The 121,277-nt window shown below is 45.3% G+C and overlaps 3 protein-coding genes across 3 annotated transcripts; 2 read left to right on the plus strand and 1 right to left on the minus strand.

Annotated features, from left to right (window-relative positions):
• The first annotated feature begins 13,388 nt into the window (after positions 1-13,388).
• Positions 13,389-22,675, plus strand: AKAP14 (A-kinase anchoring protein 14). The gene is made up of 6 exons (XM_044268716.1): positions 13,389-13,452; positions 15,031-15,166; positions 15,259-15,350; positions 17,259-17,438; positions 19,096-19,148; positions 21,123-22,675. Exons 2-6 carry the CDS (start codon positions 15,037-15,039, stop codon positions 21,205-21,207), a joined length of 540 nt encoding a protein of 179 aa, XP_044124651.1. The 5' UTR covers positions 13,389-13,452; positions 15,031-15,036; the 3' UTR covers positions 21,208-22,675.
• Positions 22,676-29,039: 6,364 nt separating this feature from the next.
• On the minus strand, positions 29,040-43,880 carry LOC122946512 (NFKB activating protein). The gene is made up of 9 exons (XM_044306199.1): positions 43,559-43,880; positions 41,676-41,756; positions 40,925-40,998; positions 40,709-40,822; positions 39,713-39,758; positions 34,497-34,609; positions 33,658-33,736; positions 31,523-31,672; positions 29,040-29,489 (listed from the first exon to the last, which is right to left on the minus strand). Exons 1-9 carry the CDS (start codon positions 43,819-43,821, stop codon positions 29,315-29,317), a joined length of 1,095 nt encoding a protein of 364 aa, XP_044162134.1. The 5' UTR covers positions 43,822-43,880; the 3' UTR covers positions 29,040-29,314.
• A 19,122-nt stretch (positions 43,881-63,002) lies between these two features.
• LOC122946699 (phosphoglycerate kinase 1) lies at positions 63,003-97,713 on the plus strand. The gene is made up of 11 exons (XM_044306476.1): positions 63,003-63,150; positions 68,632-68,682; positions 70,203-70,358; positions 71,526-71,670; positions 73,221-73,324; positions 75,504-75,623; positions 90,897-91,011; positions 93,593-93,772; positions 93,931-94,108; positions 96,903-97,001; positions 97,243-97,713. Exons 1-11 carry the CDS (start codon positions 63,086-63,088, stop codon positions 97,281-97,283), a joined length of 1,254 nt encoding a protein of 417 aa, XP_044162411.1. The 5' UTR covers positions 63,003-63,085; the 3' UTR covers positions 97,284-97,713.
• Positions 97,714-121,277: the final 23,564 nt, after the last annotated feature.

Genomic DNA, 121,277 nt, shown 5'->3' on the forward strand with positions numbered 1-121,277 from the left:
TGGGGGCCCCCAGTCGCTGGGTTGATTCACCCACTTTCTGGGGCCCCTACACTTAATTGTATCTGCATCCACAGGCAGATACTGTTGAGCACCTGGCAGTGTCGGTGGGCATTGGTTCCCTGCCATGCCATTCCAACGCTTTTCTGTGATGTCACACTGCCTGCGATGTTCCACAGAAGCAGACCCAACCAGAAGAGGCCAGACCTGCATTGAGGAACCGTAGGCAGGTGAATTCAACTTTTCGGAAAGTCAAAGAGGGACAATTTTGGTTCAGTGTGTGAAAGATCCATTATCCCTTCATATTTATACACTTCAATAGTTTTCTTTTACACAATGGTGCAAAAATTTTCTGAATATAGAAATTTGAGTTGCCTATCGAGCCTGACCTAACAAGTAAGGTTACATGGAAAATAACAATACCGACAAAAACATGTAATGCCCTAAATAAAAAAAGAATACAAACAACTAAATAAATTTCATAATCTTTTTTTTATTCAAAAATGGCATTAAAAAGCATAAAGCAATGAAAAGGAATCTACACAACAATGAAAAGCAGAAGGGAAACCAGGGTGGGGAAAAAAATTGCGGCACCGTATACGGGTAAATAACATGCCATAAGGTCACAGGTATATAACATGTATCTTACAACGAGCAATGACTAATGCCAATAAAGTAAGTGGTAGAATAAGGTCCTATAGGGCCGTATCTTCTTAAAGAAGGCAGTGCCAAAAAACACTCTTTGGGGCCAGCGGCATCCTGGTGGTGGGGGGCATGGTGGGTAAGATCTCATGTTGACGTGTTATGATTTTGGAGCTACGGCAGTAATTGGAAACAATGTGGTTTATTTAATTGATACTGAGAGCACGGTATCTATCATATAGACGGTGTATATCAGGGATGGCCAACCTGAGGCTCTCCAGCTGTTGCTAAACTACAACTCCCATCATGCCCGGACAGTCTACAGCTATCACCCTACAGCAGGGCATGGTGGGAGTTGTAGTTTTACAACAGCTGGAGAGCCGCAGGTTGGCCATCCCTGGTGTATATGGTGCATTGATGGTGATTCCTTATATAAATTGCACCTTGTGTATCAGCAATTTCATATAATCATGGATGTTTTGATTATTTTTATAGATGGATCTTTTCTCACTCGCCCCTCCCATTGATGTGGCTTCCATCTTTGCATATTTTGTTTTTTATGCGATTTTTATTTTAGCTTTTTGTTAAGGCTAGTTTCTCATTTGCGTTAGACATCCCTGGCAGGCTGTTCCGACAGGGAGCAGCCTGCCGGAGATGTCTGGATCTGGCATTGCCGGACACTACCTGATACACGCCGTTCCCATTAACTATAATGAGAACCAGTGAAGATCTGGCCGCAACCCAGCAGCCATGCTGAGAATCGGCCAGATGAACATCGCTGCCCGCAGCTATATTTGTCCGGTCGAGTCTTGACATATTTGCCGGGCTGCAGGTGGATCTCCGCCGGTCGCCATGATAATTAATGGGGCCAGGCAGCATTCCGGCAGCATCCGACTGTTCCCGGCCAGAACAGCCTTCCAGATCTGTCAAACGCAAATGTGAAACTAGCCTAACGATAAAGATTTAGGGGGACATTTACTAAGACCAGCGATTTAGATGCTGGTTTTAGTCCATGTGCGCTGCTGCTTGATGCCCCACTTTACTGACAGCTGTGCGACTTGCTTAAATCTATGCCAGCTCCCTTGCTGGCATAGATTTAAAGTATAACTGTTGTATATATTTTTTTGGAGTATTGGATTGTGGTGATTAATATCACCTTGGTGGCCCTATTTGAACTTTTCACTGTGTATTCAATTACCCCTTAATTCCACAGTTTTGTTCCCTGTACTGCCTACTTTTACCTGTGCTTAAAATCAGGTTGCTATGCATGGTCCGTCTATGTGTTGAAGGACGGAGGACGCAGAAGCAGGCAGCCTGCAGGGTCAGATTACAGACAGCCAGGGACTGTAAGTAAATGATTAAAGCCAGGTCCTCCCCAGCAGCTGATAACAGTGCCTGGGCTGTGTGCACTTCTCCCTGTCCCTGCACTTGGCAGACGCTCCCTCACTCAGCAGAGCTGGACAATGCAGAGTGGAAGCAGCGCAGACCAGGGAAGGGAGATCTGCCATCTGCTCAGTGTATAAATGAAAGCAACATGTGGTAAGAGGACCCCTTTGTGCTGCAGGAGATTAACCCTTTAGGGGGGAGGGCTCTGGTTACTGACACTTTTGGGGGGCTATTGTTACTGACTAGTGAGGGCAGGCGGGATTAGCCTCAGGGTGAGGGCAGTGGCGGCCATCTTAACTGAATAGTGAAATTGCAGTTTTATGCAGACTGGTTGCTAAGGGCTGAATCTTATTAAATATGGGGTAAGTCAGTCTAATAGTAACTGATTCTGGAATATCATGTTATTAGTAACTACATATATGAAAATTGAAATTAGGGTCTAAGTGTGACAGTTATCTTTTAAGTCATTTTCTATGGCAAAAAAAAATGTAGAAAATCATGAATCAGATAGGCCTGCTGGCCCGCCACCTTTTCCACACCTCGCCCCCCTTTTCTTGTGAAAAAGTGAGTAGGGTACTTTCACACTAGGGTTTAAGTTTTCCGGTATTGAGTTCCGTCATAGGGGCTCAATACCGGAAAAAAAACGCTTCACTTTTGTCCCTATTCATTGTCAATGGGGACAAAACTGAACAGAACGGAATGCTCCAAAATGCATTCTGTTCCGTTTAGTTGCGTTCTCATACCGGAAAGCAAACTGCAGCATGTTGTATTTTACTTTCCATCCTGGGATGCAGAGCAAGACGTATCAGGCATGACCCCCAATGCAAGTCAATGGGGACGGATCCGTTTTCTCTGCCACAATCGAAAACTGATCCATCCTCCATTGACTTTGAATGGCGTTAATGACGGATCTGTCTTAGCAATGTTAAAGATAATACAACCGGATCCGTTCATAAGGGATTCAGATGGTTGTATTATAAGTAACGGAAGCATTTTTGCTGAACCCTGCCGGATCCAGCAAAAATTCTAGTGTGAAGGTAGCCTAAGTGACGTAAACAGGAAAAAGGCACAGATTTTGCCGCAAATCTAAAAATACTCCGAAAAGTGGCATATATTTTTTAATAAATGACCCCTTACATTTTAATATAATTTCTGACTGTCTTCTGGTGCAGTTTGTTTGCAGATTTGTATGTATATATATATATGATGCTCCAGAGTAAATATGGTGTAATACATTGACTATGTCCCAATTAACATGTTTTACTATATAGTGAGTTTGCCTCACTATTGGTTTGGCGATTATATACAGTATCAGAAGCCATAATTTTGATGTTTGTTTTTTCTTTCCGAAATAACAATTCTCCTTTGAAAATATACAGTAATTTTTTATACCCTGTCTGTGACTAAAGAAGACCCAGTCGTGGACACAGACAGCTTTCAGTCACAAGCTCATCACACTCTTCTATATTTGTGCTTTGAAGTAGTCACACATTACTTGAACGTGAAATTGGAAAACATGAAAAATGTGGGCAAAATGCAGAAAGCAAAAAACAAAACAAAACAGGTTTGTATCTGCGCTGCTTGGAGACATAAAGGAAATCCTGGCCAAGAGAAGACTGAGGAATGTTGATTTGCTGGTAAATTAGGACAGCTTGGTGCTGATGAAATTCTCAGCTGACCCAAGATCACGAAAACAGTATTCGTGTATAGATAATGTTATCCTAGTGATCCCAGAGAATCAATGACATGCACCACACAGCAATAGAACAGCCAATGTCTACAGTACGTTGGCTAAGAGCTTTTGAAATGAAATGCCAGATGCCTGGAGATACGTGTGGGGTTAATATCGGTATGTTATCCATTGTAGTGTAAGACCGTGAACCGGGGAGGGCTCCCCAGAATACAGCAAAGTCACAGATGAGAAAAGCGACACCGACACCAGCATTTGTGCAAAAACAGACATTTTCCTAACAGTAGTAATAAACACAGCAATAACAGTAGTAACAAACACAGCAATATAGAAGTACACAAGATACCCTATACTCCAGGCTCAGAGTCACTGTTCCTATCTAACTGAACAACCCTAACACGGCGGCGCATACAGCAGAGTCTGCAAGTTGATATTGTGCCGCAGGGGAACAGACCTGACCAATGGCGCACACGGAAGAGCCTACAAGTCAATACCGTGCCACTGAGTCACTGACCTGAGTGACTGTATCCACTGGTTTCTCCAAACCAAACAGCAAGTCCCTGCCACAACATGTGATCCTGCAGGACCTGTAATTTTGACCCTCTGTTCTGATCAGCTTCCTGACGCCGATGCTCATCCCTAGGAACAGAATCTGGATCCACACGGTCCTCTCAGACAGCTCACAAAATGGCGGACTACTTCTTCTCCAGGCTGAGTAGCTTAACCTCTCATGGCAGCCCCGACCGTTCCATGGCTCTTCCAGCCTTCTGGGAACCGATCCTCTCTCTCCTGGACGCCATCTGGACCGCTGACAGCCGTCAGTCACTTCCAACAGTGACCCTGGCCACTCCAAGTCCCACTGACGCGAGGAGGGCACACAATGCTGTCTTCCAGTCTCTGCCCAGACATGTCTGCTCAGCTCACCATTTCCTGCTTCTTCACAGCAGCAGCAGCATCATCATCTCAACCTCTTATGCATATTCAAATACTTAGCAAAACTTAAAGAGGACCTTTCAACGATCCTGACATTGTGAACTAAGTATACAGGCATGGAGAGCGGCGCCCGGGGATCTCACTGCACTTACTATTATCCCTGGGCGCCGCTCCGTTCTCCCGCTATGCCCTCCGGTATCTTCAGTCACTAGGTTATGGTAGGCGGAGATTTCAGTCACTAAGTTATGGTAGGCGGAGTCTGCCCTTGTTCTGCTGTAGCGCTAGCCAATCGCAGCGCAGAGCTCACAGCCTGGGAGGTTATTTTCTCCCAGGCTGTGAGATCTGCAATGCGATTGGCCAGCGCTACAGAAGAACAAGGTCAGACTCCGCCTACCATAACTTAGTGGCCGGAGATACCGGAGGGCATAGCAGGAGAACGGAGCGGCGCCCAGGGATAATAGTAAGTGCAGTGAGATCCCCGGGCGCCGCTCTCCATGTCTGTTCACAGTGTCAGGGTCGGTGAAAGGTCCTCTTTAACTGTGTGGAGGAGCAGCGGCCTCTATTGGTAAAACTGCACAATGACAACTCTAACAAGTAAAAATTAACATCAACAGTATTAGAAACCGTATTTAAGCAATGGTGGCTGTTTCACCCTCTTACAGTAGGGGCTATGCATAATATATGCTGAGCATGCTTTTTATGTCAAAATTATACTTAAAGGGGTCATGCCACCATAAAATGTTATTTTAATATCATTCAGCATGAAATAAATGTACTTTGTACTGCACTGCATTATAATGGTGCCCCCTGGTGTTTAATGTGTATGCTAATGTGCACCACCACCTACTGAGGTGGTCACACATGCGCAGTTCCATCCTTCAACTGCCATCAGTCATATCTTCAATTAAAAGCTGTGACTGTTACAAGGAGAGAGCAGAAGCAGAAAGAACACCCCCCCCCCCCCCCTGCGAATGTACGCACACCCTAAGTTGTTACCCTGAGAAAAATCTAGCAGAGCTATTGGAGCAATGAATGCGGGGGCTCTGTATCCATGTGAGGTACAGGGTTGGTTTTAGCTTCGTTAGAAAGAGATTCAGCGTCTTGCACCCTGATACTTGCTGTTTTTCCTCAGCGTCACACCCTGCTCTGCTGTATACCTGGTCCTGGATGTACGTTCTAATGTCTGCCAGCAGCAGGACACTAGAATGCACCCCTGCATACAATGTGTAAGTGCTCATGCACACAAACTTATTTTCTCTCCGTGTCCATTTCGTTTAGTTTTTTTGTGGAACCATTCACTTCAATGGGTCCGCAAAAAAATGGAAGTTCCTCTGAGTGCATTCTGTTTCCGTATTTCCGTTCTGCAAAAAAATAGAACATGTCCTATTATTGTCCGCATTACGGACAAAGATAGTGAAAATTGGTGCCTGGAATTTTGCTTTCTTTGAGTCCGAAGGCAGCACATGAAGGGTTAAGTCCGTCCCATTCTCGCCCTAGGACCGCCCACCTAGATAATACAAACAAGGTATCTCCCAACCTCCGATGTGTTTTAAAAAAAATAGATTCAGACCAAATTGCAGTACAAAGAATTTTATTAGGGAGTGTAAGCATGTGCTGCCTTCGGACTCATGGAAAGCAAAATTCCAGGTACCAATTTTCACTTTCCCTTGACGTCTTCGGCAGCACATGAAGGGATTTGCATAGATAATAAAGGGAGGGAACTAATGTAAGACTGCACTCAAAACCCCAGTGCCGAAGGCTGAGCTCTTAGCATCCATGTCCAGCCGGTAATGTTTCACGAAGGTTGATGGAGTGGACCAAGATGCTGCTCTACAAATGTCTTCCAGGGACACATGTGCTTGTTCCGCCCAGGATGCCGCTGTAGCCCTAGTAGAATGGGCTCTAATAGGAAACGGAGGAGACACGCCCTCCTTGATGTAAGCTTCCATAATGACAGATTTTATCCATCTTGCCAATGAAATCTTAGACGCTTTGTGACCTTTATTCGGCCCAGAGTATAAAAGGAACAAATTTTCATCCATCCTGAATTCTTCAGTTCTCTGCAGATAGATCTCTACTGCTCTTTTAACGTCCAAAGTGTGTAGACGAGACTGTTCCTCATCCGAAGGATCTGGGAAAAATATAGGAAGGAACGCTTCTCTGTTGACATTAACGGAGGAAGGTACTTTGGGCAAAAAGGCAGGTAGTGTGCGTAGAAGCAGGGCTGGCCTTAGGTGTTCAGGCGCCCTGTGCGAGCTAATCTTGTGGCGCCCCCCTTCCCCGATTCACCTAAACATACACAAAGAAGAAAACAATCTTTGTAACAAATAGTTTTTCACACAATCTCGGGCCGGCCTGCTGTAAGAGACCGTCTGCGAGCTTTGTCCAGTGGTGGATCCAGAGCCTGGTCTCGGGAGGGGCACTTACAGATTATTTTCTGTCCGCCGCCACAAAACAATGGTGCTTATAGAACAGAGTACACAGTGTAGAGGTATACTGTACATTGTGGGGCACAGTGTAGAGGTATTCTGTATATTGTGTGGCACAGTGTAGGCTATATGTGTATAACATAAACATACTCCACATGAAAACTTACAGTTACTTGGCTTGGCCCTTGGGGATCTCGGAGGCCACTTCCACACTTTGGCCGGGGGCTCGGCTGAGCTGATGTTGTGTTTTATCCTAATGAGAAAGATTTCATAATAAGGATTTGGAGAAGGGGCAGAAGGATAGCAGAGCATGGAGAGGCTGGTGCTGCTACTAGGGGGTCATACTATGGGGGAGTAATAAAGCCCACCATAATGCCCCCCCAGTAGAAAAAATTCTCCTTATAATGTGACAGTGCAAAACATACCCCCTTGTAATGCCCCCAGTTGAGCTAATGTCCCCATAGTGCCCCCATAATGTGCCAGTATAAAATACCCCTATACAGTGCCCCCATAGTGCTCCTCTCCCCCCTTCCTTCTAGTGCCCCCATAATGTACCAGTATAAAATGCCCCAGTACATGCCCTCAGTGTCCCTCTTAATTCGAGAATATAAAATACCTTTTCTTAGTGCCCCCCGTAGATGACCCCATAGTACTCCTCTCCCCCCTTCCCCATAGTGCCCACCATAATGTGCCCCAGTATAAAATTCTACTGTACAGAGCCCCCATATAAAATACCCCTTCTTTGTGGCCTCAGTAGATGCCCCTATAGTGCCCCCAATAATGTGCCAGTAACAAGAGCAGCCCCCCTTTATGTGCCAGTAATAAAAGACCCCCATCATGTGCCAGTAATAACAGCCCCCATAATGTGCCAGTAATAACAGCCCCCCCATAATGTGCCAGTAATAACAGCCCCCCCAATGTGCCAGTAATAACAGCCCCCAATGTGCCAGTAATAACAGCCCCCCCAATGTGCCAGTAATAACAGCCCCCCCCCAATGTGCCAGTAATAACAGCCCCCCCAATGTGCCAGTAATAATATCCCCCCAATGTGCCAGTAAAAGTATTGCATATATAAAAAAAAAAAAACACTTATACTTACCTCAGTGTCAGCGATGCGATGCAGGCCTCTTCCGGCCTGTGTCCTGCGCTGTACGGCTCAGGCGGCGCGATGACGTAATCGCGCCGGCCTCTGATATGCTGCCAGCCTAGTGCCTGCAGCCTATCAGAGGAAGGTAAAGGGACACGCCTCTCCCTCCCCTGCTTCAGCACAGTCATCTGTATCACTGTCCTGAGGACGGCGATACAGATGACTATGGAGATGAGCGTAGAAGAACCCCGTCCGGAAGAATCCTTAAGTAAGGTGATCTAGCAGATAAAGCCTGCAATTCTCCAAGTCTTTTAGCCCTAGGGATGGCAATGAGGAAGAGGACCTTGCAGGAGAGCCATTTCCGTTACACATCCAATAAAGGTTCAAAGGGAGGTTCAGTCAATCTTCTTAGGACTAGTGATAAATCCCAAGCAGGCATAGGATGTCTGAGAACCGGTCTTAGTTTTTTTTTACGGCTTTAAAAAAGAGATTTATTAAAGGATGATTTCCATACTTGCTTGGCATTTATAGCTGTCATATGTACTTTTAATGTATTCGGGGTCAAACCCTTCTGAAATCCATCCTGAAGGAACTGAAGAATAGCGGGAACCGTAATATTCGGACAATTATTTTCCAACATCCAAGATGTAAACTTCCTCCATATTTTCTCATATTTGATATTGGTAGAAAATTTACGGGAGGAAAGCAAAGTATTGATGACCGGGCCGGAGAGACCCTTGCCCTCTAATCTGGACCTCTCAGTCTCCAAGCTGTGAGATGAAGTCTCTTTAGATTCTGATGATAAAGGCCGTTCTGTAAGAGTAGATCGGGGTGAGGAGGAAGTTTCCAGTAGACTCCTCTCGACAATTGGAGTAGAAGTGAGAACCAAGGCCTTCGCGGCCAGAAGGGAGTGATCAATATCGCTTGAGGCCTCTCCAATAGAATTTTCTGTAGGACCTTCAGAATGAGAGGGACAGGAGGAAAGATGTAAACGTACTGGTCCTTCCAGCTTATTGAGAAAGCATCTATCGCTGTTGGTTTGTCGAGTTTGTTCAGTGAACAGAACATGGGTAGTTTTCTGTTCTGTCTGGAAGCCATCAGAACCAATGTTGGTGTCCCCTACCTGGCTGTAATCTGTAGAAAGTAATTCGGATTTAGTTCCCACTCTGATTGCCTGATTCTCTTCCGGCTCAGAAGATCTGCTTATATATTCAAAGAGCCTTTGATATGCACTGCTCTAAAATTTTGTAGGTACAGTTCTGCCCATGCAAATATCTTCTTACATAATGAGAGAAGGGGAAGGCTCCTTGTGCCTCCCTGCTTGTTTAAAACACCGCAGGGAGATTGTCTGATTGTACCAGGACCGACTGGCCTTTTAGATCCGTCTGGAAATGTTGCAATGCCAGCTTGATCGCCTTCAATTCCCTGAAATTCGAGGATAGTTGCAGTTCTGCATAGGACCATGCACCTTGAACCTATTTGTTTTGAAGATGGGCTCCCCAGCCCAGGGCAGATGCATCTGTGGTAACAATTACTGGAGGTGTAAGCAGGAAGGATTTCCCTTTGGATAAATTCCTTTCTTTCAACCACCATTTTAGATCCGCAATTGTGGATGGTCTCAACTTGATTCGAGCTGCAAGACTGCGACCGTGTTTCCAGACCTGTAACAGGTCCTGTTGTCTGCACCCATGGCACTGCATCTATTACTGAAGTCATATGATTCAGTGTTTTCATTACTCTGCAGACTGTAGGCCTTTTGCAAGAAATTAACGTCCTTACTTCTGATGTTACTGTAGTTATCTTGGAGGGGGGGAGATCAAGGGTCATAGTGTACGTGTTTATCCGGAACCCCAAAAATATCTTCGACGTTGATGGTAGAATGTCGGATTTCTCCCAATTGATCAGGAAGCCTAAAGTATGAAGAAGATTGATGACTCTCTGGAGATGTGAATTCAGCACGTCTCTAGTAGGTGCCACTATCAGCCAGTCGTCTAGATAAGGGAACACTTGCAAGGCTTGAAGCCGCAGGCTTGCTACAGCAATAATCGCTAACTTCGTAAAGACCCTGGGTGCAGAGGAGAGGCCGAAGGGCAGAGCTCTGAATTGTAGATGTTTTATTTTTCCCCCTGTGACAATAGCTATTCTCAGGAACCATCTTGATGATCTTTTTATCGGGATGTGGAGATACGCATCTCTCAATTCTAAGGACGCCATGAAGTGCCCTTCCTGAAGCAGGACCATGATTGACCTTATGTTCTCCATCTTAAAATGTATCTTCCTGATGTAATGATTCACATAATGGAGGTCTATAATCAATCGCCACTTTCCTTCTGATTTGGGAACTGAAAACACCCGGGAATATACTCCTGTTCCTTCTTGATGTTTTGGCACAGGCTCCAATGCACCTTTTTCAAGAAATTCCTCTACCAGACTTATGACACGAGGATCTTCTCTTTGATTTAGAAGGAAACGGTCTCTTGGATGGTGAACAAATTCCAGCGAGTATCCTTCTCTCACAATCTCCAGAGCCCAACTGTCTGAGGTAATCTCCTGCCAGGCTGCGTAAAACTGAGTAAGGCGAGCCCCTACTCTTTGGATTCTGGCGTCAGAAATCTCTTTCTGCCTTTATCGGATGAACTGCCAAAGAATCTACGGTCAGATCTTCCTCTGCCCGAGCGTCTACGAAAGTCCGATCTTTGAAAACGCTGTCTTCTATAAGGCCGAAATCCCCTTGACTGGACTCTACGCTTTGATAGAGGAAAATCCAGAGCCTTATTAGCTTTGAGAAGACTGTCCAGCTCAAAGTCAAATAATCTGCCAGGTTCAAACAGAAGAGAACATAGATTATTCTTGGAGGAGATGTCACCAGACCATAACTTCAACCAGATCGACCTTCTAATGGAGTTTGAGAGTGCCATATTCTTTGCTAGGCCTCTTAAAGTATCCACTGGGAAGCCGCAGAGAAACTCGGCCGCCAGCTTTAAGGTTCACAGACACGGACATGTGAATGAGGCTTAAGCATGTGTGCCCTGTGCCTGTGCTGTGCACAGAAAAAATCGTGGCCCGCAATGCATGGGTATCGACTGAGTGGACGCCGTTTGCGGATGCGGACCTATTCACTTGAATGGGTCTGCGATCTGCAAGATGCGTTCCGCACAGCAAACAAATTGAACATTTTTTTGCGGTGCAGATGCACGTACCAAAATCCCACAGAAGCTCTTCGTAGTGTTTCCGTGGGCTTCCGCTCCGTATCTTGCGGATTGTGGACCCATTTAAGAGAATGGGTCCCCATCCGTGATACAGAGTGCACACGGCCGGTGCCCATATATTGAGGACCCGCTGTTTGAGGAACACACTATCATGTGCATGAGGCATCCCATGTATAAATTAATTAATTGTAATTTGAAAATGCTTAGTTATGTACTGAAAATCGTGTATATATGTACATAACTGCAGTGACAGCTCTCCAGAATACCACTTATTAGGCTGGATTAGCACAATCTTCTTTTCTGCGTTTTTGCTGTTTTTTGAGCAGCGCTCACCTGCTGTAATCACCTAGGAAGCATCTGTTTATAGCAAATTAAGCAATCCACTACTGACAAAGTACTTTTTTCAAGGTGTCACCTTCCCCCCTTTAGGCATTTCTATAAGGCCTCTTGCACATGAACGTTCTTTTTCCCGTTTACGTTCCGTTTTTTTGCGTTACGTATACGGAACCATTCATTTCAACGGATCCGCAAAAAATAAACGGAAGGTACTCCGTATGCCTTCCATTTCTGTATTTCTGTTCCGTTCAAACATAGAACATGTCCTATGAGGCGTCTTGCACACGAACGTTTTTCTTTTCCGTTTCCATTCCGTTTTTTGCGTTCCATATACGGACCGTATTCATTTAAATGGATCTGCAAGTTACTCCGTATGCCTTCTGTTTCCGTATTTCCGTTCCGCATAACGGACAAGGATAGTACTGTTCTATTAGGGGCCAGCTGTTCCGTTCCGCAAAAAATGGAATGCACACGGATGTCATCCGAATTTTCTCAAAATACAGAAAAAGACATTCGGTCGTGTGCAAGAGGCCTACGAGTTGAAAAACAGCTAAAAAAAACACCTGTTTAGGCCTCTGTGCACCTCGTTGCTGTATTGCGGACCGCATTTGCGGATCCGCAATACACGGGTGTCGTTCCGTGGGCATTCCGCATCACGGAGGCGGACCCATTTACTTCAATGGGTCTGCAAATCCGGAGATGCAGAATGGTGCGGAACGGAAGCACGAAACCGAACCCTATGGAAGCACTACGGAGTGCTTCCGTGGGGGGTTCGTCCCGTACTTCCGTTTCCGCAAAAAGATAGCACATGTCCTATCTTTTTGCGGAACGGCCAGATCGCGGACCCATTATAGTGAATCGGTCCGCGATCCGCTGCGGCTGCCCCACGGACAGTGTTCGTGCATTGCGGCCCGCATTTTTCCTGCCGCAGCGCGACCACGAGGCGCACACGTTCGTGTGCAGGAGGCCTTAAAGTAAACAAGCTTAAAAAAAGGTAAACATATATAGCATTTTTACAAAAAACTAAAAAAACAACAGTGTGAAGGAAGCCTAAAGAAGACCACCCATTTGAAAAGTAACCAGATTCCGATGTATGGGGGAGGGGCAGAGGTTGCAGCCAAACCCGGACCTTAGAAACACTGCAATATTAGAGGACAACTACAGTCCTATGATTGACATGTAATAGTTTTGGGGTCTGTGATAGATAATGCATCATGGTCCAAATACTGTATATTTCTTGTTGTAATGATATTATTATTATTATTATTTATTATTATTATTATTTATTATTATTATTTGTATTGATACGTGAATGGCCAGATAATAATAATAATAATAATAATATCTGGCCATTCACGTATTAATACAAATAATAATAATAATATTTGTATTGATACGTGAATGGCCAGCTTTTAACTGTGTATTCCAGACATTTTTTTATGTTGCTTTCCTTATATTTTAGCAATCTGATCGGTGTAATGCAATGTTGTAAAAGGTAAGTCCTCACAAATGCTACAGTGGTTAGTAGGAGACGATCCTGCGATCTGCTACATGTATCCCAATGTGTGAAGAGGATGCAGGATGATGTCAGCCTGCAGCAGACCGTCCCCTTGGCTGACCGCTCAGGTGATTGGAGACTGCAGCCGCCTGTCATTGGTGCACAGATCTCCATAGCTACATCTGTGTTCAAACACTGCGCACTGCTACTCCATACGACTCCCATCCAGCTAGGAGGAAAATCTGGTAGGTGTTCATTTTATTGCAGGTTCTGCTCCGGTATTGCATGAATCTCATAAAAAGAATAATTTCTTTGCTTGTATTTTAACTAGGCGACACACTACAGAATGTAGCAGAGCTGAGATAGCTCTTTTTCATGCCAGTGCCAGTGTGTCATCTGCGACTTTATCATTTCTGTCTCAATGAGTGTTACAATGTGCGTGATGCAGTTGCGTAGAGTAAGATGACAAATTCATCTCTGCTGCTTGTGCATTGCACCCAGAAGCCAAGGCTAAATCACGGCATTGCCTTCAGACACAAAAGGAAATATCGCTTTGTGGACCTCCAGGTCTATACGGTGCAAGGCTAGCAACCAGTCTGGGGTAAAGCAAATGGCACATGTTAGTGAGAAGGGTGATATGGGCGTAAGATTATATTACAGTTTATATATATATATATATATGCATTTGCATGTTAAGGGAATCTGTCACCAACGCAGCTGACATGAGAGATGTGCATGCTTTTCAGCAGAATCTAATGGTCTTGGTCCCATCTCGGTACATGCCCCCAATGTGCATAAAAATAAGCCTTTTCATTTTATACAAATGTGCCCCTAGGTGCAACGAGGGCTTTGCTGTTGCACTTAGGCTCTGCTCATTTTCTTTCCTGACTGTGCCTCACCACTTTGTCTGTCTGACAGAGCAGGCAGTGTAGCCGCGAAGCAGCGCATTCAGCATACATAGCTGGAGATTGCCGGGCAGATAGAATTTGTCTGCACATGTGCTCATCAATCTCCAGTCATGTACTGCGCATGTGCTGAACGCGCTGCTGAGAGACTTCAGGCCCAGGGGTGAGTACGTTTGCACTGCCTGGCCCTGTCAGTCAAAGCGGTGGGGGAGTGGCCAGAAAAGATGAGCCTCGGTGCAATGGCAACACCCTAGTTGCACCTAGGGGCTCATTTCCATAAAATTAAAAGGCTTATTTTTTGGGGGGAAATTGAGGGCATGTATCAAGATATGACTAAGACCATTAAATTCTGCTCCCAAGTGCACATTTTATTGCAAGGTATGGGGTAACAGATTCCCTCGGAACCAAGAGAAGGGGCAGATTGAGGGGAGAAGTTAATTCATAACTAATAAAATAACAAACTATCACACGAGAATCAAGTGAGGAAAAGGTCAAATAAAATTGGCTTTCTAACGGTAGGAACAAAAAAATAAATAAAAATAAAATCTCAATTTCATTGTGGAAGCTGAAGGTAGAAGGTGTTCAAGATAACTTCACAACATGTCCCTCCACCCAAAGTGAACCCCCTAGAACTGTGACGTCCCGGCCTTACTTGATTTCAAAGAGATAGGCTTGAGGGCATAAGTGAGTGTTGGGGGGGGCACCTCTTGATTTCACCATGGAGACCCTTCTTGCACCTACACCCCTTCTGCCTATATACCCTTGTAGAAATGAGTTTGGGTTTTATACGTATTAGATATATAAGCTACTATCTGGTGAAATCAGGTAAACCGAGGAATGACGAACACATTTCTGTATTTTGGGTGGTTACCCTTTACAGTAGACATATAAAAATCCAAACTTCTTGTCTTATAACAGCGCAACATGGATTCCGAGGAAATGTACATTGCGGCACTTAAAGAAAAAGCCTGTGAACTGGTAGAAACTGCCATGAGAAATGCCCAGGACAGCCTGAGAAGCCTACACACGGGGCTAGGAGAGGAAAGGGTTAAAGGTAACGTGAAAATGCACATTTCACCTGCACATAAGACTTCGGTATGTCAGGGCAGTAACACCTTATAACGTACACAAAATGTCTTGTTTTAGAGCAGGAACATGACGTGAAGAACATCCCATGGCTCTCGTGTCAGGACTTCACTGTGGAGCTGGGCAAGAAGCAAATAGAAGAATATGTCTTGGTAAGATTAGACAATGCAGGATGTACCGTATGAAGACACGTTAAGGATAAGCAAGGTTTCTGTACGCTAGGAGTAGATTTTTTTTTTATGCAAAAGGAATGGGAAATATAATGATGGGATCTACATTTTGTGAGGTTAGGAGATCTACAGGAGGACCAGGGACAGGTACACATGTGGTGTGCTTTACAAAACCCCTTTGGAGGTCGTCCAAAACAGCAATTCATGTCCAGTAGTGTGAAAGCGTAAAATAAAGCAAATCACCAATATTCTCTCATTTCAAAACTGCACGGATTGCCCGACTGCCGCAGTAGTCACTTAAACGTGGCAGTTCTGAGTTTTTCCTATAAGATGTAATGTGTCATCACAGCCTCTCGTGGCCGGGAGCTCTTCCCTGAGGGTCGGCGTGGTGGGGCCGGCTGTCTGGGACAGTTCATTTCCTACACCAGACCCTTTCTCCATCACAACTATCTTTTGGAAAACTCCATTAAAGGGGGTTTCTAGGGTAACCATGTCAGGATAAGGCCTCATGCACACGACCGTTGTTTTGGTCCGCATCCGAGCCGCAGTTTTGGCAGCTCAGATACGGACCCATTCACTTCAATGGGGACGCAAAAGATGCGGACAGCACTCCATGTACTGTCCACATCTGTTGCTCCGTTCCGTGGCCCCGCAAAAAAAATATAACCTGTCCTATTCTTGGCCGCGCTTTGCGGACAAGAATAGGCAGTTATATTTAAGGGTGTCCGTGCCGTTCCGCAAATTGCGGAATGCACACGGACGCCGTCCGTGTTTTGCGGAACGCAAAAACAGAATGGCCGTGTGCATGAGGCCTAAGGCGACTACTATTACACACAAACAGGTAATAGTGCAACCCTAAAACTTCCCAAAGTCACTATCCTTACCTACTTGCACGGTCACCCTAGGCAGTGACCCCACAACTGGGCAGCAGTCCTTATGCTGAAATACATGCACAGGCAAAGCGCAAATAGGGAACAACAAACAGACAAACAATCAAAGAGCAGTCGTACAGTAAAGGAAGCGAATGAGAAAAGCAACATGCCAAAAAGTCTAAACCAAGAGATCAAAACACTACCAAATTGCCAAAAGCCAAAACGTAGTCACTATACCAGTCCAGAAATCCATAAACCGGCGGAGCCTTCAAATACCACAAGAGAACAGCGGGGGAGCCAGAGGACAAGAAATTTAGGCAGCGCCGGCCGTGGGAATCATGATAAACTATGTTTTTTAATAATTCATGTAGTTGTACCTCATGTACATCATTTTCATACTTTTTGTTTCAGTTTGGACTCCCCAACCCGTTTTTACCATGTAATAAATCATTCTGGTTTGCTTCCATCCTGTATGTGCAGTGCCCAAAAGCCCTGCGTCTGGGGTATCCCTTGCCCCTTAGGAGGTTTCTACAAAATATGTCCCTCTTATAGAGCAAGTAGTCGTGACACCAGTTGCAGTTAAGCAACAAGGACATGGAGTCCCCTTTAAGTATGGTAGTGTTGATACCCAGGGTAGGAATGCCAGAGTGATGTAGGTGGGTCTACAATGTCCCTGAAGGTGTTGTATGCACGTGTCACGGTGCTCCTACCTGGATATCCTTGGATCCCAGACGTGGTCGGGCGAAGCGGTGCACAAAGGGATGAATAACTGGGATGATGAAGGAAGTAGAATAAATGGAGTCCAGACTTGTAGTAACGTTGATAACAGCTTTACTTTGCATAAACAGTAATCCTGATCCGTCTGACAAATGCCATCAGTTTGCATGCGTTTTGACGGATCCGGCAGGCAGTTCTGGCGACGGAACTGCCTCCCGGAATCCTCTGCCGCAAGTGTGAAAGTACCCTTAAGAAATCTGTATGCCTTGAAAGTAATACTTAAGTCATGTGTTGTGGACAGACATGGGAATTCCACGAGAGCTGGTTGTACTGCACAGATTTCCTGAGAGAAGAAGAGACAGAGTTCAGTAAGCTGTTCCATTATAGGATGAGATGGAGCATCCCAACCTGTAGGAAGCCAATTCCCAGGGCGACGGCCTGCATCTACTTTACTGTAAAGATCTCCAAAATTAAACCTCCCGTAAGTATCAGTCTGCTGCTAAACCATTTGTGATCATAGAAGTAAAAGCTGCATATACTGATCTATGGCTAGTCCTCCTGTCCTCCTCACACATGCATGCTCGGCTCAGGGAAGCATGCACCTGTTCTCAATCAGGAATGGGGGGTAAGCTAATGCCAGATCGTTTTCGTGGTCGCTTATCTCCCATAAGCATCAGACATGTTCAAATTCATCATTTTTCCCGACACCGACCAACGTTTTTTGGCCTGATATAGAATACACAATATAGGGTCAAGCAGTCCCGCCAACCTTAAAGGGGCTGTCTCCCTTCAGCAAATGGCATTTATCATGTAGAGGAAGATAACACAAGACACTTACTAATGTAATGTGATTGTCCATATTGCTTCCTTGGCTGGCTGGATTCATTTTCCCATCTCATTATACACTGCTTGTATTCATGGTTACGACCACCCTGCAATCCAGCAGTGGCCCTGCTTGCACGCGATAGAAAAAAGCGCTATACTATCTGCACTCCCACAATATCGGCCACCAGCGAGGCTGCCGCTTTTTTCCTATAGTGTACAAGCACGACCACTGCTGCTGGATTACAGGATGGAAGTATCTTATGTTGAGCAAAGCGAGCTTCGGATCATAGCGACCCATCTCCGTACAGCATTCAAATGTATGGGTTTTGGAGAGGAGAAAACCGCTAAGTTTGAAGTCTCATGAGACCTCAGTGACTTCGGATTGCAGTTTTAAAATGCCTTTCAAGTTATAAAATTCAATACCAAATGTCCGCATCCGTTGTTCCGTTCGGCAGCCCCCAAGAAATATAAAGCATGTCCTAATCTTGTCCGCAATCGTGGACAAGAATAGGCTACTTTCACACTGCCGCTTCTGGGTCCGCCTGTGAGATCCGTTTGAATGCCCCAAACTGATCCGTACAGCCCCAATGCTATCTGAATGGATAAGGATCCGTTCAGAATGCATCAGTTTGGCTCCGTTCCTCCTCCATTCCGCTCTAGAGGCGGACACCAAAACGCTGCTTGCAGCGTTTTGGTGTCCGCCTGGCGGTGCGGAGACAAACGGATCCGTCCTGACTTACAATGTAAGTCAATGGGGACGGATCCGTTTACATTGACACAATATTGGTGCAATTGTAAACGGACCCGTCCACCATTGACTTTCAATGTAAAGTCAGGACGGATCCGTTTGACTTACACTTAGACTTCTTTTTACTAAGTGTATGCAGACGGATCCGTACTGAAGGGCTACCATAGTTTGCATTTATAGGTGCGGATCCGTCTGTGCAGATACCAGACGGATCCGCACCTATTGCAGGTGTGAAAGTAGCCATAGGTGTGACACTCATACAACATACCGCCACCATTACAAAAGGGGCCCTGGCCGTTGCCGCTGCATTGTATAGGCATTTCTATAATGGGCCCCCGTTCTGCTCCGCAAATTGCGGAACACACACGGGCAACATCTGTAGTTTTGCTGATCCGCTATTTGTGGGCCGCAAAATACAATGCGGTCTTGTGAATGCGCCCTAAGTCTAAGGTGTATGGCCACCGTCACTCCAGTTCCTGAAGCAGAACAATAGGCGCTGTCTACTTTCTAAGATGGCTCGCAATTTATTTTGTCTTTGACTATTCACGTTTCCTTTGTTTTTCAGACTTTACCAGTTGAAGTTTTCTTTGTCTTCGAATCCAACAGACTTGTTCACAGGTATAAAACAAAGAATTGTCCCTTGTTGCGGAATCTGCTCATGAATCACATTAGTTATAAAGCTAGGAGCATGGTTTGATCATCCATCAAAATGACCAACCGCAGTACATTTCTGATACCCTGCCACGCTCAATCAATCAGCTTGTTTCTTCTAGAGCCGAGGTGCATTTCTATTGTGCACTTTTTGCATCAACCACTTGGTTGTCATGTACTAGAGGAAGCAGGTAAGATGTTAGGAGAACAGGGCAACAATAAAACATCACTGAGCTTTCGACAAACTTTGCATTAAAGGGGTTGCCCGAGTTATATCTATATGTTATGGTGGCTTATAACATTATTAAAAATACATTTGTTTCAAAATATTTTATTAATTTTTTTTTAAATACAGACCAATATAAAAAAAAACAGTAATCAAAAACATTATTTTATCGCTGGACGCAAAGTTAGGATGTGCAGAGCAGGGGGCGGGGAAGGTCAGATTATTCACCCCCCCAAATATTCATGAGGGAGAGCTTGGTCATTGTTGTTACATGCCCCCACAGCTTTTCTGCAGCATGTAAACAAAGCAATAATAACAGAACCATGCAAAGGTGTAAGTATGGGTTTTTCTCTTAAGCTTAACTAATGTATATGTATGTCCTGATGAGTTTTATAAGTCCCCCCCCCCCCATAACTCTGATAACCCCTTTAATCAGTAGTACAGTGTGTGCATATGAGGAATACCTTTGGCCATTATATCACTTGTAACTGAGATTTTTAGCAGTTTTCCTCTGTGCTTGCTGAATATCTAATTTGTAGTATGGATGGAGACTAGCTGCCATCCACTGTACACAGAAAGTAGAGGAGAATCTCCTTCCTAACTGTCTCAAAGTCACTCAAAAGCAGCCTTTATGGAGAAGAACTGACCTGTATGGTTGTGAATGAAGCACTTCTGCTGAGCTATAACCTTCCTATATAGCTGTGCGGTCTCTCTTTGTCAGTGTCTGTCTCTGAATGTCTGCTCACTCCTCCCCTCTCTCCTCTCCATGGACTTGCATTGACATGTGTCATATGATCTTCCTGCAGAGATGATCAGTAGTGGACAGGACATTGCAGACAAGAATAGGTTTTTCTATTATAGGGCCGGCCGATATCCATGTTTTGAGAATCTGCAATTTGCAGACCGCCAAACACAAATGGCCGTGTGAATGCACCCTAAGGCCTCATGCACACGACCGCTGTGTGCATCCGCGGCCGTTGTTCTGTTTTCCGTTTTTTTCCGCGGACCCATTGACTTTCAATGGGTCCGTGGAAAAATTGGAAAATGCACCGTTTGGCAGCCGCATCCGTGATCCGTGTTTCCTGGCCGTGAAAAAAATATGACCTGATCTATTTTTTTCACGGCCAACGGTTCACGGAGCCATTCAAGACAATGGGTGCGTGAAAAATCACGGATGCACACAAGATTGTCATCCGCGTCCGTGACTCGTGTCCGTGATCCGTGTCCGTTTTTTCCTATCATTTCAATGGCAAACTTGACTTAGATTTTTTTTAGCATTTTTCATGTCCATGGATCCTCCAAAAATCACGGAAGACCCACGGAGGAAAAAACGGGCACGGATCACCGTACAACGGAACCACGTTTTGCGGGACGTTAAAAAATACTGTCGTGTGCAGGAGGCCTAAACCTGAGTTTTTGCCTGATGTTACATTTTTGTTTAAAGAGCTGGAATACTTTTTTACTCCACTTCCACATATCAGTCTATTGTATGACACAACTCTTCAGAATGACTGGTGTACTCTGACAGTATGTTGGGTTATGTGGTGCATCCAGGCAGAGCTGTGTGCACAGTGGTTGTCCTATCATTCTCTGTTGGGTGCTGTATGTATGGAGCAATTCTTTCCTCCGTATATATGGTATCTGCCAGTCTGCTTTTATGTTTATTGCTTTTTCTCATTTTTTTTTTTTTTTACCTTTTGCTATCACTTTTACAGACCTGGAGAGACAAGATTCAGAGAAAAATGGTTGAAGGACATCATCGAAAGCAAGTTGATAATGATAAACAGTATTACATTTTAATGTATTGCCCAACTCTCGGTAAACACTTTCATGCCAAACTATACAATTGTATAAATAGCCACAGTGAGGCTGGTGTCACACACTGGTTTTCCTGGCAATGTTGAGGTGTTTTGCATTATTTGCAGGCCGAGAAATACCATCTCCAGCTGTTCTAGGGAAGTCTATGGGAAAGATTAAATGAAGGAGTAGTGGAGTTTTTTGACACTTGCAGTGTATTTTTTTTTATCGCAGCATGCTCTGGCCATGGCATTTTTTTATGGTGTTTTTGTGTGCCTTTTTTGTACCAGTGTATTCTTCCCTGGCTGCTTTACACAGGAAGCGACATTATAGGGGGATACGTATTTTCATACATATAACATAAGCCATACTAAAAAACGCCATGTGCTCAAACACACTTTTTTGGCTAAAAACACAAAAATGCCTCAAAAATGCTTCCAGGAAAGTTGACAAATCATCTTTTTTTTTTCTGAGATTTTAATACTGACGACTATCCTCTGGATAGGTCGTCAGTATCTGATCGGTGGGAGTCCTGGGACCCCCCGTCGATCAGCTGTTTGAGAAGGCAGTGGCGCTTTTCCTAGGCTGGTGACGACACGTCCATCGGTCACGCGGCCTAGGCGCAGCTCAGCTCCATTCAAGTGAATGGGGCTGAGCTGCGATACCAAGCCCAGCCGCTATACAATGTACGCTGTGAGACGGCTGCGTCTATCACTGTTCTCAGACAGCTGATCGCGGGGGTCCCAATCAGATACTGGCGACCTATCCTCAGGATAGGTCATCAGTGTTAAAGCCTGGGAAAACTCTTATAAGCAATTCTATGTTATTTGTAAAATCAGTGTTGTCTGCTGTATGTGGCAATATTACTGTATTTTAGATTTCATCCGATTATTCATCCTCTGATTAGTAGAACATATCGTAATTAGTTAAGTCAAAAGTATATGCCGTCTGCTGGCAGATTTGTGGCACACCCTGCATATTGCCATGAGAGCGCTATAGCAGGTTATAACATTATATTGTGGAATGTATATTTAAGCACTTGCCTAATATATTATATAAAGTGACTCTAATTTGATATGGAGGAAAAAGTATGTATGAACTGTAAAAGGTGTAATGTTTCCAATGTCATTTTAAACCTCAGGAAAAATTAAGCAACTGTAATGAGTTAATTGCAGTCATAGAATTAAAGGGCACGTCCGACTTTAGAAAAAAAAAAACATTACTACTTTCTTCCAAAACAGCACCTCACCTTTCCACAGGTTGTGGGTGGTATTGCAGCTCAGATGCATTCACTTCAGTGGACACAAGCCATGGAGAAGTATTGGGAAAGTAGTAGTGACTTTCTTCTTCCTTATTCCTCAAGTATGGGGGGAGCGGGGGCTGGTTACCAGCTGACCCGAGAACAATTGTCTCCTGTAATCAATGTCTGTAATGGGGAGTATGTGGCAGGAAGGACTGATAAGCAGGCGGTGACACGCTCATTGTATTATGTTTATTATTGTAATACATTACCCTTTATAAATGATCTCTCTATATATCTAATCTATGTATTATTAAAAGATTAAAGTGCAAGTGAAAATTATTTTATTGTATTATAATGTGTAATCTTTGGGCACAGTATGGAACTGAAGGCACAAAAAATGGGGTGGCTCTACCAATCAGTAGCATGGAGTGGTGCTCAATATCTATGTGTTAGCTCCAAAACACCAAAGGGTTAATTTAAAATAGTAGTAGAAGATATGGCACTCGTATACCTGGAGGACTGCTTAAACATTCGACTTTATTTGAATTCAACCAATTCATATATCATAATATTTAAAATGAAATAATTAAAAGATCATACAAGATACGTAAATTGTACAGAAATTAAGAAACAAATGGATAAAACATCATAAAAATGACGATAAAGATAAAAAATCACTTGAGGTATGGAATAACTAATTAGCACATAAGTCAGACAGCATATACAGTAGGATGCGAAAGTTTGGGCAACCTTGTTAATTGTCATGATTTTCCTGTATAAATCGGTGGTTGTTACGATAAAAAATGTCAGTTAAATATATCATATAGGAGACACACACAGTGATATTTGAGAAGTGAAATGAAGTTTATTGGATTTACAGAAAGTGTGCTATAATTGTTAAAACAAAATTAGGCAGGTGCATAAATTTGGGCACCACAAAAAAGAAATTAAATCAATATTTAGTAGATCCTCCTTTTGCAGAAATTACAGCCTCTAAACGCTTCCTGTAGGTTCCAATGAGAGTCTGGATTCTGGTTGAAGGTATTTTGGACCATTCCTCTTTACAAAACATCTTTAGTTCATTCAGGTTTGATGGCTTCCGAGCATGGACAGCTCTCTTTAAGTCACACCACAGATTTTCCATGATATTCAGGTCTGGGGGCTGAGATGGCCATTCCAGAACGTTGTACTTGTTCCTCTGCATAAATGCCTTAGTGGATTTTGAGCAGTGTTTAGGGTCGTTGTCTTTTTGAAAGATCCAGCCCGGGGCAGCTTCAGCTTTGTCACTGATTCCTGGACATTGGTCTCCAGAATCTGCTGATACTGAGTGGAATCCATGCGTCCCTCAACTTTGACAAGATTCCCAGTCCCTGCACTGGCCACACAGCCCCACAGCATGATGGAACCACTACCATATTTTACTGTAGGTGGCAGGTGTTTTTCTTGGAATGCTGTGTTCTTTTTCCTCCATGCATAACGCCCCTTCTTATGGCCAAATAACTCAATTTTAGTTTCATCAGTCCACAGCACCTTATTCCAAAATGAAGCTGGCTTGTCCAAATGTGCTTTAGCCCACCCCAAGCGGCACTTTTTGTGCTGTGGGCGGAGAAAAGGCTTCCTCTGCATCACTCTCGCATACAGCATCTCCTTGTGTATAGTGCGCCGAATGGTTGAACGATGCACAGTGACTCCATCTGCAGCAAGATGATGTTGTAGGTCTTTGATGCTGGTCTGTGGGTTGACTCTGACTGTTCTCACCATTCTTCGCTTCTGTCTATCCAAGATTTTTCTTGGTCTGCCACTTCGAGCCTTAACTTGAACTGAGCCTGTGGTCTTCCATTTCCTCAATATGTTCCTAACTGTGGAAACAGACAGCTGAAATCTCTGAGACAGCTTTCTGTATCCTTCCGCAAACCATGATGGTGAACAATCTTTGTCTTCAGGTCATTTGAGAGTTGTTTTGAGACCCCCATGTCGCTACTCTTCAGAGAAAATTAAAAGAGGAGGGAAACTTACAATTGACCCCCTTAAATACTATTTCTCATAATTGGATTCACCTGTGTATGTAGGTCAGGGGTCACTGAGCTTACCAAGCCAATTTGAGTTCCAATAATTAGTTCTAAAGGTTTTGGAATCAATAAAATGACAACAGTGCCCAAATTTATGCACCTGCCTTATTTTGTTTAAACCATTATAGCACACTTTCTGTAAATCCAATAAACTTCATTTCACTTCTCAAATATCACTGTGTGTGTCACCTATATGATAGATTTAACTGACATTTTTTATCGTAACAACCAACGATTTATACAGAAAAATCATGACGATTAACAAGGTTGCCCAAACTTTCGCATCCCACTGTAGATGCTTGGCATGTCCACCACGTTTTAATCTGGTTATCGATTATTCACTCCAAAAGTTCTCAATTGGATAATCTCCAAATATTCGGTTAATATAATGGCCAATGCTGGTAGTATAGTATACTTGTGTAATTTTCAGTTCGATTATTAATTCGAGCGGCTGGAAGAGTCAATATTTCATACTAGGAATTCTATGCAACAGTTCGCAGATTAATCGAAAGTTTGACTTATTCGGGAATTTAGCTCTAGGTGGCGTCCCACCTGTTTTCGAGCTATACTAATCCCTTACCTCCAACATCGAAGTGCGGCTTGTTCGTTTTTGTCTCCGCTCCTTCGGCGTCCCTCGTGCTCTAGTCCTGGCTTGCTCCAGTCAAGATGGAAATGGAACTGTATCGCTCCAGGAAGTTTAACTAGCACTGGTTTCTGTATGGGACGGATCTGTCTCTCAGATGATTGTGCATAAGGAGGTACAGGTAGAGATGTTCTGCGTACGCAAAAATGGTGGTATTGTGGGGTCCAGATTCCTCCCCCTGATGTTTTATCCATTTGTTTCTTAATTTCTGTATAATTTACGTATCTTGTATGATCTTTTAATTATTTTGTTTTAAATATTATGATATATAAATTGGTTGAATTCAAATAAAGTCGAATGTTTAAGCAGTCCTCCAGGTATACAAGTGCCATATCTTCTACTACTATTTTAAATGAACCTCAATGAGACTACCTAAAAATGGAAAATGTTACCACAAGGGGAAACATGGAGTACGTACCCACCTGCCTAATATTATGTAGGTTCATCCTTGTGCCATCAAAACAGCTTGTTTAAGGCATGGACTCCGCAACACCTCTGAAAGTGTTCTGTGGATCTGGCACCAAGACATTAGCAGAAGATCCTGTAAGTTGTCAGGTGAGGCCTCCATGGACATTTCTTTGCAGCATATCTCACATATGTTTAAGGCTACTTTCACACTAGCGTTCGGGTGTCCGCTTGTGAGCTCCGTTTGAAGGGGAATGCATCAGTCTGGCAGCGTTCAGCCTCCGCTCAGCAGGCGGACACCTGAACGCTGCTTGCAGCGTTCGGGTGTCCGCCTGGCCGTGCGGATCCGTCCAGACTTACAATGTAAGTCAATGGGGACGGATCCGTTTGATGATGACACACTATGGCTCAATCTTCAAACGGATCCGTCCCCCATTGACTTTCAATGTAAAAGTCTGGACGGATCCGTTCAGGCTACTTTCACACTTAGAAATTTTTTTACAATATAATGCAGACGGATCCGTTCTGAACGCAAGTGTGAAAGTAGCCTAAATCTGGAGGTCAAGTCAACACCTTGAACTGTTTGTCATGCTCCTCAAACCATTCCTGAACAATGTTTGCAGTGTGGCAGGTTGCACTATTCTGCTGAAAGAGTCCTCATTAGGGAATACCATTACCATGAAGGTGGGTACAGGGTATGCAACCATATTTAGGTAGGTTCTACCTGTCAAAAGAACATCCACATGAACTGGATTCAAGGTTTCCTAGCAGAACATTGCTCAGAGCATAACACTGCCTTGGCTGGTTTGCTTTCGTCCTATAGCGCTTCTGATGCCATCTTTTCCCCAGGTAAATGACACATATGTACTTAGCCGTCCACATGACGTATAGGCCAACACAATTCATCAGACCACAACACCTTCTATTATTTCACAGTACAACTCTTATGCTTGTGAGTCTATTGTATGTGCGTTAGGCAGTGACCAGCGTTTAGAATGAACAATCTGACTAGTCTGCGACTATGCAGCAAGCCGTGATGCACTTGTGTTGCGACACTTTTCTATCACTGCCAGCAATTAAAAGGATTGTGCCAAGTTTTCAAGTTTCCCCTACCCACCGCATAGGAGATAACTAACTGATCAGTGGAAGTTCGACCTCTGGCATCCCCACCAATTCAAAGAATAGTTCCGTTGGTCTGATGATGTGGCAGGGCGTATAATGATCTGCCATAAATAGCTAGGTGCTGTACTCTGCCAGCCTCACAGAAAATGAATGCAGCGGCAGGGCACATGTTCGCATGGGGAAATGGAACCCCTGTTCTGGGGATTGGTGGAGGTCCGAGTTAGTTATCCCACATCCACAGAACTTGAAAATGTTAGCTAGCCCCTTTAACTTGGTGCACCAATAGCTCTTCTGTGGAATCAGATCATGACCCTGTTGCCAGTTCACCAGTGTCCTTTCTTTGAATCACCTTTAGTAGGCACTAACCGCTGCATACCTGGCAAGACCTGCTGTTTTGGAGATGTTCTTGGCCAGTTGTCTAAGTCACAATTTGGGCCTTATCAGTGTCACAGATCCTTACACTTGCCAATTTTTCTGCTTCAGACATATCAACTTCCAGAAGTGACTGTTCACTCACTGCCTAATATATCCCACCTATTTACCAGTGCCATTGTCACAAGATAATCAATGAGCGAGACTCAAGTGAAGCATAATACTGGGCTTGGTTTTGAAGTGGTCTATTCACATAGCAGGGAAGTTATTACTTTAAATAAAGACTTATGGAAGCCTACCGCTACAGATACTTGCACAAATTGTGGCAAATTTTGAGGATTTTTCCCAAAGTCACAGTAGTAGTGCATAACAAATATTTCTAGGAAAATGTTCTGCATCTCAGTGTTGCATACAAATACTAGTGTTGCTGTTTTTATGTATAGTTTTAACGCTGGTCCTTTTCTCCATATTAGACCTTATACACCATTCCGTGTTGAAATCTTTGATAAGAGGTCAGTGATTCATCCGTGAAGAATCAGTGTTCGGTTCATGTGTCCGTTTTTTGCTCTGTCATGTATCATCTGTGTTCCACAGACACTGTCGAGCTGAAAAATTAATTTTCAGAGCATCTCCTATAAATGGTCCATGAAACAAGGATGGTGTTTGTGTTTTTCACGGACCCTTAGACTATAATTAGTGTTGAGAGAAGCGAACTTTGGAGGCTTCATCTGAAGTCGCATTGTTCAAAACTTTGGAATAATACTGTACTCTGCTTCGGTTCCGAGGTACTCGTCGGGACCGAAGCAGAGGAGTTCTTTTCAAGTTTTAAAGTAGTTTTCCCACTTTAAAAATCAACTACTGAAGTTATTAAACCAAGTCACGTGCGACTTTATGAATAACTTCGGCTCATCGGAGCCCATACATTCTAATACTGTACGGAGACGAATCTCCGCACAGTAATATTCTGAAGTTATAAACGAAGCGACTTCGGATGAAGCATCTGAAGCTCGCTTTGCTTTACGCTGGGTTCAGACCTGAGCGTACTTGAACGTACGCTCTGTATGCGCAATTGTACGGGCGTTTGCAATCGCGCAGAGACAAGCGAACGCCCATTGAAGTCTATGTATGGGAACGCGCGACAAGACGCCCCAAAGAAGCTCATGTACTTCTTGGGGCGTCGGGCGTTTTACAGCGCGATCGTACGCGCTGTAAAACGCTCTGGTGAGAACCATTCTCATAGGGAATCATTGGTTCTTGCCTGTCTGAACCCAGCCTAACACTAACTATAATGGGTGCGATGGATCACTAAACATGGATAAAAATAGGATTTCCTTCCGTGCTTAAACCATGGATGTGTGAATACACATATTACAATGAATGGGTACTTGTGCGGTCTATCGAGAACACGGAAAGCACACGTTCCTGAATCACCGACATGTGAATAAGGCCTTAGTCAGTAACGAAAGGTTAAGATATAAGTGCGCCGAATATAGGTTATGCTGCAGTTTAAAAAAATAAATAAAAATTATATATATATATTTAAAAAAAAATGCCACAAGTGCAACATCAGACTTCTGTCGTCATAAATTACCACAGGGCAAACCTACAATCTTCAACATGGCAACTTATCTGTGCACATTTTTTGGGCAGGACATAAATGAGGTTTGTAAACCCTATGCACATGTACTATACTTTCTTGCAAGATCTGTATGGAAAACCCACAAGAAATAATTCACCTATGAACCTGGCCAATCCAGGCTGCAATGCTGTGGGGTAAAACGTGCAGTTGCTTTACTCCTCTACTGAACTTGGTGGAGCTGCAGTCAACAGCTTGTAGATGAGAAACTGTAAGGCTTGATCCAAAAGGAGGACAACCAGCAGTAAAATGTTCCAGGCAGGGATTTTAGCTTCTGAAATATAGCAGTGATAGAAGTAACCAAACTATCACCAGTGCCAAACAAACACAATAAGAAACAGTGTCTTTGGTTCTTGAAACATTTTTCAGTTTTTTAATAAGTTATTTAAAATTGAACTAAACACAGGCTGTACGTGCCCATATAAATCTGAACAGAAACCCTATTAAAAGGAGTCAGAAGCTAATTTGTGTGATTATATATGTGTACAGCAAGTCTAGGTATATACAAGGGTCTATGAAGTTCACATTTGCAAAAAGCCCTCCACCGTGTTTCCTTGACAAGCTTAGAAGTTAACTCCAGGTACAACCAAATGCTGTAAAAGTTGTGTAGACACTGGTTCTTATTTGTCGTCCTTTCCCTTGGTTTTCCGGTAAACCATCTCCCTGAAGCTTGACAAGATCTTGTTTTCCCTCTTTCGCCGCTCTTCTTGGTTAAAGGAAGCCAGTGCCCTCTTCTCATCTGCACTATAAATCTGGTTCTCCTTACGCAGACGGACAGCCTCCATACGCCGGTGCCTGAAAAACAATGACATGTTAGCTTAGGCCCATTCAGATTAAAATGTTATTATATACTGATGGCATACATCAAAAGTTATGTACAAAATAAGCATATGTCAATCTATTTAACTGTAAAGCAACACAAGTATACTGTGAGGAGGTCAGCATTCCTAGTGCTGGGACAGCTTGTTCATTTTTGAATGTCATGTCTCATAAAAGACAATTATCACCCATCCAAAAGGTAGGTGATCAATGTATGATGGCTGGAGGGTGCACTGCTGTGACCCCCAATATCTAGAATGGGGAGTCCCATGTCCCAGTTCTGGAAGTTGTTGAATGGAGAGGTGTGCCCTGCCACTTCATGAACTATCTATTGGATTGACGTAGATAGCTGAGCGCTGCCCATTTAAGTAACCATCAAAAAGTTGCACTAACACACTAGAGTTGTTGCGATACCAAATTTTTGATTCGGTTTCGATACCATGAAAAAGTTTTGCGATACTCTATACCATGGATGTCAAACTCATGGGCCTCCAGATGTTGCAAAACTACAACTCCCATCATTCCCTGATAGCCGTAGTATGCCCAGGCATGATGGGAGTTGTAGTTTTGCAACAGCTGGAGGGCCACGAGTTTGACATCCCTGCTCTATACCATGCGGAAAAAAATAAAGCAAAAAAGCCACGTGCATTCCGCATTTAAAAAAATGTTTTTATTTATTTTTTCTGTTCCGGCGTTCACCACAGATTTTTTTTTATATTTTGATAGTTTGGACTTTTCTGACGTGGCGATGTTTATTATTTATACATTTTATATGTGAAATGGGGCGATTTATACTTCATATTTTGGTGTTTTTTTTTTTTTTTTTTTTTTTTTTTTTACACTTATTTAATAACTATTTCCCCCCTAAGGGGCTAGAACCTGGGATTTTTTTTCATCCCTTGTCCTATTCACCCTGATAGAGATCTATCAGGGTGAATAAGACCTCACACTGTCCCTGCTGCCCTGTGCGCACAGCATCAGGGATGTTACCATGGCAACCAGGGCTTCAGTAGCGTCCCAGCTGCCATGGTAACCGATCGGAGCCCCAAACTTACACCGCTGGGGCTCCGATCAGAAGCTGCCACTGCACCACCAACGAGTGGGAGGGGAGGGGAGACCCTGTGGCCTCTGCCACCAATAATTTTAATGGGATGGGGGGGGTTGAGCACACTGCACCACCAATGATAATCACCCCTTAATACAGGAGGCGGGTACTGGCAGATCAGCGGCAGTTAACAGCGATTCTGCTGCCGGCACCCGCCTCCTGTATTATGTGTTAAAGACTGACTACTTTTCCTGGGTCCAGACTAAGTATTAGGCTAGTGGCGCCCAGCGATGTCCCAGCACTTATTAGTCCTGGGCGCTGCTCTGTTCGCCCGCTGTGCCCAATTACTGTCTCCTCTCCTGCTCCATATGCTAATTACTATCTGAGCGATGGGGAGGAGACATCAGCTTCTCTAGTGGGCGTTCCTTCTCCCTGGCTGTAGCGCTGTCCAATCGCAGCGCAGGGAGAAGGCACGCCCACTAGTGAAGCTGATGTCTCCTCCCCATCGCTCCGATGGTAATCAGCATGTGGAGCAGGAGAGGAGACAGTTATTGGGCACAGCGGGCGAACAGAGTGGCGCCCAGGAATAATGGTGAGTGCTGGGACATCTCTGGGCGCCGCTTTGTGTGGGAATAGTCCTATCATTGGTGGCGCAGTGCGCCCGCCCCTCTCTCCTCATTGGTGGCAGCGGAAGCAGCAGCACAGGGGGAGGGAGAGACTGCTCCCTTCTCCCCGTGCTGCTGAGAGAACATGAGCGAGCTGACAGCAGTGCGCTCATGTTTAGAGATACTAGACTGCGCAGAAACGCAGCCCAGTATCGAAAAAAATGGAAACCCCGCAACAACCCTATAACACACAAGAGTGTAGTGCAACAGATCTGACCTAGATGCAAGTCAATGATGTGGGACTTCCATGACAGATTATGTCTATATGCAGCTCTCCTAAGAACAGTGTATATACATACCTGCTTCCACTCATCACATAGCCAGACACCTCAAAAGAGGCAATTTCATCACTTGTTAGGCCAATTTCACCTCTTCTCGGGATACGTTTACCAGCCTTTACATATTCTGCCATAGCTGCACCCTCACCAGGTAGCAAAGCATGGCCATAGCTGTTTATAAAGAGAAATATAATGCAAAAGATTAAGTATGACAAATTCAGAGCTCCCATACAGAAAAATCCTCCAAAACCCCCGTGTAAGGCTTCTGTCCTCTTGATGACTTTGAATACACTACAGGTTGAAGTGGTGTTTCCCACAATGTATTAGAGCAGTGATGGGCAAACTGCGGCTCTACAGCTGTTGTAAAACTACAAATCCCATCATGCCCTGCTGTAGGCAGACTGGGCATAATGGGAGTTGTAGTTTTACAACAGTTTGCCCATCCCTGTATTAGAGCTACTGGATGTCAAGAAATCCAGCTCAGCTCTAGTGGTGACTAAAGGCACAATACAGGGCCGTTTTTCACTGCACCAGGGGCTACCAAGTCACTTAGTTCCAGAAAGTAGGTGTTAAACAAATATCTATACATGACAAGGAGTGGAAATGTGGAAAATTATGATGATATTTTTACTATTTTGTTACGTTACAAAAATTAAGACCATTTGTTGAAGAATGCTGCAAAAATATTATAGCCATAGGTTCACATTTGCAGCATATTTTCCGGTTATCTGTTCTGGTCTACGGAAAAAAAAAAAAAAAAAAAAAAAAAAAAAGCGGCACCGGGCCCATTATATGACAGACATCAACAGCACCCGGCAGACTATTTGGGATCTTTAAAGGGGTTATCCCATGACTAATGTAAAAAATTAAAAATCAGTCTTCATATAGTACATGAATCTCTTTCTAGAACCAGCCCTGTACCTCCCATGGATCTAGAGATCTCCCCATTCATTGCTCTGCTAGATTTATATCAAGCTAACAGCTCAAGGGGAGGGTCTTTTCTGCTGCAGCTCAGGAAGCGTGTCCATGCTCTACCTATCACAGCTCAGGGGGCGTGTCCATGCTCTACCCATCACAACTCAGGAGGCAGTTGAAGGTTAAAGGGAACCTGACACCAGGATTTTGGGTATAGAGCCGAGGACATGGGCTGCTAGATGGCCGCTAGCACATCCGCAATACCCAGTCCTCATAGCTCTGTGTGCTTTTATTATGTAAAAAAAAACGATTTTATACATATGCAAATTAACCCGAGATGAGTCCTGTCCCTGACTCATCTCACATACAGGACTCATCTCAGGTTAATTTGCATATGTATCAAATCGTTTTTTTTTACACAATAAAAGCACACAGAGCTATGGGGACTGGGTATTGCGGATGTGCTAGCAGCCATCTAGCAGCCCATGTCCTCAGCTCTATACCCAAAATCCAGGTGACAGGTTCCCTTTAAAACTGAGCATGTGCGGCCTTCTCGGTCAGCAGGTCAAAGTAGTAAGGGAGAGAAAAAAAAAAAACAAAAAAAAAACCACACAGCAGGTGGCGCTATACAGATACATTTTATTGTATAACTCAGCGGCTAGTCTCATTTTTTCATTAAATGCAATGACAAAAGTATTTAGATCCAGGTGCTGGTTTGAAAAGTACAGAATATTTTTCGTGGGACAAACCCTTTAAGGGTTCCATTATGGTGTCAGTAATTCTGCCAAACAAGTGCTTCATGCTTCAGTATGGTGTGCCGCATTTCTGCCACAGTTATTAATGTAAATCTTTCTTTGACACCAAAATCACCACAATTAAAAGGGGTTGTCGATACCTTTTATATCGATGGCCTATCCTTTAGATAGGTTGTCAATATCTGGCTGGTAGAGGTCCAATACCCCGCCAATCAGCTGTTCCAGAGTAGCTCTGACGCCAGAACTAGACAGCTTCGACCACTTTCTAGAACTGGTTACTGTAATGGAAGCAGCACTGCAGAAACTGGCCTTCATCCACTACACAATGGACAGAGCTGTGTAGTTCCAGCACTGGAGATACACTAGAACAGCGAAGGTGCTGGGTATCGGAGCCCCACCAGTCAGATATTGATGCTGAGGATAGGTCATCAATATAAAAAGGAGGGGCAAAACCTTTAAACACGAATAAGTAGCATGTAGGCTTACTTTAATGGTTTATCATCCTGTGATAAATGTGTCATTGGAGCTTCAGGCCCAACAAAATCCACATCTTCAAGATTAGCCTCTGTGGAGAAATAAATTCCAATATTGTACTTTTAGTTGACTTACATCCTTTAATATGCAGCATAAACCATATGCATTTATGAACATGCTCTCATACACAAGTGCACACTGTCTTATTCTAGTCAAATGTCTCAATGAAAGCCTAGGTCTATTTAGGGTATGGCAACATGCAATGTACTTTGGTGCTGAATATCTGCCATAGGTTTTGCTGGGGATCCATGGAAAAAATCCAAATTACATGACGATTTTGCTGAAGATTTGTTGATTTCAACCTCTGCTTTAGGGCTCATTCAGACGGCCGTATGATTTTTGGTAATTCGTTTTTTTTGCGGACAGTTAAGCATGCCCGCAAAAAAACTGATTGCATTCTGTATTTTTACGGACCCATAGACGTCCTGATTTTCACTGCCAAGTATAGAAAATGTTTTATTTGTCTTGCGGCGCCGTGAAACGGAAGAAAAGATGCGGACAGCACACAGTGAATGGGTCCACATCTAATCTGCAAAATTGCATATCAGATGCGAAAAGCAACATACGGCCATCTGAATGAGCCCTAAAACTGACCTGCTGTGGATGTAAAATGCATAATGCAATTTCCAATTTTCAGCAGTGTGGATAGGATTTGTGAAAATTTCATCCACTTTGCCGGTACTGTAAAACGTTGTCAATTTAAGTGCCATTTAGTTTTTTTTCTGTGCTCACTTTGCAAAGTTTTAGGGTGCAATATTCTGCCTAAAAAAAAATAAAAAATAAATACCTACTTGTTCTCTCTACCCATGTAGTTTCTTCTTGCATCTGGTCGTCGGAGTCTTCACTACTGGAATCAGTGGACTCCTTTTTGGTTTTCTTGCTTCTCTTTTTCTTTGATTTCTTTCTGTAAAAATAGTGAAATATGTAAAGTGAAGTCACATTTATGTCAACCACTCTTCTTGTAGTACGTAGAGAAAAAAACAAAAAAAAAAAAAAAACACAGATTGCTAGTGTTGATCGAGCTGAATACCGCGTGTGCTCGAGCACGATGCTGTAGTCTCCTTCCTGCACGTTTGTTGGCTGCTATGCAGCCAATAAACATGCAGGTAAGTACTGCCACTCACTGTAATGCCGTAGACATGTAGGTTACTGGCAATACAGCGATTGGCTGGCCGGAACGCGTCATCGGGTGCTATAAAGCACCCGATGACAAGTCGTTCGGCCAGTCTTAGTCAGGAAGAGCTAAGCTGTAGAAGGGACAGATAGTGTAGGGAATAAAAATTATTTTTTTTGGTTAGGCAGGGTTGGTGTTAGAGATGCAAAAGTCCTTTTAAGGACTATTGTTGTATCTGGCAGCAATATATATTTTTAGCGCAACCTGTGCTAAATAGCTTGCAATTGTTTGGCCGCTGCAGACAGCGACATTATCTGCGCTACATCTCCTGTGTAACGTGTGCGCAGCCAAAAATATCTGATATCCAGTGTACTTTTTCTATAGACTGTGTCTACTGCGGACAGTGATATTACCTGCGCTACATGTCCTGTATAACGTTTGTGCATCATAAATATCAGTGACATTCAGTTTAATTTATTTGCGCATACACTTACAAAACCTGCGCTACTGTACGTGTGACATACTTGCAAGCATATATACCATTTAATATGCAAAAGGCGAGCATTAAGGGACGGGGAAGTGGCTGTGCTGCTGATGGTGCACGCAGAGGCCGTGGCCCTGGGTGCGGTGAAACTGCGCCTGCTGCCAGAGCACAAGAAACACACTCATCCACGATACCTAGATTCATGTCCCAGTTTGCAGGGCGCCGCAGGACACCACTATCGAAGTCAGACCAGTGCGACCAGGTGGTTGGTTGGATTGCAGCAGATAATGCTTCCAGTCGGTTAAACACCACCCTGTCTTCCTCAAAGTCCAGTCTCAGTAGCCAAGAGTCTGGTCAACAGAATTCTCACCCTGATCCTCCTTCCTCCCACCATAGAGAGTCTTGCCAAACAAGTGACCCCACACTTGGATATATCGAGGAGCTCTTTTCATCGCCATTTATTGATTTGGCCTCTCGCCAACCGCTTATAGAGGGACATGAGGAGATCGTGTGCACCGATGCCCAAACTCTTGTGCATCCACAGTCACAAGAAGATGACGGTGGAGAACGGAAATTAGTGTTTCACGAGATGGATGAGGATGATGATGAGACACAGTTGCCAATAAAGAGGATGACCAGAGTGAGGAAGTGGAAGAGGAGGTGGTGGACGATGAAATCACTGACCCAACCTGGGAAGCTGGCAAGCTGAGCGACGACAGCAGTACAGAGGGGGAGGGATCTGCAGCACCGTAACAGGCTGGAAGAGGCAGTGGGGTGGCAAAAGGGAGAAGGTGGGTCACACCAAACAGGCCCGCAACTGTTCCCTGGAGCACCCCCTTGCGGCAATCTCCCTTGCCAAGGGGTAAGTGTTCCGCAGTCTGGCGCTTTTTTGAGGAAAGTGCGGACAACAAAAGAATTGTAATTTGCAAACTGTGTCATACAAAAATGAGCAGAGGCGTGACCACTAGCAACCTCACCACCACCAGCATGATCCCCCACATGGCATCAAAGCACCCTAATAGGTGGGCTGAAAGCCTGGGTCCACAATCAGTGTCTGCGGGTCACACTACTGCCTCCTCTTCCCCTGTGTTACATAATGGCCAATCCCCTGTCCAAGACGCAGGCCCGGAAGCCTCCTGCCATGCACCTGGACCTTCGCAAGCACCATCAGCTAGCACATCCATTTCTGTGTCCCAGTGCAGCGTACAGATGTTTATACCCCAGGCTTTAGAATGAAAGCACAAATACCCAGCCACCCACCCACAGGCCATAGCATTAAATGCGCACCTTTCCAAATTGCTGGCCCTGGAAATGTTGCCATTTAGGCTAGTGGACACTGAGGCTTTCCACAGCCTGATGGCGGCGGTGGTCCCTCGCTACTCAGTCCCCAGCCTCCACTTTTTTTCCCCGCCTTACACCAGCATGTGTCCCATCAATACTACAGATCACTATTCCAAAGTGAAACAATGAGTAAGGCTACTTTTCACACATCACATTTGCGTTCGGGGCTCCGCTTGCGAGTTCCGTTTAAAAGGCTCTCACAAGCGGCCCCGAACGCATCCGTCCAGCCCCAATGCATTCTGAGTGGATGCGGATCCGCTCAGAATGCATCAGTCTGGCAGCGTTTGGGTGTCCGCCTGGCCGTGCGGAGGCAAACGGATCCGTCCAGACTTACAATGGAAGTCAATGGGGGCGGATCCGTTTGAAGGTGACACAATATGGCTCAATTTTCAAACGGATCCGTCCCCCATTGACTTTCAATGTAAAGTCTGGACGGATCCATCGTCTGCATTATATGAGCGGATCAGTCTCAGACGGATCCGCTATGAACGCAAGTGTGAAAGTAGCCTGACCCTAAGTTCACACCTGAGCGTTTTACAGCGCGTTCAAACGCGCTGTAAAACGCTCAACACATGAAAACCAATGCTTCCCTATGGGAATGGTTCTCACATGGGCGTTTTACAGCGCGTACGATCGCGCTGTAAAACGCCCGACGCATAATCAAGTTCTTGAGCTCATTTGGGGCGTTTTGACGCGCGTTTGTGGCCATAGGACACTGCAGTCAATCACTCAAACGAGTGTTTACTATTACAAAAAACGCGCATAAAAACACGCGTTTGAGAAACGCTCAGGTGTGAAAGCAGGGTAAATCATGAAAAAGACAAGTAAAATCATCGAAAAACAAGGTGTAGGGACAGAAATAGGGAACTTTTTTTTAATATACTTTATTCAGAGAAATCATACATTTATACTAGAAAACTTGCCCAGAAATGTCCCTTAGCAGAGTGAGTTTTGTTAAGGCACATCCATCTTCCTAATACAGTAGAGTGCAGTAATGATTGGGAAGAAGGACTGGGCTAGGAGCTCACAGTGGACAATTAAAGGGGTTGTCCAGCCATTAATACTGATGACCTATCTTTAGGAGAGGTAATCAATATCTGATCGGCAGGGGTCCGACATCCGGCAATCAGCTAAAGAGGAGGTGGCCGCTTCCTAGTCATTATACGATGTCTTGTCTCCTGTGTAGCTGCGGCATAGTCTAATTACAAGCACTTGCTTCATCCACTTGAATGGAGCAGGCACTTGTATTACGCTGACCTTCCAAGTGCAGAGTAATAAATAGGAGGCGGCATGGAGCGAGGCCTACTCTTCAAACAGCCGATCGACGGAGGTGCTGGGTGTTGGACCCCCGCCGTTCAGATACTGATGACCTATCCTAATGACAGGTCATCAATATTACCGGCTGAACAACCCCTTTGATATCTGTACCCTAAATATTTTCATCTTCTTAGCCATTTCTCACTGATCAGAGTGGCCAGGGCTGGCAGCAATTGCTTTTGCTTTATCCCCGTTGCACTGAGTAACTAACCAGCTGCCAGGAGGTACATGATGGCGAGCAGTAAGGGCTTGCCATCACTATAATTGTCCCTATATACAGTATTACACCTTCCAGCTAATTCTAAGTGTCAGGATATCTGTACGTCATGCAGCAAGGCAACGACCCCAAACACACAAGTCTTTATCATAGATTAGTTAAAGAAGAATAAAGATAAAGTTTTGGAATGGGCAAGTCAAAGTCCAGACCTTGATCGGATAGAAATGTTGTGGAAGGACATAAGCAAGCAGTTCATGGGAGGAAACCCACCAACATAACAGAATTGAAGCCATTTTGTACAGAGGAATGGGTTAAAATCCCTCCAAGCCGATGTGCAGCAATTAGAAAAAAACGTCTAAAAAGCAAAGGTTCACATACTTTTGCTGCTTAGAGTAGGGATCGACCGATATTGATTTTTTAGAGCCGATACCGATAATCTGTGAACTTTCAGGCCAATAGCCGATATTTTATATCTCATAATATATTATTATATTAGTTCCAAGTCACTGAGGTGGTGGAAATTTGCATTTGGCACTAGTATATTATAAATTAATAAAGTCCTTAGTTGGTAGTCAATTTACACACACACACACTATCTATCTATCCACACAGGAAAAATGGCGGCACTGGAACACAATCAAAGAAAAAGAGGGTGCACGTCTCCAGGGGAATAGGCTTCTTACCCCAATGTATAATCCAGAAAAGTAGGCGGCACTCCGATAAAGATGACAAGTGAACTTTATTCACCCAGGTGGTGGCAGATATAATATACTAGTGCCAAATGCCAATTTCCACACCATCCCTCCTCACTGACTTTCTTAACCCCTATCAGACCTCAGATCAGCCCTTTATTAACCCCTATCAGACCACAGATGAATAAAATAAACTCCTCACCTCTCCTGCACCACGGCTCCTCTTCATCTCCGGGTCCAGCGTCTCGCTCCCGTGTTCTCCGGCCCGCGCTGCACGGTTACCTGACAGCGTGCAGCGTCAGGTCATAGTGCGCGCACTACGTCCTGATGCTGTACGGGGTCAGGACAGTGCAGCACGGGCCCCATCAAAAAAGACCAGGAAGCGCTTACTAGTATTCGCTTTATACGCATTATCGGTATATCGGCAAGGTTAGATGCCGATAATGTACAAAATCCCGAATATTCGCCGATAATATCGGTAATTCCGATAATCGGTCGATCCCTAGCTCACACTCATGATATTGGATAATTTCTCAATAAATAAATGACCCAGTCTAATATTTTTGACTCATTTGTTTGACGTGGTTATCTTTAGCTACTTTTAGGCAGAAGTATAGAAAATTCTGAACAGGTTGCAAACTTTTTAAGCACCACTGTAAATCCCATATAGTATAACAGAGAGGTACAGAGCATGCGCAGCCACTTCCCTGCTGGGACGAGGAAGCCCCACTGGGGTCTTAACAGTCAGAAAACCCCTTTAACATAAGACAAGCCCAATCATGATAGATACGCAAATAAACCAATCATCTCATATCTGTCCTGTAATTATGGCATCAACTTACTTTTTGTGTTTCTTCTTTTTCTTTGATTTCTTTTTCTCATCTTCATCTATTAAAGAAAAAAATATTTTTGAAAACTTTATACAGCTAATTTATGCACTGCTTGAAATGGTTTTTAACCTCTAAAAAGGGGTTTTCTGGGACTTATATATCGATGGCCTATTTTCAGACCAAGGGGGAGGGGGAGGATGTCTGACACTACCGCCAATCAGTTGTTCTGCAGTAGCTTCAGCAATAGGCACCATAACTACAAACAAAGCTACGTCCATTGTGTAGTGGCCACTGGTTACTGCAGTTCGGCTCCCATTAACCTGAACAGGAGCAGCACCGCAGTACCCAGCTCTGGCCACACCTACTGTAGAAACGATGATCGGTGAGGTGCCGTGTGTTGGCTAGACCACCAATATAAAAGTCCCCGAAAACCAAAGCTTGCTGCTATAAAGGGGCCTTAGGGACGTATCGATTTGGGTTCTTTCCTGAATCACAGTGTTCTGAGAAGTCACAACCTACAGTGTAAATGACACATTACCTTTATTCTGCAGGTCAGCATTATTTTTTTGACATGTTAAAATTCTTTTACACAAAAAAAAAAAAAAAAATCATAGTGCCGCAATACCTATGTGAGTTGCACGAGTTAAAGAGTAAAAATGGCCTGAGGCTAATGACAGCGACCGACAATATAGCTTTCAAAAAAAGCTGCACTGTGACTGCGATGACTGAACAGCGTCATAGCTAGGAAGACGATTCTACCCCAGGAGCCAAGATGTGGACGTCGCCTTGGAATACCGCTCTCTATTAGCATATAGTGTGCGCTGTATACTAGGGACCGTATATCAGGATACCCTCCAACCAGAAAGGGCAAAACTCAGAGGGGCGGCAGGAAAACGATAATGTGTACAGCTTTCACTTTCTAAGCAAGTGCTACCATGGCATGTAGCCTAAATTCTCCCTGCCAGTATGGGAACCCTAGCTGAGGAAAAAGTGATTGCTACGAGTTACCACTGCTTTCTGACTGTTCGGAGCCGCTTTCGCTGTCTTCTGAGTGTTTTCTATGCTTTTTTCTTGATGACTTTTTCTTTTTTTTCTTTTTCTTTTTTTTCTTCTTCTTCTCTTCTAAAAAATAACATTCAAACGTGTAAGGGAAAAAAAAAAAGGAGAGACAGAAATCCTAATCTTATCCAAACGTATCCAGAGAGCTTGAGAAGGCTTACCCACCTTCTGAGGAAGAGTCTGAACTGTTAGATTTTTTAGATTTTTCCTCCTCTTCTACGGGAGTGTGTTCATCAGAGCTGCAACAGACAAACAAAGCAGAATTACTGTAAAACTGCTTTTCATCCCCTCAAAATGAGGACTTGCAGCTTAAAGAGGCCTGAAACGTGGAGAGCGACCTGTTCATTCACCACTATGGGGAAAAAGGGTCAGTATGAACCAGTGAACAGGACCACCATTCTCTAAAGTGTCCGATGGCTTTGCCATCAATGAGAAGAATGGAAATGTCTCCTAAAGCAGTATTCCTTAACGCCGGTCATGTTTTTAGGATTTCTTTAGTATTGAGCAGGTGATATAATTAGTGTCAATGCCTTAGGACTTACCACAGGTGTTTATGGTGTGGGATATTCTCAAATCCTAACTGGTAGGTGGGCCCTGAGGACTGGAGTTGGGGAACTCTGTCCTAAAGGGGTTTTCCTCCCTCATTTCAGTGTAAGTGCTCAGCTGTTTAGGTACCTGCCATAGAGTTGCACTGAGCGACAGTGGCCATGTTGAATAAATGCTCCACACAGCTCCTCACCATGGACATGCTGATGCAGAGGACCTGGGAAGTCCAATATCCCATACTAGTGACTGATTGGGATCCCAGAGGTCCAATATCCTATACTGCAGATATGTGATATATTAGATATACCTTCGTTTTCATTAGTCATGTTTGTGGGAAAATCCTTTGACCGATGAGTGGGTGATAACTTACTCTGGTTCTGGAACTTTCGGTGAAAGACCCCAGACTTCTGGAGCTCCCAATTCTCCAATCCTCTCTCTTTCATTCAGACGTCTGCACAAAGGAAAAACACAGTAATGTGAAAAATCTTATAAGACAGGAAGGCCAGGCATGCGCGTACACTGCTCATCTACTTGACAAGAGACCTGTTCCTGGGACCCCCACCTATTGGACATTGACGGCCTATCCTATCAGGGTAAATGCACAGGATCAGGATTGTGTGCAGATTTACATGTGGAATATCCGCACCGCAGGTCATGTACATTGTATTCTAGGAGGATTTTAAATTCTCATGCACACAATGCAGATTTTTTCCATGAGGATTTTGACCTGCGGTGCGGATTTTAAAGTCTGCAGAATGTCAATTTATTTAATTTTTCCTGTCCGGATTTTCTCCATTCACATCAGTGGGGACAGTAAAATCCACATGTGGAAAATCCGGACCAATTGAGAGGATTGACCGCACGTATTTCTCTGCGAACACCTGCAGATTTCAGTGCGGCATGTCTGCACATAAATTCTGAACGTGTGCATTTACCCTTTGTAGCCAGATAAGAGTGCCTCTTTTGTGGCAATCAAAGGCTGTGGACGCCTTTACTCTTTTGTTGCTATTGCTCATCTGCTTTCTATATAGTATAGTAATCCACTTGTTCGCGCAGCCCGGCTTCTCTTCTTTCTTCAGGACCTGGGTAAAGGACCTTTGATGACACCACTGCGCTCTTCACATGATCCATCAGCATGGTGATGGATCGTGTGATGGACCATGTGATGAGCGCAGTGGCGTCACCACAGGTCCTTTTCCTCACAGATCAGCAAAGAAGAAGAGAAGCCGGGCTGCGCGAACAAGTGGATTAAAGTGAGTTAAATTAATTTTATTTTTTTAATCCCCTCCAGCCCTATTTTACTAAGCATTCTGTATTAAGAATGCCAATTTCCCTTATAACCATGCTATAAAAAGGAAAATAATATAATGACCGGGTCCCCATCCCAATCATCTCCTAGCAACCATGCGTGAAAATCACACCACATCTGCACTTGCTTGCGATTTTCACACAGCCCCATTCACTTCTATGGGGCCTGCATTGCGTGAAAAACGAACAAAATAGAGCTTGCTGCGAGGGGGGGGGGGGGGGAGTGGAGGGGCGCACTGCGCCACCAATGATAATTAACATTTAATATACAAATACAGCCGGCGGCAGAAACACATTGTTATCAACACGTTAGTTATCATTGGTGGCGCATTGGCCACAGCCCCTCTCCCCCCTTCCCTCATTGGTGGCAGCGGCAGAACAGGGGGAGGGAGAGACTGCTTCCTTCTCCCTGTGCTGCTGAGGGAACATGGAGAGCGCTGAGAGCAGCACAATCCATGTTCTCTGATACCGGGCTGTGCAGTAGCACAGCCTAATATTGGTTATAGACAAATCCCGGTATCGTATCGATACCGGGACAAAATAATCGATTGGGTATCGAAAGTTCGATACCCAAAACAACCCTAGTGTTGGTCCCATTTTCATATGTGCCGCATTGCTGAGAAAAATTATGTTTTATTATACGTATGTTTTAATGTATGTATGAGCCTCTGTGAGCAGCAATTTGAGAGAGATCAGAGCCTCTAGGAGTAATGGTAACGTCCCCGTTGCTCCGAGAGGCTCATTTACTTCTGGGGAGATTTAGGAAAACTAGTGCAAAAAAGTGGTACTTTGTCAAAAACAACTAGACTTTAACCGTCATTTCCCATAGGGCCTTGGACAGTAATAACCTGACGGTTGCTATAGGAGACGGCTGCACTAGCTCTCCCAGATATAGACACTGGCCGGGTCGTACCATTGTACAGGGGGCACATGTCTCCTCCTCACCTGGCTATAAACGCTTCCTGCCTCTGTCTCATAATCTCCTCCTTTCCTTTCTCGTAGTAGTCCCCCCACTGCTTGCCGTGGTACGTCCGGCTGGAAGGGGCTCGCTCTCTGGAGCGGCTGCGGCGGTGGCCATTGCTGACACTTCGTTCTCGGGACTTGGATCTCCTGCTCTTCTTCTCCGGGGACCTGTCGCTACTGCTGCTGTGGTGCCGTTTCCGTGGAGAGCCCGGACTGCGGCTCCGGGAGCGGTGTATGGGCGGCATGCCTAACACTCACTTTCTACCTTGTTTACAAGGAACCGGAAGTAGTTTCTACGGAAGCCGAGGCGTGACCAAGACGGAAACGCGTTCTTCTGACGTCACTCAAGATAACGTTATTGGGGGAGATTTCTCAAAACTGGTATAAAGGAAAACTGATAGCAACCAATCAGATTCCACCTTTCACTTTTTAGAGCGCCTTTGGAAAATGAAAAGTGGAATCTGATTGGTTGCTATGGGTAACTAAGCCAGTTCTATTTCACACCAGTTTTTATAAATCTCTCTCATTCTGTTTATATCAGAAATACTACATAAGGATATAATAAGGACAGTTTAACCAAATTCACCCCTATAGAGGACTTTTGCTTTATTTTAACCCCCCCTCCCCCATAATAAAATATATCATATAATATACACCCTTTATGTGCCAATGAGGCTGGGAGGTGAGGTCAATCTGTGGCAGGTGCAGTGACATAACCATAGTGCTTCTGAAAGCAACATATATGACCTATATACGTGGTTTCCTGTGTGTTGTATACGTGGTTTTCTTACAACATTTTTTGTAACCCCAATTTTTTAACATAAGAGATGCCCCCCACATCTGCCAAGAGGTCCATGTCATGGAGAAGTAGATGATCCAAATGCCCAAATATCTATTCCTTCTAAGATGTATTAGGGCATTTTTCTTTGGTCACAGATTCTGTATACTGAGGTACGGTATGGGCCCATAGATTGGTGCACATTATATATCTGTAATGCAGTGTTGATGTGCTGCTTTCAGTGCCCGCTCTTTATTTTAAAATGAACAAAAGCCATAATTTGTTTTTTTTTTTCTTTATACTAATATGCACGTGCCCTCTCACCCTTTAAGCCGGTCAGAAGCATAAAGAGGCTCTCGTGATTTCCTTAGACTTTTTTAAAAGTGGAGCGCAGTAGTAACCATCTCTGTCCCACTATACACAATGAATGGGACTGTAGATCCCATACCACCCATTAGTTTAAAAGCCTAAGGAGGGTCCACCACAGCAGCACACGGAGCGCACCATGGCAGATTTTTTTTTAAAACTAAGCCACGCATCTAACTCCACCCAATGCTTATCCATACACACCCAATCCCACCCAGTCCCCTTAGGCCCCTTTCACACGGGCGAGTATTCCGCACGGATGCGATGCGTGAGTTGAACGCATTGCACCCGCACTGAATACCGACCCATTCATTTCTATGGGGCTGTTCACATGAGCGGTGATTTTCATGCATCACTTATGCGTTGCGTGAAAATCGCAGCATGCTCTATTTTGTGCGTTTTTCACTTAACGCAGGCCCCATAGAAATGAATGGGGTTACGTGAAAATCGCAAGCATCCGCAAGCAAGTGCGGATGCGGTGCGATTTTCACGCACGGTTGCTAGGAGACGATCGGGATGGAGACCCGATCATTATTATTTTCCCTTATAACATGGTTATAAGGGAAAATAATAGCATTCTGAATACAGAATGCACAGTCAAATACAGCTGGAGGGGTTAAAAAATAATTAAAAATGATTTAACTCACCTTAGTCCACTTGTTCGCGTAGCCCGGCATCTCCTTCTGTCTCCTTTGCTAAACAGGACCTGGGGTGAGAATTAATTACATGAACAGGACCTGTGGTGACGTCACTCCGGTCATCACATGTTCCAGCACCATGGTAAAATATCATGTGACGGACCATGTGATGACCGGAGTGACGTCATCACAGGTCCTGTTCATGTAATTAATGTTCACCCCAGGTCCTGTTCAGCAAAGGAGACAGAAGGAGATGCCGGGCTACGCGAACAAGTGGACTAAGGTGAGTTAAATAATTTTTTATTTTTTTTTAACCCCTCCAGCACTATTTTACTATGCATTCTGTATTCAGAATGCTATTATTTTCCCTTATAACCATGTTATAAGGGAAAATAATACAATCTACAAAACACCGATCCCAAGGCCGAACTTCTGTGAAGAAGTTCTGGTACCAAACATGCGTGATTTTTTTCACGCGAGTGCAAAACGCATTACAATGTTTTGCACTCGCGCAGAAAAATCGCGGGTGTTCCCGTAACACACCCGCACATTTTCCCGCAACGCCCGTGTGAAAGGGGCCTTAGTGTCCCCACACATTAGTTATGTCCCCTTAGAACCCTCAAAGTTCCAATAAATGTAGTGAAGTTCCACAAGGTATTTCCGCATAAAGCAGTTTATTCTACTTACAAAAAGGACATAAAAATTCAGCCTTCTAAAATCAATGTATTCTCATCACAAAAAGTCCACCCGACCCGGGTTTCGCCAGTCCAGCTTCGTCAGGGGCGATGATGAAGCTGGACTGGCGAAACCCGGGTCGGGTGGACTTTTTGTGATGAGAATACATTGATTTTAGAAGGCTGAATTTTTATGTCCTTTTTGTAAGTAGAATAAACTGCTTTATGCGGAACTACCTGGTGGAACTTCACTATTGTGTTATAACTTCTCTCTAGGGTGCAGGTGTACGTGAGTGCGCCAGCCTCTGGAAACCGATTGTTTGGCTACAAGGTGAAACAACTGCGCATTTGGGATAAGGATCTGGGATTGGAATTCTACACTCATAGGCAGCACGATCAACATTTATTGGAACTTTGACTGTGAAGCGAACTTTACCCACGTCGCTTGGTGGATCTGCAGCGCCGATAAGTAACCACAAAGATCAGAGACTGTTTGAATTTTACCCCTAGCACCCTCACTCAGTAGTTAAGCCCCCTTACTGCCTCCACTCAGTAGTTTAACCCCCTAAGTACCCCAATGCAGTAATTATGCCCCACTTACAGTAGTGCTGCCCCCTTGCAAAAATGTGTTGCCCCCTTAGGCAAGTTTCACCCTAGCGTTTGAAGATTCTGTGCTGGATCTCTCTGGATCCTAGCATTGCTGCAAGCTACCATATCGCCGTCCGGCCTCATTCACTATTATAGGAATTGGCAGAGGTCGCAACATGGCAAATATGCAGAGAATCGGCCAGACGAAAACTGCTGGATGCAATAGTTTTCGTCTGGCCTCTTCTCAGTATGTTTGCCAGGTTGTGGCAAGATCTCCGCCGGTCCCAATTATAGTGAATGGGGCCGGCGGGTATTGGGTAGGGTCTGACAGTGCCGGATCCAGACATGCCTAACACTAGTGTGAAACTAGCCTTACAGTAGTGTCCACAAAATAATTAGCCCTGTTCGCCCAATGAATGGAGCACATAATGCTCTGTCCAGCAGCAGGTGCAGTGCCATCATCGTGCCTGCTGAGCTGAGCAGAAGAGCTGATTCTCCATCCAGGGAATAACCTTTGGCCTATGCACTCTCCTCCACAGCTCAGCAGGCTCGATGACGTCACCTCATCACCCCTGCTGATGGGCAGAGCGCAGCCCAGTGACTGGTGGAGCACAGAGCTGAAGGCTGTCTGCTTCACATTGCATTCTGCATCCTCAGAATACAGATACAGTTAAAATCGGGATATACCTCCGCCATCCCAGGACCACTGTCCCGGGACTGTCCTGTAGGATCGGGGGTGGCTGGGAGGTATGAGTTCCAGCACTGACTTCTGGAATAGCTGATTGGCGGGGCATCAAACTCCCATTTATCAGATAGTAATGATCTATCCTGAGGATAGGCCATCAATATAAAAGTACTGGGAAACCCCTTTAATGACCTATCTTGAGGATAGACCATCAGTATGAGATCAGTGGTCTTCTGACTGGTTCCATCTGTCATGCGTAATGCATCCCATTCCTACATGGCAGAATTTTTCTAATGCAGATCTCCCCACAACTCAGGCTCTGCAGCAAGATCTGAATGTGTTACGTGTAGAATTTGCTGTGGGTTCACTGCAGATTTAACCCTAAATGTTGAAAGGGTGGAATCCAAAAAGATAAACCACTAGGCAAGGTAGGCAGCGCCAGATACAACAGGAGAGGGAATGAATGGAGAATTGGCCAATGATGTGTGCAGCTTCAAGGCTAAGACAGCTACAGTAACTTCTCAGCAAGCCCTACGTATAATACAGTCGTGGTGAATTCTGTTGAGACGGTGTTCACATGGGTTGGATTTGCCATAGATATATACTGAAGTGGTGAAGAATAGGTGCAAAAAAATTGGAGACTGATTCTGGTCACAAATCTGCCAGTGGATAGACCCCATGCTAATTTTGTATGCAAATGGAAAAAATTATAATATGGACACTGTATAATGAAGGACTAACACAACAAATTAAAAAGTAGAATAGTTTATGAAGGATTACAGTCTGGGGGCCCTGTCCCATCACTTTTTATGGCCCAGGAGAACCATCACTCTCTGGACACAGTAGTCAGTTCCAATTGAGGTAACAGAACCTAGGGTCTTTATACTAATTTTCTGGTGTTACCCTGGTAGGGGTAGCAAGCCGAATGGCTACAAATAGAAGTGAGGAAGGCCTTCCTAATTAGCAAACTGGACAGAAAATAGAAAAAGCAATGTGGCTGGGAAATAGGGGGGTCTTCCAGGAGTAGTAGCCAAGTGTCCAAACATACAAAATAACAGTAAAAGTGACTTATGGTACCAGCCAGCTGGACATGTCCATGAATAAAAGGATGGTGGGGGCTTGCAGGACAGCCACATCACTAGAAATAGACAGGCACATTAAATATATACACATACACCAAAATCACATAGATAAAGGGGCTCAGAAAAAGAGTAGATATTAAGGGTAGGGCTTTCAATGAAGTTAGCGTACACATCAGGTGCACATGTTCTGTATAGTAATAGCTAAACATGACATAGTCTTAGAAGAAATTGGCAAGTGTGAGCAAATCTAACAGTTGTTAAATTAGTTGTTCTGGGCAATGGACTCATCATGCAGTTTTCAGAAATTGATCATTCTAGGGCTCCTTTAAACGGTCTTCATCTCTCATCAATGTTTTCACAGAACTCATAGGCATCAGTAGCATCAACATCAGGGTGATCTCAGTCTAGGATCGGGATCAATCTGTAAAAAGAAAGATAAACAAGAGAATCAGCCCCTTCATATAATACAAGATATGTCCCTGTAAATGCACTTTTAGTGCTTCCTTGACAGATGTAGTAGTTGGCTTCTGTGCCCAGCACTAGTTCTGGTATGACCTTCTGTGGTCCTGTCCATATCACACCACAAAATTTGGCTTGTTGTGCAGGTCCCTGCACTTTATTAGGATTTGTTGCCCATTCTTTTTGTTGCATATGTTCTGTTACAATTTTTAAGTCTTTAGCATCATTTTCCTTTGTTGAATCTGAAAGCATGATGTCATCAATATAATGGTATATGATGCAAGTCAACGTAGGCAGTTGCTGTAAATGCCTAGCTACCAGTCCATGACAGATGTTTGTATCCTTGTGGCACCACTGTCAATGTGTATTGTATTGTGCCCCCCTTCACAGTAGTTATGTCTTCCTTGTGCTACCTCACAGTAGTTATGTCCTCCTTGTGGCCCCTTCACAGTACTAATGCCCACCTTTGTGACCCATCACAGTAGTTATATCCTACTTGTGGTCCCTTCACAGTAGTTATGACCACCTTTGTGCACCCTCACAGTAGTTATGTCCTCCTTGTGCCCCCTGACAGTAGTTATTTCCTCCTTGTGGCCCCTTCACAGTAGTTATCTACTCCTTGTTGCCCCTTCACAGTAGTTATGTCCTCCTTGTGGCCGCTTTACCATAGCCATGTCCACCTTTCTGCCACTTCACAGTAGTTATGCCCACATTTGTGCCCCCTCAGAGTTATGCCCACGTTTGTGTCCCTATACAGTAGTTATGTCCTCCTTGTGGCCCCTTCACAATAGTAATGCCTACCTTTGTGCCCCCTCACAATAGTTATTCCCACATTTGTGCCCCCTTAGAGTTATGCCCACGTTTGTGTCCCTTTACAGTAATTATGTCCTCCTTGTGGCCCCTTCACAATAGTTATGCCTACATTTGTGCCCCCTCACAGTAGTTATGTCGTCCTTGTGGCCCCTTCACAGTAGTTATGTTCTCCTTGTGGCCCCTTCACAGTAGTTACATTCTCATTGTGGCCCCTTCACACTAGTTATGTCCTCCTTGTGGCCCCTTCACACTAGTCATGCTCTCCTTGTGGCCCCTTCACACTAGTCATGCTCTCCTTGTGGCCCCTTCACAGTAGTTATGCCCACATTTGTGCCCCCTTACAGTTATAACAACGTTTGTGCCCCTTTCAGTAATTATGTGTCACGCTTCGGTGTGGGAGGGAAACACCACACCGAGCATAAGAGGGAAGGGGGAAACAGGGAATCAGGCCTGAGAACTAGGGAAGGAAGATGGACACTTCCTAGTGAAAACCCTAACCAAAATCCTTACTGACTAGCAGTATGAACAGACCCCAAAGGTAGGTGAGTTCATACACAGGAATACCTAGCCCTATAGGACCCTGGTACTAATGGCAGAGACAAGACTACCTGTTCCTCTAAAAGGAAGGACTAACAAGAGTCTACTTTAGGCCTAATACAAACAATAGGGAAATGCAACACACAGAACCCAAACAAAATACAAAAAGGGAAAGGAAAGACAACTTCAAAGAGGCTATGGAAGCACCAGGAACTCAGCCGAAATCCAACCACAAACAATCCACAGGCACAGAAGCTATAAACTGCACAGCATAGGCCACTTTCACACTTGTGTTTGGGGTTCCGCTTGTGAGATCCGTTTGAGGGCTCTCACAAGCGGCCCCGAGCGGATCCGTTCATCCCCAATGCATTCTGAATGTATAAGGATCCATTCAGAATGCATCAGTTTGGCTCTGTTCCGCCTCCATTCCACTCTGGAGGTGGACACCAAAACGCAGCTTGCAGCGTTTTGTTGTCCGCCTGGCCGTGCGGAGCCAAACGGATCCGTCCTGACTTACAATGCAAGTCAATGGGGACGGATTCGCTTGACGTTGACACAATATGGTGCAATTGCAAACGGATCCGTCCCCCATTGACTTTCAATGTAAAGTCAGGAGTCCCTATTAATATACTATCGGATCTGAGTTTTCTCCAATCCGATAGTATATTTTAACTTGAAGTGTCCCCATCACCATGGGAACGCCTCTATGTTAAAATATACCATCGGATTTTAGATCGTGAAAACTCAGATCCGACAGTATATTCTAACACAGAGGCGTTCCCATAGTGGGGAACGCTTCAAGTTAGAATATACTATAGAACTGTGTACATAACTGCCCCCCGCTGCCTGGCACCACCCGATCTCTTACAGGGGGCTGTGATCCGCACAATGAGGGGTTAATTGTGCGTATCATAGCCCCCTGTAAGAGATCAGGTGCTGCCAGGCAGCAGTGGGCCAGATCCCCCTCCCTCCCCAGTTTTAAATTCATTGGTGGCCAGTGCGGCCCCCCCTCCCTCCCCAGTATTAAATTCATTGGTGGCCAGTGCGGCCCCCCCCCCTCCGTCATTGGTGGCAGCGGAGAGTTCCGATCGGAGTCCCAGTTTAATCGCTGGGGCTCCGATCGGTTACCATGGCAGCCAGGATGCTACTGCAGTCCTGACTGCCATGGTTACTTAGCAATTTTTAGAAGCATTATACTTACCTGCGCTGTCTGTGGCCGGCCGGGCGCTCCTCCTACTGGTAAGTGACAGGTCTGTGCTATAAGCAATGCGCCGCACAGACCTTTCACTTACCAGTAAGAGGAGCGACCGGCTGGCCACAGACAGCGCACTGAATCCAGACCCATTAATTTCTATGGGGCTGTGCACATGAGCTGTGATTTTCACGCATCACTTGTGCGTTGCGTGAAAATCGCAGCATGCTCTATATTCTGCGTTTTTCAACGCAGGCCCTATAAAAGTGAATGGGGCCGTGTGAAAATCGCAAGCATCCGCAAGCAAGTGCGGATGCGGTGTGATTTTCACACATGGTTGCTAGGAGATGATCAGGATGGGGACCCGATCTGTATTATTTTCCCTTATAGCATGGTTATAAGGGAAAATAATAGCATTCTGAATACAGAATGCAAAGTAAAATAGTGATGGAGGGGTTAAAAATAAAAAAAAATTAACTCACCAAGTCCACTTGAGCGCGTAGTTGCGGATCTCTGTCTTCTTCTGAAATGTTGAGCTCCCGGCTAAGGACCTGTGGTGACGTCACATCACATGGTCCCTTACCATGTGATTGGACCATAGTGACGTCACCACAGGTCTTTTGCCAGGTCCTGAAGATAGAACAGAGACCGGCAGCTATGGAGCAGGTAAGTTAACTTTTTTTTTTTTTAACCCCTCCATCCCTAATTTACTTTGTATTCTGTATTAAGAATGCTATTATTTTCCCTTATAACCATTTTATAAGGGACAATAATAAAATCTACACAACACCTAACCCAAACCTGAACTTCAGTGATGAAGTCTGGGTTTGGGTCTGGGTACCAAACATGGCGATTTTTCTCATGCGCGTGCAAAACGCATTAAAACGCTTTGCACTCGCGCAGAAAAATTGTGCATTTTACCGCAACGCACCCGCATCTAATCGGGCCCTCACACGCCACGCTCGTGTGTAAGAGGCCATACAGTTTCTTTTCTGGCATCAGTAGCACTTAGCATAGTGACCAGGCTTCTTTTAAATGAGAAAAAAATTTAATGAGTGAAGCATTTCTTGCTGCAGTGCTTCCCAGCACAGGGCGAGGGCTGTTTTGTTTTGCACTATTAATTCTGGGGGGCACTAATGGGGGCATTATTAATTCCGGGGAGCACTAATTGAGGCATTACTATTACTGGGGCACTAATGGAGGCAATGCTATTACTGTGGGGCACTAATGGGGGCATTATTAATACTGGGAGCCACAGTATGACATAGCGACTTAACACTTATTGTTAAGCCACGGCCACAACCACACTCCCTTTGGGGTGTGGCTTAACTAGATGTAGCACAGGGCAAGGGGGAGTATCATGCTGAATGAGTGGAGAAGGGGTTATGTCCGTGTTCAGCTGTGTCTCTAGCAAAAAGAGGGGGGCACCGTCGGCATCTGTTTACAGGCTGGCAGCCACTGGTGGATCCAGGGGGGCAATGGGTCAATGACCCCCCCCCCCCCCCCCGAGAATATAGTGAGAGTCAGGGCAGAGAGTGGATCGGGGGAGATGAGGGAGAGGCGTCTCTCTTCCTTGTTCCTCAGATAGGTATGAACCGTACAGTGCGTCCCGCCTGAACCGTACAGTGCGGGACACAGGCTGGAAGAGGCCTGCGTCGCATCGCTGCCATGGAGGTAAGTATAATTGTTTTTTATTTTTATACGGGACAATACTTGTGTCACATGATTGGGGGGGCATGGAGAGGCACTTGTTACTGGCACATGATTGGGGGGGCATGGAGAGGCACTTGTTACTGGCACATGATTGGGGGCATGGAGAGGCACTTGTTACTGGCACATGATGGGGGGTCATGGAGAGGCACTTGTTACTGGCACATGATTGGGGGGCATCTATGGGGGGCACTTCTGACTGGCATATTATTGGTGGGCACTATGGGGGCATCTACTGAGGCCACAAAGAAGGGGTATTTTATATGGGGGGCTCTGTGTGGTACTAGTATTATCAGGGGGTTTATCGGTTTCTACAGTATAATATTGTGGAGCAAAGCGGCACAGAATTGGGGGTGGTAGGATGATTTGTCCAGAAGATGGGAGCAGTGGCGTGCCTGGGGGGGGGGGGGCGCTCTGCCCCGGGTGCCGGCTCTCAGGGGGTGCCAGAGCCTAGAAGCAATGAGCGCTTCCATCAATATAGATTGAAGCGTTTATTGCTGGAGCACAGGGAGCTGCTGTCCTGTCACTCAGCTCCCTGCGCTCTGTCTCTCCCGCACTGAATGGTGAATCAGGAAGACTTCTCCCCGCTCCACCATTCAGTCTGCAGACACAGATCGCCCTACCGGCCTATGTGGGTGGGGCCTGCAGCCCGAAAATCTGCATAAGCTCCACCCACACAGTGCTGCAGACCGATCTGTGTCTGTAGGGGAGAGAGGACTGTGAGCTTCAGGAACGGGACAAGGTGAGTAGGTAACGTGTATTTTTCATTTTTATTAACAGAGGGCATTTCTATCATGGTGGGGGCACAGAGGGTATTACTACCATGGAGGGGGCACAGAGGGCAAAATTACTACAAAGCAAAGGAGACACAATGGGCATTACTACTATAAATGGGATACAATGGGCATTATAACTATGAAGTGGGCACAATGGGCATTACTACTGTGAAGGAGGCACAGTTAACATTATTACTATGAAGGGGGCACAATGGGCATTACTACTGATAAGGGGACACAATGGGCATTACTACTATGAAGGGGGCACAATGGGCATTACTACTATGAAGGGGGCACAATGGGCATTACTACTATGAAGGGGGCACATGGGCATTACTCTTGTAAAGTGGGTGGGCATAATTGTTATGGGGCACTGAGTGGGCATTATTACTGGTATGGGGCAGTGAGGGCATAACTACTCTGAAGGGACACAGAGGGCATTACAACTGTGAAGGAGACACAGATAGGGCATTACTACTTTGAAATGGGCACAGAGAGGGCATAACTACTGAGGGAGGCACAAAGAGGTCATTACAACTGTGAAGGGGGCACAATGGAGGGATAAGTACTTTAAAGGGGCACAATGTGGGCATAACAACTGTAAAGGTTGTCCAGTGAAGGCATAACTACCTTGAAGGGGCACAATATGGGCATAAATACCATGAGAGGGCACATATCTGGATAAAACTACTGTGAAGGTTGTACAATGAGGGCAATACTACTGTAAGGGGGTACAATCTTTTTAAAGTATTGGTGGGGGTGCCAGAGAAAGGACCCGCCCCGGGTGCCAAACACCCTAGGCACACCACTGGATGGGAGGATAATGGAAAAGTAGTAAACTAAGATTTTTTTTTTGTCAAACTGCAGACGAAAAATGCCTGAAAAATGATGGTCTGGTCTGAAAGGAGAAGATGAGGAAAGAGAACATCTACATCAAAGGAGACGCACTGGATGTAAGAGGTATGGGGCGCTGTATAGCAAGTACAGCAAAATGCGGTGTGGACTTAGAGAATTGGGCCATATTCATTGGGGCTTGGGCCACGGATCTTTTTCGACCCTAGCAACGCCCCTGACCTCTACCCATTCTACTACACCCCGACCACAGACCCTGTGACTGGCATCTCATCAGCAGCAGCATGGCCGTATCTGTATTGTGGCCCGCAATAACAGCCGGTCCGCAATATACAGACACCGGACATGTGCCCACTGTATGATGGATGAGCCCTTAAAGGGGTTGTCTCACTTCAGTAAGTGCCATTTATCATGTAGATAAAGTTAATACAAGCCAATTACTAATGTATTATTATTATCGATATTGCCTCCTTTGCTGGCTGGATTCATTTTTCCATCACATTATACACTGCTAATTTCCATGGTTACGACCACCCTGCAATCCATCATTGGTGGTCGTGCTTGCACACTATAGGATAAAGAACTAGCCTATGTGTGCTCCCATGGTCCTGGCGGCCACCAAAGAGGCTGATGCTTTTTCCTATAGTGTGCAAGCATGACCACCACTGCTGGATTGTAGGGTGGTCTGTAACCATGGAAACGAGCAATGTATAATGTGATGGAAAAATGAATCCAGCCAGCAAAGGAAGCAATATCGATAATAACAATATATTAGTAAGTGCCTTGTATTAACTTTCTCTATATGATAAATGCAACTTACTGAAGTGAGAGAACCCCTTTAACCACCTCCGGACCGCCTAACGCAGATCTGCGGTCCGGAGGTGGCAGCTCTGCGCAGAGTCACGCATATATGCGTCATATCGCGAGAGCCGTGATTTCCTGTGAACGCGCGCACACAGGCGCGCGCGCTCACAGGAAGGGAAGGTAAGCGAGTGGATCTCCAGCCTGCCAGCGGCGATCGTTCGCTGGCAGGCTGGAGATGTGATTTTTTTTAACCCCTAACAGGTATATTAGACGCTGTTTTGATAACAGCATCTAATATACCTGCTACCTGGTCCTCTGGTGGTCCCTTTTGTTTGGATCGACCAGAGGACACAGGTAGCTCAGTAAAGTACCACAAAACACCACTACACTACACTACACCCCCCCCCTTGTCACTTATTAACCCCTTATAAACCCCTGATCACCCCATATAGACTCCCTGATCACTTCCCTGTCATTGATCACCCCCCTGTAAGGCTCCATTCAGAGGTCCGTATGATTTTTACGGATACATGGATCGGATCCGCAAAACACATACGGACGTTTGAATGGAGCCTTACAGGGGGGTGATCAATGACAAGGGGGTGATCACGCATATAGACTTCCTGATCACTTCCCTGTCATTGATCACCCCCCTGTCAGGCCCCATTCAGACGTCCGTATGATTTTTACGGATCCACGGATACATGGATCGGATACGCAAAACACATACGGACGTCTGAATGGAGCCTTACAGGGGGGTGATCAATGACAAGGGGGTGATCACACATATAGACTTCCTGATCACTTCCCTGTCATTGATCACCCCCCTGTAAGGCTCCATTCAGACGTCCGTATGATTTTTACGGATCCACGGATACATGGATCGGATCCGCAAAACACATACGGACGTCTGAATGGAGCCTTACAGGGGGGTGATCAATGACAGGGGGGTGATCACCCATATAGACTCCCTGATCACCCCCCTGTCATTGATCACCCCCCTGTAAGGCTCCATTCAGATGTCCGTATGCGTTTTGTGGATCCGATCCATGTATCCGTGGATCCGTAAAAAATCATACGGACGTCTGAATGGAGCCTTACAGGGGGGTGATCAATGACAGGGGGGTGATCAATGACAGGGGGGTGATCACCCCATATAGACTCCCTGATCACCCCCCTGTCATTGATCACCCCCCCTGTAAGGCTCCATTCAGACATTTTTTTTGGCCCAAGTTAGTGGAAATTTTTTTTTTTTCGTTTTTTCTTACAAAGTCTCATATTCCACTAACTTGTGTCAAAAAATAAAATCTCACATGAACTCACCATACCCCTCACGGAATCCAAATGCGTAAAAATTTTTAGACATTTATATTCCAGACTTCTTCTCACGCTTTAGGGCCCCTAAAATGCCAGGGCAGTATAAATACCCCACATGTGACCCCATTTCGGAAAGAAGACACCCCAAGGTATTCCGTGAGGGGCATATTGAGTCCATGAAAGATTGAAATTTTTGTCCCAAGTTAGCAGAAAGGGAGACTTTGTGTGAAAATACAAAAAAAAATCAATTTCCGCTAACTTGTGCAAAAAAAATAAAAAATTCTAGGAACTCGCCATGCCCCTCACGGAATACCTTGGGGTGTCTTCTTTCCAAAATGGGGTCACATGTGGGGTATTTATACTGCCCTGGCATGTTAGGGGCCCGAAAGCGTGAGAAGAAGTCTGGGATCCAAATGTCTAAAAATGCCCTCCTAAAAGGAATTTGGGCACCTTTGCGCATCTAGGCTGCAAAAAAGTGTCACACATCTGGTATCGCCGTACTCAGGAGAAGTTGGGGAATGTGTTTTGGGGTGTCATTTTACATATACCCATGCTGGGTGAGATAAATATCTTGGTCAAATGCCAACTTTGTATAAAAAATGGGAAAAGTTGTCTTTTGCCAAGATATTTCTCTCACCCAGCATGGGTATATGTAAAATGACACCCCAAAACACATTCCCCAACTTCTCCTGAGTACGGCGATACCAGATGTGTGACACTTTTTTGCAGCCAAGGTGGGCAAAGGGGCACACATTCCAAAGTGCACCTTTCGGATTTCACCGGTCATTTTTTACAGATTTTGATTGCAAACTTCTTCTCACACATATGGGCCCCTAGAATGCCAGGGCAGTATAACTACCCCACAAGTGACCCCATTTTGGAAAGAAGACACCCCAAGGTATTTTGTGATGGGCATAGTGAGTTCTTGGAAGTTTTTATTTTTTGTCACAAGTTAGTGGAATATGAGACTTTGTAAGAAAAAAAAAAATCAAAAAAAAAAATCATCATTTTCCGCTAACTTGTGACAAAAAATAAAAAGTTCTATGAACTCACTATGCCCATCAGCGAATACCTTAGGGTGTCTACTTTCCGAAATGGGGTCATTTGTGGGGGGTTTCTACTGTTTGGGCATTGTAGAACCTCAGGAAACATGACAGGTGCTCAGAAAGTCAGAGCTGCTTCAAAAAGCGGAAATTCACATTTTTTTACCATAGTTTGTAAATACACCACGTAGATATTGTCCAAATGGTATTCCATTTTTTAATGCAGTTGGATGCCAGCTAGAGAAATGCAGGAAGCTATTTGTTGAAGTAGGTTTACGATAGATATCGGTCTGTATCTGTCCAGACTCATCTTTTGTATCGTAAGATCTAAAAAGTTTATTTGGGTCGGATTAATTTCAAACGTAAAATGCATACCGATATCATTTGCATTAAGTAGCTCAACAAAGTCAAGGAACTGTCCCCTCTCCCCCTCCCAGAACAGCAAGACATCATCGACAAGTGGGACAACAACCATGACGACGGGTATGGAGCAATCACTGAGTGTGGAATCCAGAATGAGTGGACCTCCCGCATCATTATCTGGAAACCAATTCCCCACGAGTTCATCTACCACTGCCCCCATTGCCCCCCTTTTTTTAGGTCAGGCGGGGACACAAGCAAGAGACAGGGAGAAATGGGGTTTCTCGATGAAATGACAGAAAGGAGGGCCACACTCAGTGATTTAACTACGACTGAAATACAACATAATGGCAACCCGTCATGTCCCCCCGATACATCCATTAATATGATATCTGGTGCCAGACCAAAAACCACACAGGTCATTAATTTATCCTGCAAGACCTTATCTCAATTACAAATTGATGTCCTGAGCAGGGGCCTGACTTTCACACCAGTACCTCAATGCGATAAATTCACCTGGGTAAAGGACATTAACCTTTTCGCACGCAAACTTGCACTTCATAAACAACATTTAAGCCTGACACAGGATTCACATAAATTAATTCAACAGGAACAGAAGGCCCTACTGACGTTAGAGAGCTTGCATGCAGAAAGTGAGGGTACGTGTACCACTGTAGAACCCCCCCTGACAAACTTGAAACCTCGTTCAAGGTGGACCCCACCTTTTTCCCAATATAAAAATATTGAAACATTTGTGGATTTAGTCACTGATGAAATCAGGACTATCAAACTGCACAAATTTGGTGGGGAAAGCAATCTGAACAGTGAGGAGGTCTCTGCCTTGGAATCCCTAAAAAAAGATGACAAAATTGTAATTAAGCCAAGTGACAAGGGGGGAAATATAGTGGTGCAAGATAGGAATGAATATGACCTGATGGTTGAAAAATTACTAAGTGACTAAAAAAATCTAGGAAACTTTAGACACCAACCCAACAAGTACCTACCTCACTAAACTGCATGTTATCCTCAAGGAGGCACGAGATGACCAATTAATTTCTAAGGAGGAATTTATTTTCCTATATAATAAACATCCAACCATCGCCACTTTTTATGCACTTCCTAAAGTGCACAAAAATAGGGTCCCAATCCCAGGGAGACCCATTGTCTCGGGGAATGATGCATTAACCCAACCTGCCAGTGAGTATGTTGACACCATTTTGAGGCCCTTTGTGACAGAATTACCTTCCTATATCAAGGACACAAATGATGTATTGTCCAAAATAGCTAATGTCACATTATCAAAATCCACGTTTTTAGCAAGCCTCGACGTCGAGGCCCTATACACCAATATTGAGCACAAATTAGGTATTGAGGCGGTTAAATCTTTTCTGTACACGAAAAGTACGTCATTTCACAGGCATAATGATTTTGTAATACGATTATTAATGTTTGTTCTCACACACAATTATTTTTTATGTAATGGAACTTTCTTTCACCAAATTCACGGGACCGCGATGGGCACGCCTTGTGCCCCAACGTTCGCGAACCTTTTCTTGGGGTGGTGGGAGCACAATATTGTTTTTTCTGAAATCATGACATGACATTACATAGCTACCCTACACTAAGTACATTAGCTATTGGGGCCGTTTCATCGATGATGTCTTGCTGTTCTGGGAGGGGGAGAGGGGACAGTTCCTTGACTTTGTTGAGCTACTTAATGCAAATGATATCGGTATGCATTTTACGTTTGAAATTAATCCGACCCAAATAAACTTTTTAGATCTTACGATACAAAAAGATGAGTCTGGACAGATACAGACCGATATCTATCGTAAACCTACTTCAACAAATAGCTTCCTGCATTTCTCTAGCTGGCATCCAACTGCATTAAAAAATGGAATACCATTTGGACAATATCTACGTGCCAGGAGAAATTGTTCAACGGATGAACTGTTTAAGAGCCAAGCGGATGATCTATATAATAGATTCCGCGATAGGGGATACCCTCGAAAGGTCCTTAAAAGGGCTTTTAACCGAGCAAAGACCCTTACAAGAGATTCCCTTATCCCAAGTAGGACTGCCCCCTCTGTGACCTCCCAGGACAGCAAGACCATCCGGTGTATAGGTACTTTTGATGGGCATCATCGACTGATGACAAACATTCTAAGGAAATATTGGAAAATTCTCCTTAATGATCCAGATCTACGTCAGGTGCTCCCACCTCATCCCAGTGTCACCTTTAGACGTGGTCCAAGTTTAAGGGACCAATTGGTACATAGTTTCCTTCCTAAAATAGGACAGGAAAACAGCAATTGGTTAAGATCGAAGGTGACTGGTTCATATCCATGTGGTGGTTGCTCTTTCTGTAGCTTCCTACCAAAGATTAAAAGGTTCGTGAACCCAGTCGATGGAAGGGAGTATGAAATTTGTGACTGGTTTAACTGCAAGAGCAGTGGATTGGTGTATGTAGCTTCCTGTACATGTCCCAAGTTGTATGTTGGCAAGACGGTTCAGGAACTGAGGAGACGGATTTCGGGACACATTAGTGCAATTAACACGAAAAAAGACACTTCCTTATATAGACATGTGTCATATATTCATAATGGCCGGATAGATGTATTGAAATTCTGGGGGCTTTTCCAAGTTAAATTGGGCCCTAGATCTGGAAATCTGGACATTAGACTATTAAGAGAAGAGGCCAAATGGATATATAGACTGTCAAGTCAAACCCCATCTGGCCTCAATGAAGGCTTCTCCTTTTCTGCCTTTTTGTAAATAATATTAATTATAAGATTCTGCAAAAAAGAAATTTTGTCATCTATGAGAGGATTAAATTATAAAAATAAAATAAATTTATAATATTTATAAGGTGATAAGACTATCCCTATAAAACCTTTCTAGAGCTGACAAGGTTATATATGCTGTGGTAAAATGGAACAGAGTGATAGATACTATATGACAAATGGAGTTATATGATTCTGACCAGTGAATCATATACAGTGTATAAATCGCTGTGTGTATCTTTTCACCTTGCTCCTTTCTCCCTATCTAAGTAAACAACGTCTATTTGCCTGCATTCAGTCATTCTAACATGTATCCAGTGTAGGCATTGTATCTTTTTAGATAACCACTCCCATTTCCCTTATGGGGAGGTGGTGAGTTGATGACGATGAGTGCGCTGTCATCAGACGGCGTCAATGACTGGCTCGGTGGACGCCTGGTGATGAGGTAATCGCTGGGCGCCTGTGCACGTCATGCACTAGCTACGCCCCTGACGGCCGTAACCAATAGCTCAACAGCTGCTCACACACTGCTACAGCCGGGCGCATACAGCCTGCGGTGACCTCACCGCTAGGCGACTGCACACGTGATCTCGGAGACACGCCCCCCCCTTTGCGGCTATGACCAATGGGTCTCTTGTAACACACAAACGGGGCGTTACCTAGGGCATATAACCTTTGTTTGTTCAGCGCGCCGACGCTAATACCCCGAACCCCTGACGAAGCCGCATCGCGGCGAAACATGTCGGGTGGGGACTAGTGTTAGGCGCTCTTTTTTAGCTCAGCTGGCAGCAAATGTGTAAACCCCACGTATTAGTAGGGCTTTAGTTCTGTGTATGTGTAATTAGTGTGGTACCGTTGTGATACCAGTGCAAAGACAAGCAACGTATTGGTGTCCGGAACTTGGGCCCAGGTCCCAGGACACCAAGCAATAGGACATACCCAATTGTGGTCAACTGTCACCAACCACCTACCTGCACATATATTTTCTCAAAGTAAATGAGAGGAAAGCAAGTTTTTACACAAATTTGCAGTGCCACCTGATAGTTTTAAAATGTGTGGTTTTTGTGGGATATCTATCAACTCCCTTTTAAAATGAATTAAATAAAGTATTTGGCTTTTATTTTCCAAATTAGTAGACCCCTATAGGGACTTTCTTTGGTCTTTTGACCAGTGGTGTATTTGAGGGTTAAATCCCGAGGGTCTTACTAGGGCCTAATTTTGTGTACTATAGTTTGTAAATGCTTTAACTTTTACCCAAACCATTTTTTTTTTTACCCAAACATTTTTTTTTATCAAAGACATGTAGAACAATAAATTTAGCGAAAAATGTATATATGGATGTAGTTTTTTTGCAAAATTTTACAACTGAAAGTGAAAAATGTCATTTTTTTGTAAAAAAATCGTTAAATTTCGATTAATAACAAAAAAAGTTAAAATGTCAGCAGCAATGAAATACCACCAAATGAAAGCTCTATTAGTGAGAAGAAAAGGAGGTAAAATTCATTTGGGTGGTAAGTTGCATGACCGAGCAATAAACGGTGAAAGTAGTGTAGTGCAGAAGTGTAAAAAGTGGCCTGGTCATTAAGGGGGTTGAAGTGGTAGGAGGGGGGGGCGCTTTTTTTAATGTTCGCCCTGTTGGTAAAATTCCCTAGAAACGGCCCTGCATCATGTATAAATGTATGCAATGACTGTGCGCTTCCTGATGTCTGCGGCTGAGCTTTCCTTTCCACTCACATCACCAAACCTTGTATCGAGCTGCTCCTGTGCGGTTCTAGGACGTGACAGACGTGATCGGCTCATGGCGACCCCGCTCTCCGCATTGAGTCAACGCTCTGTCAGTCTCCTCGACCCCGCCCCTCTAGCGGGGCTCAGTGGGCGTGTCTACTTTGACATCTGACAACCAACTCTTCCAATGGCGGAGCTCGAAGTCTGCCCGTCCTCCACTTTGAACCAATGAAAGCTGTTTAGAGGCGGAGCCTCCGCAGTGTAAAGGTGACCTGCGCCGTGCTAGTCCTGTTGCCATTTGCGAGCTGACTCGGACCGGCCGCGATCATGTCTCTGTCTAACAAGCTGACCCTGGACAAGGTGGACGTGAAGGGGAAGCGAGTGGTGATGAGGTGAGCGGCCGGGCTGTGGGGCTATCAGCGGGCGGGCGGCTCCAGGGTCGTCGGCAGCGCTCGTGTGGGTGTGACCTTCCATCCCTGAGATCTAGATAGCGGCGGTCCATCCATACATGGCGGCTCCGGGTCCAGCAGTAGAACAGGCTATAGATAGCTGGGTGTGAATGAGACCGGTACACGTCTGATCTGAAGGCCCCTGACCACTGCTGAGATGGTCTGCCTGGATGATGGAGAATCTCTTTTCCTAGAAGTTTACCTGGAGTCCTTGGTCTGGTTGGATGCAATGATCACCTAGCCTAGAGAAGGGGGTGGGATAGTGAGGCCTCTGGATACCTCCAGGATGTTCTCATGATTCATGGTCACAGGAAGATGGTTTCACAACCAGTCATGATTGCTTTACGTAACGGCACATTGCAGTCTCTACGACCAGACTATGAGGCGTAACTTTTTCATCCTTTTGGTTGAATCAATGGGCGTTCTATTTTTATTTTTTTATTTTTATATTGGTTTCCCATAGCCGTGTTCATAAATGTCATTGGTGGGATTCTGTTATATAGATCTTGGGGAGACCCACCACAACCTTGTAAATAACCAGGTTTCTTGACTTCTGAATGGTCCAGAGCACCATGCCTTCATTGTGATGGATGGTTCTTCACCAACCCCTCATTGGGGAAAGACTCCCGTTGATGAGACAAATTGATTTGGTGATCCCTACCATGCAGTAAATGGAGTGGTGGTCACGTATCCGAGCTGCTGCTACCTCCAACTCTATGCAACTCCAAGAGCTCGTTGAGCACAGTACTTGGCTTTTCTTTGGCAGCCCCATGGAGTTGAAGGCAGTGCACATGTGTGACCACCACCCCAGGTACTCCGGAACCTCGTTCTTGTGATCTCTGAAGGTCCCAGTGGTCAGTTCTCCACACATCAGATACTTGCCCCTTATCCTAAATTCTTATGGTGGGACAACACCACCAAGCAAGTAGACCAATCAGTCAATTACATCACTAATGTGGTCTAGTATAACCCTGCAGAACACTTTCAAGGCTCAGGGCATCCTCTTGACTTTTCAAGTTCCTCCCATTCTGGGAACGAAGAGTACTATGGTGAGGGACCAGAAGATGTTCATGGGAAGTGATTGTACAAGGTGTGAGCCCAGCAGTCATGGAGGGTGGCATCCTCATTAGAAATGAGCGAATTTCATATTTTGAAATTCGTTCAGGCTTTTTTTGAAGGTTAAAAACAGAACTGCGTTATGGATTCCGTTACCACGGACCATAACCTAATTCTATGACAGAACGCCTTTAGAGGCATTCCGTTATTCATTCCATAATAATAGAAGTCTATGGGCTGCAAAACAGATCAGTCCCGTTTCTGTTATGCAGGGGAGTCCTCTCAGCCCATAGACTTCTATTATGGCGGAATGCCTCGAAAGGCGTTCCGTTATGAATTCCGTCATAGAATTGTGTTATGGTCTGTGGTAACGGAATCCATAACACAATTCTGCCTTCACCACCAAACAAAGCGTGAACGAATTTCTTAACCTGAAATTTGCTCATCTCTACTCATCATGTTGCTGCTGTTCTCTTCTGTCCCATCTCTTCCTGTGAAGGGCAGACTGAAGGTCGGTGGTGATGTCAGAACATCTCATGGGGAAAATACTGTCATTGACTTTCTTCACCAGTGCAGCAAAAGCCTGTGAGAAGAGGACCTCCCAGTATGAAGGCCCCAGTCAATCATGGCTTCATTAGTTTAGCTGGAAATTGCATATCAAATATTGCTGGATGTTTCGCCAATGTGTTATAACGCAGGGACCTGGACTATTCACAAAGTCTGTAGGCTTCCCAGCACCTGGTCTGATGTGCCATTCATAATCTGAGCATCTTTTTGTAAAAGCCCTAGTTTATCGATGGATATGTGATGCATGTCTGATCCCTGGGAGCTCACAGATCACTAGAACCGGGGTGCTGAGCCCCCATCCCTCCTCGCTCTACAACCTCAGTGAGGAGGGTCTGAATGTAGAGATGGTCCATGTAGTGTCTACCGGCAGGAAAGTTTGTTTAAAAAAAGTAATAATAAAAAATAAAAAAATCTTCAATTTACCTTTCATCTTCAGATTGCTTTCCTAAGATTTATTTGCAAGTAGTAAGTGTAGGTGACCTGAAGGAGTAATTTGTCTGCCTGTTCTAGTGGAACGTGCCACCCTGACCCACACACGTGTGCTTTTGTCATGAAGGGCAAGATGATTCTGGCCGGCATCTTTCTGAAGACTAAAATAGCACAGCGGGGATGACTAGGCCTGGTGTAACCTGCGCAGGGCCGTGCACGTATACTGATTGTGTTACAACCTTCAGCAGGAAGTGCTGGTGCCACAGCGAGCCACAAGAAAATGTTCTTCTAGCACGTGGCTTAAAGGGGTTCTCCGGAAATGAGGATATTTTAGCAAGTGCCCTCAACTGGAACTCCATGTTCCGTTCCCTGCATTGTCTGCATCCGGCTTGGCGTGGACATTAAACGCATGCTCCGCTGCAGCCAATGATCTGACCACCAGTGGCACCTTTCCCTTTTTTCTTCCCCGAAATGCGCCAGCAAAATATTTAGTCGTAAGTCCGCAGGGAAATATAAAATGTGTTTTGTTTTTTTTTTGCATTGTTTTTTGTTTGTTTCCCTTTATGTGCTGTTCAGTAAGCATCTCTATAAAACTGGAAAAAGAACAGCCCAAAAGCTTGGAAAAACGACGTAGAATACGCTACAAAAACTGTAGGCATCCTCAGCGTTTTAGAGGGACAACTCAAGAACTTCTTACTGGTGATTCGACTCACTCCTACTTGGAGAACCTGTCGCCTCTCCTGACATGTCTATTTTAGACACTGCTTGCATCTTCCGATTCATATTACTCTATGTTGTGCTGTTCCTTTATTATTCCTGCTAGAAGTTATGAATGAGTTACTGGTGGTTTGCATTAAAAGTCTTGGTGGGTCCCTGCACAGTGACACTGGCAGCACTGCTTGTAGAGTGTCAGACTGTGCAGGGACACACCCCAACTGGTAACACAGATCTGGACCTTTATTGCAAACTGCTAGTAATCATTCATTACTTCTAGGAGGAGTAATAAAGGAATGGCACAACATAGTCCTAAGAATTTTAATCGCACTCCCTTTAGGCTGGTTTCACACGGGCATTGCGGAAAAAGGTGCGGGTGCGTTGCAGGAACATGCATGATTTTTCCGCACAAATGCAAAACATTATAATGCGTTTTGCATGTGCGTGAGAAAAACCTGCATGTTTGGTACCTGAACTTCTTCACAGAAGTTCGGGTTTGGGTTGGATGCTGTGTAGATTGCTATTATTTTCCCTTGTAACTATAAATACATTCTGAATACAGAATGCATAGTACAATAGGGCTGGAGGGGTTAAAAAATAAAATTAAACTCTCAATCCACTTGTTCGCGCAGCCGGCATCTCTTCTGTCTTCTTTGAGGAATAGGACCTTTGATGTCACTGTGCTCATCACATGGTCCATCACATGATCTTTTACCATGGTGATGGATCATTTGATGAGCGTAGTGATGTCACCACAGGTCCTTTTCCTGTGCACAGCAAAGATGAAGACCGAAGAGATGCCGGCTGCGTGATCAAGTAGATTAAGGTGAGGTAAATTATTTATATTTTTTTAACCCCTCCAGCCCTATTGTACTATGCATTCTGTATTAAGAATGCTAATTTCCTTTATAAAACAGACTGCAAAACACTGGAAGCCATATGGTTGTGTGAAAGAGGCCTTAATAGACCAGGATACAACGTGCAGTGAGATTCCTTGATTGGCCATGTGGATGTGTGAATGGCCCCATTGGCTTCTATGGCCCGTGTGCTGCCATATTAAAAACTATGGAAGCTCTAGCCAGTATATTCCTGATGTATGGTGGCCCATTCTGTACTTTGAAGAAAGCATTGTTTGTTCCAGGTAACCTAGTTTCCTGTCTTACATTTTGAAGCCTCTCCCTTTGCTGTCTGTAATTTTGCCAAAAAGACAGCGCTTCCGCTGTGGGAGCTGAGTCACCCTGCGGCGTGCTGAAGGGATTAACTCTTCAGTCTATCACAAGCCAGGTAATAACTGGGCAAGGCAAGCCTGCCTGGCGAATAATTACACTTGTTACATGTGGTAGAGGGCACGCTAGACGGGGTGTGCCCCCGGCCCTTACAGAACTAGGTGCTGCAGGGTGTCACAGCGGAGTGGGTATCTAGAGGTGAATGTGCTACATACAGGATGGAAACAAACCTGAGGGATTTGTGTAGATGGTGAAAATGGGTCAGGAGGGTCCAAAGTGAGAAAACAAACATGGGGAAGTTGTACATGAGCATATCTGTTAAAAAACCATAGCAATCCTGGAGCACCCCTTAAAGGGGTTGTCTCACTTCAGCACATGGCATTTAGCATGTACAGAAAGTAAATACAAGGCACTTGCTAATGTATTGGGATTGTCCATATTGCTTCCTTTTCTGGCTGCATTTTTTCCATCGGTTACAACCACCCTGCAATCCATCAGTGGTGGTCGTGCTTGCACATTAAAAGGCGCTGTTCTCTGGTGGGCGGGACTGTGGGAGAGCACATGTGGAGCAGCCCCTGCCACCTCATATCTGCGCTACAGCGGTAGACATAACCCCTGGGTACGAGCAATGTATAATGTGATGGAAAAATGAATCCAGCCAGCAAAGGAAGCAATATGGACCATCTCAATACACTAGCAAGTGCCTTGTGTTAACTTTCTCTAAATAATAAATCCCATTTGCTGAAGTGAGACAACCCCTTTAAGCCTGTCATATAGGCACATAGGTGTAATGTATCCTTATTTCTGAACTAGTTTTGATAACTTATTGGCTTTCCATAGGAGTAATAATATTGTAGAATCTCTTACCAGGATGGCTATAGTACAGTAGTCTGTACGCTGTGATGGCTGAACAGTGGATGTAGCCGACTAGGGGTTTTGGTGATCTCTACGGCTTTGACATCACCGTTCAGCCTTTCCGTTCTCCTGCCCAGTTTAGGAGAGTAAAGGAAGGATTCGGCACATAACTGAGCCAAACGGAGCCCTTAGGACCCCATAGACTATAATGGGGTCCCTTATGTTTCCACTCAGAAGAAGATTTTGGAGCGGAGACAAAAGTCGTGCATGCAGGACTTTTGTCTCTGCTTCAAAATCATCTTCTGAGCGGAAACATAAGGGACCCCATTATAGTCTATGGGGTCCTAAGGGCTCCGTTTGGCTCAGTTATGTGCTGAATCCTTCCTTTCTCCTGCTCTTAAACTGGGCAAGAGAATGGAAAGGCTGAACGGTGATGTGAACAAAGCCTTACTATACTATGAATTAATGAGCTATTTGCATGTTATTATTTGTTTATTTAGATGTTTCTGAATATTTGACTTTGAAGAAGATTCCTGGAATATAAAGTTTACTATAATGTATTTTTTTTTTTTTTTAGGGTTGACTTCAATGTTCCCATGAAAAATAACCAGATTACTAACAATCAAAGGTAAGCTGCTGCGTCAGTGACTTTCTGCCCTCATCTCCGATGGATGACGTGTAGGGTAAATGGGAACCAAGGCTGGACGATTAATTGAATGAATTAATTTTCCCAGTTTGAAGCTGTTTCTTGCTAAATCGCCAAAACACACATTGCAAAATGGAGCACGCCATTTATTTATCTGCCTCCAAACCTCCTCAATCTCCACTTGTGTCTTGGAGAAGCCGGTGCCCGTCAGTCACTAAGTTCGGGTGAATCACCGGCCTCGGGTGAATCGTGAAGATACTGCCAGGTGACATCCTCACGTGCTTCACCGAAGTGTTCCTGTGTCATGTGCCCCCTTAAGCCCTGCATGTGTTTTTATATTTAAAGGGATTACCCCACGACTAATGTAAAAAATGGAAATCGGACATCGTCTTGTATATGAAAATATTTGTAACAAAGCTAGACCTGGCCCTGTACCTCACATGGACCCAGAGATCTCCCCATTAAATTGATCTGCTAGATTTATATCAAGCTGGCAGCGCAAGGGGAGTGTCTTTGTCAAGGGGACTTGTCCGTGCTCTCCCTATCACAGCTCAGGAGGCAGTTGAAGGATAAAACTGAGCATGTGCGGCCTTCTCAGTGAGCAGGACAAAGAAATAAGAAAAAGAACAAACAGCAGGTGGCGCTATACAGATATATTTTATTAAATAGCTCAGAATACAAAAATTTAAATTACATGCAATTACAAAAGTATTTAGATCCAGGTGCTGGTTTGAAAACTGAATATTTTTTTTTTTTTTTTGTGACCACCTCTTAATTAATAAAGTTGAAATAATCTGACTGGCTGTGACTATTTAATGGTTTCTCAGTAACAAAGCAATGGCTTCATGTCAGTTTGTGGGGAAGGGGGTGGTATAAATTGTATACTCTAAGCCTATAATTGCATGGCTTTGTACAAGCTCCATGGCTTTTGACAGCAATGACCCCCTATTGACTTATAATGGGGGCTTCCTCTAGGTGCCCTGGTATTCTTGTCATGAACGATAACTCTGCAGTCTATTCTTGTGGTCAGAAAATACATACATGTTGTGGAGGGGGAGTGAGCCGCAGCTGGACTCCTGTAGCGGTGGCTTATCTTCTCCCCTGACAACTAAAGGATCGTGCATGCTGAAATGAAACCTTCCTTACTCTTTTTATCTGGCATCAGGGGAGGATCAGGAGGCTCCATACACAATGAGTGAGTTTGGCTGACATTAGTCGAACATGTATGATGCCCCTGTCCCCCTAAAACTCACTATATTGACCTGCCAAGACGGACCTTCTTGGGTGCTTGGCTGGTCACCTGCTCTTGGGCACATGTGACATCCACGTATGTTTTCTAGATGTGTCTGTCCATTACCATTTTCATTGCATTTGCTGCTCTGTCTGCCCATCTGAATGGCCTACGTTGTTTGTTCAGGCATGATGGTCGTAGCTTAGGTTGGAAATCTTCTTGGTTTGCTAAACTGCTGATTTCTCATTTTCTTTCTGTCACTGATCTCCAGGATTAAGGCCGCTGTCCCCAGTATCCAGCACTGCTTGGACCATGGTGCTAAATCGGTCGTTTTAATGAGCCACCTTGGCAGACCAGATGGTGTCCCCATGCCTGAGAAGTACTCCCTGGCACCAGTAGCTGTGGAACTGAAGTCTCTCTTGAAGAGGTAAGTTTTTCATCTTTTAGGAGGGTATTTTGCCACAATTACATGCCGTAGTCATTGTATAGATCAGAAAACATGAAGCATGCATACAATTTACATGCTGCAAAAAAGCATTTCAGTGGAAAGTTATCACATTTACCTACATAGTACGGCACCACCTGGGGTTCAAAGTGTACAGCAGTGTGTATGTCCATATACGAAGCTGTAGTGCTGATGGTCACTCTCCACAGCCAGGGGTCTGCATAGTGATCCTCTTCAGTAGAAATGGCTTTCTGTCTGGCAGACTCCTTCTGCATGGGAAGTAAGAAGGGACAATATTGTCAGCTGCCAGGGGGAGATGGAGACTGATTCTGTCCAGAGCCAGCCTCTGGCGACACGAAGAGACACATGGAAGTAAGGTATATTCTAAACACTGTAAATTAATTTAGAATGGCTGGCATCCTTTTTTAGTATAAAATTGATTAAAGGGTGAATGATTTTAAATTGTAATTCTTAAAGGGGTTGTCAGCAACTTATCCCCTATGCACAGGATCCAACCATTGGGGCCCCCACCGATCATGAGAACTATGGCCTGTGTTCCACCTTTTATATAGAGTGGCGGACACTTGTGTATCTACTGCTCCAGTTAAACAGGGGGGACACTGCCCCTATTCTCACGACCAGTAGTGGCCCAGTCAGTGGTCGCACTACATTTTTACCCTCCCCACAACAGCACCATAATTAGGAAGGGTGGGGTCTGGAAAATCCGATTACTGGTAAGTGTAATCATCATATATTTATTTTTTTATTCCAGAGGAGTAAAAATACTCCTCTTACCATTTTTGAGGAGTGTGGTTTTTTTTTTTTTTTTTTTTTTTTTTTTTAAGCTGAGGGAGTACAAAGTTGCAGTAATTCATATAAATATGTAGGCCTTCATTATAAGTGCTTGTTCACATCTGCTTTGGAAGCTTCGTTTGGTGCATCTGTTGCAGATTCTGGACTGGACAAAATAGCCTGAACAGGAGTCTATGACGCTTGTACAGGCGTTATTAAAACCTCCGGGCCCAGTGCTCGGACCCCTGTGGAGAGGTAGGTATAACTTAATATGACTGGAATACCCCCGTTAACATGTCTTCATGATGGAACAATCATATTTGGTGTTGAGAACCTTTTCATACATTCGTTGTACAGAGATGTAGTGTTCCTGAAGGACTGTGTGGGAGCAGAAGTCGAGGCCGCATGTGCAGATCCAGCCCCTGGGTCCATCCTTCTCCTGGAGAACTTGAGATTCCATGTGGAGGAAGAGGGAAAAGGCAAAGATGCTGCTGGGAACAAGGTCAGTGACTGTACATGAAATCTGAAGACTCCTTCATGTTGTAAAATGAACCGGCAGGCGCTGATCTGAGCACTGTGCCTCTTCTTGCTTTCATCATCTCTGTTCTACTTTCCTCTGAAAGCCGATCTTGTGGGGTACAGACCCCAGTAGGGATAGTTCACAGGCAGGCTTCTGTCCATATGCAGTCCATGCTTACAACAGACTGAATCCAGACCAACTAATTCCAACAAGTAAATGCACATGGTCATTGTTCTTCACGAAACTATCTGTGCATTCAGGAAAAATTGCAGCTCGTTCTGTCTTGAGTTTATTCACGTAGGACTGGCCCATTCAATGGGTCAAAGAAAAACAGACTGTACATGCAAGGCATCTCTCTTGAGGCTAGTGAGAAATATAAAACTGATACAATCCTGATTTGAAAGAAAAAAAACGCAGTCATCTTAGATGCAAAACCATTAGTTTCCCACTGAACAGACCCTGACGTAGTCCGAGTCCTTCATGTGACCGGCCGGGTATGTACACCACCTGCTTTGACAGCCAAGCAGAGCTGATGAAGGCTGGAGAGGTGCAGCGCTCAGAGCTTCTGCTCTTCGCTTTAGAAAAGTTTTTAGTTGCCCTTTAAACCTGATCCTATCTGTTGGGCTTATGACCTCCTGACATTTTACTGAAGGTCAAGTAAAGAGCCTCTTCAACGTTTTTATTTTTGGCATGGCTGACCTGGTTTAACACTGTCCTGGAGTATTTCCCTTACTGTACAGCTGGATGAATACTGGCCTGTACGTCTGACCTTTACTGGCTGAAATGGGAGAACCAGTATGTGAACTTTTAGAGGGTTCACTTGTACATGATATGTGGAGACCTTCAGTCTCTTCCTTACTACCAGACAGTACATCTTTTCTGTTCCTCTTAATGCATCTTCAGATCGGCAGTTTTCAGGGTAAAAATTCCATTAAAGGGGTTATCCAACAGTAAAAAAATTTAACAGACTTTCAGAGTGGCTGGACCTGTGAGGTCCATATTTACCTGGTCTGCTGGATTTCACCTGCATCGCTTTATGGGCACCTCCGCAGGTCCTGGGTCTCTGGGAATTGACGTTCTGTTAATGGGCGTCTCATGACTCCTGCAGCCACCTATGCGATATGTCACAGGGTCGTGCGGTGACCTGTCACCTGTGTGGCCAGTGATTGGCTGCCGAGATCACTTGACCCCTGTCAACAGGATGTTGACTTGCAGAGGCGGCCGTGGAATGATGCGGTGGGTACTAGGTAAGTATGAACCCCACTCCGAAGGGGTCTATTAAAAACATTGTGTTGGATAACCCGACTTGACTAAGCGCACTGTACCCTGGCATGTCTTTGTGATTTCTTTAGTTATGAAATATGGCATGTACATTTTGGACTTGTAGGAGAAATCTAAATCTTATTTGCATGGGTATTGATAATGTGTTTGGAAATCTCACACTAATCCATTACTTGGTGCCATGATCTGGTATGGCTGTCAGTGTGTCGGAGCATCCGTTATAATAAGAATTTCCACCCTCTTACTTTCAGACCAAGGCAGATCCTGCAAAAGTTGAAGCTTTCAGAGCATCTCTGTCCAAACTTGGAGACATCTACGTCAATGATGCCTTTGGGACTGCACACAGAGCTCACAGGTAACTGAGCTTAGTAAATTGGTTACTTCCCCTGTGTACCGCAGTCTCAGGAGTACCGCCACGCTAGCTGTAGAACCAGTAGGGAATAGATGCAGTCGCTTCAACACAACTAAATGCCATATGTGTCTGAACTTCTTTGATCTTGGGGAATTTAAGGTCCAGGATGCTCTTTTATTTATGGTTTAATAAAAGCAGCATTGGGTACTGCAGACCTGCAGAGGATAGATCATCTCCTGCACCCTCCAACAGACGGCACTACAAAGGTGGACATTTTCCATCCTTCTAGTCTGTTTCTTGCCATATTTAAAGGGGAATATGTCCTCACAAAACATATTGTTTAAGTCATGTTTTTATGTTCAGTATATCTTTATTTTTAAATTTTCCATGTCTATCTATATTAACAAGAAGCATAAAATCCTGCCAAGCCTAATGGGCATAATTTATTGGTCTGTAGAGAACACTTTACTACAGTTACCTGCTTATCTGTAATCCTGCCTGTAATATCACCTCTGTGTACCGATAAGACAGGATCCACCTTTCACAATAGGTGATTGTCAGAGCTTCTCTATTCTTTCCTTGTACAATAACCTCTGCATAGGTCACAGAGCATGCCTACAAAACTCTCCTATAGAAACCAATGAGGTCCCCTTCCAGACCATTGTCTACGGACCATGGAGCTGCCATAAAGCAATTATTTAAATGCTGGTAAGAACAACTCTGGCAAGATTGCTGCCCCCATAATCATGTTTAGGAAATAGAATTTTAAAAAAATTGCAATCAGAAAATAAAAACTGATTAGAAAAAAGGATGTCACGATCTGGTTTTAATTGAGGGGGAATTTTTTTTTGACACATTTACTTTTAGCTGTGTTTGGTGCAATTATCATTCCCGAAAACTAGTGCCTGGGTTGAGCACTGATCTGCTGCCACTACGCTGGCCTAAAATGTCTGCCGGCTATGTGGCTTGGGTTGTGCCAAATGAATTTTCCCCATTTGCCGGTTCATAGAAAAGTCCTGGTAACAACTGGATGGCTGCCAACTTGCCAGCTGGTACCCGTTTTTTTTCTATTCTAGCCTCTGCTGTGATTTCCAGTGAGAAACTTCATATATTACTTTGGGTTTTCTGCATGAGTACAATTTCACAGTATGTGAAGCTATGTTTGGTTCAGGGTAGCGTTATGGCTCCTGGTCTTCCCTATGGCCTCATAGCTGTTTTTTATTTAAAGGAGTTTTTCAGCCATAATTGTTCAGCACGGTCCACTGGTCATGTGATATGTTGGTGTGTAGGACCCATAGCAATTGAGAGGAGCGGCTTTGGGCATGCTCATTGCTACTACATTCAAACCTCATTTAGAGGTGACAAAGGATTAGATCCTCCATTCTCGTGATCAGTAGAGGGGCCAACTGGTTAGACACCCACTTATTACATACCCAGTAAATGGATACCTCTCTATCTTATCAAATATGGCTCTTGACTTTAAAGAGAATCTGTCGGCAGCTTTGACTATGCCGAACTGTTGAAAGCAGTAGGTAGGGGTTGACGAGAGCAGGACAAACATAACTTTTGTGAAGATTTTCTCATCAGGGGTGGTTAAAATATGAAGTTTTATTCTACAAAATTTCTCTCAAGTGCCCAGGGTGGGTGTTCACTGTGACGTGTTCTCTGCATTGAGCTGCTTTACAGCCCCTTCCCTCTGCTCTGAGTGACAGCTGTACTGGTCTCCTGTTGGATGCTATAGTTGTCATTTAGAGCAAAGGGGGTGGCTTGAAGCTGCTCAATGTAGAGAGAACTACAGTGAAGCCTCACTCTGGGCACTTGAGAGAGAGCAGAATTTGGTAGAGTAAAACTTCATATTCTCACTACTCCTGAGAATCTCCACAAAAGGTAAGTTGATGTTGTCCCCAGCCACTACCTGGCACCTTGAGCAGTTTAGCATGGTCAAAAATGACGGGCTTTTTTTTTATTTATTTTTTTTAGGATTTTTGCAGTTTGCAACCAAACAATGGTAGTGCTCCAGTAGTCAAGCTAGCCTCCTAATCCAATCTTCAACTGTATATCCTTGCCTCATCTTTCATGGATGGCTGCTGTTGGTGTCATCAGCACTACTGCGGCCACAATCCTGTAGGAATCCATGCACCAAGACCTGCCTTTTAACATGGTGTTTCTCCTCCTCTTCCAGCTCCATGGTTGGAGTTAATTTGCCCCAGAGAGCTTCTGGCTTCTTAATGAAGAAAGAGCTTGACTATTTTGCCAAAGCTTTGGAGAACCCAGAGAGACCATTCCTTGCCATTCTTGGAGGGTAAGTAAGCATAAATGAGTGCAGCCTTTCATAGCTTTCCTCTTTGTCTCAATGTTCATTGTTTTTGCACTTTCCTTTTTATGAAGTGTCTGCATCTTTTGGAAGACTGCTCTTAAGGCAGGAAATATGTTATTAAAATGTTATAAAATAGCTACTCATAAGTACATTTTAACCCCTTAGGGACACAGCCTTTTTACACCTTAGGACCAGGCCATTTTTTGAAAATCTGACCAGTGTCACTTTAAGTGATGATAACTTTAAAACGCTTTGACTTATCCAGGCCATTCTGAGATTGTTTTTTCGTCACATATTGTACTTCATGACACTGGTAAAATAAAGTTAAAAAAATATATTTTTTTGCATAAAAAAAATGTCAAATTTACCAAAAATTGGGAAAAATTAGCAAATTTCAAAGTTTCAGTTTCTCTACTTCTGTAATACATAGTAATACCCTTAAAAATTGTGATGACTTTACATTCCCCATATGTCTACTTCATGTTTGAATTATTTTGGGAATGATATTTTATTTTTTGGGGATGTTACAAGGCTTAGAAGTTTAGAAGCAAATCTTGAAATTTTTCAGAAATTTACAAAAACCCAATTTTTAGGGACCACTACAGCTCTGAAGTCACTTTGCGATGCTTACATAATAGAAACCACCCAAAAATGACCCCATTCTATAAACTACACCCCTCAAGGTATTCAAAACTGATTTTACAAACTTTGTTAACCCTTTAGGTGTTGCACAAGAGTTATTGGCAAATGGGGATGAAATTTGAGAATTTCATTTTATTGCCTAATTTTTCATTTTAACCAATTTTTTCCACTAACAAAGCAAGGGTTAACAGCCAAACAAGACTGTATCTTTATTGCCCTGACTCTGCCGTTTACAGAAACACGCCATATGTGGCCGTAAACTTCTGTACGGCCACACAGCGGGGCGTAGAGTGAAAGGTGCGCTGTTTGGTTTTTGGAAGGCATGTTTTGCTGGACAGTTTTTTTTGACACCATGTCCCATTCGAAGCCCCCTGATGCACCCCTAGAGTAGAAACTCCATAAAAGTGACCCCATCTAAGAAACTACACCCCTCAAGGTATACAAAACTGATTTTACAAACTTTGTTAACCCTTTAGGTGTTGCACAAGATTTAATGGAAAATAGAGATACAATTTCACTTTTTTGGCAGATTTTCAATTTTAATATTTTTTTTCCCAGTTACAAAGCAAGGGTTAACAGCCAAACAAAACTCGTTATTTATGGCCCTGATTCTGTCGTTTACAGAAACACCCCATATGTGGTCGTAAACCGCTGTACGGTCACACGGCAGGGCGCAGAAGGAAAGGAATGCCATACGGTTTTTGGAAGGCAGATTTTGCTGGACTGGTTTTTTTGACACCATGTCACATTTGAAGCCCCCTGATGCACCCCTAGAGTAGAAACTCCAAAAAAGTGACCCCATTTTAGAAACTACGGGATAGGGTGGCAGTTTTGTTGGTACAAGTTTAGGGTACATATGATTTTTGGTTGCTCTATATTACACTTTTTGTGCGGCAAGGTAACAAATTGCTTTTTTGGCACCGTTTTTTTTTTTTTTTTGTTATTTACACCATTCATCTGACAGGTTAGATCATGTGGTAATTTTATAGAGCAGGTTGTCATGGACGCGGTGATACCCAATATGTATACAATTTTTATTTATGTACGGTACGTTTTACACAATAATTTCATTTTTAAAACAAAATGTTTTAGTGTCTCCATAGTCTAAGAGCCATAGTTTTTTAAATTTTTAGGCGATTATCTTAAGTAGGGTCTCATTTTTTTGTGGGATGAGATGACGGTTTGATTGGCACTATTTTGGGGTGCACATGACTTTTTGATTGCTTGCTATTACACTTTTTGTGACGGAAGATGACAAAAAATGGCTTTTTTTACACCCTTTTTATTTTTTTACGGTGGTCATCTGAGGGGTTAGGTCATGTGATATTTTTATAGAGCCGGTCAATACGGACGCGGCGATACCTAATATGTATACTTTTTTTTTTATTTATGTAAGTTTTACACAATGATTTCATTTTTGAAACAAAAGAAATCATGTTTTAGTGTTTCCATAGTCTAAGAGCCATAACTTTTTCAGTTTTTGGGCGATTATCTTGGGTAGGGTATGATTTTTGCGGGATGAGATAACGGTTTGATTGTTACAATTTTGGCGTAGATGCAACTTTTTTGATCACTTTTATTACCTTTTTTGGGAAGTAAGGTGGGCAAAATTCCAATTTCATCAGTTTTTAATTTTTTATTTTTATGGCGTTCACCGTTCGGGTAAAGTAACATTACCGTTTTATAGATCAGGTCGTTACAGACGCGGCGATACCAAACATGTGTAGGGAATTTAATTTTTTTCATTTTTAATCAGTGATAAATGTGTTTTTTTTTTTTTTTTTTTTTTTTTTTTTTTTGATTTTTACTTTATTTTTCACTTTTTTCACTTTTTTTTTTGACCCAGACCCACTTGGTTCTTGAAGATCCAGTGGGTCTGATGTCTGCATAATACAGTACAATATATTGTACTGTACTGTATTTTACTTACACTTTGTCTAAACAGATCTATGCTTTCAGCACAGATCTGTTCAGCACCATGGACAGCAGGACGCCTGAGAAGGCGTCCTGTTGCCATGGGAACCTTCCCCGTCTGCTCAGTAGTGGCCAGAACTGCGCAGACGGGGAAGGGTAAGGACGGGGCTTGGGGGGCTGCCTGGAAGCTCTCTCCCTCTCCATTCGGGGGACTGCAAAGGCACAGCAGCCCCCCGATCGGAGAGGGAGGGAGCTCCCTCTTACTGTTAATCTTTTCCATACAGCGGTCCGTACGGACCGCTGTATGGAAAGGGTTAAACGGCTGACATCGCATCACCGATGTCAGCCGTTTATACCAGGGTGCCAGCAATGTGCTGGCACCCTGGTATACCCACTAGACGCCAACGATTACGCAATGGGAGGCGGGCGGGGGATCGCGATCCCGCCTACCGCACCGCACGCCTCCCGCACCGCCCGCAACCCTCCCCCTGCACCTCCCACTGTGCTCGAATAACTCAGGGGTGCAGGGGGATGGCATACAGGAAACAATTTTTAATCCTAAAGTTTCTGATCCCCGCGGTCAGGGACCGCGGGGATCAGAAACTGCAGAAATCACAGCAAACCGCAGGTCTGAATTGACCTGCGGTTTGCCGCGATCGCCGACATGGGGGGGGTCACGGGACCCCCCCGCGCATTTAGCCTAGGTGCCTGCTCAATGATTTGAGCAGGCACCGGGTTCCGATCACTGCCAGCCGCACGGCAGTGATCGAAAATGCACAGGGCGTACATGTACGCCCTGTGTCCTTAAGTACAAGGGCGTACCTGTACGCCCTGTGTCCTTAAGGGTTAAGCTGTTTTCTAGAATAATGCTAGCTTGGCAACCCCTTAAAGGGGTTATCCCATCTTAGACAATGGGGGCATATCGCTAGGATATGCCCCCATTGTCTGATCGGTGCGGGTCCCACCTCTGGGACCCGCACCTACAACGAGAACTGAGCGGGGAGAGTTGTGGCCGTCCACCACCAGGCACAGCTCCCCGCCTCTCCCATTGAAGTGAATGGGAGCGCACCGCGCATGCGCGGCCAACGCTCCCATTCATTTCTATGAGGCCGACGGAATTTTTCGGCGGCTCCATAGAAATGAATGGAGGGCGGCTGCTCCGTTCTCCTTGTAGGTGCGGGTCCCAGCGGTGGGACCCGCACCAATAAGACAATGGGGGCATATCCTAGCGATATGCCCCCATTGTCTAAGATGGGATAACCCCTTTAAATGGCAGCTGACTAGCTATAAATGTTGCATGCTTTGTATGTTTACATTTTTTTAAAGTTATTGTCTAGGTTCATAAATTGGGCAGCGACAGACAATGTAACAAAACAGGGAAAAAAAATATGTGCCCGTTTGATACCCTACTGCTCTAGCGCTGCTGGTCTGGTTTACTTGGCTGCAGCAGTGACATGCCTGTCTACACATCACTGGCTTCAACAGTGTACAACTCAAAACTTAAGGCCAGTGATTGGCTGCAATAACTGGGAAGTCACTGCTGCAGCCATATCAACATGTGCTGCCACTGGAGCAGCAGGATCGACCAGGTGTATTGGTTCTTTAGTTATTTCTATTGCTTTCTTTGCTTTTTCATACTCCTCAAATGGGCTGTGGTGTTTGGAGGCATCTCCGCTGCGTGTTCAGCACTAATGCAGATACTGGACATCATTTCCCAGGATCTCCTGTATCTGCACCAGTGTTAAATCCTGTCTTCAGCATCTGTGTAGTATAAGACACCTCCACTATCCCGGGAAAGCTAAAGATAGATACCATGGCTTCCTTACATTGGCACTGAGGGGTCATCTCCATCTGGCCTAAGGGAAACCTGGAGGCAGTGAAGGGAATTCTTGTGCCATTACAACCCTTTTAAATCTGTAGAACGGTGCCTCATCGCTCATTAATATTTTGCCTTATATGTGTACAACGGGGGAGATGTATCAACTGGTGTAAAGGAAAAGTGTCTCAGTTGTCCATAGCAACCAATCAGATTCCACCTTTCATTTTCCAAAGGAGCTCTGAAAAATGAAAGGTAGAATCTGATTAGTTGCTATGGGCAACTAAGCCTTCTACTTTACACCAGTTTTGATAAATGTCCTAGTCGGTTAGCACGGCAGACAGTCCTGCCTTCAGTAGAAAGCTGTGGGCCACAATTTATTTTGTTAGTGTGGCCTTTAACTACAAGGGAACAGCTTGGCACAAAGTGCTCATTGATGTGCATGATCTGGCTGCTTCCATTGTGTAAGACCATTGATGTGTCTTCGTGAGGCTCTATGGACTTTGACGTGTTCTCTACTCCATGTTCCAGATGAGTTGCTAAATGCTGAGTAAGCAGCAAGATGTCTGCTATAGCGTAGCCTGTGTATTTTCAGTTGTACAGGCCGCCGCCGCTCCGTTATTATAGCGCGGTCTGAGTGCACCTGGATTTTTTTTATTTCGGGTATTTCACTCATGTCTACATGTTTATGCCTGACCACTAACCATCCAAGGACTGTCACCTGTAATACCTGTCAATATATGCAGTATATAGGCAGGTCAGGTTTAGGAGGACGAGTTTGAGGGCTTACTGAATATTACATGGCTGGCAATTAAAAGGGTTGTCCAGGTGTTTAACCCTTTAAGGACCACGTCCGTGGGGCTCTGGGGAATGATTGCGGGGGGAATCTGGGCACCATGTCAGCTCTTACCGGCAGTGCTGCAATTGGCTGGTCAATGAAGACTGGCACATCGCAGCGCAGGAAGGAGGAAGAAGCTGTCGGGAAGGGGTCAGGGGGAGGTGACTGGTGCTGAACTGGTCAGCACTGGTCTCCGAGGTGAGGCAGGGGACACCATTGTCTGGTGTCCCCTGCCAGCGCTGTGATTGGCTGGAACAACGCTCCAGCCAATGGCAGCGCTACAGCTGCACAGGAAAGGGCTAAACTTCCCTGCATGCAGCCATTCTAGCTGGTGACTGCATGCAGAGGTTCTGTGCTGCTGTTGGCTTGCTTGGACTTGTGAAGCACCACCAGTGCAAATTTTCTTTTTTTTTTTTTAGCCAGTGTTGTATATATTTTTCCATTACGCCCCATGACGGCACCTGTGAGAGATCCTCCTCCCTCCGGACAGGAAACAGGAACTTCCCAGATCTTTAAATTGGTCCCGTGCCTTCTACCTTCAGTTCTTTCCTGTTTCCTGTCCAGGGACAGGAGGATTTCTTTCCAGGTCTATTTCTTGGCTGCAGGACCTCTAGGGTTAAAACCGAAACCTAGTGGAGGTACCTGTCGGCGTAAGTCTCCACTAGGAGCCGCTGAGAAGCCCGGCGTCTGCATTTCATTCCCTTTTTCGGAGCCATGGGGGGATGCCTGGGCTGCCTCGTGTCCCTGCCTGCCGGCGAAGTTGCGGCATGAGGGGGGAGGTGCGTCTTCCCCTCTCATTGAGGCTGGCTGTGCTGGACGTGCGCGTCGCACCGGAAGTGACGCGTGCGTTCCATCGGCCGGAAGGGGAGGAGCTTAACATGGGGGCGCTGCGCAGCCCATTTGAAAAAGGGAACGCCGGCCAGCCAGCGTGGTGGTGAGTAGCAGCAGGAGATCGATCGGGACTCAAGCGGCATCTACAGCCCTCAATTGGCCCCCCTTTACGCAGCATTATGATGCAAGAAGTAGGGGATGTACAACAGCGCACCGACGGACAGGAGCAGCTTTTGGAACCAAGCATGGTACTCCTGGGGGTAAGAGGGGTTAACCCCCACCATCTCCCTTTGGGGAGTTGTTTGTTTTTATGGTCAGGTTAAGCTGATGGGTTGTTTTATTAAATGCAGGCTAAAGAGCACCCAAAGAAAGCTTCCCACAAAAGAGCTAAGGAGTGCGGAATTTGCAAGAGGAAGCTGGATCCATCTTACTCAAGACATGTTGTCAACCATGTCTGGATAAGTTAGTGGCCGAGGAGTCGCCATCTTTATTACAGAGTATCCAGAATTTAGTAAAAAATGAAGTCCGTTCGTCAGTAGAGGAGCTTAAAAAATCTCTGCCTAGCTCATCCAGGCATAAGAGGCCCCAGGCGGTAGCGGAGGATGCTGTGGACTCTGGGTCTGAGGAAGGCGCTATTGCAGACTCGGATTCCTCTTCTGAGGATTTGACAGGGAAGCCGTTGTTTAGAGCAGAAGATACGGACCTGTTATTGAAGGCGGTTAGATCCACGATGGAGCTTGAGGAGGAAAAGGAGTCCAGGTCTAGACCAGAGCTAATGTTTGAGAGCCTAAAGCCTAAAAAGTCTAGGGTTTTCCCCATTCAGGACTGTATCAAGGATCTGATTAAACGTGAATGGGAGAAGCCCGATAAAAAATTCTTTATCCCTAGAGCGGTCAAGAGAAAGTACCCCTTTGATGATCAGGAAGTGTCAGCTTGGCAGGAGGTACCGAGGGTAGACGCTCCCGTAGCCAAGATAAATAAGAAGTCAGCTCTCCCATTTGAGGATCTAGGGTCCCTTAAAGATCCCATGGACAAAAGGGCTGATGCATACCTAAGGAAGAATTGGGAAGCTTCCACTTCTGCCTTTAAGCCAAATATAGCAACTACCTCGGTGGCTAGGTCATTAAAGCTCTGGTTGGAGGAATTAGAGTCTCATATAGAGAATAAGACTCCTAGGGATCAGCTGCTGGAGGCGATACCAACTATGTCCAGTGCAGTGGACTTTATCTCTGATGCCTCCGCTGACGCATTGAGGCTTTCCGCTAGGGCGGCTGCACTCTCCAATTCAGCCAGAAGGTCGTTATGGTTGAAAGGGTGGAAGGGCGATGTAGCTTCAAAATCTAAGCTTTGTGCCTTACCTTGCCAAGGGGGCTTTCTATTCGGATCAGCCTTAGATGACATTTTAGATAAGGCATCCGATAGGAAAAAAGGTTTTCCAGCACCGTCCTTTCCTAAACAGGGGAAGCCATTTCGGAGTAATGAAAGAAGGAAGGCTTTTGGGGATCAAAAGAAAAGGAGGGAGTGGAGATCTGATAAATCAAAAAGTGTGCTGTTTAAATCCAGACCTCAAACCTCAAGTTCCACTCAACAATGACGCCAGACCCCAAGTGGGCGGTCGTCTTTCTTTATTTTTTCCAGCCTGGCGAAATATTACCGCAAGCGCTTGGGTAAAGGATATTATAAAGGAAGGCTATCGCCTAGACTTCAAGAGACTACCGCCCAGGACTTTCAAAGTTACTTCATTAAGCCAAAATTCTCCAAAACAGGTGGCACTTTTGGAGGAAATAAACAGCCTCCTGGAAAAGGCAGTCCTTGTTCCAGTCCCAAAGGACGAGCAAGGAGAGGGATTTTATTCAACCCTATTTCTGGTCCCCAAGCCCAACGGAACGTTCAGACTGATTATAAATTTGAAGGGTCTCAACCAGTATCTGTCCTATCAGAAATTCAGGATGGAGTCCATCTCCTCCACGGTCCTCCATCTGTTCCCCAACTGTGTGATGGCCTCAATAGACATAAAAGATGCCTACTACCACGTGCCCATCCATCCCTTGTCCCAAAGATACCTGAGGGTGGCAGTGAAGATAGGGGAATCAATTGTTCATTTACAGTTCAGAGCTCTTCCTTTTGGGGTATCACAGGCGCCGAGGCTCTTCACAAAGCTGATGGCGGAGGTAATGGCAGAAGTAAGGAGGTCGGACATCATTATAGTCTCATACCTGGACGACCTTCTCTTGGTAGGGCAGTCCCCAGAGCAGCTGAAATCTCACATACAGAAGGTCCTGGGGATCCTGACGAGCCTGGGCTGGCTAATAAATTGGGACAAATCATCCCTGATTCCAACATCCAGATGTGTTTTCCTAGGCATCCTGTTAGACTCTCAGACTCAGAAATCTTATCTTCCAGCAGTCAAGAAAGAGGGGATTCAGCAAAAGATCAGGTCTTTCAGCAAGATCAAGGAAGTCCCCTTAAGAAAAGCGATGTCTATTCTGGGTCTGATGACGGCCTGTATTCCAGCAGTGAGGTGGGCCCAATTCAGGTCCAGAATACTGCAATGGCTCATTCTGTCCAAATGGGATGGGAGGTCGCTATCCCTAGATCACAAGATTGTGGTCCCGGGGTCAGTAACCCGATCCCTAGCTTGGTGGCTAAAGGCTTCGAACCTCGATCAGGGGGTAGAGTGGGTGAGACACGACCCATTAATAATAACTACCGATGCAAGCCCTTGGGTATGGGGGGCCCATTCAGTTTTGGGGTTTTTCCAAGGTCCTTGGTCAAAAGACCAGAGTGCTCAGTCCCAAAATGCCAGGGAGTTAAGAGCGGTCCTGTGCGCACTAGAGAAGAGTCTCCCCTTTTTGTCTCAAAAACATGTCAGGATCCTATCAGACAACGCCTCGGTGGTGGCTTATATAAACAAACAAGGGGGGACAAGATCCTATCAACTAATGGAGCTGGCATCCAGGATTTTCTTGTTAATGCAGGGGAAAGCTCTGTCTCTCTCGGCGGTTCATCTGAAAGGCTCAGAGAATCACCAGGCGGACTTTCTCAGCAGACACAGATTCAGTCAGGCGAATTGGTGTCTGAATCAAGAAGTGTTTCACCAAATACAGGCCCTATGGGGATCTCCTACGATAGATCTATTCGCCTCGGGGGAAAACAAAAAGTGCAAAAAGTTCTTTTCTCTCAGCAGGGAGGATCAGTCGATAGGCACAGATGCGCTCTCACAGACGTGGGGGAAGGGCCTAGTCTATGCGTTTCCTCCCATCAGCCTATTGCCCAGAGTGATCCAGAAGATCAGGGGGGAGCAGGCGACTGTGATTCTAATTGCACCTTTTTGGCCAAGAAGAGTCTGGTTTGCTTGGTTGAGGAGACTATCGATAGCAGATCCCTGGGTGCTTCCAGAAAGACAGGACCTATTATATCAGGGCCCTCTACATCATCCGGAAGTCAAGAATCTCCACCTGACAGCTTGGATTTTGAGAGGTCTTTCTTCAGGTCTAGGGGCCTATCAGAACAGGTCATCGGGACTCTCCTAGCTAGTAGGAAAAAAGTCACCTCCGATATCTATCTGAGGGTATGGAAAGCCTTCCTTCGGTTTGCAGGTCCAGGCTTAGACTTGAACTCGCCCAACATCCCGTTAATTTTGAACTTTTTGCAGGAAGGCCTGAACAAAAAGCTTAAACCCAGCACTCTCAAGGTGCAGGTCTCGGCACTGAGTGTCCTGTTTGACTTTCGTTTGGCTACTCATCCTTGGGTCAAAAGGTTCATTAGGGGGTCCTCTAGACTTTGTCCTGTAGTTAGATCTAAGTCAGCCCCATGGGACCTTAACCTGGTTCTTTCTGCTCTAACCAAGGCTCCGTTCGAGCCTCTGGGGGACATCCCCTTAAAGATGCTGTCCTATAAGACTGTATTTTTAGTGGCCATTACATCTGCCAGACGTGTTGGAGAGCTGTCCTCTTTGTCCTCTTCCCCTCCATATACCCAGATTCTGGAGGATAGGATTGTTTTCAGACCAGACCCTGCGTTCCTGCCCAAAGTAGTGTCGGTGTTTCATAGGTCTCAGGAGATAGTTCTCCCTTCCTTTTGTCAGGACCCAAAGAATGAAGGAGAGAAATCCTTTCATACTTTAGATGTTAGAAGGTGTGTCTGTGAGTATTTAGAATCTACGAAGGACCTTAGAAAGACCCCGCAACTCTTTGTTCAATTTCAGGGTCAGAACAGGGGCTCCAAGGTTACAAGCCGTACCTTAGCCAGATGGATCAAGAGAGCGATAGGTTTGGCATATTCACTATCAGATTGTCAGGTCCCTTCAGGTTTTTCAGCCCATTCCACCAGGGCAGTAGCCTCTTCCTGGGCAGAAAAAGGGTGCGCTACCATAGAACAGATCTGTAGGGCTGCAACGTGGAGTTCCCCCTCTACGTTTTACAAACACTACAGGTTGGACCTTTCATCTGTGCAGGATATGTCCTTTGGGAGAAAGGTGCTGCAGGCTGCAGTCCCTCCCTAATAGTTATCTAGTCTAGTCTCTCACAGGTGCTGTCATGGGGCGTAATGGAAATACTTCAATTACTCTTACCGGTAATATGTTTTCCATGAGCCCATGACAGCACCTACATAATTCCCTCCCTTAATTAAAAAAAAAAAATATATATATATATATATTATTTTTTATATATAAAGAATAATGGGAAAAAAGAGAAGTCTACTCTTTAGTATGGTGCCAAAGAGATATGCCTGGCATATATTTGGCGCAGAGTTTTTTGTCTATTATGTTTTCTCGCCTATGTTGTTAGTTCTCACTATATATAGGTGCGTTGCTGGTCCCAGGAATCTTGTCAAATACTGAAGGTAGAAGGCACGGGACCAATTTAAAGATCTGGGAAGTTCCTGTTTCCTGTCCGGAGGGAGGAGGATCTCTCACAGGTGCTGTCATGGGCTCATGGAAAACATATTACCGGTAAAAGTAATTGAAGTATTTTTAAACACTGTAGCATTTTTATACTACAGTTTTTGCACTATTACAATGCAGAGGTGGCATTGCAATCACCTGGCAAAGTTGCTGGTGTACCTGGGCCAGAACCACATTTACCCAGTGAACTCTGGTTCAGTTCCAAGTGGTATCTTGTTCAGATTTTTTTTTTTTACAGTAAATCAATTTCTGAAGTTATTATGCAAAGTCTCGCGAGACTTTGCAAAGGAATAACTTTCTCATCGGAGCCAATACATTCTAATACTGTACGGAGAGAATCAACTTCAGATGTTTCATCTGAAGTCGATTCGCTCATCCCTACTCATAATCTTAACCTATGCATTCATTCAGCACAGTACTAAGATTCCACTGTCACAGCGCCATCTATTGGATTGATCTGTGTGCGTGCTGCAGAGCACTGATCAGTAGTGTGTTCATTTACATCTGCGCTTTTATTTTTTTTGGGGGGGACGACGACCTGCAGTTAGTAGTAGTTTAGTTCGAGATAAATGCACTAGCTGCGTACGTACATTTTGCAACCACTGAGCACTGAGTCGGTAGAGTCAATTACTGATCGTGTCTGCTCAGTTTGCACTGCAAGTTTTGTTTTTTGTGCAGAAAAGACTAATTTAACATTTATTACAAGCCACTTCACACATCATACACACCCCTTACACGAAATAAAGGTTTCCACATGTCACACCCCACTAAAATAAAAATGGCCCGTCCACCCCTACAAGTATACTCAGCTGAAGAGGCATACTCCATGCTTGCCTCCGATATGGAGTCTGCCAGTGAGGGAGAAGAGGATGCCACATTCATCTATTCCTCTACCCACTCATCCTCCTCTGAGGGACCCTCTAGAAGGTGCCCCAGGGTAGCAGCGGAGGCAGCCCCCCAGAGTGAATCCTTATGGACCCCACCCCCTAACAATCATCAGCCCCAAATTCTGGATTTTGAGGGCAGCTCCAGAATAGCAAATTTAATGGTAGCCCAAACCAATTTATACGCCCAACAATTCATTGATAAGAACCCTACATCGGCAAACGCTAGACCCCTAGGTTGGACCCCAGTAATTGCAGCAGAGATCATAAAGTCTTGGACTCGTGCTGCATATGGGCGTTGTAGAAAGACAATATTGGAGTTTGGACATTTTCTACCAGACTCCAATTTACAGTAAAACCATGACCTGGAAGCGATTTGAGTCCATTACAAAATTCCTACACTACGACAATTCAGTGCCTACCCCAAAACAACCCAACATTTGACTGTCTGTTCAAAGTTAGTGGTCAACGACAGGCCTAACACAAAGTTGTGAGGTGTACAACCCAGATAAAAATGTCTGTAGTATTCAAAGGGAGGATTAGGTTCTGCCAGTACCTGCCTTTATATAAACTTTGTGAGTAGCTTTGGGTACACCCACAAGTTCCGCATTTATGAAGGGAAAGATTCCCGGATAGAACTCCCAAAAGGCCCCCCCCCCCCCCCCCCCGCTTGCTGGATAAGGGTTACCAACTCTATGTGGATAACTATTATACCAGCATGTCCCTAACTGCCAGAGGTACTGTGGCTTCCGGCAGTGTGCAAAAATCACTAGGCACATGGGGTGCATTTTCTCCTTTAACCCCTTGTGAAAGTGAAAAATTACTAGCAGACCCCATTTTCAGAAATGTGTGCTTTGAAATCCATGTGTTTCTGCCTTCTGTGAGACACCGGTTTGCTAAAAATTACCCTTTCTACCACTTAAAATGTTCGTATGGGGTCACTTCGGATTTTTAAATGCGACATGGCACCTAAAATCAATGTCTGTCAATTCAGGTCAGCAAAATCCCTATTTTGCTGTTTGACTCTAGAGGCCTGCTGTGCACCCATAAATCTTTTTTTTTTTTTTTTAAGCACATTTGGGGTGTTTCCGTATTCGGGGGGAAATGGGGAACAAAATGTGGGGTGCATTGTAGTGTTGCCCCTTGTGAAAGTGAAAAATGTGGGTGTAAAGCAACATTTTCTGGAAAGAATTGTACTTTTTCATTTTCACAGCCAAGCGTTTCCTAATTCTGTGAAACGCCTGATGTGTCAAAGTGCTTACTACACTCCTTGAAATATTCCTTGAGGGGTGTAGTTTCCAGAATGGGTTGACATTTTGGGAGTTTCCACTGTAGGGCCACCTCAGGGTGTCTTCACATGCGACATAGCTCCCAATTACCATTCCAGCTAAATCCTCTCTCCTAATGCCATATGGTGCTCCTTCCACTCTGAAGCCTGCTGTGCACCCATACTTCAGTTTGAGTTTCTGTAAACCCCAGATTCAGGGTAATGGATTTTGAGTTCTGTTTTGCTGTTAACCCTTAATGTATTGAAGAAAAAAATGTAATGTAGAATCTGCTAAAAAAAGTGACATTTAATTCCAATTTTCCTTTAATTCTTGTGGGGCACCCAAAGAGTCAAAGTTTTGTAAAATCAGTTTTGAATACCCTGAGGGGTGTAGTTACTAAAATGGGGTGATTTATGGGTGGTTTCTAATATGTAAGCCCCAGAAAGTGACTTCATAACTTAACTGTTCCTGAAAAAATGAGGTTTTGGAAATGGTCTTAAAAATTTTAATTTAAAATTTAAAAAAAAAGTAATCTTCAAAATGATCCAAACATGAAGTAGACATATGGGTAATGTAAAGTAATATATATTTTTGGGTATTGTCTATTATAAAAGTAGAGAAATTGACATTTGGAAATTTTTAATAGAATATTTTGACTCAATTTTACCACTGTCATGATGTACAGTATGTGACAAGAAAACATTCTCAGAATGGCCTAGATAAGTAAAGGCATTTTAGTTATTACCACATAGTGACACATGTCGGATTTGCTAAAATTACCTGGTTCAGGTGAAAAATGTCAGGGTCCTTAAGGGGTTAAAGAAACACTCCCACGAGATTTTTATTCTCTGGCTCATTAGAAAGGTACATGTCACTTGTAGTGAGTAATTTTTCTTACTGGTGATTGAGTTATAACCTCCCTCCTGATCCTCAGCTATGTCACGTGACCAACACTCTGCCTCTCTGACACAGGACAGGAAGTCATTTTCTCTGAGACGGACATTGAGGCTCCTTTATAAATACTTAGAGAAAATAGCTATGTATTCATATAGGAGCCTCAATGTCCGTCTCAGAGAAACTGACTTCCTGTCCTGTGTCAGAGAGGCAGAGTGTTGGTCACATGACATAGCTGAGGATCAGAAAGGAGGTTATAACTCACAAATAATGACTGGTAAGATTACCTTCAGTACAATTTACATGCACCTTTCCAATGGGCCTGAGAATAAAGATTTTTGTGGGAGTGCTTCTTTAATATTGATATATCTTCAGGATGGGTCATAAATATCTGATCGGTGGGGGTCTGACTTGGCTGTTTGAAGAAGCCACTGCTGCCACTTTCTGGGTCAGGGACGACACTGTCAGAGTGCCACAGTCTCTTCAAACAGCTGATCGGCAGGGGTGTCAGTTGTTGAACCCCTACTGATTAGGTATTGATGACCTGGGTTCAGGATAGGCCATCAATATCAAACACCTGGAAAACCCCTTTAAAGGATTGTTAAATAACAGGGAAGGGGTTAAAGTAAGTTATATTTAACCTCCGTGCTCCGATCCTCCACACTGCTGCAACCTTTACTTTGTCCTTTTTGGCTGCAGTGATGACATGCAGTATACCACATGAGACCACTGCAGGCAGTCACGAAGTCCAATGATTGGCTGCAGCAGTCACATGCAGTATATGGGCATATCCCTGCTGGAGCAGTGGTACAGGAGTGAAGGGTATCTGAATCATTAAGTATAACTTTTTATATTTTAACCCCTTCCTTGACATTTTTTACAAAAGGGTTACCCTCATAGAATTCCTTCATATACAACCATGACGAAAGCAACTCATGTAACATCTGTTTGTCCCCCCCCCCCCTCCAGTTTAACCCTGTGCATTAGAGTAGCTTCATTTATTAAAGGAAGGGGTTTTGTATTGATAACCTATCCTCAGGTGCCCTGCACAACCCCTTTAATCTAAAGCTAATGTGTTCACTGGGAGGTAGCGGCAAACGCTCCCCTGCTGATGAATGGCAGGTCATAATCCTACTTCAATCTGTTGGCTCAGTGAATTTCATAACTCGGGTTGGATAATCTTCCTTGCACAGGTGAGATTTAGGGCAGTGGGAGAGTTGCACATATAAATCTCTAAGTGCGTGACAGCTGCCTTTCATTTCTAGTGCCAAGGTCAAGGACAAGATCCAGCTCATCAATAACATGTTGGATAATGTGAATGAAATGATTATTGGCGGAGGGATGGCATTCACCTTCTTGAAAGTATTGAACAATATGGAGGTAAATTTTATTTTATTTTTTTGTGGGGGCATTGCTGAGGGGATAGGGGACTTCAGTAGTGCAACTACAAGTCTGCATGGTGTGTGGCACACTATATACTGTTAAATATCACTTGTTAAATCCATTGGATCTGGTAAAGCTACAATTGACATTTTACTAACCAGCAAAATAAACTTGTCCAGGACTTTACTATTGATGGCCTATCGTCAGAATAGGCCATTAATATCTGATTTTTGGGAGCTGCTCACCCTGCACCACCGCCATTAATCTGCTTTTTCAAGATGGGGCTGGAGTTTAGAGTTGGAACTACACAACTCCTTTCATTATATAGTGGACAGAGTGTGGCTCCCACTGAAGTAAATGGGAACAATGCTGCAGAAATCTGCTTCAGTGGGAGCAGTGCTGCAGAAACCAGCTCTGTCCACTAGTTAATGGACTTGGCTGTGTAGTTCTGATGCTACCTAAAACAGCTGATCAGCAAAGGTGTCAAACCCCATAGATCAGATATTGATGGCCTATCGTGAAGATAAACAATCAATAGTAAAATCCTGGACAACCCCTTTAAAAGCCTTTTTCTATTGTAGTAGGTTGAAATGTTGCCATTTTCCTGTAGACAGTCACTGTCATCCCCCTATACGAGCTTGTACACTGTCTTCACTCACTTCAAGTTATAGAAAGTGGTCATTGGCACCTCTCAAGCTAACAAATGTACAGGTCCTTCTAAAAAAATTAGCATATTGTGATAAAGTTCATTATTTTCTGTAATGTACTGATAAACATTAGACTTTCATATATTTTAGATTCATTACATACCAACTGAAGTAGTTCAAGCCTTTTATTGTTTTAATATTGATGATTTTGGCACACAGCTAATGAAAACCCAAATTTCCTATCTCCAAAAAATTTGCATATTTCATCCGACCAATAAAGTGTTTTTAATACAAAAAAAGTCAACCTTCAAATAATTATGTTCAGTTATGCACTCAATACTTGGTCGGGAATCCTTTTGCAGAAATGACTGCTTCAATGCGGCGTGGCATGGAGGCAATCAGCCTGTGGCACTGCTGAGGTGTTATGGAGGCCCAGGATGCTTCGATAGCGGCCTTAAGCTCATCCAGAGTGTTGGGTCTTGTGTCTCTCAACTTTCTCTTCCCAATATCCCACAGATTCTCTATGGGGTTCAGGTCAGGAGAGTTGGCAGGCCAATTGAGCACAGTAATGCCATGGTCAGTAAACCATTTACCAGTGGTTTTGGCACTGAGCAGGTGCCAGGTGGTGCTGAAAAATGAAATCTTCATCTCCATAAAGCTTTTCAGCAGATGGAAGCATGAAGTGCTCCAAAATCTCCTGATGGCTAGCTGCATTGACCCTGCCCTTGATAAAACACAGTGGACCAACACCAGCAGCTGACATGGCACCCCAGACCATCACTGACTGTGGGTACTTGACACTGGACTTCAGGCATTTTGGCATTTCCCTCTCCCCAGTCTTCCTCCAGACTCTGGCACCTTGATTTCCGAATGACATGCAACAGTCCAGTGCTGCTTCTCTGTAGCCCAGGTCAGGCGCTTCTGCCACTGTTTCTGGTTCAAAAGTGGCTTGACCTGGGGAATGCGGCACCTGTAGCCCATTTCCTGCACACGCCTGTACACGGTGGCTCTGGATGTGTCTACTCCAGACTCAGTCCACTGCTTCCGCAGGTCCCCCAAGGTCTGGAATTGGTCCTTCTCCACAATCTTCCTCAGGGTCCGGTCACCTCTTCTCGTTGTGCAGAGTTTTCTGCCACACTTTTTTTCCTTCCCACAGACTTCCCACTGAGGTGCCTTGATACAGCACTCTGGGAACAGCCTATTCCTTCAGACATTTCTTTCTGTGTCTTACCCTCTTGCTTGAGGGTGTCAATGATGGCCTTCTGGACAGCAGTCAGGTTGGCAGTCTTACCCATGATTGCGGTTTTGAGTAATGAACCAGGCTGGGAGTTTTTAAAAGCCTCAGGAATCTTTTGCAGGTGTTTAGAGTTAATTAGTTGATTCAGATGATTAGGTTAATAGCTCATTTAGAGAACCTTTTCATGATATGCTAATTTTTTTAGATGGGAATTTTGGGTTTTCATGAGCTGTATGCCAAAATCATCAATATTAAAACAATAAAAGGCTTGAACTACTTCAGTTGGTGTGTAATAAATTTAAAATATATGAAAGTCTAATGTTTATCAGTACATTACAGAAAATAATGAACTTTATCACAATATGCAATTTTTTTTTTAGAAGGACCGGTATTGTCCAGTGTTAATGCCAGCCTTGATAAAGAAACATGCTGGCGTACAATGCCCCAGGATTAAGAGGCGCTGGCCTCTTAATAATTTTGGCACCTCTTCTGGAGGTCTTTGCGTCACAAATTGAAGTCTGCCCAGCCAAGGAGCTTACCTAGATTTCATGTAGAATATGAATATATTTTTTATTTTTTCACATATTGGTAAACGTGTTGGTTCGCAGCCCCATCTCTGCCCCTACTGTGTCGTTCAGTGTATGATTCCTAATGTCTTTGCATTAATACAAACATTTTTTTCTTATAAAATCAGATTGGCACTTCATTATATGATGAAGAGGGTGCAAAAATTGTAAAGGACTTGATGGCTAAAGCTGAGAAGAATGGTGTAAGGATCACCCTGCCCGTGGACTTCACCACCGCTGATAAGTTTGATGAGAACGCAAACACTGGCCAGGCCAGCGTCTCCACTGGAATCCCAGCAGGATGGATGGTGAGTCTCACGAATGCCAGAAAGATGACCATGTAAGCGCTGAACTTAAAAATAAAATGCTGCCAGTGAAGGGTGCTGGAGAGGGGTTTGCTAGTATTTTGAGGTTTTCATGTGGTGGTGGAATGATTTATTTTTAATTAGTTTTTCTTGGTTTACAGGGTCTTGACTGTGGGCCAGAAAGTATTAAGCTGTTTGTGGAAGCTGTGGGAAGAGCCAAGCAGATTGTATGGAATGGTCCAGTCGGTGTATTTGAGTGGGACAAATTTGCTAAAGGAACTAAAGCCGTTATGGACAAGGTTGTGGAAGTCACAGGAAAGGGCTGTATAACCATCATTGGTGAGTTGTACTTCAGTTTTTATTTGTTTCTCTAAGTGAGCATATTGGTGTCCCTTTAGTAGAAGGAATTCCTTTGAATCATTCCGGAACTACAAATTTGATGGGGTACAACCTACAAAAAAGTCCCCACAAGGAACAGAGGCAACACCCTTAATATGTAGAAAAATATCAAATTAAATTAGATTTAAAGAAGTTATACACTATCCCAATAAATATTCACAAGGATTACATTAAGACATAAACACAATACTCATAGAAATGCTGCTCCAAGTACATCACCCCTGGCAATACACAATCCCCCTATAGAATAACATGTGCCCTGGAAAAGGGATAACCATATGGAACAAAAGGTGCTAGAATTGGTAACCAGACTGTGTCTAACATGCATTAATCGACCCTAATTGGAAGGGGAACCTCAAAACAATATAATTAGTACACTCGTTTCATCTTCCAAAATGTGTTACCCACCCATGGACATACTGAAGGAATGTGGATCTAGGACAGGGTTTCTCAACTCCGGTCCTTGGGACCCACCTACCTTTCATGTTTTCAGGATTTCCTTAGTATTAAGCAGGTGATATAATTAGTGTCAGTGCATCAGGACTTACCGCAGGTGTTCATTCTGTGGGATATTCTCAAATCATGACCGGTAGGTGGGTCCTGAGAACCAGAGTTGAGAAACCCTGATCTAGGAGGACCCAACACCTTGGTGCAAGTCTTGCTCTGAGCTTCGTCAGGAGGTCAAATGACTAGTGGAGTACAGCGCCTTTAAGTAGTGGAAAGTGGACCATTTACCTCAGGTAATTTCACAGCGTATCCCACCGGGTGGTGATCAGCGCATCATTCAGGAAGTGCTAGTCTCTGCCAAGGATTTGGTGGGGAAGCACCACAACCAGTGATATTAGTTTGCACCCCTGTCTATTTAGCTGATTGGAGTGACCAGGTCTCCTCCCCCCCCCAACCTGGAATTTACTAAGCAAATAGTTGAGCTTTCTATTGGATAATTACGTTATTTACCCCAACTGGTGCAATGAGTTGCTTCTCATTTCTTAAACAACCATGTCGAAAGATACATCTTGTGGTCATGGAAAAGATGTTAGTCTGTTTGAGAAGGGTCAAATCATTGTCTTGCATCAAGCAGAGAAAACCTCTAAGGAGATTGCAGAAACTACTAAAATTGGGTTCAGAACTGTACAACATTATTTATTAAAAACTAAGGATAGTGGGGACCCATTGTATTCGAGAAAGAAATGTGGCGGGAAAATCCTGAATGACCGGCGATCACTTTAAACATTTGGAATCAAATCAAAGAAAAACAGTAGAACTCAGGGCTATGTTTATTAGTGAAAGTAAGAGCATTTCCACTTGCATAATGCGAACAATACTCAAGAGATTGGGACTGAACAGCTGTGTAGCTGTAAGAAAACCAATAATCAGTGAGGCAAACCAGAAAAAAAGCTTAAATTTTCTAGGGAGCATAAAGATTCGACTCTGGAGCAATGGAAGGTCATGTGGTGTGAGTCCAGAGTGATCGGCGCATCAGGGTAAGAAGAGAGACAGATGAAGTGATGCACCCATCATGCCTAGTGCCTACTGTACAAGCCTGTGGGGGCAGTGCTATGATCTGGGGTTGCTGCAGTTAGTTAGGTTTAGGTTCAGCAACAGTATGTGCTCCAAGAATGAGGTCAGATGACTACCTGAACATACTGAATGACCAGGTTATTCCATCAATGGATTTTATTTATATTTTGTGGCACATTTTATTTTTTTGGGACAGGCAGGTGTTTATTCTGTGGGATATTCTCAAATCATGACCAGTAGGTGGGTCCCGAGGACCAGAGTTGAGAAACCCTGATCTAGGAGGACCCAACACCTCGATATGTTAGTGCTAACATATTCTGCAGCACTTTACAGACATTACCATTTTCTGCTGTTATGATCTAAGTTCCCTATCAGTATTTGGAGTGTGGGAGGAAACTGGAGTTCCAGGAGGAATACTTTGTTTTGAATTTGAACTTTTACTCCAAAAACGCACCAACTATTTGACGCACAGGCATGCATTTAGGCCACGCCACCTTGTCAGGAGAGGCGTAAAATCTTAGGAAAGTGTGTAAATCAGTTGGTAAATGTGATGCAAAGAATGTACATGAGCATTTTCAATAAGTCTGTGCCACTAAGCAAAAAGCACCACAAACACCCCAAATATAGCAAGACGTTTAACTTTTTCTGAGTTTTTTCCACTCATCACCTCAGTACTACCAAACTACAGTTGTCTGTTTATGATACAGTTTAAGGCTACTTTCACACTAGCGTTATTCTTTTCCGGCATTGAGTTCCGTCCTAGGGGCTCAATACCAGAAAATAACTGATCAGTTTCATCCTAATGCATTCTGAATGGAGAGCAATGCGTTTAGGATGCATCAGTTCAGCCTTTTTGACTTTTCAGGACTGAGATGATACCGCAGCATGCTACAGTTTTATCTCAGTCCAAAATTCTGGAACACATGCATTTTTTTAAAAAATATTTTTTTTTTTTCCCCATTGACCTGCATTAATCCCGAGTGTTCTGGCAAAACAGATCCGGCATTGCGGTCTGACTGCAAAAAATTTGAAAAAAATAAATGCCACCGGAGAGACGGATTTGGCATTTCAATGCATTTGTCATCAGTTTGCACACATTTTGACGGATCCAGCAGGCAGTTCCAGTGCTGCAAGTGTGAAAGTACCCTTAGGCTTTTTTTTTTTTTTTTTTTTTTTTATGCTTCGGTTATCTCACATTTTAATCTGCCCACAGGTGGAGGAGACACAGCAACCTGCTGTGCAAAGTGGGACACTGAAGACAAAGTCAGTCACGTGAGCACCGGAGGAGGAGCGAGCCTGGAGCTTCTCGAAGGTAACGTAATTTAAAGGGGTAGTCCCAGAACAACCTGTCCAGAGACCCTATTTAGTCATGTATGTCAGAGGGTTGGGTCCCTCCATCTGTATTGGCTAGAAGGGAGAACTGATGAGAGCAAATTCTACCCTGGTGGACTTGGCCTGGCCTCCTTTTACTTGGTCGCAATTTCATGTGGTGTTTCACCAGCTTCTAGGTAAGCATCTAACCAGAGCTGTATGTTCTGTCCTGTACCTTACAGGTAAAGTCCTCCCTGGTGTGGATGCGCTGAGCAACGTGTAACCCTTGAATATCAACGATATCAAGAACCAATTCTTGAACAAGAACGGTTGGAGTCATGTCCTGGGGAATGAAAGCTGAAGCCACGAGCACTTTACCCTGAAATCCTACGGTTCTCACCTGGACAGCCATCAAGCTATTTACTTGACAACCTCAGAGCATTGCATAGTCTGTGTTGGTAGTGAAAGGGTTTAACATGCTTTGTCACCATTACCCAGTTCATGGCTTGTCTGGACCGATAATGTTGCAGTGTGTGCTAGGCCCCTTGTGTGGTGTATATGGTTTTGCCTCCTAGATGTGTATATATTGCCCTGAAGATGTCTATGAGGTCTGTGCTATTCATCCAACTTCCATTGTATTCACGGTTTACATGACAAACTACAAATTGGGTGTCTCCGTTCAATCTACTCAGAATAAAAGCCCACACCTTTGATTCTGGATGTTTTGCTCCTTTGTTGTGTAATCGGTAGCACCATGACACCGCCAGATAATCGATGATGAGCATTCCTAGGAGTGCTTGTTAGCGATTATCTGGCCAAGAATCGGCCTTAATAAACAGGAAGCAGTGCTCGCATGGAGCGCAGCCTTCTTCAAACAACTGATCGGCGGGGGGGCCAGGTTTTAGGACTCCACCGATCTGATATTGATGATCTATTGTGAGGAAAGGTCATCACTGCGTATTGCTGTACAAGCACTTTAACTCCAGGTAGCGGGATGGTCCTCTCGGGCTCATCGGTCCACAGTGTAGTTCCATCACATTGAAGTGGTGCTACATAAGTCTATGTAGCCCCAGCTAAAGCCCAGGCTTCATGATACTGTGTCCTGTGGTCATTCAACGGATTGTGTATTATCGCTTGTAAAATTAGCCCAGAATTTCATGTCTAGATGCAGTTTCAGGCATCCACGGTTTTGCAGGGCTGTGGGATGTAATATTGCTGTGAAGCCTGGCATTTGGGTGACCTTTTCATATAATATTCTTCAACGGTGGGCTGTGACTGCAACAGTTGCAAAATATCCATCTCAATTTGATTTTATTTAATTTTTGCAACTGTTGCGTTGCAGTCATGGCGCATTGCATTGCGACACCATTGAAATTATATGAAACGTTGCGTGAATCATGTTGCCGTGTAGCCATACCCTGATTTCAATAGTAGTCTGATCTGGAATAAGTCGCTTTAATATGGGCCAGAGGATAGATAACAGATCCATAACCAGTATCAAAGCGATCGGACACCACTTGTCAGATATTCTGGATTATTGAAGACCAAAACGAAAGTATAAGAACTCCATTGTGAAACCATTTTCAGACAGTCCTATAATAAACGCAATACCCGGGTCTACTGCAGTTCTTATAGAACATGCATCACCATAGTGTTCTTTGGTCTATGTATGGTCCAGTAGAACTAGTAGAGCATTTACAGCCTTCTGAAAACAGTTTTGATGTGCTTTTAAGGCCTCATGCACATGTCCGTTTTGTGGTCCACTACTTGAGTATCCGGAAAAAAATTATACCGGTCACGCGTTCTGCATTTTGTAGAACAAAACATCTGGCCCTTAATAGAGCAGTCCTATTGTCTGCTTGGATGTGGACCTGAACCACGGTCATATGTGACGCCCAACATGTGGTTTTCATGCCTTGATGTTTTAGTACAATGTGGTACGATAATATTAAAGCATGAAAAACTGCAACAAAACTACCACATGTGAACTTGACCCGAGGGTGAAGGAACCAATGCAAATGCCACTGGTGCAGATACGACTGTAGTCTGTTAGGATTATCATCTGACATGAAAAAGGAAATCTCACATCTACAGCTTGTGGCCAGGGAATGGGAACCTGTGTTTACGTCCAGTAGATGAAAATCTCACCTGGTCTTAGTGATTATCAGTGTGCTGGATTCATCCCGCGTCCCGCACCCCCTCCCAAACATAGTGCAGTAGATAAGTATTGTAGGACAACTCTTGGGTGAGATGTTGAGTTGTAACATCTGCACGTAGGCTACTTTCACAATAGCGGCAGGACGGATCCGACAGGCTGTTCACTTTGTCGGGTCCGTCATGCCGCTATTTCGTTATGCTGCCGCTCTGTCCCCATTGACTATAATGGGGGCGGAGCTCAGGCGCAGCGCGGCGAAAAGCAACTGGACTAAAAGTACTGCATGTCTGACTTTTTAGTCCGGCAGCCTCTCGTCATGCTGCGCCAGAGCTCTGCCCCTGTCCGCATTGGTCAATGGGGACAGAGCAGCAGTCCGGCGGCACGACTAAATAGCGGCAGGACTGATCCGTCAGGGTGAACAGCCTGTTGGAACTGTCCTGCTGCTAGTGTGAAAGTAGCCTTAAACACCTACATTTTCTGTGGCGTTTAAAAAAAAAAAAAAAAAAAAGCCATAGAAAGTGCTGTTTTCCATACTGCATGCAGTTATTTTATTTTTGGAGCTTTTTTTTTCTTATAGAGAAGGAAGTGTCAAGGAACCGTAGACTTTCAGCTAAGGCCTCATGCACAAACGTATTTTGTGTCCATTTCTTGTATTTGTGGATAGGATGTGGGACCTATTCCTTTCAATGGGTCCACAAAAAAGTGTATGTCCTAGTCTTGATTGTTTTGCGGACAAGGATAGGCATTGTTACAATAGATCCACAAAAAAACCTGATGCAATATGGATGCTAAAAGGATATCGTCTGTATTTTTTGCAGACCGGAAAACACATACAGTCATGTGAGTCCTAACCCTAAGGGCTCATGCACACTAACATATTTTCTTTTCGTGTCCATTCCGGTTTTTGCACACTGTATGTGCAATCATTCATTTCAATGGGTCCACAAAAAACGGAAGTTACTGTGTGTATTCCGTTTCTGTATATCCGTTCCACAAAGAGAACATGTCCTATTGTCTGCATTATGGACAAGGATCGTACTGTTTGGCCTCATGCACACGAACATATTTTCTTTTCATGTCTGTAAAAAGGTGGCAATGACTCCGTGTGAATTCCGTTTCCATATTTTTTTTTTTTTCATGTCTGTTCCGCAAAAAAAAAAATAGAACATATCCTATTCTCGTCACTTTTTGGATCTGCAAAAAAACACTGTCACACAGATGTCATCTGTTTGTGGACCACAAAATTCATACAGTAATGTGCATGAGCCCTAATGGTACAGGGTAAACATGCAGAAGATTCGCAAAAATTTCAGGATTGGCAGATTCTTCTGAACGGAATCTCTATAGTGCCATCTAGTAGGAGAGTGCTATCCTTTAGTAATGTTGCAAGGCCTATTAAGGCTAGTTTCAGACGAGCATGTCCTGTGTGTAAATCACAGCTCCATGTTTGAGGGTGATTCTCTGTTCTCGACACTGCTCAGTTTGCAGGAGCGCTCTGTGTTATAATGACTTATAATGCTGTGTGCCTCTGCATGGCCAGACATCTACAGAATTATACTGTCAACTTTATGTAAGTATAAGGTACAAGAAAGTGTGCCACCAGTGCCATGCATTGTGCACCGTCCATGTGGCCAGCACTGCAGACCCATTCAACTTGTCTGAAAAGATCATGTTTTTTTTTTTTTTTTTGGGGGTGAGGCTGCCCGAAAAGCACTATTAATCCACCAATGAAAGGCACAGATGGAACTTCTAAAGACAACTATCAATCAATGTGGTGCACCCTGGAGGACACCACCAAATCACCTCTAACCATCTTTTGCAGGATTGTTACAAAAAGTAATGAATAAAGTGAGATGGAAAAGGGGGCTCTGATATTGAATGTCTTCCAGTGCAAACCGAAGAATATTCAGGTGCTGGTTTAAAAAAAAAAACACCACTGCGGACAACAACCTTATTTGTGTAGCCCTCATTAGTGATTGGGGCACATTTACGCCGCTCTTAGTTTTCCCCTCTGCACTGCCGTTCAATACATCGTAATAAATTAGGTGCATCTATGGCTGTCTGTGCGCCTAGAGTAAAAACTATGCCAGCCCCTGGCACACGGCCGGACAGAAAAGGGCACTTGTGACACGTTCTACGCCTAAAAGTGTCGCAAGTTTTGTAAATGTGCCCCATTGGCTAGCCTTGGAGCCAACAACCCCCTGGGGTCCTCCACTGTGTCCCTGAACATAAAAAAAACCTCACCTGTCCATGTTCTCTTTGCTTCTCCGTTGCCAGCAGCTAATAGTCCCTGCAGGACTAGGCAGCGGCTTGGTCCCAGGAGCACTGCGGCCAATCACAGGCCTCAGTTGTCACAGCAACTTGAGCGCTCCGTCACTGCAGTGATGTACTGTTCAAGCTGCTGCGGCCTTTGATTAGCCACTTCCCAATCCTGTGTGAACAGAGCAGCATTGGGAACACAAACAGGTGAGGTTTTTTTTTTAATGTTCTGGGGAACAGGAGAGGATTCCAGGGATTGTCGGCTTCAAAGCTGTACAGCCCCTTTAAGGGGATGTGTAAGTTATTACAAAACCTTTAACAAGGCAGCATTTTCGATAAAATAATAAAATAACATCCTCACCTAATTTATCTCTTGTTGTGTTTTAGAACTCTGTGTGGTACTGTACTTCTATTATTCCTACTGGAAATGCCTGAATAAATTGGCAACTGGATGTTTCAATGTAGTTGCCACTAGGGGGAGCATACTGCACTGAGTCCTCACCATTGCAATGGCAACACCAAGAAGGAAATATTGTGGGATCATGGAAATCACAGGATCGATAGAGATGTTAATGTTTATTTACCCTATTTTTCACTTTATAAGACGCACTTAATGATAAGACGCACCTAGGTCTTTGTGGAGGAAATTAAGAAAAGAAAATATTTTGAACCAAGTGGTTTGTTTTTGGTGGGTTTCAAACTAATGGGAGGTCTGTGGATGGCGCACTATTATGGGGGATCTGTGGAGGACACTGTTATGGGGGATCTGTGGAGGACACTTAACAGAGTCATCCACAGATCCCCATTTATGGGGGGATCTGACCCCATTACATTGGCCAGCCCAGCCATCACATATGAAGTGTATGCAGCAGCCCCTAGCAGTGCTGCTTTGCTAAACTAACTGTAATCGCTTCTCTGCAGGACTCACTATGCATGCAGCGGGCAGGCCGGCAACGCACATTAATCACTCAGTGACACTCCGGCTCCGCCCACTTTATTAATGAATTGGGCCAGGCCGGAGTGTGACTGACTGAGTGATGTGCGCTGCCGGCCTGCCCGCTGCATGCATAGTGAGTCCTGCAGAGAAGCGATTACAGCTAGTTTAGCAAAGCAGCACTGCTAGGGGCTGCTGCATACACTTCATATGTGATGGCCGCTCTGACTAGGGCCCGGCTTAACGAAGTTCGATGACTGCGCCGGCCCCGCTACTACCCTGATAGCGCCCCTGTTTACATGTCACTGGCACATCGCAGGCCACTATGCTATGCAGCACAGCACGGCCTGTGAAGTGCTGGCCATGTAATACTGCTCTATTCGCTTTATAATGCACACCGGGGGGGGGGGGGGTCTTAGAGCAAAAAAGTACCATATTTTTTGCTTTATAACAGTATGTCAGACACAGAAGTGCCAGGCCCTGCACAGGGGAGCGGCAGAGGCCTAAATGTTTCTAGAACAGGCACAGGTCGCAGCAGAGTAAGGGGCCGTGGCAGCAGGGGTCACTTCCAGAGGCCTGAGCTCCCAGTGTCAGCTAGCGGTCGTGTCTTGACCAGCAACCCAGCGGTTCTTGAATGTTTGACTGTCATCCACTTCGTCCCATGTCATCAGACACCCCCTGCCAAGAGTCGGTGGGTTCGTCAGACCCCAACCCTTAGTTGGCATGGCCCGAAAGCAGGATCTGTGCCCACAACCGGTCCTCGACCTGCCTCTGTCCTTTTCTGCTACCTAAGCCAGAGAAGCATTATATGCTGGGGGCTCAGCTCCACTATACAGCGAGGACGAGCTACTAGAGGACAGTCAGCAGATACTGCCCAGCCAAGATCTGGAGGAGCAGGGTGGCAGCAGTGGGAGGTTGGGAGCCAAACGTGCCCGGGGTAGACCACCCGCTTCGCAGGAGCCTACCTGTCCAGAAAGTATTTGTCAGTGCGGAGTGTTGGGGGTAAAATCACCTACTCGGTGGTGTGGAAGTTTTTTGTTATGCTGCCGGAGGAGGTGAACATGGCCATTTTCCGAATCTGTGGGCAGAAGGTGAAAAGTGGCCAGGGTGCCAATGTTGGCACCACGGACCTGCATCAACATATGCAGCGTTACTATAAAGTGGCCTGGAAGAACTGTGGCTCCAATGTGGTGGTCCAGCCTGCCACAGCAACCCCTGCATTACCCATTTGCATGCACAAGATTTCAGGCAGTCAAGGCTCCACCACCTCAGCCGAAGGGAGCTGTCTGTCCTTCCCATCATCTACCTGTCCTAATGCTCCTGCTCCTCACACTCCTACTCCTCGTCAGTCATTCTGTCAGCAATCGATAACCAAAACGATTCCCAAGAGACAACAGTATGCGCGCAAGTTGCTGGTGCTGCAGTCCCTCCCTTTCCAAGTGGTGGACTCTGCACCTTTTAGAGAACTGATGGCTTGTGCCGAGCTGAGGTGGAAAGTCCCAAGCCATCATTTCTTTGACAAAAAGGCAGTACCAGCCCTGCACAAATATGTAGAACAGAAGGTGGGCCAGTCCTTGAGCCTGTCGGTGTCTGCATAAGTGCACGACAGCGGTGACGTGTGGAGCTGTAACTACGGTCAAGGACAATATATGTCCTTTACGGCCCACTGGGGAAATGTGGTTCCTGCCCAGCCAAACCAGCAACATGGCCAGGTGACGCCGCTTCCGCCTCCATGTTCTCATGCTGTTTGTCCTGCGACAATGTCCGCCTCTGCCTTCTTATCCTCCACTGTGTCCTCAGCCTCCACTGCAGGAACAATTCACAGTGCTCCTCCAGCATACCACATATGCAGGGCACGCCGGTGTCACGCTGTTTTACATCTCGTTTGCGTGGGAAAACAGTCACACAGGGAAGAAACTGCTCTGTGTCCTTCATCAAGAGATCGAATCCTGGCTTTCTCCACTACAACTCAAAATCGGAACCATGTTGAGCGACAACAGGAAGAACATGGTGTCGGCGCTGCGTCAAGGAGGGCTGAGCCATGCGCCCTGCATGGCGCACGTGTTCAATCTGGTTGTCAAGCGGTTCCTGAAGTCTTCCACCCATCTGCAAGACTAAAAATAGCCAGGAAACTTTGCATGCACTTCAGCCACTTGTACACTGCCAAGCACACCCTCCTTGAGCTGAAGCGGCAGAACGGGGTCCCCCAACATAGGCTGATATGCGACGTTTTCACCTGTTGGAATTCCACCCTCCATATGTAGGACCGATTATACGAACTGAGAAAGGCCCTAAACGATTTCTTGATGATCTAAGCGGACAGGAATACTCCCCTGTGTAACTTTGATGTCAGCCAGTGGCAGCTCATGCGTGACACCTGCCGTTTGCTCAGGCCTTTTGAGGATGCCACGTTATTTGTCAGGACTACAGGATGAACAACGTTATTCCACTGCTTAATATCATGGAACAGATGCTGATGTATCTGGCTGGTCAGGGGACTGGAGACTTGGCGCCTACATCTCATGGCCACATGAGCCCTGTGGGGGCTGAACCGGAAGAGGAGAAAGAGGACATTGGAACACAAGCAATGTGTAGCGAAATGGGTTGTTTTTCTACACAGGTGACAGGAGAGGAGGAGCAGGAGCAGCCGAAGGAGCAAGAAGGAGATGAGGAAGATAAGACAGATGACCTACGCACACCGTAGCAGTATGCAGTGGAGATGGAGGCAGAGAGTCCCTCCGAGTCACTTGAGCAAATAGCCCGCTGCATGTTCACTTGCTTGGGTAGTGACAGCTGAATTGTCACCATTCGGCAGAGGGGTGACTTCTGGCTCTCCACCTTGTTGGGGCCTTTTATACACCCGCTGAGAGGGAGGACAAACTGAAGTACTATAGAGACATCCTATGTAGTCAGTTGGCGGCTGCCTATCTGCGCCATCATTCATCCTCTCGCAGGTCTGACCCAGGGGGCCTTAAGTGCTCTCATTCCACTGCCATGGCTGCTGTGGCGGGGTGGGGGGGTAGGAGCAGTACCAGCTCCATCAGCAGCAACTCGAGTCTAGAGTCGATGATGAGCAGCTTTCTTAACCCTCCTAGTGAAGAAACTACTCACCAGCAGCAGCAGCTAGACTTGGAGCATAACCTAAACCAGCAGGTGGTGGTATACTTGGACAGCACCCGGCCACCCCACATTGAAGATCCGCTGGACTACTGGGCAGCCAAACTGGATTTGTGGCTGCAACTGGCCGAGTGTGCCCTGGAAAAGTTGTCCTGCCCAGCCAGTAGTGTGGCATCAAAGCGGGTGTTTAGTGCGGCAGGGCCCATAGTTACCCTAAGGAGAACTCGCCTGTCCAAAATGTGGAGAGACTGACCTTCATCAGGATGAATCAGGCGTGGATCAGCCAGGATTTCCACCTACCAATGCCTGATGCATCAGATTAGATCATCCATGCTGCCTCACCCAAACCTTGACAAAAGACACCGGTTTCTTCTGGCTACCTGCCTCAGCTACTATTCTGATGCTGCCACACGCCTGATGCCACACATCAGATGCCAAGTGCTCCTTCTTACACCCACCATCATCAGCGGGTACCGTTATTGCCACCCATCTCCTCACTCTATCACCGGGTCACTCTGTGGTCTCCTGATGCTGCTGCCACCTCACCACTCAGGTCTCCTCATACTGCTGCTGCCATCTCCACACTCTGTCATTGTGCCACTCAGTGGCCTCCTCATGCTGCTGCTGACTCAACACTATGTCACTGGGCCACACTGTGGCCTCCTCATGCTGCTGCTGCCACCTCCACACTGTCACATTGCCACTCTGTGGTCTTCTCATGCTGCTGCTAAATCAACACTATGTCACTGGGCCACTCTGTGGCCTCCTCATGCTGCTGCTGCTGCCGCCACCTCCACACTATGTGACCTTACCACTCTGTGGTCTACTCATGCTGCTGCTGCCACCTCCACACTATGTCACATTGCCACTCTGTGGACTCATGCTGCTGCCAACTCACAAATCTGTCTCTGGGCCACTTTGTGGTCTCCAAATGCAGCTGCCACCTCCACACTCTAATATTGTGCCACTCTGTGGTCTACTCATGCTGCTGCTGCCACCTCCACACTGTCACCTTGCCACTCTGTGGCCTTCTCATGCTGCTGCCACCTCTGCACTATGTTACCTTGTCTCTCTGTAGCCTCCTCATGCTGCTGCTAACTCAACACTGTCATTGTGCCTCTCTGTGGCCTCCTCATGCTGCTGCTGCCGCCACCTCCGCACTATGTCACCTTGCCACTCTGTGGCCTCCTCATGCTGCTGCCACCTCCACACTATGTTACCTTGCCACTCTGTGGCCTCCATATGCTGCTGCTAACTCAACACTTTGTCATTGGGCCACTCTGTGGCCTCCTCATGCTGCTGCTGCAACCTCCACACTATGTCACATTGCCACTCTGTGGTCTTCTCATGCTGCTGCTAACTCAACACTATGTCATTGGGCCACTCTGTGGTCTCTTCATGTAGCTGCCACCTCCACACTTTGTCATTGTGCCTCTCTTTGGTATCCTCAGGCTGCTGCTGCTGCCACCTCCGCACTATGTCACCTTGCCACTCTGTGGCCTCCTTATGCTGCTGCTGCTGCTGCTGCCACCTCCACACTATGTTAACTTGCCACTCTGTAGCCTCCATATGCTGCTGCTAACTCAACACTATGTCATTGGGCCACTCTGTGGACTCTCAAGCTGTTCCCTCACCCTCCCCACTCCACGATTGGGCCACTATTTTTCCTTTTTGGCCTGGTTGACATCATCATTTATTTGACCCTTCTTCTAATCTGTCAGAAGGAAGGAAAAATAAGACGCAAAACTGGTCCTGTCTGTGTAGCAGCTGTAAGGCCTGTATGGTCCTATAAGAATTGGCTTATGATTTGGTAGCCAAAAGCAGGAGTGGGTACAAAACACAGAAGACAATCAAATATTCCATTCACGTGTCATCTCTGTTTTGGATCCACTCCAGTTTTTTTTATGTCTTTAGCAATACTGATGGATTAATGACCAAATGCTGACTATGTGAAGGCGGATGCTCAACAGACAGGATCTGTAGACATCTATGTGGAATCAGCTGACGTCGGTGTAAAATGATTGCGCTCTTTCACATTACAGTAGGATCTTGGGCCTCTGCACAGTTCTTTATACCTGGTGCTAACATCGACCTGTAAGGCTGAGTTCACACTTGAGTTATTTGGGCAGTTTTGGCCCTGTAACTGCCCAAATAAGTGAAGAGCGACGCCTGTCATCTGCATGTCATACGGACTCATAGTATTATTTCACTACCACATCACACTCACTATGTGTGTTACTGCAAGGCACATTGTTCTACACAACTAAACAGGCTCTCTGCAGCCAGGAAAAGCTGTATTTTAACGCGATTCACTGCAAATAAATTTGGATCGAATTAAATATTTTCAGAAAAATTGGGCGAAACGGCCAAAACAAATTTTAGTGTGTAGCATGATATCTGCCATGATAAACCAAGGTCTCTAAGTTCAAGGATTCTGTCCCTCTCAGTTTGCAAGAACTGGCGTTAACTGCACATTGACAAACAGGAGGCAATCATACCACAGGACTTTATCAGATTTTTTCGAGGTTTCATGTGACTAAAAAATGTAGTTTTCCCCAAACACTTGCTACTTCCTTGATTTACCTCCTGTCCTTCTTGGTGTTGCAATTTCAATGTTGAGGTGTGTATATATACACTGAATCATTCTTGCCCTCTTTGACCCACAGCTAGACAAAGGCCTATGTAGAGATTCAGACTGTGAGAAAGTATGGGAAATATTTATCAAGACTGACATGTGGTATGCCGGTCTTGATATTCCCTGTGCTTAGTTTATGGTGAGGCACATCATCTGTTATCCCTGCCCCCTTCCCACCATCACCACGCTCCCTTCTCGGAAAGTGGCGAGGGCAGTGTAGAGACCTTGTGATCAAATTTAGTTGCGATGGCGTTTAAAAAAGTTGCAAACATGCGTTTGCGCAAATGTTTTCCACCAGAAAACTGTCGTAGAGAGACAATAAATCTCCCCCTCTGTGCTGTGATGGGAAGAAACCAGAGAATGTAACTGATATGACAAGGACCCAGTGCGATGGACCTCTGACGTCTTGTATAAAAGTTATAGGCATACGAAAAGGTGGTGTGGAATAATGTTCTATTGTATTATAGGATAGGTACATAGATGTAAGGGTGTGTGTGTGTGGGGGGGGGGGGGGGGGGGCGACTGTACCAATCAGACTGTACATGACAGTCTCTTTGTAAAAAAAAAAGCTAGAACCAGCCCTGTACCTCACATGGACCCAGAGATCTCCCCATTCAATGCTCTATTAGATTTATATCAAGCTTGGGTGTGTCCGTTCGGATGCAGCTCTCTCCCTATCACAACTCAGGAGGCAGTTGAAGGATTAATCTGAGCATGTGCGGCCAGTGAGCCGGACAAAGAAATAAGAAAAAGAACAAACAGCAGGTGGCGCTATACAGATTCATTTTATTTAATAACTTAGTGGTTATACAAAATGTTTAATTACATGCAAATACGAAAATATTCAGATCCAGGTGCTGGTTTGAAAACGAAATATTTTTCATGGGACAACGCCCTTTCAATTATTATTCAAATCTAAACCAGCTACATGCACGCGTAGATTTCATTCTGGACCATGGACTGCTGAAGGACGCCTGCGCCTTCTCATAAATTAAATGCCTCCTCTAGCAGCACAGGGCCCATCAAGAGTGATGTGGAACACGCCGGTTTTGATAAATCAGCGCCATCCTGACTGTACATGACTAGGCTACTTTCACACTTGTGTTAACTTTTCCGGTATTGAGATCTGGCAGAGGATATCAATACCGGAGAAAAACAATTCAGTTTTGTCCCCATTCCTTTTTTAATGGGGACAAAACTGAACTGAACAGAACGGAATGCCCAAAAATGCGTTCCGTTTCGTTGCAGCAAGCTGCGCTTTTCTTACCGTCATGGGATGTGGAGCAAAACATTTTCTTGGACACAATAGAAAACGGATCCGGCACCCATTGACTTAAAATGGTTTTAGTGACGGATCATGGTCATGGCCATTTTAGACATAATACAACTGGATCCCTTCATAACACATGCAGCCGCTTGTATTATTACAAATTCCTGCCGGATCTGGCAAAAACGCAAGTGTGAAAGTAGCCATAAAGGGGTTCTCCAGGAATTAAAAAAATGTAAATACTTAAATATTATTTTATAATAAACTAGCAGAAGGACCCGGCTTCGCACAGGTATATTTCATCTTTTTCATTTAATGTTTGTGTATGTCATTAAAAGATATCAACAGTATACACTATAACAGTGACATCTACAGTACCCTGCCCCTTTAACAGTGACCTCCACAGAGGTCTGCCCCCTTAACAGTAACATCCACAGCACCCTCCCCATTAACATTGACCTCCACAGCAGCCACCCCTTTATTAGTGAACTCCACCTCTTGTTTACAGTGATTTCCACAATAACCCGCCCCCTTAACAGTGACCTCTACAGAGGTCTGTTCCCTTAAAGTGTGACCTCCAAAACACCCCACCCCCTTAACAGTGACCTCTACAGCACCCCGCCCCCTTAACACTGACCTCCATAGCGGACCGTGCCCTTAACTGTAACCTCCACAGTGCTCTGTTCCCTTAACAGAGACCTCCACAGTGCCTGCCCCTTTAACAGTGACCTCCACAGCATCCTGCCCCCTTATCAGTGACCTTCACAGCAGCCTGCCCCTTTAATAGTGACCTCGACAGCATCCCGCCCCCTTAACAGTGACCACCACAGCAGCCTGCCCCTTTAACAGTGATCTCCACAGTACCCCATCTCCTTAACAGTGATTTCCACAACACCCTGTCCCCTTAACAGTGGCCTCTACAGCAATCTGCCCCTTAACACAGACCTCCATAGCGGACCGTTGCCTTAACTGTGACCTCCACAGCAGCCTGCCCTAGGGTGGCCAGAGGTCCGGACAGTCCGGCTTTCAGACTCCCTGTTCTCTGTCCAGCTCAGGGCCTTGGACGGACACAGGGATGTCCTTTTGAACAGCTCACATGATCTGCAGGGAGAAAGTCACCCTCCCTCGATCCCCTGCAGCTGACAGAAGTTGATTTTTACCTTCATTTTCTCAATCCCCGTCGGCTGCGGAGTGGGAGGGGGCGTGGCTTATCGGGACCTGGGGGTGGGTTTTTAAGTCTGTCTTTGGAGGGTGGCCTGAATGTCCACCCTATCTGCCCCTGAAATGTGACCTCCATAGCACTCTGCTCCCCTAACAGTGTCACCCACAGCGCCCTGCCCCTTTAAAGCTGACCTACAGCAGTAAAGAAAAATAGCTGGGTTGTTATGGAAATCTGGTGTAAAACTGTGTGTATGTGGAGACTAAGGACCTGTGAGCTTCTATTGGCTGATAAGTGTCATGTGACCAGGCTTCTATTGGCTAATGCATTTTTGGGGAATATCTCTTGCAGGAATGTCCTTTTGAACAGCTCACTCTCATATAGCAGCACTGTGCTGTCTGAGCGTAAGCTGCAGGGAGAAAGTCACTGTCCCTCCCACCCCTGAAGCTGACAGAAGTTGATTTTTACCTTCATTTTTTCAATCCCTGTCGGCTGCGGAGTGAGAGTGGGCGTAGCCTAACCGGATTGGAGGTGTGGCTTAGCTGGACCTGGGCGTGGGGTTTTTAAGTCTGTCTTATGAGGGTGGCCTGAATGGCAACCTTGCCTGCCCTCTGAACTGTCACCTCCACAGCACTCCACTCTCTTAACAGTGTCATCTACAGCGCCCTGCCCCTTTAAAGCTGACCTGTAGGAGTGAAGAAAAATGGCTGGGTTGTTATGGAAACCTGGAGTGAAACTGTGTGTATGTGGAGACAAAGGACCTGCGAGCTTCTATTCACTGATAAGGGTATGAAGGTTGGGGTATGAAGAGAAAAACCTGCAGGCTTCTATTGGCTAATTTAGGTCATGTGATGTGCCATATTAGCATTTTTTGGGAAGATCTCAGAAACGGTACATGCTAGAGAGCTGTGACCCCCACAAGACTTCTTTCCAGGTAGCAAGGGATGTGTATACCAAGTTTTGTTGAAATAGATGGTTGCAGTTTTGAATGATCGCGGAACATACACACATACACACATATATACTGTACGTCCTTCTTTATATATATATATAGATGTATTCACAAATACTTTTCATTAGTTAGAATGGCTTGTTTTGTCTAGCGAACAATCATTAGTAGAAATAAAATGGCCGCTGTCCTATCAGTACATGCAAAACCTGTCCTAATCACACAGGAGGACAAGTTACTTCACAACACTGTGCTAAAGAGCTGCCTCATCTTCCTCTCTGCTCTGCTTGTCAGGAATCATGATCCTGAATACAGGTGAATCTCTGTGGGAATGGAGATGAGGAGGAGACATGAAAGGAGGGTGAGGTGTGGATAATGAGCAGCAGCACTTGTTTACAGTCTCCATTACCACAGCCTGTCCTGTCTATCCTCTCTGTACTTCATGTCTCCTCATTAACTAAATTCCCCAGAGATTCAGCTAAAGTTCTTATCATCTGTATTCAGGATCATAATCCCTGACCAGTAGAGAGGAGGAGGAGGATGAGGCAGCTCTTTACCTCAGTGTTGTAAAGTAACTTGTCCTCCTGTTTGATCAGTACAGGTTTTGTGTGAACTGATGGGACAGCGGCCATTTTGTTTCCCCTGATGATTGTGCCCCAGAAAAAACAAGCCATTATAAATAATGATAGGTATTTGAGAATATATTTATAATAAAGTAATATTTAAGTATTTCCATTTTCTCAATTCCCGGAGAACCCCTTTAAATGTGGTGACGATTAGCTCAGGCCCCTATGAGACCATGGATCCCCTTACTACAATGGAAGTTGACCTAATTCAAGCTGGTGGATCTTGTAAACTGCAGAATTTTGTTTTTCCTAATCTATTCATTGGCTTTTTGGCCTGCAGGGGGCACTGCTGTAGTATAAAACTAGGCATGGTAAGCAATTGTGTGCAGATTTTTTTTTTTAACGAGATCTACTGATTTGATCCATGCATTAGACTTCTTCGAAAATATATTGTTTTCTTTAATACTTAGACTAGAGAATTATAGCTCAGATTTACAGGGGTAGATTCATCAAACTGTTGTAAAGTAGAACTGGCTTAGTTCTCCATAGCAACCAATCAGCTTCCACCTTTCATTTTTCAGAGCTCCTTTGGAGCCAGTTTGAAAAATCTCCCCCAAAGTGCTATAATTAGTGACTTCGTTGAATAACTTTGGTAGTTGATTTTTTTAAGTGAAAAGCCACTTTAAAACTTTAAACCAAACTCGGCTTCAGTTCCGACTGGTACCTCGGAACCAAAGCAGAGTTTCAAGTTTTAAAGTGGTTTTCCACTTTAAAAATAAACTACCAAAGTTATTCAACGAAGTCACTAATTATAACACTTTGGGGGAGATTTTTCAAAGTGGTGCAAAAGAAAACCGGCTTAGTTACCCATAGCAACCAACCAGATTCCAGCTTTCATTTTCCAAAAAAGCTCTGAAAAAGCCCTTACATTTTAATGCTGTACGGAGACAGATCTCCGTACAGTATAAAGCCCCTTTCACACAGGCGAGTTTTCTGTGCGGGTACGATGCGTGAGGTGAACGCATTGCACCCGCACTGAATCCGGACCCATTCATTTCTATGGGGCTGTGCACATGAGCAGTGATTTTCACGCATCACTTGTGCGTTGCGTGAAAATCGCAGCATGTTCTATTTTGTGCGTTTTTCACGCAACGCAGGCCCCATAGAAGTGAATGGGTCTGCGTGAAAATCGCAAGCATCCACAAGCAAGTGCGGATGCGGTGCGATTTTCACTCATGGTTGCTAGGAGACGATCGGGATGGAGACCCGATCTTTATTATTTTCCCTTGTAACATGGTTATAAGGGAAAATAATAGCATTCTGAATACAGAATGCATAGTACAATAGGGCTGGAGGGGTTAAAAAAATTATAATAATAATTTAACTCACCTTAATCCACTTGTTCGCACAGCCGGCTTCTCTTCTGTCTTCTTTCTTCAGTACCTGGGTAAAGGACCTGTGGTGACGTCACTGCGCTCATCACATGGCCCGTCACATGATCCATCACCATGGTAAAAGATCATGTGATGGACCATGTGAAGAGTGCAGAAGAGAAGCCGTGCTGCGCGAACAAGTGGATTAGGGTGAGTTAAATTATTTTTTCTTTTTTTTAACCCCTCCAGCGCTATTGTGCTATGCATTCTGTATTAAGAATGCTATTATTTTCCCTTATAACCATGTTATAAGGGAAAATAATACAATCTACAGAACACCGATCCCAATGCCGAACTTCTGTGAAGAAGTTCGGGTTTGGGTACCAAACATGCCGATTTTCCTCACGCACGTGCAAAATGCATTACAATGTTTTGCACTCGCGCTGAAAAATCGTGCATTTTCCCGCAACGCACCTGCATCTTATCCGGGCAAAAAACATGACGCCCGTGTGAAAGAGGCCTTAATCCAAAGTTTTGAACAAAGCGAATTCGGATGTAGCATCTGAAGCTCGCTTTGCTCATCACCAGTTATAATTATCAGCCTGAAGATAATCATAACAAAGGCTTTTCCTTCAGGCATTGTGAGGAGAACCATTCCTGAAATAGATCCAGCAGGAAGCAAAAATATAAGTCCTTCCTTTACATTTCCCATTCCTTTTAAATTTACTTATTGGCTAAAAAAAAAGGGTCATGAAAAAACTCCAGTGGAATTTTTCCAAACGCTTTGTAAGTGACTGATACCACCCCTTTTAGAATTTTAGGCTATGCCCACATAGGAAAACCCGTTGCCAGTTTTGCCATGGATTTTGTGGGGGGAAACATGGCAAAATCTGCAGCAAAATCCACATGCAGATTCGAAGTAGATTTTGCTGTGAAATTGAGGCAGATTTCACCCTATGCATTGTAAATGATCTATGGTGAAAACCCATTGCAGAAAGTGCAGAAAGGTCAATTTCCATGCAGATTCCGCTTGGATTTTATATGCAGTATGTGGATGAGATTTGCCCTTTATATGTCTCTCTTCCCCCTGGTGAGTCCTTTTCTCTGTACACAGACTAATGTAATTCTGAGCATCCCTGCAATGTTACTTGTGGCCCCTAGATGTCACCGTAGGGACAAAGATAATAAAATTAGCTGTGAAACAGGAAGTGTTTCAGTGTGTGGCCTGGATGGCAGTAGGGGGGATTTACCCAGGGGCGTAACTAAAGGCTCATAAGCCCTGGTGCAAGAGTTCAGCCTTGGCCCCCCTTCCCTTAGTACTTTGTGGCCAGGGGCAGGGAAGCACATAGGCATCATGATGCCTGAGACAAAAATTGAAATGGCAACCCCCCCATGCCAAATTCTTGACCTAACCCCTTCCCTCCAGCCAGAGGTGTAACTTGACCAGCATGCACTATCTATAATACCAGTGTTTTCTTATAAAGCACAAGGGTCTTTGGACCCCCTCAGGTTCCTGGGCCCGGTAGCGACTGCTACCTCTGCATCCCCTATAGCTACGCTCCTGGATTTATCGATGGCTATATACAGTCCGATGTACAAAAGGTTCACAGCACCGTGCATTTGATAGCAGCTGTGCTTGGTATTGCAGCTCAGTCCCATTCACATCAACGAGACTGAGCTATGCATAGGAAAGCTGAGATAAGGCCATGGCGCTACTGAGAGTTCCGGTGCCTTCTCGAACAGCTGATCGGTGGGGGTCCACTGGTCAGACACTGACCTATCCAGAGGTGTTAAAAAAAATTCACTCCATAGTTGCTATTCAGAGTCTGTTGCCATTGTGGATTTTCATAGACTGTGTTACTGCTGGAATATCAGTTTGCCAAAAAAACTTCAGCAAAAAGTCAGTTTTCCTTCAGATTTCAGGCTCATGCCCACAAGCCTAAGGGCTCAGTGCCCGTGTATGGGGACTTGCTGTGTGCACTCTGTGGTGTGGATGCAGACCCATTGACTTGAATTGGTATGAAATCTGCAAGATACGACCAAAGATAGGACTTCACCTATCTTTTGTGGAATGGAGGCATGGATCTGAAGCCCACGGAAGCACTACAAAGGGCTTGCCTCCGCACCACAAAAATAACGTTTTCTATCTTTGGCCATATGTTGAGGATCTCGGACTTATTCAAGTCAATGGGTCTGCATCTGCAAACGGAATGCACCCGGCCAGTGCACATGGACACTGAGCAGTGGCGTAGCTAGAAATGACTGGGCCCCACAGAAAACTTTTGAATGCGGCCCCCCTCCCCCAGTAATGTTTTCGCAACCCCTTCCTTTCGTGCCACCCCCGTTCCTGTGGCTAGTAAAGATCGCTCTCTCAGACCAGGCCCGGCAGCTGTTCCATCCGTTTCCTACACTGTCTATACTGTCACTGTATATCATTTTATTGTGCAGCCAGCCAGTAGTGCAGGGGCAACACGTGAGGTGCACGGTGGACCGATGAGAGGCCAAATAATAGCACACAGTTCATCAGTTTACTCACGGTTAGCAGAAAGCCTCCCTGGGCTGGCAGCACACTGTTGAGGTGGACAGCACGAAATCCTCTGGGGCGCGCTCTGTGGTAGTGTCATGGAACCATGAACCAGACGTACAACAAGAGATGAGTGGAAATAAGAAGGCTTTATTGAAAATAAAGCTGTAAGGCAAAAGTCCAAACGGATGGCTAAACCGAAGCAGGGTCTTGCGAAACCAGAGATCAGGAACCAGAAGGGTAGTCAGATGAAGCCAGGATCAGGAACCAACAGGGTAGTCAGACGAAGCCAGGATCAGGAATCAGCAGGGTAGTCAGACGAAGCCAGGATCAGGAACCAGAAGCAGCAGCAGTCTTAGAAGCATGTGAGCACAGGAGGACCAAGCAGGGAACTGAAGCCACAGACCTCCTATATATATGAGCTAGGCATCCAGCTCCTCCCAGTAGGAAGGAGGAGCCGCAGGATGGGAGGCTACAAGAAACCCAGAAACCAAGATGGCCGCCAGCACATGTCAAACGAAGGAGAACAGCAAGGAGGTAAGACCATGACAGTACCTCCCCCTCAAGGGCCCCTCCTCCGCGGAGTAAGGAACGGTTTCTGAGGGAAGCGTGCGTGGAAGGCTCGGAGCAAGGCAGGAGCATGGACATCTGCGGAGGGAACCCAGGAACGCTCCTCTGGACCATAACCACGCCAATGGACCAAAAACTGCACCCGGCCGCGGACCAGGCGTGAGTCCAGGATATTGCTCACCTCATACTCCTCACGATTGCCCACTTGGACCGGACGAGGCCGAGGAATCGAGGAAGTGAAACGATTACACACCAGTGGCTTCAAGAGGGAGACATGAAACACGTTGGAGATCCGCATGCCAGGAGGAAGCGCAAGGGCATAGGCTACCGGGTTTACCCTGCGAAGCACTCGGAAGGGACCAACAAAGCGAGGCGCCAGCTTGGGAGTGGGCACTCGAAGGTTGAGGTTGCGGGTGGACAACCATACGCGGTCTCCGACCTGGTAGGAAGGAGCGGGCGCTCGTCTGCGATCAGCCTGGAGTCTCTGGCGCTGCGCAGAGACCTCAAGGGACCTCTGGATCTGTACCCAAGAAGCACGTAGGACGGAAAGGTGATCCTCCACAGCCGGAATATCCTGGGGAGAGAATACCTCCGGTAACACGGCAGGTTGGAACCCATAATTGGCCATGAAGGGAGACGTCCCAGAGGAAGAGTTCACCGCCGTGTTCCTGGCAAACTCAGCCCAAGGCAGGAGGTCAACCCAATTGTCTTGGTGATCGGAGACATAGCAACGAAGGAATTGCTCCAAGGCCTGATTGGATCGTTCTGCGGCCCCATTGGACTGAGGGTGGTAGGCCGATGAGAAAGAGAGATGAATCCCCAACTGGGAGCAAAAGGCGCGCCAGAACCTGGACACAAACTGACTCCCCCGATCCGACACAATCTCCTTGGGCAAACCGTGCAACCGGAAGACCTCCCTGGCAAAAATCGAGGCCAACTCTTGTGCAGAGGGTAACTTCTTGAGAGGTACACAGTGGCACATTTTGGAAAACCGATCCACTATCATGAGAATGACCGTATGGCCTCGGGATGCAGGGAGGTCCACAATGAAATCCATCCCCAGGTGTGACCATGGACGCTCCCCGGTGGCTATGGGTTGCAAAAGGCCCAACGGAAGGTGCCGAGGGGACTTACTCTGGGCACAAACGGAGCATGCCGCTACATATGCAGCGATGTCGGAACGTAGAGAAGGCCACCAGAACAGACGTGAAACAGCCCAGGACAGCTGATTCTTTCCAGGATGCCCCGCGGCCTTGGAGTTATGGTAGGTTCGCAACAACCGAGTGCGCAACTCCTCAGGCACAAAACACCTGCCGTTGGGTCTCCCAGAGGGAGCACCAGATTGAGCCGCCAAAATCTGCTCACCCAGGGGAGAGGTCAGGCTGGTGCGAATGGCGGCCAGGATCTGATTCGGAGGTATGACCGAAGTCGGAATCGACTCCTCCCCGGACAGCTCGGAGTACTGCCGTGATAAGGCATCCGCTCTGATGTTCTTGGAACCGGGTAGGTAGGAGACCACGTAATTAAAACGTGACAAGAACAGAGCCCATCTGGCCTGACGTGGTGTCAATCTCTTGGCCTCAGAGAGGTAGGTCAGATTCTTGTGGTCCGATGAGAACCGGAACCACCGAGCCCTCGAGCAAGTGCCTCCATTCTTTAAGGGCCTGCACGATGGCCAATAACTCCCTGTCACCAATCTGATAGTTGCACTCCGCGGAAGACAGTTTCCGGGAGTAAAACCCACAAGGAAGCAGAGGACCCTCTGGTGTTCTACGCTGAGACAGGAGGGCGCCTACTCCCGTCTCAGACGCGTCCACCTCGAGGACAAACGGCAACCCAGGGTTGGGATGCGACAGAATCGGAGCCGACACAAAGGCGGACTTTAGAGCCTCAAAAGCTCGGATGGCCTCGGGCGGCCAGACCTGGGGATTGCTGCCCTTCCTGGTCAGATCCGTGAGAGGCTTGGCTAGCATGGAAAAGTCTCTGATGAACTTCCGATAATAATTGGCGAAGCCCAAAAAGCGCTGCAGGGCACGAAGACCACTGGGCTGGGGCCACTGTAAGACAGCCGAAACCTTCTCAAGATCCATGGAGAACCCCTCAGCGGAAATGATGTAACCTAAGAAGGTTACCTGGGATCGGTGAAATTCGCATTTCTCAAGCTTACCGAACAGCTTGTTCTCTCGTAACCGTTGCAACACTCGTCTGACATCCAGAATGTGGGCCTCCATGGATTCAGAATATACCAAGATGTCATCCAAATAGACCACCACACACTGCTGCAACAGGTCACGGAAAACATCGTTGATGAATTCCTGGAAGACTGCGGGCGCATTGCACAACCCAAAGGGCATAACCAAGGATTCATAATGACCGGTCCTGGTGTTAAACGCGGTCTTCCACTCATCGCCCGCCTTGATCCTTACCAGGTTATATGCCGCCCTCAGGTCGAGTTTGGTAAAGACCGTGGCCCCTTTGAGGCGATCGAACAGTTCGGAAATCAAGGGTATCGGGTAAGCGTTCTTGATCGTGATGCGATTTAGACCCCTGTAATCGATGCAAGGCCTCAACTCACCGCCCTTCTTTTTCACAAAGAAAAATCCAGCCCCTGCCGGGGACGAGGATTTGCGAATGTGTCCGCGTGAAAGCGCCTCCCTCACGTACTCCTCCATGGCCTCATTCTCCGCTACCGACAGTGGATAGACTTTGCCACGAGGAGGAACGGCACCAGATTGTAACTCTATGGCACAATCGTATGGGCGGTGCGGAGGTAGGGCAACCGCACGCACCTTATCGAATACATCCCGGTACTCCTCGTATTCAGGAGGCAACAGAGAGTCCGAGGAAGTACACAGCAACTTGACAGGCCCATGGATGCAACTAGCCCCACACTGCGGTGACCACGAGAGGATCTCGGCCGATTTCCAATCGAAAGTCGGATTATGCTTCTGGAGCCAGGGGTACCCCAAGACCACCGAGTAGTGTGGAGACGAAATAACCTGGAGACAGACCGACTCTCTGTGAAGGGTCTCATGAGTCACGTGTGGCGGCAGAAGGGGTCTGCCGTCTATCGCCTCAAGAGCCAGTGGGGAACCTCGAGGCTGCAGAGGAATGGAATTGGCGGCAGCGAACACACTATCAATGAACAAACCACCAGCACCAGAGTCCACCAACGCCTGGGTCGTCACCGAGCCACCGACCCAGGAGAGGACAACAGTAATCAGTGGTTTGTCAACACGGGAAACCGGGGACGAGGAGACTCCACCCAAGATCTGCCCCCGACAGGATCTCAGGTGCGAGCGTTTCCCGGACGGTTCGGGCATGCCAACCGAAAATGCCCACCGAGACCACAGTACATGCATCGGCCCTCGCGTCTCCGGAGTACCCTCTCCCCCTCGGACAGGCGAGCAAACCCCAGCTGCATGGGTTCACCAACAGGCTCTCCTGAAAGGAAGGTCTCTCCCTGAGTCTGGTGTCAATCAAAATCAGGAAAGAAATAAGAGACTCGAGCTCCACAGGTAGGTCCTTAGCTGCAACCTCATCCTTCAAGGCATCCGAGAGACCATGAGAGAAAGCAGCGACCAGAGCCTCATTATTCCAGCCCACCTCTGCTGCCAGGGTACGAAGCTCAATGGCGTATTCAGCTACGGATCGTGAACCCTGTCTGATGGACATAAGGAGCTTCGCAGCAGAGGCAGCACGAGCCGGCACATCGAATACCTTCCGAAGAGAAGCAACAAAACCAGAAAACTCGGCAACCACCGGATTGTTGTTCTCCCATAAAGGGCTGGCCCAGGCCAAGGCCTTGTCCGAGAGCAGCGAGATCAAGAAGCCCACCTTTGATCTCTCAGTAGGAAAGGCATGTGGCAGCAACTCGAAGTAAATGCCCACCTGGTTAAGGAAACCTCGGCACTGAGTTGGCTCTCCCCCAAAGCGCTGTGGAAGGGGGGCAGAACCGGTCATACCCCGAAACACCGCAGGCGCAGCAACAGGTGTCGGGGTAGACTCTGGCGCAACAACCGGAGCGGCAGTAGGAGCGGGCCCAGGAGCGACAACCGACCCATCGGCAACGGAAGCTAAATGAGCCGTGCGTTCAAGCAGGGTTTGCAACGCCACAGCGAACCGACCCAACAGGTGATCCTGCTGATCAAGTCTGGCAACCAGCGTAGGTAGCGAGGATGGCCCTGTACCGTCAGAATTCATGGCTTGGTCCTAATGTCATGGAACCATGAACCAGACGTACAACAAGAGATGAGTGGAAATAAGAAGGCTTTATTGAAAATAAAGCTGTAAGGCAAAAGTCCAAACGGATGGCTAAACCGAAGCAGGGTCTTGCGAAACCAGAGATCAGGAACCAGAAGGGTAGTCAGATGAAGCCAGGATCAGGAACCAACAGGGTAGTCAGACGAAGCCAGGATCAGGAATCAGCAGGGTAGTCAGACGAAGCCAGGATCAGGAACCAGAAGCAGCAGCAGTCTTAGAAGCATGTGAGCACAGGAGGACCAAGCAGGGAACTGAAGCCACAGACCTCCTATATATATGAGCTAGGCATCCAGCTCCTCCCAGTGGGAAGGAGGAGCCGCAGGGTGGGAGGCTACAAGAAACCCAGAAACCAAGATGGCCGCCAGCACATGTCAAACGAAGGAGAACAGCAAGGAGGTAAGACCATGACAGGTAGGGAAGCATCAGCCAAGATGGTGGTTGAGGTGCCCTTGATGTTAGGGGTGCTTGTTGCGGCTGAGTCCCTTGATGGTTTTTGTCGTGACGCC

Source organism: Bufo gargarizans, chromosome 9 (genome assembly GCF_014858855.1).
Source record: "Bufo gargarizans isolate SCDJY-AF-19 chromosome 9, ASM1485885v1, whole genome shotgun sequence".
NCBI lineage: Eukaryota > Metazoa > Chordata > Amphibia > Anura > Bufonidae > Bufo > Bufo gargarizans.

Bases quoted from the DNA above. Each gene is read 5' to 3' on its own strand.
- LOC122946699 (XM_044306476.1), top strand. From the start codon at position 63,086: ATGTCTCTGTCTAACAAGCTGACCCTGGACAAGGTGGACGTGAAGGGG. The intron at 70,359-71,525 runs GTAAGTTTTTCA...TTCGTTGTACAG, and splicing joins CTGAAGTCTCTCTTGAAGAG to AGATGTAGTGTTCCTGAAGG. The intron at 93,773-93,930 runs GTGAGTCTCACG...CTTGGTTTACAG, and splicing joins GAATCCCAGCAGGATGGATG to GGTCTTGACTGTGGGCCAGA.
- LOC122946512 (XM_044306199.1), bottom strand. From the start codon at position 43,821: ATGCCGCCCATACACCGCTCCCGGAGCCGCAGTCCGGGCTCTCCACGG. The intron at 41,757-43,558 runs GTGAGGAGGAGA...TCCTTTGTGCAG, and splicing joins CAGGAAGCGTTTATAGCCAG to ACGTCTGAATGAAAGAGAGA. The intron at 29,490-31,522 runs GTATGTATATAC...ATTGTTTTTCAG, and splicing joins TATGTGATGAGTGGAAGCAG to GCACCGGCGTATGGAGGCTG.
- AKAP14 (XM_044268716.1), top strand. From the start codon at position 15,037: ATGGATTCCGAGGAAATGTACATTGCGGCACTTAAAGAAAAAGCCTGT. The intron at 15,167-15,258 runs GTAACGTGAAAA...GTCTTGTTTTAG, and splicing joins AGGAGAGGAAAGGGTTAAAG to AGCAGGAACATGACGTGAAG. The intron at 15,351-17,258 runs GTAAGATTAGAC...TGTTGTGGACAG, and splicing joins AAATAGAAGAATATGTCTTG to ACATGGGAATTCCACGAGAG.